The 144,179-nt window shown below is 45.5% G+C and overlaps 1 protein-coding gene across 4 annotated transcripts; it reads left to right on the forward strand.

Moving 5' to 3' along the window:
• Positions 1–3,773: 3,773 nt before the first annotated feature.
• PHF2 (PHD finger protein 2) lies at positions 3,774–86,913 on the forward strand. 4 transcript variants are annotated; one of them, XM_057413788.1, is made up of 22 exons: positions 3,835–4,357; positions 46,058–46,143; positions 51,116–51,230; positions 53,939–54,099; positions 56,661–56,802; positions 59,415–59,601; positions 59,840–60,002; positions 61,808–61,895; positions 62,529–62,635; positions 63,784–63,875; positions 65,172–65,261; positions 66,502–66,873; positions 67,701–67,820; positions 69,068–69,186; positions 69,838–70,016; positions 70,218–70,291; positions 72,049–72,206; positions 79,806–80,083; positions 81,815–81,910; positions 82,803–82,912; positions 84,107–84,368; positions 86,686–86,913. In XM_057413788.1, exons 1-22 carry the CDS (start codon positions 4,260–4,262, stop codon positions 86,772–86,774), a joined length of 3,186 nt encoding a protein of 1,061 aa, XP_057269771.1. In that variant the 5' UTR covers positions 3,835–4,259; the 3' UTR covers positions 86,775–86,913. The 4 variants fall into 4 exon arrangements, with proteins under 4 accessions (XP_057269774.1, XP_057269773.1, XP_057269772.1 ...); XM_057413790.1 differs by lacking the exon at positions 84,107–84,368 and having other exon boundaries at positions 3,781–4,357; XM_057413789.1 differs by lacking the exon at positions 81,815–81,910 and having other exon boundaries at positions 3,820–4,357.
• Positions 86,914–144,179: the final 57,266 nt, after the last annotated feature.

Raw genomic sequence — 144,179 nt, forward strand, 5'->3', positions numbered from 1 at the left:
ACCCCCAAAGCCCCCCATCCAGGAGCTCCCAGGCAGCAGCAGGTCCCTTTGTGCAACGTCACCTCTGGGCTCCCAGTGCCCATGTGAAGGCTCAGCTGCCTGCAAGGCCTGTGTTTGCTGTGCAGATGTTCTCCAGGGGTCTATTTTAGCCTATGCTGCTGGTTTGTGTTTTTTTCCAGTTGGTTTAAAAGCATGTATTAAAAACCCACTTCAAAATCTAAAAAACATAACTTGATTATCAAAGTATGCTTTGCTGAGGCATCTCAGCTTCACCAGTCACTCCTCCTTGCCCAAGAGCAGCCAAGCACCCTCCTTGCATGGCTTCTAGATGGAAACACACATGGAGAAGTCAAGACAACATGATGAGACAACATCACCAATTAGTTTCTTAATCTGCTAATCCCTACTAACATTATTAGTATGGTGTCCCAGTTGCCAGAAGAGAGCCACTGAGTCTTCCATAACTCATTCTGTGCAATGTTGGCTCTGGCGTCTTCCATCACAACTTTAGATAACCCAACTGACTTTGCAGGAGTGAAAACCCTGATGGGTCGGAGCAATCCCAGGCACAGCTACAGGTTGGGCAAAGAAGAGATTCAGAGCAGCCCTGCGGAGAAGGACTTGGGGGTGTTGGTTGATGAGAAAATGAACATGAGCCGGCTTCAGTGTGTGCTCGCAGCCCAGAAAGCCAACTGTATCCTGGGCTGCATCAAAAGGAGCGTGACCAGCAGGTCGAAGGAGGTGATCCTGCCCCTCTGCTCTGCTCTCTTGAGACCTCACCTGGAGCATTGTGTGCAGTTCTGGTGTCCTCAACATAAAAAGGACATGGAACTGTTGGAACAAGTCCAGAGGAGGCCATGAGGATGATCAGGGACTGGAGCACCTCCTGTATGAAGACAGGCTGAGAAAGTTGGGGCTGTTCAGCCTGGAGAAGGCTGCGTGGAAACCTCATAGCAGCCTTCCAGTATCTGAAGGAGGCCTATAGGGATGCTGGGGAGGGACTCTTCATTAGGGACTGTAGTGACAGGACAAGGGGTAACGGGTTCAAACTTAAACAGGGGAGGTTTAGATTGGATCTAAGGAGGAAATTCTTTCCTGTGAGGGTGGTGAGGCACTGGAATGGGTTGTCCAGGGAGGTTGTGAATGCTCCATTCCTGGCAGCGTTCAAGACCGGGTCGACTGAGGCCTTGGGTGCCATGGTTTAGTGTGAGGTGTCCCTGCCCATGGCAGGGGGGTCGGAACTTGATGATCTTAAGGTCCTTTCCAACCCTAACTATTCTATGATTCTATGCTGTGAGCACAGCTCTGCTGCTGGATGTAACCATCACCTGAGGAGCAGTGCGGGACCACAGGGAGCACAAAACCATGACGGCTCCTTCTCAGAGGAGCATCTGGCTACACCTTTGTATGTCCCGGCTACCCTCTGTTGTGTTCACCAAAATCCCTGTGGTATTAAGAGGGTTCAGCTCAGCGGCAGCTGCACTGAAGACATTGGAATTTTGGGTGGTGCTTTGGAAACACAGCTGTTTTCATGGAGATGTAGGTGGGACTTGAGGAAAGGCGATGAGGATGAAATTCTTCACGGATCACAGGGGTTTGGTGTGATCAAAGCCCATAAAACAAATGGGAGAGGGAACTGTACACAGAACATGGTGTGGATGAGCTGTTAGGCTTGCAAGCGTTTCCATGCTCCTTAAAATACTGGTTTTATGAAGGGAAGGCAGTGCCTCAAGTTGTGGTTTGGTGCATTTTGGTTGTGCAGAGGCACGAAGACAAATTTCCCCATGACTGCCCTGTACCAAAGGGCATCAAACCACTGAAAGCTCTCTTTAAACCCGCACTGAGAGGTGCTGGTAGATGGCATTGACGAGCAGTGAGCAGACTGTAAAGGTGTGTGCAGCTCCCATGATGGTTCCCAAGCCTTTCCTCCTTATCCTGTTTTACTCCCTAGACTTGCTCTTCAACTTGCTGGTTGAAGCTCAAAGCAATTAAAACCATGCTAGATCAATTTAAACGTACAAGAGGTCTCATTTTGAGAGAGCAGATGCTAACGCCGCTCAGCACGATGAAGAAAATAGGCCCCTTTGTGCATCCTGAGCCATTCAAAACAACTGAGTCACGGTGCGGAAAGCAGGGCTGTGATCTTCCTGCTGCACTACCACACCTTGAGCTATGCCAGAAATGTCACCTCCATCTCAGAAACACCCATGGTGAGCCAGAGTGTGCCACTTCTGACACGGCTCCAAGCGCAGCTCTGTGCCGACACTGGCTGGAAGTCACCTCTAGGGCAGGTCAATTCAGTGGGCACGGGAAAGAACTCAGGCAGTCACTCTCCAGTTGTCCAGACAGGTTCTGCCACGCTGATGATGGCCTTCTCTCTATAGAAAATCATAGAACTGATGTTATTTGCCCCCTGTAATTCCCCTTGTCCTCCACATGTGATTTCAGAGGACTTCTGTGGACTGATGAAAGAAGAGAAATGTCCATCTTTTTTTTGGCTCTAAGATAAATAGGTTTCCAAATGAGATGGATTCCAGATGCTGAATCCATCGTAAGTGGAATTAAAATCACACCTTGGTTGGGATTCCATTTGTTTGTACTTTGAAGGAAGCTCTAGCACTTCTCAGGGAAGCGTGCCAGTGGCTACCGAACACCCCTGGGACACTGGTCTCCTAAACACCCCACAGGACTATCACTTTAACCACCTTCAGCATCTCACTGTTGAGGGGGACCAAGGTTCTGCATCATCCATCTCAATGCAGAAGAACTTGAGGGTTCCTCTTTTTTTCTGCTGCTGCTGCTGTGCCATCTCCATCTGAGAGGAAGCTGGTGTCTGTGGGGTTGGGAGGTTCAGGGTACATGGATGTTACATGTCTCCATGTCCCTTGCAGCACACAGGCAGTATCCTCCTGCTTTGGTCCTTCATAGGCATGAGGGATTTATTTTTTACAAGGATTTATTTGTTTTACTTTCCACAAGGGCCTGTAGGGACAGGCCAAGGGGAATGGCTTTAACCTGCCAGAGGGGAGACTGAGATGAGCTCTTAGGCAGAAGCTCTTCCCTGTGAGGGTGCTGAGGCGCTGGCACAGGGTGCCCAGAGAAGCTGTGGCTGCCCCATCCCTGGCAGTGCTCAAGGCCAGGTTGGACACAGGGGCTTGGAGCAAGCTGCTCCAGTGGAAGGGGTCCCTGCCCCCAGGGGCAGGGGTTGGAGCTGGAGGAGCCTTAAGGAACCTTCCAACCCAACCCATTCTGTGATGCTCTTATTTTCACCCCCTTTAGGGCAGCAGCCCTGCTTGCAGTGGTGGAAGGGCTGCCACGGGCAGAGGTGAGTAACTTTAACAGGAGCAACACAATTCTACCAACTAAACCGAAGGTCATTATTTTTATTTCTCAACGAAAATCAGCACCCGTGCGCATTCGCAGGCCCGTGCCCGCCGTTACCACCGGGACCCCAGCCCCAGGCGTTATTGCTGCCGGCGGGGCAGCACCATACTTACAGCTACTTTCCAGCGTCCCTGCCCCGCGGTGGCTCGTCCTTCGAAGAGGGAGGGCTCCTGCGCTTCGCTTTTGCGGGCACACTTTTGGCGTCGCCCCGGTAGCATCACCCCGATAACGACCTTTGGAGTCCCCCCTCCGCCGGCCCCCAGCCCGGGGGCAGAGCCGCGCCTGGCCCGCTCTCCTCATACACCCCCGCGCTTCGGGGTGTAAACCCGCCCGGACGCCCCGAGCCCCCGGCGCCCGCCGAGCCCCGGCGGCGGCGGAGGAAAGGCGGCGGTGCTGGCAGCTGACGTAAGGACATTACGAGGCAAGGGCCACATTTCGGGTGTTGATGAGGAGCTCGGTACTGTACTGTCACCAGGGGGCACGCCACGGAGCGCATTTCGCCAAACATTTTGAATAAGAATCATTTAACAACAACAACAACAAAAAGCCCCGGCCCGGCCGGCGCTCGCGGAGCCGAAGGAGCCATGCAGCCAAACTTTGGGGAGCCCGGCGGCATTGTTGTTTTCCTGGCAGCGCCCGCCCGCCCTTGAGGAGCCGTACCTGCATTATCGGATATTTTTTATCTCTTTATTTTGTTTTCTCCCCCTCCTCCCACTCTCCAGCCCCCCCCCCCTTCCTTCTCCTCCTTCCCTCCGCGCCCGGGCTCGGCGCCCTCGCCGGCGCTCGGCGGGAGCAGCAGCCGAGGCGGCCCCGCGCAGCAGCCGCTGCCAGTCCCGCTCCGCCGGGCGCCCCGCCGCGCTCGGGAGGGAGCTAACATGGCGACGGTGCCCGTCTATTGCATCTGTAGGCTGCCCTACGACGTAACCCGCTTCATGATCGAGTGCGACGCCTGCAAGGACTGGTTCCACGGCAGGTAACACAAAGGCATCGGGCCTTTCCCCCCGCGTCCGCCGCGCTCCCGCCGCCCTTCGCCGCCGTTTCTCGCCGCGCAGCGCGGGGCGCGGAGCCGCCGCCGTGTGCAGTTTTCCAACAGGCCTTTTTGGAGAGCAGGAGCAGGAGGAGGAGCCACTGCCCGGCTCCCACCGCTCTCCCCCGCTGGAGATATTTTTTTGTGTGTGTTTTGTCAATTTTGCGGGATTTCCCGCACAAAGCCCCCCCCCCCCTCCCCTTTTCCCCCAGCCATGAGCGGGGCTCCGGTGTCACCGGGGCGGGGGGGGGCTTTGTGCTTGCTCGGGGAGGGGACGCTCCCTCCGCCCGCCCGGGCGATGGCACCGCGGCGCCGGGCTCTCGCAGCCGGGGTCCCGCACGGGGCCCGGTGCGGGCCGGGAGGGCGGCGGGCGCGGTGTCAGCGGGCTTCGGGGCGGCGGGCCGGGCCGCGGGGAGGATTCCGGGCACCCCCCCACCCCCCTCCGGTGCTCCGCGGCTCCCCGGGGTGGCGAGCGCGGGGCGGAGCGGGGGGCAGCCGGGGTGTTTCCCCGCTGACAGGGCTTCCATCGCCGCCAGCCCTGCGGCTTAACCCTTGGCGGGGCGGGCCGAGGGCTGAGCAGAGCGCGGCGGGGCCCAGCTCCAGCGGAGGGGCGGCGGGCGAGGCGAAACCGGGGCCGGGCGGGGCGAGCGCCTGCCCTGAGGCGGGGAGGGCCGGGCCGGGCAGACCCCGCGCGGCCAGAGCCCGCCCCGGAGCCCGGGCCGGGCACCCCCGCCCCGCCGGCATCTCCGCCGCGACCCGGCGGCCCTTCACGGGGGGCGGCTGCCCCCGACCACCGCCGCCGGCCCTGCCCGCCGAGGCCGGGGCCTGCTGTAGCGGCGGCGGCCGCCGGGCGGTGGGGAAGCGGCGGCGGGGGAGTGGGATCCGGAGAGGGGCGGGCCGGGGCGAGGACTCTCCTTTTCGGCTCGTTTCCCCCCAAACCGCCCTCGGGAGCGCCGGCGCGGCAGACAATGGGCGTGCGGCCGCGCTGGAGTTGGGGCGGCCGGGCGCAACTTCAGAGCGCGGTTGTTATTATTGTCTTCCTCCGGGAAACGGGGAAGTTGGTGGCCGGCGAGCCGAGAACTTTAAAATACACCGAACTGCCCGGGCAGCCGCTTGGGCACCGTCCTGCGGCGCGTCCCGGGCCGGCGGGGGTCCCCTTGGCCAGGGGAAGGTGAGGAGGAGGGCTGCCGGGGAGGAGGATGGCAGGTTGCTGGCTCTGCGGCAGTTCTCCGTGAGTGATGGAAAGTGCAAAAAGTGGAATTAAAATCCGGCAAACCACCTGGATGAGCGCGTTTTATGACAGGTATTCAGGAAGGTGAAGCCATAACTCTCCTTCGAGCGCCTCTGACAGTTGTTTCAAAATAGTTGGTGGAGGTGAAGGCCAGAAGCAGTGTCTGCTGCCACTGCAGCACGCAGATGCCGAGTAGGCCCTGGGTCAGCTGCAGATACTCCCCAAAACTACCCTTGCACCCCAAAAAACATTAAAGAACCTTTGCTGTGTTGCTGGGGTTGATGTTCTGCCAGCAAAATACTGAAATCAGTAGTTCTAGTGCCAGTGTTGGGTTCTCTATATGTGTGGTTCCGGCCGCGAGGCTTAAAGCAATTGTACTGGCCCGTGTGTCAGTTAAGACTTGGGTGCAGTTGAGAGGGTGAGGCTGATGTAGAGGCTGGAGAGAAGCTTCAAATGTGGCGTGCGTGAAACTTGGAAAACTTAAGAATGTGAAAAAATACAGATTTTTATGCAAAGTGGTGTCAGAGTGGGTTTGTGAAAGGAGAAACAGCAAAAGGAGTTAAGCTGCCTGCATACGCTGGTGAATTTTGATTAAAACAGATGAAAAGAGATCAGTTGTAGCTGATCAAGAAAACATTTCATGCGCAGTCAGGGGCAATAGCTTATGTAGGCACAAAGGTGTTTTACTTTGTGGTGTGCAGGGGCAGAATGGAGTTGTAGGTCTGTTGCAGGAGTGTTGTCCCCTTTTTGCTTAGCTCACGGAAGCATCCAGAGATTGATTCTAAAGAAAACTGAGGAGAAGGACACCTTCGACAGCGTCAGAACCTCAGATAATCGTATGAGAGAAGTTTGCGGAGTGATTGGATAGAAAACACTGGATACATGCCCCTGATTGCTTTTCCTGGTGTTCTGTGAACAAAGAAATATTCAACAAAGAAAAATAAATGTCAGGATTTAGTTGTATGAAATCGTCCTGTCCCTCTCTTAGACACTCATAGTACTCGTAGTGTCAGTGTTTATATGGAAACTGCTGCAACCAAACCCATGCAGGTTTGCAAGGCTCATACTGTTAAGGAGGCTTGTCCAGTTTTTTAATCATTTAACCCTACTTGTGTCTCTTTTTAACATGACGTACAGCATGTGTCTCAGAATAAAAAGTGTCATTTCTGTTCTGGGTGTATTCATGCTCCCTTTCTGACCAGGGTTTCCAGCTATTTCAATAAATGTTTTTCATGGTTTTATTCACTTGGCAGCCACAGTGTCCTTGTGTCTGAAGTTGGGTCTCATCCCTGTGGCAACTTCAGCAGCTGTGATAGTAAATGTTTATTCTAAAAAAATCAAATGTGTGTTAACCTTACTTAATGTGGGTTAGAAGTTGGAAATGGGGAGTTGGAGCCATAGCGTTTGGACTAGTGCTCTCCAGACCACTGCCAATGGTTTGATGATGTGCTGTTGACTACAGTTTGGAGCTCACTGCTCTCTGCTGCTTCCCAATACAGGTGCCAGAGGGAGGGATTCCGAGTTCTTCTGGGCTTTTAGATATCAGTAATCATTTTTATTACCATTTTCGGAGAGGATTTCTCTTGCAAAATGGTGTTTGAGCTTTCCATAGAAATCATGAGTTAATCCTGAGGAAGGTCTGAGTGGTCCCTCCCTGCGTGGCTGGGGAGGTGTTGCCTCAGAGTGCTCCCTGCTGTTGCCTGCCAGTTGCCATCATTGTGGTGGTGGGCCTGCATGCAGTGAAATTGCTGCGTTGGACCGTATGGCTGGATTGATCCATACTCCTGATGGATAGAGATAAGGCGTCTGTGTTGGTTTTGTAAGTCAGTGGACTTTGGTAGCCTTGCCCATGTGGTGGTGTTGCTGATCTATAAGAAGAAAGGGTAAAGAACCTGTCATTGCTGGCTCTGTCCTTTTCTTTCCAAAAGCTGTCTGCATCCTTCTCTTACAACTCCATGTTGTAACAAGCCATCACCCAAGAGCCTGGAACACTGTTCATGAAGTGTGTTGAGCTATGGAGCCACCAGCATGTTTGCAGAATGCTGATTGTGACTTCTCCTTAAATTGAGTTTCATCATTTCGTGCTTCCCCTTTGCCTGAACAGCTTGAGACAAGCAGCTGCAAGCTCCGTCTGGAGAGGATGGAGATGATCTTATGGCAAAAGGAAAATAGTGCTAAAGCAGACAGGGGTGGTTAGACTCCTCTTTTGTGAGGAGCCTATGTTCTTTGATGTGGCTCTTTGGTCTGATGAAATCCCACACATCTCAACTGCTCCTAGACCTTTGCTGTAAAAAACCAACCTCAGTGGTCTGTGTTTTCCTGGCTCCTCAGTCATTCTGTCATAGCATGTCTGTGTTATGTCCCCAGATCCTGGGTCCCTTCCTGAACGGGAGCTCCTGGCATCGTCCTGCATGTTGCCCAGTGGCAGGACTGCAGGCAAGAGCAGTAGCTGGGGTTGTAGGTGCTGCTCTGCTGTAAAGCCTGTCGATGTGCGAGATGGCTTTTTGGTACTTAGAGGAGGCCAGGAGAAGAGGAATAGGGAGTTGCATCATGTGCTGATGGATCAGCAGGTGCCCAGCCACTCTGCTGCCTCACCAGTGGGCCTGGATGGACAAACAGCCTTGTACTGGCTGCGCTGAAGGCCGGAGGAGATGTTTTCTGTGTCAGCTGCTGTGCAGGCTTATATTAGATGAGGTGGGACAAGACAGCCCATTGGCTTGGTGGAGCGGTATGGGCAAAGCATGTTACGGTTGTGCTGTGCAAAGAGCAATGCCTTCTCCTCTGCTCTGGTGACAGTGCTAGCCATGCTCTATGAGTCTGTGCGTGGCTCAGGAGCTGCTGGCTCCAGGGACACCTTGAGTCCCTTTGCTCTTCAGTCTCTTTTCTGCCGTTGCAAGCACAAGGGCTGGTTTGCTGACAGGTTCGGGATGTAAACTGCTGAGGGTTGGAGCAGGTCATGTTTTAACAACAGGTCTGCATGGGTCTTGTCTCTTACAGGAGTGTTACGGAATGACAGAATCCCAGACTGGTTTGGGTTGGAAGGGACCTTAAAGCTCACCCAGCTCCAACCCCTGCCACGGGCAGGGACACCTTCCACTTGCTCCAAGCCCCTGTGTCCAACCTGGCCTTGAACACTGCCAGGGATGGGGCAGCCACAGCTTCTCTGGGCACCCTGTGCCAGCGCCTCAGCACCCTCCCAGGGAAGAGCTTCTGCCTAAGAGCTCATCTCAGTCTCCCCTCGGGCAGGTTCAAGCCATTCCCCTTGGCCTGTCCCTACGGGCCCTTGTCCCAAGCCCCTCTCCAGGTTTCCTGCAGCCCCTTTAGGCACTGGAGCTGCTCTTAGGTCTCCCCTTCAGGAGCCTTCTCTTGTCCAGGCTGCCCCAGCCCAGCTCTCTCAGCCTGGCTCCAGAGCAGAGCTGCTCCAGCCCTCGCAGCATCTCCGTGGCCTCCTCTGGCCTCACTCCAGCAGCTCCACATCCCTCTTGTGCTGTTGCCCCAGAGCTGGATCAGAGCTGCAAGGGGGGGGGTCTCCACAGACAGAACCTGATGTTCAAGCAAGTCAAGTCCTTTTGTACACGTTTGTTCCACTAGAAATCTGTACCTGGTTACTCATTGCAGCTGTAGGTGAAAGAAAGTAAATTATTTTCTCTGCCGCGGATATTCTGTTACTAGTTCTTACCACATAGACCAGTTGATATGGGGTGGGATCAAACAATCACTTGCTAAATAAAGTAACAAGTATTTTTGTATTTGTTTTTCCACCCTATGAGTATTTAAACTTTGATACTAATTGTCCCAAGTGCAGCTGAAGTAAGTGACTTAGTAAAATTGCAAAAGTTTTACTTATCTAGAAGTATTTCATGCTGTTGCCACAGCAGCATAAAATTATGATTTCAAGGCCAGGTTGGGCAGAGCCTTGGGTGACACGGTTTAGTGTGAGGTGTCCTCACCCATGGCTGGGGGGTTGGAACTGGATGATCTTAAGGTCCTTTCCAACCCTAACTATTCTGTGATTCTATGATTCTGTTCTATCATGAGAGTTAATCCAGGTGCTTCGGTGCTTAGAATGATCTCTGGCTGGGTTAGGAAAAGCACTTGTCTGTTACACTGCAAAACTGAAGTATTGTGTATGGGGAGATTCTGCCCTCCCACTGGAGTGTTCAGCATTGTCCTGTTTAATGCAGGCCTGGTTTTGCATGGCAGCATTGCAGTCCTCTCTTTTCCATAGGCTAATCTCGAGCTGTGGCCATATTTGTAAAAAATTTTAAGATGAGGATAATTCTAAAAATATGGTGCTGTTTGCTTTAGTGTTATCACAGTGGAGGGAGTTACGCAGGTTAACTATACGATGCCCAGCGTGATTGTCTTTAGTGTGTGCGAGTTCAGATAGGGACGCGGTAAGTTCTTTCAGTAACTCAATATTTAAGATTATTCCATGTTTTCCTGAAGATTTATACTCAGTGATATACTGGGGGATTGCCCAGAGGAGCTACCGTGGATGAGCTTTGCTAATACCTCTACCAGAACACTGTCCCTTCCGCTCTGTCTCAGCAGAAAGAGAAACCCAAGTTGGTTAGAACTGATTCTGCAGAGCCCACGAAGCATGCCAGTTATCCTCAGTAAAGTGTCCACAAGGACACTTCAATGGGTATTGTTTGCCTTGGAGGGAGCACAACCCAGACAAACCAAGACAACGATTTTTTTTTCCTTTTTTAAAAAATATGAGTTGTCAGTGTGGAATGTGGAGAAGATCTGACCTTAAGATAAAACTGCTAAAATGCTTCTTGTCTTCAGGTTGAAATCGCTGCCATTTTAATCCTCCAGTAGCATACCATTATTTACACTATATATTGAAAGTTGTTCAGAGAACCTAAGAGGCTTTTTTCATTTTAGATCTATTTAATATCTTTTAAAAAGTTCTTTTTTTTTCATGTCTGGGGCTGCAGAGATGTAAAAACACGGGGCATACGCGTCCCAGAACTGATGCTGGGTTTGGGGCCTCGGACTGTTATGTGGTCCCCCAGTGATGATTGACACCAACTTCCCAAGCATTGGGAATCTGGTGGATGGTAAAGCAAGTTGGTTTTGCATGTGCCAGCCCTTGTGTTCCTTGTCCTTTGGCATGGCTAAATCAGCTTCTTGTCTTACCATTTCACATCCATTTGTGCTCTGAGAAGGAGCTTGAGGTTCAGAATGGAAATATGTCAGAGTTTTAGTATGCCATTAAAACTTGAAGTTGACCTCAGAGAGTCTCCTGGGCCACTACAGTATAAATCACAGCTGCAGGAATACTTTGCAAGTGTTTGTTAAAAGTATAGTCTCAATTTGGGTCGCAGATTTCTAAATACGAAGTTTTATCTGCAGTTGTGTCTGCAGAGAAAATAGGCTAAAGGGTTGAAAGCCTGTACTGGGTGAAGATTAAAAGGGTTGAATATTAAAAAAAAAGAAGCTTGCATGGAAACTGAAGTTCACCCTTCACTTTTCCACGGTGGTATTGTAAAGCTGACATCCCCAGGATAAACACTTGGCATAGTGCTCAATCCTGAATGGTAGGATAGGCTCCGTGTTTAGGTATCCATGGAAAAAGTGCATCAGCTTCCCCATTTCTGAGTCTCCTGTCCTCTTCTGAGCCACTGCCCAAGTAGTGGACAGGTTTCCAATGGATGCCCATGCAGCACCTAGGTCTGCAAAGCTGGCTTCGAAGCCCAACAGACATTTTTCTTTTGATCAGTTCTCTGCTCTAGGACTGAGCATCACTCTTAGAGACCTCTAGGTTTACAGTGCCTGGGTGTCTTCTGTTTAAACTTTCTCCTTAGAACACCTCAAGGTTTCAGTTTGAAAAAGTGTAACTAAGACTGAGTCTAGTTGTGAAAAGAACTGATTACTCCAGTTTATGCAAAGAGAAGTTTTAAGTAGCATGAGCGCTTAGCTGGCCTGAACATGGAGGTTTTGCTGTGTCAGCTCAGAAATCATGGAGTTATTCTCCAAATTAAAGTATGCTTTAGAAAATACAACTCTAAGTAATACTAAGTGTGGACAGTAACGTGGGAAGAGCTGGTCTACAAGTATGTTGCTTGGTGCACTGGTACCTGAGAGTATGTATAGAAGACGGAAGGGTGTTGTATATAAGGATTCTTTTAATTTAAGAGGGGTTTTGCACAGATTTTGCCTCTGAAAGGATAAAATATTATGAAGATTAAGCACAATTTTTGTTTAATAAAAAAAGGAACATTAGAAAAAGAGTATGAATTAAGGAGTGCCCTTCAGCATCCTGAACCTTTAGCTCCATTGTGTTTGGTGAGCAGTCCTACAAGCACCCAAGTGCCTGTTCATTTCAGTAGTAGTGGAACTGCACCCTTACCAGGTGCTGGCTCTTAATATAATAAAATAAAGCAGTGTCAGAACAGAAAAATCAGTGGGAATTGGTTCCCTGGGGCTTTGTCTTTACTGCTGAATAGCTCTAGAATAAAGGAAATAATGAAGGGACTTTTGATAAGGTCCTGTAGGGACAGGACAAAGGGGAATGGCTTTAACCTGCCAGAGGGGAGACTGAGATGAGCTCTTAGGCAGAAGCTCTTCCCTGTGAGGGTGCTGAGGCGCTGGCACAGGGTGCCCAGAGAAGCTGTGGCTGCCCCATCCCTGGCAGTGTTCAAGGCCAGGTTGGACACAGGGGCTTGGAGCAAGCTGCTCTAGTGGAAGGTGTCTCTGCCTGTGGCAAGGGGTTGGAACTGATGAGGTCTAAGTACCTTCCAGCCCAAACCAGTCTGTGACTCTCTAATATAAAGGTGTGCTGTTGCAGCACTAGGGTGCTTTTTTTTTTTTTTTTTTGTGAAAATCACCTGGAGTTTTCATAGTAACCATTTTATGCGTCTTATCTGTGGCTGGGAACACTGTCATATGGGTATGTATTAGAAAATCTAATACTTGCTGAGTGAGATGGATAATAATTCCTTTCTAGATATTTGTTTGAAAAAGCTAAGCCTGTGCCCAATCTATTTTAGGGCATTATGCACAATCTATTTTAGGATGTTCCCTAGCTGTTTCTTACACCTGAATACCGTCCATGTGGAATTTAATGGCAATAACAAAGTGTTTAGCACATTTTACAAGATCTGTCATGTGGACTTGCTCCTGAGGGGATTTTCCCCCCCTCCATGTAATGACTGAGTAGCTCAGACCCTCCTGAAGAATACTCTCTGAAGGACAGTGGTGTCCCTGTGATCATAGTCTCTGGTAGTGTGGTGGGATCAGACTACAGCTTTGCTTGGGTGCTTGGTGCTCTACAGCCCTGGGATCCCAGCCCTGGATGCTTCTTACCTGGTGAGGGGTGGTTTTCCTCTGGTCTCAGAGAGTGCAAACCCTTCCTATTGAGCCTTTGGGTAAAGTTGGCTGACAACGTGTGAAGGACCCCCAGCCAGCAGCCCAGGAAGGAGTTCCTGTCTTTGCTTCCTCCCAGTCACATCCCCAAGGAATGATCAGTGACACATATCTTGATGAGGCCATGGCTTAGTAATGTGTCTAGAGACCTGAGGAGGTGTGAGGACACCAAGTTGCACTGTGGTGTTCATGTGCTTACAGTGGCACAGTTAACTGGTGCAAGCCTCTAATTGGATAGTCCACAGGTTTTAGTATCTTATCAGTTAGTTTTAGCGAGTAGTTGAGAAAAGCAGGAAGTTAAGCAATAGTGTATTTTGACCAAAAAAAAAAAAAAAAGATTGTAAAAACAAGAATGTATTTAAATTTTCTATTTGCAGTTGTTAATGTGATCATCTAGAACTGTGTGAGGTGAGAGCAGTTGGAGTTACAGTTGCCCTTTTGTTTGTGTTTAATGGCTTATGGATTTCATTGTGTTTTCCTCTTTCAGCAAAAAAATGAGGTACATTTACTCTCAGGGAGAGCATTTTTCCTTGAAGTTTTCATGAGGCCCTTAGTGACGTGGTTTAGTGGTGGCCTTGACAGTGCTGGGGTAAAGGTTGGACTTGATGAGCTTAAAGGTTTTTTCCCAACCCGTTGATTCTGTAATTCTATGCTCTGGCTTACTGAAAGGATGCAACCAGTGAAAAAAAGAAATGAGATATTTCTACAAGGAGTCATTAGTTGTGATTTTTTTGTTAAACCTCCTTTTTGCTGTTAACACCTCAATGGAAGGTGATGGAAATGTGGAAACTGTCAGGAACATTGCTTCTGTGTCGTATGTGCCACTCTTTTATCTGGAAAAGCTGGATTTGATATGGCCAAATTATAATGATTAAAAAAAACCAAACCCTAATAAATGTATACTCATTGTTCTAAAAAAATAGATCCTCCTGTGCTCCTTTGGCACAATGACACCTTGTCTGCACTGTGTGTGAACAGCAGACTGGTCTTAGGTGATCAGATGATATCTTTGGTTTTGGGGGGCTTTGCACATGGAGCACACATGGTTACGGTATGCATTTGCGATTGCTCATGTGTATAAAAATACACTCATTAAGTGTGAGCCATGTGGTTGTGATTTACCCTTCCAGCTCGGGTCTGTGTTGCTCCTGTGACGATGCTGAACAGTGTCCCATTGTGCGTGCCTAGCACTGGGCACTGCACAGGCCTCTGCCTTCTACTGCCAGATACAACAAAGGCTGCAAATGGTTTTCATTATGGTTTTAGATGAACGTAGAATAACGGGGGAGCACATGAAACAGCCAGTGGTCGTCACTGGGGAATACAATCCCCACAGTCAGAACATGAGCAATATTCAATCCCCTCTATTGACCATCTCACCAAACCTCTGGATCGAGGCAGGAGGAGGAAACAAAAGGGCTTAAACTTCTACTGCTCTTTGGCCTGTGTCTAAACAAGTGCAGCATCACCTGGATCACCCTATAACCATTTCTGATTTTCTTTCTCTGCATTCATGATCACTGAATACCCTTAAATACAATTGCAGCAGTTGCTATGGAATGTAAAATTAGAGTGTATCTGGTGTACTTTCCTTTTTTTCCTTTTTTTTTTTTTTTGGTAAAATGTGCCGTTTATTGGCTGGAATTAGTTGAAGCAGGACCATTTGAACCTCTAGCTCCTTACAGACTGCTATAGGCAAAGCATATGAGTTCCTACACCAGAAATATTTCTTGTGGAATCAAAGAATGCTGTTGTGGTGAAGAATCCTGCTGGATACCTGAGTGAATCGTAGAATCCCAGGCTGGTTTGGGTTGGGAGGGACGTCAAAGCTCATCCAGTTCCAACCCCCTGCCACGGGCAGGGACACCTTCCACTAGAAGGTGCTTGCTCCAAGCCCAAGCTTGCTCCAAGCCCAAGCTTGCTCCAAGCCCAAGCTTGCTCCAAGCCCCTGTGTCCAGCCTGGCCTTGAACACTGCAGAGCTGCTCCAGCCCTCACAGCATCATCATGGCCATCAAATATTGCAAAGGTCACTGATGCAGACTTGGCACCCAGTGTCAGTCAGTGCCTGACAGAAGGGAAGGAAAGGAGATGCCTCTAACAGCAAATTCAGATTCGGAGGCAGCTCGAGTCGTCAGCCGGCTGTCAGGGTGGAAGCCCAGCAAATACAGACCACAGTACTGTTCCAGACATTCCCCATCTCCTGGTCTTCTCCTGGCATTCTCCTCCAGAACAACTTCCACTCCTCTTCCTCTTACAGAGATAAACTATTAATTTTCTTCATTGTGTTACATATTACATTTAAAATATCAATGTACTAATTAATGTGCCTGCATGAGAAAGAGTTAAACCAGACTCAACCACAGAGCAGTTAACTGCCTTGACCAAAACTCAGGAGGAAAGGAGCAAAGCCAGTGATGAAACCTTGTCCCATCTCCCTGTCCTCTGCATTTATGTCTGTGTCTGACTAGTATGTCTCGTAATACAAATGGCAAGAATTTAACAGAGACCTGACTGTAACAGTTTTCTCAGCAGCTTTAAATCCAGACTATCTTTATGCTCCACAATTGTACAAAACACACTGAAGTCACGGCAGATCACCTCCAGGCTGCACTGCACCCTGCATTTCAACCAGAGCACCAGGCACACTGCAACAACAGATCAAAGTGCTGAATGACCAAGGAAAGCATAAAGAAACACATAATTTCCCCCCCTAAACTAAGCTTTTAGTTTATAGCGTGGAACAGGAGTTAGTATTACAAAATCCAGTCTGGGCAAGTCACCACAAAGCCCTCCAATGGCTGCTGTGACCACAGCACCACCTTGGCCTCACCATAGAAGATACCTGCTCACCCCTGAGCACGATGCTGGGTCATTGGCTCTAAAGAAGTTCAATACATCATTATTTGGGAGCCTAGAGAATTGCTTACACGGGACCTGTTGGAGCGAGGCCAGAGGAGGCCACGGAGCTGCTGCAAGGGCTGGAGCAGCTCTGCTCTGGAGCCAGGCTGAGAGAGCTGGGCTGGGGCAACCTGGGCAAGAGAAGGCTCCTGAAGGGGAGACCTGAGAGCAGCTCCAGTGCCTAAAGGGGCTGCAGGAAACCTGGAGAGGGGCTTGGGACAAGGGCCTGTAGGGACAGGCCAAGGGGAATGGCTTTAACCTGCCAGAGGGGAGACTGAGCTGAGCTCTTAGGCAGAAGCTCTTCCCTGTGAGGGTGCTGAGGCGCTGGCACAGGGTGCCCAGAGAAGCTGTGGCTGCCCCATCCCTGGCAGTGCTCAAGGCCAGGTTGGACACAGGGGCTTGGAGCAAGCTGCTCTAGTGGAAGGGGTCCCTGCCTGTGGCAAGGGGTGGGACTGGATGAGCTTTAAGGTCCCATCCAACACAAACCATTCTATGATTTCTACATTGCAGAAGCCCAGCAAACTTGTAATTGCGTGCAGCCTTCCCTTATTACTTGGTATCTTCAAGGCAGAATGTGTGTCTTGAACACGCTGCGCTCCTTTGCAGCTTGGCAGTGATATGGCATAGCAGATAACTGACAATCCACTGTGAGTTTCTGAGTGTGTGTCAGAATATTTAGCTCTTGTAGTATGTGCTATCTGAATCAACAAATCTGTGTGTAAGTTGCAGTTTCTGGAATGCTGCTGTCAGAGATGTGGGTAATGTCATTTGCTTGCTCTTCTGGGGATTTTTGGATTTCATTTGGGGTTTCGTTTTTTCTCAGCAAAAGTTACCTGATTTTACTTCTTAGGTAACTCAGAGGTTAGATGACATCAGCTGTGTTTTCCTCCTGCACATTCACTGCTCACTGTAACAGGAAACCCCCATGACCTGGTTCACAGGTGATGTGATTGTGTTCTTTGCATTTTCAAGTTGAATGCAGTCCATGGTCCTTGTTGGGTGACGTGGGTATTGCTACAGATGTTTGAATTCCAGATTAATTTGATGTTTTCAAGCTGTATCATGTGGGGGGTAGGTAAGAAAATTGGTGTCCGTAGGGTGGCCCTGGTGACATAGCATACACACATACACCATAGCACTTGCAGCCCAGAACCCCCCCTGTGCTGGGCTGCACCCCAGAGCGTGAGCAGCAGCTCAGGGAGGGGATCCTGCCCCTCTGCTGTGCTTTTGGGAGATCCCCCCTGCAGCCCTGATCCAGCTCTGGGGCAGCAGCACAGGAGGGACGTGGAGCTGTTGGAGAGAGCCCAGAGGAGGCCATGGAGATGCTGCGAGGGCTGGAGCAGCTCTGCTCTGGAGCCAGGCTGAGAGAGCTGGGCTGGGGCAGCCTGGAGAAGAGAAGGCTCCTGAAGGGGAGACCTGAGAGCAGCTCCAGTGCCTAAAGGGGCTGCAGGAAACCTGGAGAGGGGCTTGGGACAAGGGATGTAGGGACAGGCCAAGGGGAATGGCTTTAACCTGCCCGAGGGGAGACTGAGATTGCACTTTAGAGTGGCTGGCTCCCTCCTGGGTTCCAGGTCTTGGTTGTGCCACAGGTCTTCAAAGGGACAGAAGTTTCACAGGGAGTGTCACAGGCACTTCAGGAAGGATGGAGTACCTGAGGGGAACCCAGCCTGAGAGGACTGAAAGCGTTCTCACTTTAGGTAAGGTTTTATCTTTGAGGAGAGCAAGGCTGAACTCTAATTCTGTGTTGATAAGCCACTCGAAGGAAAACAATATTAACATTTTGTCATGTTTGTAAAAAGGCATAAAAGCTGTCTGGAGAAAAAGAAAAAATGTATTAGAATCACAGAATAGCTTGGTTGGAAGGGACCTTCAAATCTCATCTAGTCCAACCCCCTGCAATGAGCAGGGACATCTTCAGCTAGAGGAGGCTGCCCAGAACCACATCCAGTCTGGTCTTAAATATCTCCAGGAATGGTGCATCTACCAGCTCTCTGGGCAACCTGTGCCACTGTGTTACCACCCACACTGTAAGCAGTTTCTTCCTCATGTCCAGCCTGACTCTTCCCTCTTTTAGTTTAAAACCATTCCCATATAATAACTTAGGTAGCTTTGGAAATAAGTGCCACTGGTAACAGTTTGCATCTTCCTACTCTTTTTCTATATGAGTTCCAGTAAATGTATCATCTTGCTATGTGCCACACAATCTGTAAATTATAATTTTAAAATTATAATTTTAAGGAATAATGTTAAACATAAATATAATGTTAATTGCGCTTAGGAATATGTGTCAGAAAGAAAACAACACTTCATCCAAGACTTAGCAGAAGCATAGCAAAGTCTCAGTACCATGTGCTAGGTGGCGTAGGCTGAAAGACCCAAAGGCTCCAGGTGTATGAACAATAAGAGCTACTCACTGTGTCCATGGAGACATTTAAGCCACAGCTCACAATGTAACATGATTACATTTTTTTACAGTTCTTTGGTAAGTGGAAGTCTGCTCCATAAATTGTGTACAGTGTTTGTGGGTTTGCAGGCTGAAGCAAACTGCTGCAGTTTACAGCAAATAGCAATTTACAACAGTGCAGCATCACACCCGTAACAACGTGCAGTCTCCAGAGCACCTTCTTTACTAATGGCGCCGAGTGCTGCTGTGTATTTTAGGTCCTGTTAGTGCTCCTCCACAGTTCAAAACAACATGTTGTTAAGAAATATTTCAGGGTTCCCATGTCAGTTTGGACCAAATCAGTTGCTCAAATGGGATGTTTGCGCTTCCCAACACATTTGAGTGATTTGAAAGTAGACTAAAAATTACAGGAGGCTGCAACATGTGTTTCCTATTGGAAACTAATCAGTGTTTTGTTATTATTTGCTGATACTGGCATCATATGAAACTTAAGGAAATCAGTTTTAGACAGTCTGCTTTGAATATTATTTCTTATATGTGTTTTCAGATCTACTTTTTGAACGTTTTCTGCTTTTAAATGACACCAACCCACATAAAAGATTTGATAAGGAGAAAGATGAAAAGCATCATCTTAAACACTCATCAGATGAAAAGCATCATCTTAAAACTAGTTTGGCTGCCAGAAGACAACCATTATGGCCCATGAATGTGACCTTATGGCCACTTTTGAAGCTTGTCTTTTGCTTTCCATTCAGACTGCAGAAAATATTACTAGATTTTATCTGTTCTGGCTGGCCAAGACAGGTTTTGCAGCACTATCAAACAGGTAGTGAACAAAGAGATGAAAATGAACAAAGACACAGGAGTAAACAGGTACACTGGGGAGTGAGGAGTAGGAACATTTTTTTAAGAGTTGCTAAGACCTACATTGAGATACTATTCTCATAGAATCCCAGAATCCCAGACTGGTTTTGGTTGAAGGCACCTTTAAGCTCCTCCAGCTTCAACCCTTGCCACGGGCAGGGACCCCTTCCACTGGAGCAGCTTGCTCCAAGCCCCTGTGTCCAACCTGGCCTTGAACACTGCCAGGGATGGGGCAGCCACAGCTTCTCTGGGCACCCTGTGCCAGCGCCTCAGCACCCTCACAGGGAAGAGCTTCTGCCTAAGAGCTCAGCTCAGTCTCCCCTCTGGCAGGTTAAAGCCATTCCCCTTGGCCTGTCCCTACATCCCTTGTCCCAAGCCCCTCTCCAGGTTTCCTGCAGCCCCTTCAGGCACTGGAGCTGCTCTCAGGTCTCCCCTTCAGGAGCCTTCTCTTGTCCAGGCTGACCCCAGCCCAGCTCTCTCAGCCTGGCTCCAGAGCAGAGCTGCTCCAGCCCTTGCAGCAGCTCCGTGGCCTCCTCTGCCCTTACTCCAACAGCTCCACGTCCCTCCTGTGATGTTGCCCCAGAGCTGGATCAGGGCTGCAAGGGGGGTTTCCTCGGAGCACAGCAGAGGGGTACTGTTCCCTCCCTTGACGTTCTGCTCACACTGTGGGAGTGCAGCCCGGAGTGCAGGTGGCAGTTTTGGGTTTTGTTTGTCTGGGATTTCTTTGGGTGGTGTTTGGGATTTGTTGTTGTTGTTGTTTTGGGTCTTTTTACTGGGGAAACCTCAGCAGTGTCACTGTCGAAGTGCTGGCAGCAGCCGGTGCTAGGGTGGTGGGCTCAGCTGCTAGGCAGGGGTGCTGCTGCCCGGGGCCGTGTTGGCCGTGCGTTTCCCAAAAAAGGGTCAGGGAACTTGGTTTCTGTTTAAAATTCATGGTTAAATCAAATTCTGAAATGTACTGAATTTAGGAGTTCTTTCCTCCATGTATTTAGGGGAGGTTTGAGTCTGTCAGGTGCCCTGAGAACCCCTGCTCCTTCCCACTGTTTCTTTGCTTTAGCTTACATTTCGGTTTAGGCAAACTTACTACGTAGACTATCTGTGTGTTACTTGGGAAGTCTGTTTAAACTTCGGCTTTACACAATAGGTGTGACTTTCACAAGTGTTGGGTATCACTGCTTCTGTACGAGCAGCTGCGAGACCAGCAGTTCCTTCTGGCTTCTGGTTAGACCATCACATGCTGAACAGTTTTGTAAATCCCACCACATGTCTTCCTGGGTTAAAATGAGCATGAACCTCTCCTCCCACCTTGGGAAATCAGAATCCCCATCCCTGCAGGCCTGGCTGCACTCAAGCTGTGTTTCTCACATGAGTAAGCTCCAGTTCGCCTCTGTGTCCTAAGAACAGCACTGTCCACTGAGTCTGGCTCTAAGACTTACTCCCTAAATAGAGCTTAAAAGAATAGTTTTGTGCAATGTAATGTTCATTTATAGTGAATTAATTTTCTAGGATTCACTTAGAGATCCCTGGGATGTTGCCCACCTGCAGTGCCTGATTGGCTACTGGTGTTTGCAAGGCATCATGTCTTTGGATGAGATGCTGTTGTGACATCTGTGATGAACAACTACTGCAACGAGCAACTGCTGCAAATAGGTGTTGAAATGTATATACTCTGAAATTGCTGCTGATCAATGATGAACCCCAAATGATGCAGCACACAGAAGGAATCCACACAGCAGCAGTGCCATGGGATCTGTTTCAGTAAATAGAAGTTCTGCCAAAGTCAAGGGGGAGCAAAAGAGCCCCATCATCTAGCCTTAATCATCAACCTGTTACATCATACAGCTTCCAAAAGTGAAATCGATCCATTTGCAGACCAGGAAAGAAAACAGTAGTACCTGTTAGCTGGTGAAGAGTGTGCATTTAGGGCTGAGTTACCAGGTGGAGCAAATTACTGTGAGTCCATGGACCAAAAAGGACCTAATTTCATACCAGCCCAATGATTAGTCTGAATGTCTGACCCTAGGAAACCCGTGTGCTTTATGCCTCTGGATAGTATAAATACTACTGTCATGTTTCTAAACATGCAGGTTTGCCTTTGTTCCCTCTATCTTGTATGTTATCCATCATTCTGAGACATATGTGCTATCTGCTCTATCAAAGGAGATGTACCATCTCCGTGATGTTGTCTCCAGCCATCTTCTATTGTCATTAGTTTTAATATAGCAAGTTCTTCATAAATAAAACAGTGAAAATCATTCACTTTCCTTCTCCCCTTCTCATTATACCATTGATTCATGGTTGAAGCTTCCCCTGTGAGCATTACAGTTGGCTCAGGTTGTTTGCCATACAAAATAGAGCATGAAAAGGGAATGCCAGTGTACTATCAGGACTGCTGTGTGTTCATAAAGAAATAAATATATATAAAGAATATATGAAAGTGATACTGTGAGGGAAAATGAGACCCATCCAAATGTTGGAGTGTATTTTAGTGAGATCTTAGCATAACACTGCCTATGCAAACTACAGGTGACCTCAGATTTGAAAATAAGTTACATAAATGGACGTCACAATTAAAGCAAACTCATGCAGTACTCAGAATTGTATTTATGTCTATTTTAGTACAAGTGGTTGTTGTCATACAAAGTTAATGATGTTGCCTGAGGCTTTGTTGATGTTTAGGTTGTTTGGAACGTGTTGATTTGCATTTGTCTGGAGTTTGGTCACACATGCACACCCACATCTCCAGTGTGCTCTTCAGCACGTGCGACTGTGTGTGATACACAGAATGACCAGATCCCTGCTGTGGTGGATGACGGCTTAGAAGGAGCGTGTCAGACTCTGCCCTCCTAATATAGTGGTTCTCTCTGCATATTACAGTGCTCTAGGAATTGGCATTTGGTGGCTTGTTTAAAGAGGGGCTGGCTTGGTGATGGGGTGAGCAAAGTAAAGATCTTTTCTGAGACCGTGTTTGTGCACAAATCATAGAACGATAGAATGGTTTGGGTTGGAAGGGACTTTAAAGCTCATCCAGTCCCACCCCCTGCCACGGGCAGGGACACCTTCCACTAGAGCAGCTTGCTCCAAGCCCCTGTGTCCAACCTGGCCTTGAACACTGCCAGGGATGGGGCAGCCACAGCTTCTCTGGGCACCCTGTGCCAGCGCCTCAGCACCCTTATCTGTTTATTATAGAACATCTATTGAAAATCAAGTGGAATTCTCTGACAGCAGTTGATTACTTTACTGGACATCAATAAAACCATTGCCTTCCAACAGCTGAGGAAACCAAGTTAATTTGTTAACACTCCAGTGAAGACTACCAAATAAAAAATGGAGAAAAAATCTTAATATAAGACCATACAAAAATAGACTTTTTCCCCACAACAAATGTACAACAAATACAAATCTAACAACATATTAGGTCTATAATCAGAAATATTTGATCAGTAGTAGGAGAGATGCATATTTGCATCTAAAGAATTATATAAAAGCTGTTTTCATTTATCAACTAAAAGTCTGTGATAATAGTACTCTAATCTCAGCAAGGCAGAATTGTTTTCTGAGCCTTTTGACTGGTTTCTTCAGAGGCAGAGGAGCTGTGACAGTCATCAGTTGTTTTATTTTAAAGTGTTTATGTTGCTTAAAGCAACTGAAGGACTAAACCAGATCTGATGGACCTCCCATGTAGATGTTTAATTCAGAAGATCATATAGCAGTGTAACTTCAGCACTAAAATTAGTCATATTGCTCTGTCTAAATGAGCCCTCAGACTGGTGTACAGGAAGGCAAAGACATCCTTTAATTTTGCTAAGCTTAAAAACATCTGATAAAACATATTTTCCCTCTTCAGAGCTTGATCATTTGCAAACCCACCTTTGCCAATGTACACGAGTGTGGATGTGTCTGTCCAAGCTGAATCCAAACCCATTTTGTTATCCGTGCACAAGAAAATTATCTGAACTCCTTTTTAGCACTGGGAGAAAGCCCTGTTTCTTCCCTGGTTCTTGGTTCAAGTGGCATGGAGATTTTCTCTGAAACTATCCACAGAAACTGAAAATTACTTCCCAAAAGGAAACAAGAGTGACAGTGATGAGCCTGAGGCACAGCTCTAAGCTACTGAAGATGTGGGTGTTGAGAATCACAGACAAGCACAGCAAGTTTTCATACAGCAAGGTTTGTTGTGCATATTTTAGCTGTGCCCAAGGAGCAAGTGCATACACACACTCCTGTAGCCACCTGTACAGGTCCTTCTCTTTCCTTCCTCCTCCTCCTGCATACCCACCCAAAGAGAATCACAGAACCACAGACTCTTTTGGGTCAAAGGGCCCTTAAAACTCACCCAGCTCCAACCCCTGCCACGGGCAGGGACCCCTTCCACTGGAGCAGCTTGCTCCAAGCCCCTGTGTCCAACCTGGCCTTGAACACTGCCAGGGATGGGGCAGCCACAGCTTCTCTGGGCACCCTGTGCCAGCGCCTCAGCACCCTCACAGGGAAGAGCTTCTGCCTAAGAGCTCATCTCAGTCTCCCCTGTGGCAGGTTAAAGCCATTCCCCTTGGCCTGTCCCTACAGGCCCTTGTCCAAAGCTCCAGGTTTCTTATAGCCCCTTTAGGCACTGGAGCTGCTCTAAGGTCTCCATGTGAGGCGTTGGGTGGTGTTGCAAACCACATCTCACCAAGTCATGGCGCATACTTTCTGCTGGCCCCTCTGCAGCCAGGAGAAGCGTGCTGGAAGGGTTTGTGTGTGCACAGCAAGGACTGGGGGTAGGAAATTAAACAAGTGGAAAAGAAAGAGATGGACCCAGTTCATGCTGGATGGAGACCGGTACAGGTGACTTCAGCGCTGCTGGGCCAATCTGCATCAGCTGAAGATGTGATATGTGTGTCTTCAAAGAAAACAAGTGTTCACAGAGAGAGAACACAAGTTTTTCACTGCAAACAGTTGGATTTGCTTGTCTAAACTTTCTGTTAAGTTCCCTTGGCCTTCAGGCTGCCAAATTCCTAGGTCTCACCCAGCTCCATCAGAGGGCTGGCAGTGCAGATATGTGTGAGGGGAGGGACTGAGCACTTTAAGCATGAGTCCCTTACTGCTGGAAAGAGGGGAATGTAAAATTGCATTTGCGTGTGCTGATGATCTTCTTAATAATTCTAACATTCTTGGTTTGCACAAGGTAGTTTTTATAAATAAACAGCACTGCTTTATGGTTCACTGCTCTGGGTGGCGAGTGTCTTAATGTGTATTTTTTAATGTTGCTTTCAGCTCCCTGGAGTTTGCCTTTAAATTCATGTTGGTCTCTTAATCACTTGGCAGAGCTGATCAACTGGAAATCTTCCTGCTGCTTACCAAAGCTAGCAAGTTACTTTGAGATACATCACAGATAATAACGGAAACCTTCCAGGCACCCTGGCTGCTCCCATCCCAGTAAGGTCTAACAGCTGTCCTGGAAGCATGTCTGCCAAGAGCAGGAGTAGATCTGACCCCCTGAGCAGTCAAACATACTTGTCCAATGGCAGCGTGTCCCATATCCCTGTTCACATCCAGCTGAGCTGTATTGTGGTCAAGTTTAGTCCCGGTATGGTCACACTGCAAGGGAGTGTCATTGCTCCAGGTACTGTGAGGAGTTTGGAGAACAAGTGAAGAAGACTTACTGAGAGATCTGCTGGATTCCAGATGTGAGTTTATAATAGGCCAGTGTCACAGATATTTGAATAAGTTGTGGATATTGTGTGGCTGGTTTCACTGTGGGAACAGGCCATGGTTGCAGAAGTGTTTGCAGTAATGTTACTGTTGGGAGGAGGAACAAAATCACAGGGTCATAGTAAGACTGCAGTCAATTTATAAGGTTATTATATAATATTATTATATTTATATTTATATTTTTATATAATGGTTTAGTTCCTGCTAAGTATGTGCTTATTTATAGAAGTTAATTCCTAGAATTGTAGAGGACAGGAAATAAGAAATATGGTTTACAAGGTGGTACTTAAATTGTTTGCGGTTGGACTTGATGATCTTAAAGCCTAGAAGATCACCCTGGTTGATGGCAGGAGGGTTAGAACTGGATGATCTTGAGGTTATTTCCAACCCAAACCAGTCTGTGATTCTGTGCTGCAGTGCTGCTTTACAAGGGAAATTAATTAGTTCATCTGGCTCAGCTGAACCCAGCTCCCACTCCTCAGTTCTTGGTTTTACTCGAGCTTGTGGTATCCCTTCTGCCTTGTGTCCTTGAGGGCAACCTGGGAACTCTCCCTGGAAGGTGGGCTGCCCACTTGGCAATGTGTAAGGTGAATCCCTGGCAGAGATGCTTCTCATCTTCAAATCCTCGGACAGCAAAGAAAGCCTGTGGGTGAAATCAAGCATTGTTCTCAGTGCTGTCTGCTGCCATGGTGGGCTAGTGTCTTCCAGGTGTCACTCAGACTTGGTCTTCCACTGGTAGCCTGCGGGGTCTTGTGTACACAGTGGCTGGATTGCTGTAAGTATCCAAACTCCCGGTCCATCGTGGATGTGTGATATTAAACCCTGAGACTGTGACCTCAGTCTGGGGGGTCTCAAGGACCAAGCAGTGTGGTATTGCTGGCTTTTGGGTTTCTGACTTTCAGCTTTGGAAAACACCTTTGTTGCTGGTATGCACCAGTTCTAGGTAGGCCACTTAACAGTGTGATGCTGGCAGAGCTTTTGAGTGTGCAGTAACTTTAGATTGCTGTGATCTAGAAACTTTATTTATTTCTGTTTGATTGATTTCCTGGTTCCCAAGATATATAATATTTTATTTAAACAACAATACCAGTTTGCTTTTGCTGAGGAGCAAAAGGCACTGCCTAATAATAGACACTTTCTCAAGCAGTTTTGACCTGTACTCATGCAGAAGGTGTGCTATTAATGAAAACAAATGAAGGCTAAATCACAGTGCTTCTTTCTGGAGAACAGTTTATGCTGGTTTTGTTACGTGTCTGTAATAAGAAACTATTTTGACAGTATGGGCAGCATTCTGGAGCTTTTTATGGAGCAGTGGTGAATAGGAGAGGTGATGTGTTCAGTAAGGAAAAAGTGCTGAGACACTATCACAGAATGTTGTTGGTCATACAATACAAGGATGCATTTTTTTCCCCCAAGGCAATTCCCTTTCCTACTCCCTTCTGCGCTGGGCAGAATTAAGCCTGTGGCTTCCAATGTGAAAATAAATTGTCACGGTTTAAGCGTAAATACGTTGCTGTTATTCTGTTACTGCTGCACTTGACTCTCAGGATCTGTCAGAGAACACACTTCATTAACAATTATTTGCAGATGATAAATAATGACTTGTTTGGATCAAACCTAATTTCACATAGAAGTTCTGAAGTGTGTGTGCAGATAGGGGATTTGTAGCTCTCTGGAGAGCTGCCTGTGGAGCCTGATAGCGAGCTGGGAGCTGGATGAAAGGTAAAGGACAATTTTAGGTGTGAATCCACTTTTTGATTTATTGCAGCTAAACCAGCGAAGAGTTTAACTCCAAAGAAGCCCTAGGACCAGCACTGGGCTTGCAAGTGCTCCTTGTTTATGTAAAGCTCTCAGTGGGAAAACTTCAGTATTTACCCCGTTTGTTTCTAGATCTCAGCCATCAGGAAACAGTGTGTGAGGAGTTCCTTTACTGACAAGAGGCTCTTTTAGAAGTAACCTGTGAGGATGACAGGTTTGAAGGCATCGTGGAGAAGAGCAGGCAGCATGGAGACCTCATAGCAGTCTTCCAGTATCTGAAGGGGGCCTATAAGGATGCTGAGGAGGGACTCTTCATTAGGGACTGTAGTGATAGGACAAGAGGTAGCATTTTAAATCTTAAACAGGGGAAGTTTAGATTGGATATAAGGCGGAAGTTCTTTACTGTAAGGGTGGTGAGACACTGGAATGGGTTGCCCAGGGAAGTTGTGAATGCTCCATCCCTGGTAGTGTTCAAGGCCAGGTTGGACAGAGCCTTGGATGACATGGTTTAGTGTGAGGTGTCCCTGCCCATGGTAGGGGGGTTGGAACTGGATGATCTTAAGGTCCTTTCCAGCCCTAACTATTCTGTGATTCTGTGTCTGTAAGGTGAACATCAGGCTGTGTAGTAAACTGGTAACAGCCACCACAGGGATGCACTTCGCTGAAGACCATGAAGTGACTGCTTTCCCTGGGACAAAGCAGAAGGGAGTAGCTGTCATTTGAAATCACTGCCATTGCATGAAATGACCTGTCCTTGAAAGAGGCAGTCTCTGCTTCTCCATACACAACAGCACCGCTCTTCAGATTCCAGGGCACCCCGCTCTACTTCAGCATATTTACTCTTCCAAAAATACTTGCCTGAGTGACTGCCCGTGCTCCTTCCTGCTCTGTCATTCCTGGGAGCTGACTTGTTTCTGCTCCAAGTCAGCGTGCATAGCAGGAAGTCGGTTAAAGTCTTGCACTGAAAGCTCCGAGGTTTCTGCTGATTGTAGGTCACAAATGAAGAATCTGTACTGAAGTATGAGAAGAGCTTTATGAAACCCTACAAGTATGTGTAGCATTTACTTTTTCCACTGTTAGGGGTACAATTATGTGTGTGTGGGTTCATACTCTGTTTCTCTGTATTGCTTAACATAACTTTTAAAGGATGTGAAAAGTTGCATCTGGGAACGTTTATAAGGAGCAATCACATTAAGTGTTCAGTCTGTTGCTGATCTGTGGGCCTGTTGTGTAAAACTTCAGGTAATACTGACATATTTGTGTTAGTGGAAAATTCCTACTGATCTAAGGAGTTTGGATCAGGCCACTTTTGTTTATTTAAGAGGCAGTTCAGATTTTCCTTGCTGGCTCCCGTCACATTGGTGTTATTGACGGTACTGTGTCTGTGTCTTGACGTATGTGGGTCCCTCTGTGGAGGGAAGGCTGTGTTGGTCACAGAGGTGAGTGCCACCAGGTCTTTGTTCTAGGCCCTTTTTAAGTACTAAAAGGGCACAATAAGGTCTCCCCTTAAGGAGCCTTCTCTTCTCCAGGGTAAACAAGACCAGCTCTCTCAGCCATTCCTTATAGGAGAGGTGCTCCATCCAATCATTTTTGTGGCCCTCCTCTGGACCCTTTCCATCAGGTCCATGTCTTTCCTGTGCTGAGGTCTAATGGTCTGTTCAGGTGTCTCTCCATTGTATTCTGTAACAGAAGAGCAGAGATGCTGTCACTCTGAGCAGGTGGGCTTCAGGCGGTGTCTGTTCTGCAGTCGTTAACTAACACCTGGCGCATCAGTTGAAGATGAAATGGAAAACCCTATGCAAAGAACAGAAGGGAACTGGTGAGAGGAGCAGGAGAAAGAAACCAAGCAACACTGTGCAAACCAGTCCTTTCTCCACACCTGCAAGCTACCGGCTTGCACCTTCAAGTGGAGGGCTCTGTTGCCCTCCTCAACATCCTTTGTGCAGAGCTGGGGCACAGCACAGAGCTTTTAGGGTGTGGGTACCAGGGTGGTCTGCAGGTGGCAGGTTTGGCTTCATAACCCAGCTCTCGGGTCACAATGAGCACCGCTGGGCTCCCTGCCATTCCCTTATGTCCACGTCGGCTGGGAAAAAAGGCAAGTTTTCTTACTGTGTGTGGCCAGATGGACTGGTGCCACTTCTGTCAGTTGGATTACACAAGGAAGAAACTGAAAAATAAGAGGGTGATTTGGAGAGGAGGGTTATTTTTGTGTTGTTTGTTCAATGCACTTTTGACCTTTTGGTTTTAATTCACTCTCGCTTTGCAATTTTTTCCTTAAGTTTTTTTTTGCTCTGTTTCTTACCACTGCTTCTTTCTCTGGTTCCTTCCCTCTTGGCTTATTTCCCATCTGCTTTTGGGAAATCCAGACAGGAGAAGGGGCAGAACAAGAATGAGAACAGCTGTAATCGCACAGAGCTGAGCATCTTCTCCACCAAATGAGCTGTGTTTGGCTGAGCCCCTCTGACAGCACTGAATCCTTGGCATGGCAGCAGGTTATCTTCACAAATGTCCTACACTGAATGCAAGTCCTGAGTGTGGCAGAGGGCTCAACCCAGGCTGGTGCTGCCAGGAGACAAGATGAGAGGGCAACAGTCTAGCAAAGAAACTCAAGGCCATAGGACATGAATTTTGGAAAGAAACCATAGAATAGTCAGATCTAAAGCTGTATTTGGATGAGTTCCTTCATTAGCATGGTCCTACATGGCAGCCTGGTGGGGCTGAGAACAGAATCAGGCTCTGATTATACAGTTGTGGAAAGATGATGAATTTTGGATATAGATGGGAGTATGTTGCTCTGCAGATAATTGCATGAGCTGTTCTCCCTGTGTTGTCCCTGTTAAGGGTGACCTCTTCAAGGTTTTGCCTTTGATGTCACCCAGATGACAGACATTGCAGTCAGTTAGACTATGTGACTGAACATCGGGGTCAATCTCAAAGCCTTTAATTACTGTAAATTATATGACAGGGAGGTGAAACAGAATTTTGATTTGATATAAAATAACAAGAGGAAAAAAGTCTGATCTGGCACTTTTCACTCACCCCTTGTTTAGAAACCTTCTTTTCAGCCTGGATTTATTTGTGGTTGACCTATTCTTATGAGAGTGTTGTCTTTCAGCAGTGGGAATTAGGAGAGCTGGACTTGCTTCTTCAGTTTACTAGGGATTTTCTGCATGACTCAGTGAGCCCCATGGAGCAACTTGTGCAGTCAAAGACTAAAACTCAAGTAGTCTGTGACTGTGGATGGTCTGGCCTGAAATGGCAAACACTGGCAACTTGGTGTACTGCTGAGGTATCTCCATGGGACAACACAAAGGATGGTCTAGTAGTGAATTAGCCTTTGGCTTGGAGATGTGACATCACCGATGTACCTATATCTGCATTAGCTGATAGCTCCTCAAGGGTGGTGTGACTGATGTGTCCTCAGTGAGCCTTTGTTCCTAGTGAAATAAAATTAGCTACAAGTGCTGTAACCTGGACAACTGCTCATCAAAACTGTGATGTTACATTTTGCCTCCCAAAAGCGCAATTGTATGAGTTGTATGCAGTCCAGTATTGCATGTTTGTCTTCCTTTCTTTCTTTACTGCTATCAGTGGCAAAAAATAGCACAGTAAACTCAATATAATAGCAAATGAAAGACGTCATACCCCAGAGTGAATGAATAATGTCAAGTGGAAAGATGCAGTCTCTGATACGTTTTCTTGGTCTGTACATTGCCTCAGTGAGAAGAGATTGTTGGAAAATGTCATTCATTTTACACTAAACCACAAGCCTCCTTCGAATTATATCTTGATATGAAGGAGAACATCTTGGCCAGTCTTTGATTTAGATGCACTCCATTTTAAATATGTCCTAATTATAGTGCTCATCGCTTAACATTAATTTAATGAACATCCTCATTTATATGGACAAGGTTGGCAAATAGGAATTAATGCCATTAAACCTCACGAATCTCCCAAAGGAAAAAAATCAAAAGATCTATAAAGAAAACGTAACCTTATTATTTATAACAAGGCAAAGCCCAAAATCACCAGCTGTACCTTTTTGTAATGGGCTCAGGGGCCCTTAGCATGCACAGCATGGAAGGGGCTTGTGCTGTGCTGCAATTGGCCATGGACTGCATCGCAGTCCATGTCAGTGCTCTGGCTGAAGCACAGCTTGCTGTGAGAAACTTTCAGTCTCAGATTCCAGTCTTGCAGGTGGACCCTTGGATATGCTTTGTTCCCAGTTGTCTGGATCCTTGGCAGTGTTCAAGGCCATTTTGGATGGGGCTTGGAGCAAGCTGCTCTAGTGGAAGGTGTCCCTGCCTGTGGCAGGGGTTTGGAACTGGATGAGCTTTAAGGTCCCTCCCAACCCAAACCAGTCCATGATTCTATGAACAAGACCAGATTTTCTCTGATCAGCTCTAGAAATGATCATAGTGGTTCATCAAGGCCCAAAAATAAGGACTGAAGGAAGACATCATTGTTTTCTTGGTTGAACTAAGCCGTGTCCTGTAACAAAATCCAACCCAAAAGAAATCCCTGTAGATGTATAAAATTCCAATGGGGATAATACAGATGGGCAGTGAAGATGGCATTATAGCATTCTTGGTACTTAAGAGTCCTGGAGACTGAAATTCTATGGATCTGGGAAAATGTTGATGATGCACATCTCTGCTTTTATTGTTTAATTTCATGCTGATATCAGAACTGCTTGATTTTAAGAAGAGCTAGCTGTCAGATTTTCTCCTTAGGCATTGATTTCAATGGTGGGAGGTGAATGGTCCGCCTTTGTCACCCTGAACAGTGTTTCAGTGAAGTTACAGGAATTCAGATGATGACAGTGACAGTCACTTACAAGCCAAAGAGACCTAAGGATACATTGCTTTAACAAAGAGATAACATAGATCTATATGGACCTCTGGGACCCTTACTTACTACTTTAACTAAGAGGTAACATAGACCTGTATGGATCTCTAGGAACCTCTTACAGGAGGCTTAGGGTGTGATAGTCATCACAGCCAACAGATCATATGGACTTTACTGGGGTGAGGTTGACACCACAGTAGCAGAGCTTTCTATCTAGACCAGCTTGGTACTGCAGACTCATTTTTCTCCTTAAATATGATCTGCAGTATTTAGCCTCTGAACCCTGCTGTACAGTTATTTAAGAGGTGGGGGAGCACCTCTGAGCTTTAAGCAAAGATCTTAGTGTTGCTGCTTGGAGAGTTACGCCTTGTACAAGTCCTCCTTGGTAGAAAAATGCTGTAATTGAAGGCCCAAATTGGGCAAAAGTTTCTTGCAGACCTGTGTTTCAGCTTCAGTTTGAAATCAGTGGTGAGCATGTGCTGAAGGACTGCTTGACTTGGGGACTGAGTTTATCAGTAACTGATGTATTCATAGTGTCGCAGATTGGTTTGGGTTAGAAGGGCCCTTAAAGCTTATCCAGTTCCAACCTTCTACCACGGGCAGGGACACCTTCCACTAGAGCAGCTTGCTCCAAGCCCCGTCCAACCTGGCCTTGAACACTGACAGGGTTTCAGTAGTAATCTGTAGTAATTCTCTGGTGGACTTCATGGAGCCTGTTCAGGGTCAAGACTATGGTTGAATGAAAATGTTCTTTGTGTCTGTCTGTGTAGGTTTATACATGGATGGACATAGCTGTGTCTGCAGTAGTGGGTACATACAGAAGGGATTTATTTTTATTTTTTTATTTCTGAGAGGAGAGGTGATAAATTCGACAAGTTCCACTGTTGGTGTCAGAGGATCCAAATCTATAGAGTTTTATTCTGGAAACTACAGTGCCTTGGAGTGATTTAAAGGAAACAAATGAGAGAGATACTACGTAAACTGAAGGGAAACGTTGGGTTGAATAGGACAGTTCCAGAAGGTCAGAACTCGGCCTGCGGAGAAGGACTTGGGGGTGTTGGTCGATGAGAAAATGAACATGAGCCGGCTTCAGTGTGCGCTCGCAGCCCAGAAAGCCAACGATATCCTGGGCTGCATCAAAAGGAGCGTGACCAGCAGGTCGAAGGAGGTGATCCTGCCCCTCTACTCTGCTCTTGTGAGACCTCACCTGGAGCATTGTGTGCAGTTCTGGTGTCCTCAACATAAAAAGGACATGGAACTGTTGGAACAAGTCCAGAGGAGGCCACAAGGATGCTCAGGGACTGGAGCACCTCCTGTATGAAGACAGGCTGAGAAAGTTGGGGCTGTTCAGCCTGGAGAAGGCTGCATGGAGACCTCATAGCAGCCTTCCAGTGTCTGAAGGGGACCTATAGGGATGCTGGGGAGGGACTCTTCATTAGGGACTGTAGTGACAGGACAAGGGGTAACGGGTTAAAACTGAAACAGGGGAAGTTTAGATTGGATACAGGGCAGAAGTTCTTTACTGTAAGGGTGGTGAGGCACTGGAATGAGTTGCCCAGGGAGGTTGTGAATGCTTCATCCCTGGCAGTGTTCAAGGCCAGGTTGGACAGAGCCTTGGGTGAGATGGTTTAGTGTGAGGTGTCCCTGCCCAAGGGATTGGAACTTGATGATCTTAAGGTCCTTTCCAGCCCTAACTATTCTGTGGTTCTATGAACTTTCTCTGAAATGGAGGAAAAAGGTATTTGACACAGAATAAAACATCCCGTCATGAGAAGATGGGGACTAGATCTGTGCATATTTGGAAAACAGCCTCAGATTTGCTGGCATGCTTCTACCTCTATTTTATTTTAATATTTAGGTTTCTTTCTATTAATAAGACATAAGCAGATCCAGATTCAGCTCCCACATGCATAGAAGAAAATAGTCTCTAAGAGCAGAAATTGAATTATTTGATTAGAATTCTTGTGTGAACTTACATTTTGCAAGGCATTGTAACTTTAGACCTTTTTGGGAATTGTTTCTGTGGTGCATGATGCTGGTATCAGCCTCTAGAAGTCAGTGCACAACAGGAAATGCACATCCCAAATTCTTCATGTGAATTGCTGTTTACGTTCCTGGATCAGGAAACATGCAGAAGGATGTTTCACAGTTTGTTTATGTTGATATTTTCTCTTCTACAGGGGCTTTCTGGCTCTTTGGTACAGTTTTCATTTTGTAAATTTACATGTTTTGCTTAAAGCAAGAGTGGGAGCGAGATTACATCTCTGCTTGTCGCATGACCTATTTATTGTTGCTTCAGAGAAGCACAGTGGTGTCTCTCTGCCTCTTAGCTTCTCATGGAGTGCAGAACTAAGGAGCTGCTCAGGTGTTCAGTGGCAGGGGGTGACAGCCAAAGCTGTGCCTCCATTCCTTGCCCCCCCATCGGAATATCAAAGCCGGGGCAGTGAAGAAGTTACCTGAATCCAAACTGAGCTGGGGCTTCAGTCAGGACAGGCTGCAGAGTGGAATGATTCATTGGCACACACACCTAAGGAAAGGCCGTCACCGTTTCCTGGCTTTTGTTAGGGGAACGGTTTGAAAATTAAAGCAGTAATTTTAAGCGAATGGTTTGAAAATTAGTAGCAGTAATTAGACCTGTAGCATGTTGAAATGAGCATGGAGAAACCCATGACAGGCTATTGAGCTCTTGGTGCTACTCGTGATAAAGGTTGTTGTTTCTCTGTAAGGGCACCCACAGTGTTTATATTGCTGCCAGCAATTTAGTGAACATCTATCTTTAAAAAACTGGTATTTTCCTGATGAAATACTGGGTATCTTGAGTAGGAAAGGAAAGGGAATGGATTTAGCCTTTGGAAATACAGAAACTTAACTGTATCTTCAAGAGTCCAAGCTTTTCTGAGCATGAACCCTGAGGAGTGGCAGAGTCTTGGATTGGTTTGGTACCCACTTACAATGGAGTTGTATCCTCTTGTTACTGTCAGGGCTGCGAAAGCTGAGCTTCACCTTTTCAATGGATACCGAGTGGTTCTTTGGGCTCCTTACTTGCCAGAATAACTTCAAAGACTGGTGGATTTTGAAGAGTTATGTCAAATATGCGCAATATTCGAAGTTAAATGTATCTGGTTGGTATGACCAAACTGTGACAGGTGAGAAGTGGAACTGCATTGATTTATTAATAATAACTTTAATAATCTTATGAATAAGTAAGAAGTTCTTGGATTGCCAGATTTTTTCAGCAGCTGTAGTAATTTACCTTCAGAGAAGGCTGTGGGAGAGTGGACACCCTGGCACAGCCCAGTGCACCCTGGAAAAGTAAGAGGCAAGCTGTTTGCTCAAAGTACCCTTCTCTCAAGCCATGTTGTGCTGTCTGAGGACTCAGAGATCAAAAGAACTTTAAACCCATTGAAACACGTTTGTAAGAGCATAACAGTGGTTTTCAGGTTACATATGGAGAAGGCTTCTTGGAGACTACTCTAGGGTAGGCATAGTTGGGAAAAGAGGCATATGGTCACTTTGGAGGAAGGTTTAAATAAACAGTACTTGCTTCCAGGAGGTTATTTGGCCACTGCTTACAGTTTGTTATTGCTCCTGGAGGGAACAGAACCGCAGGTCAGAGCTTGCATAAGTCTAGCTGAGCACACAGCAGGGCTCACTGTGGTGCCAGGCTCTTGTGCTTGCTTGGGTAGTGCGAGTGGTGCAGCTGCACAAGGGCCACGTGCAGTTTTACCAAAGAGATAAGCAGTCTGTGGTTTCCCCCCTGCTTCCACCCTCACCTCACAGTGCAGCACAACCATCTGCCTGCTCCACCCCCACCAAGAGCCTGAACCTCAGGGCATGGTTTGCCCTGGATGCTGTGCTTCCCCCAGTGATGGGCCCATTGGAGGAGGTTCTTTGAGCCTCAGTGGAGCGTTTGCTAATGGAGCTGTATTGTTCTAGCACGTGAACAAGCTATGTAACACCCTGTGAGCAGACCCAAGAGAGTCATTTAATTCCAGCCTCAGCAGATAAGCAATTGAAGCTCTGGTCTTGAAGTCCAGTGTCCACACATGAGGCCAGGAGGACATCCAGGTAACTGCACCTGGTATCCACAGTACAAAGACACTGTAGGTCATAAAGTTTGTGTGTGTGTGCATATCATCACTGCCCAAGTTTAACTCCCAGATGAGGCAAAACTTCTAGTGTGCAAATAAAAAACACCTTTTCTGGGAATAGTCTCAAACATAAACCTAGAACCTGCTTTTTATGTGATATAAAGTTTTGTGGTTCCTAAGCACAGTGCGAGTTGAAATACAGAACCAGTAAAATGGAATTCGTATGCAAGTTGATGTTTGTAAAATGCTCTCTCGGCTCTTCCTGGAGGCTTTCTTGATAACTGGGTGAGAACAGTGATGCTAGTTGGCTCCTGCAACAAGGAGGAATTTGGCATGTGAAGGAGAGAGAGCAAAGCCAGGAGGAAGGTGTGGACTGCACATTGACTTGTGTTCAAATCCCAGACAGCTGCTGCAATAAAGAAACAAGTCTTGGGTGCACCAGGAATTAAACTAATACAGCAAAGTTATTAACTTCAAATCTGGATGGTTTGTTAAGGGAGAAATGGTGTTACCATGTCAAGTTGTAATACCGTCAAGTTGTTGACAGCCATCAAGCTGTCAATTAAATGGGGCAGACTATTGATAATTAGGGAGTATTCATTTGGACAGGGAAGTTTTATTCTACAGTGGGATCATGTCAGCAGCACTTTGAATATCCAGAATGAGCAGTTAAGGGCGTATTGACACTGTTGGGATCAGGCACTGGCATCTCAGCGTAGTTGTGTTTGTGCCTTAACTGATGTGCCAGTATGGTTGTTGTCACTGGTGGTTCTTCTAAATGAAAACAGCTTTTGAGTTGCTCCTGCTTTCTTACAAGATTGGCTGGCCAAAACCTAGACTGTTTCATGTCTTCTTGAGTTTCTGCAGGTGGCAGAAAAAAAGAGTCTTCTAATTCAGCGTGTTCCAGGGACCCCTGGAAATCGCTGTTTTTAACAGACGCTTGATCTAAGAAAAATCAGCCTGATGTCAACAGGCTTAAATTTGTGCCATGGAGGACCATGATCAGGAAAACGTACAGGACTTCACTGGCTGGGAAGCCTGTTTGAAGTAATTACATTAGCTAAACATAATATTAAAGAGATAAAGAGATGTTTTTGTAACAGCTCACTGGGACTCCAGTCCTCTTTCCATATGTAAATATGTGGAGATCATGGCTCTCTGCATTAGTCCATTTGGGAGAACTGTATGTTTTTAAGAAAGGAAAATTAAATTAGACTTGTGTTTGATATGTTATTGAGCACTTCTGTTACCTGTTATGAAATTAGGTAACGCAGGCTGGTTCTGTGACAGCCCAGCATTCCCCTGTGCTGGAGGAATTCCCAGCTGAGCAATTAGGCCAAATGTTTGGTCCTTCGTGACCCAAGAGCACCCCAGAAAGACTAAAGCAACATCCAGAATCTGGTTCATAGTTGAAATACAACTGCACAATCAAAGGAAGCTTAAAATGCAGCCGAACCCGGGCTGCTGTGTAAGGAACTTGACTCTGTGGAGACTGAAAAGGGTCAGGAGTGAGACCGAGAGATGGAGTGTTGTGCTGGCATTGGGTGGTGGCGCTCCTCCTCTCCCTCTCTCTGGGACCTGTGGTTTAGGAAGCATCAAACTGTTCATTCACTAGTAGTATGTAGTAACTAACGTATGGCTTAGAGGCTTCTGAGTGTGAATGCCACTAATGAAAATCAGACCTCGGCTTTCAAGTGGCTTCATACCATCAACTTAAAAGAATCTTCCTTTTTGAATTAATTTTGAATGTAGGTAGAGGCTGAAAATGGGATTTATGCATGTAAACCACTGGAGTAGTTTTTCATATTATGCCTATGAACAGCAATGCAACCATGTTAAAATAGTCACTCTCTGCAGAGTGGTCAAAACTTTTGTTTCCTTTGTACTTAGTTGAGATTACAGAAATCACTGGGGACTTCAACAAGGGCATCAGGTAAAACTCCTTCAAACAACAGGATGTTTTTTTTCTACAACAGCGAGCCTGCTCACCAAATAGCAACTGAGGACAGATTATTATTAATAGTGTTCAGTGTAACAGAAACAAAGCTATTATACTGTAGGCAAATAGATCCTTTAGCCTCAGTTGCTAAATATGATTTGTTTCCAGTGTTATTAGACTTGTTTTATGACTCAGGCTTGAACAATCTGGATATTGTTGATTACGTAAAATCTGTAATTCTCTGAATGTAATTTGGGTTCTCAATGTGCATGTTATTTCTACGCTTACTTTTGCTTTAGCTCCCCTTGCAGTTTGGGATGCACCTTCTGAAGAATGTTCAGTCCACGTGTTTAGGACTCTGGCTGTGATTTCTGCTCCCTGGTGAGCTCAGTGTGCATTGCTGCTTTCAGCAGGAGCAGCTGGCCCCCATCCCAAGCAGCTGATCACCTCACATCATTGGGATATGAGATTTATCTTGAGCCTTTTGCAGATATGGCTCTCTCATAAACATGTAGGTGGACCATGCACTATATACTGCGGAGAGGGGATCTTCACACTGGAAACTGGTCAGATTATTATCTGTAAGAGATAATCAAGGAGGTGCCAAGCATCTGCACTGACCAGTGACATCCATGAAGTCCCTCAGCCATTTGCAATTAAAAATTGTTCTACAGCTGGCTTAGTTGGCTATAACACTTGTTTTTCAGCAAGGTCCTGATTTCACTCACTTTTATACATAGTTTTATCGAGGTCAAGTAATTCCTGCTTTCTCCCCAAGGGCTAATTCTCTTCTGCATACCACAACTGCAGACAGGTTTGAGAAAGAGTCACAAAATGTGGTTCAGTCAACCAAAGAGCAAAGTTTGTCCAAGACAGCAGAACTCGTGCAGCTGGCTGAAGTGCAGGGATGGAGAAGGAGAGAGAGCAGCTCCTTGCAGTAGTTCAATCCTGTTGGCGGTTCTCAGACTGCAGCAGATTTACTCTGTTCCTCTTTCGAAAAGGAAAGGGCACCTACTTCATAAGCAAGCGATTAGCTTTCAGTCAAACTGCAAAGAGCAAAAAGTACGCAGCACTGCCATGCCACAAAGAACTGCCCAATAATAAGTAAGGTAGAAATGGTGATACATCCCACCCTGTGCCCCTGAGAGGCACGTCCCTGTTTCTGGGTGCTGGAAGGGGTGGTGGGACCAGGCTTTTCACATCAGACGAGAAGCGTAGTTGAAGAGCAAGGAGTGCATCCCTTGCAGCCCACCATGCTTTCAGCAGCGGTCCTGTTCATGCCCTTGTCCTCATTGCAGCTTGGATATGGGTTTTGGGAAAGGCTGGCTGGGGGGCTGCTCTGGGATGCTGGCATGCCTCTAGCCCCTGAGTACCTGGATGATTCTGTGGCTTTATGGGCATGGCAAGTAGTCAGAAGTGTGGGTGGTGTCTGAGTAACTTGAATACATGTCCTGTAGTAGCACAGTGTTCCTGGTATACTCTGTACGTACAGTTTTGTGGCCTGGTGGCAATAGTTATGTGGACATTTCCCCTTCTAGGTGCAGTCTACAGTTGCTTGTCCATAGTTGGCATCCCTTAGATGGTACGAATTCCCCAAGTCAGTCACTGCTACCTACAGCACCTCCACCTCCTCCTGGTTTTTCCTCCAACCTCTTCAGTTTGAAGCAATGTGGTCAAAACTGTGTAGAAAAGAAAAGAAGCCTCTTCAGGATGTTTATAAGGGGAGTCTAATTTGTCCTGTTTCAAACCCAGAGTGTTAGCTTTAAACAAGCCCCAGCACTGGGCCTAGAATTGTGGAAACCCAAATGTAATTTTTAGCTTCAGAAAAGTGACTGTGCAGATGCCAGAGCTGGGAAGCCCAGGGAAGGCTGAAGTCACAAGGAAAACATTTATTTATCAGTTCATGGGAGTATTTACATGCAGTAGAGTTAAGCCTCTAAAGCAAAAGCTCTGTGGGTAGGTAGCAACCCAGCACTTGCGCAGATTGTCATCTCCAAAGCACCAAGCAAATGCCTGTTAACTACTACAGCAGGCTCTGAGGCTAACAGGCAGGAGTTGGTGTCACTGCTCTACAGGGGAGGGAGATTGAGTCAAAGAAGTGATGCAGTTTTCTTGGGATGGAATACAGTCGTAACACCATGGTGAACAGTGCAGCTTTCCCTTGCCTTTACATTTGTGTACTGCTGAAGCTGCTGTGCTCCTAACAGGGACCACACAGACACAGGCTGATTTGGAAAGCAGGTCTTTCCCTCTAAATGTTTGTTTTTAAAGCACTGGCAGGTGAGCATGTGCAAAGTGATGTGAAATACTTGCTGTCCACTATAGAATCAGAGTAGTTTGGGTTGGAAGGGACCTTCAAAGCTCATCCAGTCCAACCCTCTGCAACGAGCAGGGACATCTTCAACTAGATCAGGTTGCTCAGAACCACATCCAGCCTGGCCTTGAGTGTCTCCAGGGATGGCACATCCGCCTGAGCAACCTGTGCCAGTGTTTTACCACCCTCGTTGTAGACAATTTCTTACACAAGTCCAGCCTGACTGTCCCCTCTTTTAGTTGAAACCCGTCACCCCTTGTCTGTTGCAGCAGGCCATCCTGAAAAGTCTCTTCCCATCTTTCTTATAGTCCCCCCATTAAAAGGCTACAGTAACGTCTCCCTGAAGCCTTCTCTTCTCCATCTGAACAACCCCAACTCTCTCATAGCAGAGGAGCCTTCTGATCATTTTTGTGGCCTCCTCTGGACCCTCTCCAACAGGTCCATGTCTTTCCTGTACTGAGGACTCCAGAGCTGAGCACAGGACTGCACGGAGGTCTTACCAGAGCAGAGCAGAGGGACAGAATCACCTTCTTTCTTCTTCCCCTTTTTTTTGTCTTTTCTTGTAACGTTATTTTGTCCTCAGTGTTGGCCATTGCATTTCTACATGCCGTGATGTGGACACAAGAAATGCTGTCACTTAACAATGCCCCAGCATTAAAGATGTGAAGCGTGAGTCTCTGCTGGTGCAAGTTCTGATTTTCATGCAGCACCTGTAGTTTTTGTCAGATGGTGGAAGCTTCTGAAACTGGATGGGTGTCTTCCTTACAAATGACACCTTTGTTCTCAAAGAAGAGCTTTAATTGTGCAATGCTTGATAAATGGCGCATCAAGAAAGTACAGCAGTTGTTAAGGGATAAGGATGAACTGAGGTTAATTATGACCATTATTACCTGTAAAAACACCATTTCTGCACTGGGATAGCTGCCCCACCTGGGGCTTTGATGCTTTATCCTCATGTGCTGGGGAGAAGCAGCTGCTGCTTGAAAGCCAGCAGCCAGCCCTGGGCAGCCCTGACAGACCCCAGTGAGCACCCTGGGAGATGGGCCCATCAGCACAACCCTGTGCTCTCCTGCTTTATAGAATCATGGAATCCCAGACTGGTTTGGGTTGTAAGGGACCTTAAAGCTCATCCAGTTCCAACTGGATGGAAGGGACACCTTCCACTGGAGCAGGTTGCTCGAAGCCCCTTCCAGTGTGGCCTTCAACACTGCCAGGGATGGGGCAGCCGCAGCTTCTCTGGGCACACAGTTAAAAGCAGCAGCTGGAGATAATTCACAGACAGTCAGAGACACCCACCCAAAATACTTCATTGGAGGACACCACTTTGTACCCACACACACCTCCAGGGAGGGAGCCACCAGCACTTGTGCTGTGCCCTTCTGCGCACATTGGGGGCATGTTCAGCATCTCTTTCACAGCCTGATGGGGTGTAAGTGCTGCATTGCTTGACTTGTGAGTCCTTGCAGCAGAGTGGGGTCTTGCTGGGCCATCAGCACGCTGGTTTGGGGTGTCTGTGGGCTTTTTGAAACGTATCTTGAGCTGCTGATACAAACAAAACAAACAAATCCGCTCCGGCTGTTGGTCACAAGGCTGCTCCCAGCTCTGCCTCCTGCCTCTGCTCCCTGCCCGTCCCTTCGCAAGCTCTGCCTCGCAGTTCCTTTGCTGAGCCTCTTGTGTCCTTTTTTATCTCATTGGCAGATCTGAATAATCACACAAAAGTGCTTCTGAAACTTTTCCCAGTTCTTCTCTGTCACTGGTAATGCATCCAGGGCTCGTACTGAGAGCTGGCTGTGGGGCTGGCTGCAGCCGGGGAGGCTGCTCCAAGGATGCCGCCTGGGATCCGCGCGGCCTGACGCCGAGCAGACCCGTTTGATCCTTGTAGGGGGTCAAACGCTTGGCTCGAGTCTTTTTCTTTATGTTTGTGTTTCTGTCAGGCAAATGGGGCTGAAAAAAGGAACAAGAGGGACCAAAGTGGAGTGTTCTCATGAAAAAACCCCATCGATTCCAAACACAAAGCACCATTTGTGTTCAGATTTGGGGGTGAGGGTAAGGACAGCACTGCTCTGCTGCTACAGCTGACTTGGGTTTCTTCAGCTGGAGAAATGCTTTGATTCTGTTCTATTGTTAATGAACTACTCTGAGAAAAAACACATTTGTAAATTAGGCAGGAGACGCCTTCAGGAATCTGCACAGGCTTCTGCCAAAGTTGGCAGTGTCCTTCTGCTTCTCATGCTCTCAAATTCAGTTTCTCACATGTCTGGAGACCAACCGGATGATAGGTCACTGCTGAGGAGCTGATGTCCCACCAAAATCTTGTCACAGAAAACCGATACAGCCAGCACGAAATCGTAGAATCCCAGCCTGGTTTGTGTTGGAAGGGCCCTTAAAGCTCCTCCAGCTCCAACCCCTGGCACAGACAGGGACCCCTTCCACTAGAGCAGCTTGCTCCAAGCCCCTGTGTCCAACCTGGCCTTGAACACTGCCAGGGATGGGGCAGCCACAGCTTCTCTGGGCACCCTGTGCCAGTGCCTCAGCACCCTCCCAGGGAAGAGCTTGTGCCTAAGAGCTCATCTCAGTCTCCCCTGTGGCAGGTTAAAGCCATTCCCCTTGGCCTGTCCCTACAGGCCCTTGTCCCAAGCCCCTCTCCAGGTTTCCTGCAGCCCCTTTAGGCACTGGAGCTGCTCTAAGGTTTCCCCTTCAGGAGCCTTCTCTTCTCCAGGCTGAACCAGGGGGGCTCTGGGCTCAAGCTGACACTGAAGCTGGGTCATGGGGAGCTTCTTGGCAATCAACTACCCCAAGTCCTTCTCCTCAGCTCTGTTCTCAGTCCGGTCTCCCCCAGCCTGTGTTTGTGCTTGGGATTGCACAAGGACCCCCATGGGTCTGACCCAGGGGCAGGATCTTGCACTTGGCCTTGTTGAACTCCATGATGTTCATGTGTTGCCACCTCTCCAGCCTGTCCACGTCGCTCTGGATCCCATCCCTTCCCTCCAAGGTGTCGACTGCATCACACATCTTGGTGTCATCAGCAAACTTGCTGAGGATGCTCGATCCCACTGGCCACATCACCAACAAAGATGCTGAACAGCGCCTGTCCCAGCACTGATCCCTGAGGAACCTCACTGAAAATCTTATTCTTCTCCTGGCACAAGTGTTCTCAAGGGGTTGTCTCTGTCAGTCTGTCCTTATGGAAATTCCAGTCTGTATGCCTGTGTTCATGTGGAAGCCCACAGACAGTTCTGCTGATGTAAATACCTGGTGATTCAAGCTCTGCTGGGGGCACAGACTGGAGCTGGTTCGTATTTTAGTCACAGATCACCTGAGGTGTTTCAATGGCTTGATTGCTTGGACAGTTTGTACTTGCAGTTTCATATATTCATAGCAGCTTCTGCCTGCAAGTAGCTGTAAATGGCCAAACCTCATCCAGAAGCCATGTGGCAGTTGGAAACATTGACTGCATCTCTTAGAGGGCCACTTGAGTCTGAGGTCAGTTATTTTTACTTTTCCATTTTGTTCTGGTGAATGTTTGTTCCTGCTCTCAGACAATAGCTCCCACCACACCGCAGTCTTCGCTCAGGCTTTTCAGCCCTCCTCCCATGGCAACCCATGCAGCACCCAAGGGTCTCATCTCCTGTACTTTAGCTAAATATAGGCTTTTCAAGTCCTAATCCATACCTTTACAAAGCTTAACAAGCTGAATCCAGTGGCATAAGCAGCTGACGCAGCTTTATGGGCAGAGGAATCCTCTACGTTTTCTTACACTCAACTCTAATCTGCCAGGGTTTAAGTTTTCTACTGCTTAATCTGGTGTTCTACTGCCTGTATGTGCTTGACTCTGAGGACTGGATTGTTGGGATGACTTTTCCTGTCTGCAGACCTACTCTTCAGTTTTCCATGCTATCTGCCCAGGGACATCCAATCATTTTGTCTTCTTTCAAGTAAATGTTTCATAAAAGAAGCCATCAGCCGAATCTGCAGTCGCTTTTACACAATTCCAGTGTAACGTCCTGTTTACCAGCTTATTTACAGCCTGAGCTCATTGAAAAGGAGAATTCCCCTGGCTTTGCTTGCAGAGCTTCTCTCACCCTGTCTTCTTTGGTTTGGAGGGAGCTGGGTCGCATACACACACTGGCAGCTGCAACAGGATGAAAATATCCACAAAGGTTTCTGGCAGAATCTTGTTTGACAAAACATTTTCAATGGTTATAACAAAGATTTGTTTCCATATCCAAGCTTTTGGCTTTGTCCGGCTTGGTTGCAGACTCAGTATGGGTTTTGTTGATTTTGTTTTCTAAAAGCAAGTCAATCTGTGGTTTGTAGCCGTAATGTGTACAGTTACACTTCACTGTGTGCCTTGGATTCAGAAGTGGTTTCAAACCTACCTCTATAAACAGGGGGTCACGGTTTATTTTAACAGCTACTCCTCCTGTTCCAAACATGCACGTGTTTGTGTGTGTGCTCACGTACAGGCATCAAGATTGCTGTGAGCTCCCTGGAGCTGGAAGCAGGTTCATGGCAGCAGTGATTTACAAGGCTTAAAGAAGCATGGAGGAGGTGACATGCATCTTCCTGCCTGCCAGCAGCCGAGAGGTTAGGGCCTTCCTGCATCTAGACCATCATATTTAGTAATTGCTGGTGTAGCTGACCTTCGTGAATTTCTCCAGTTATTTGTTTGTAATCTTGGACACTTTGGTATTGTCCTAAGGAGCTTGAACACAATGAGAAGGGTTTGAGAGACTCTGTCAGATCTTGGCAGAACTGACCTACCCTGTTCCCTTGCCAGTGGGAGACAGCAAAATTCCTCTCCTCTGCTTCCTATGGGTCATAACCAGCAGGTAACAACTCTGAATTCATCTTCCCACACCAATTCCCACCTTGTGCTGCCAGCAGGATGCAAGGAGACTGAACTGTACCATATGCATAGAGGTGGCATTTCCATGCTCAGTGCCCAAACCCTTTCTCTGGCAGAAGAGATGGAGTGGTGTTTTCTGCCACCTGAGGAGCACTGAGAGGCGTTTCAGGTGGTGAAGAAGAGAAACTCCAGGAGAGCTCTTATTGCAGTGAGATCTGCCCTTGTTTGTGCGGCTGGTTAAGGTGAGGCTGACTTTATTGCCTCTTGTGGATCTTCTCACCTGGTTGAGCTCTCGTGGAGCCATGGCACCAGGGCTGTATCTCATAGCACCCAGCTGAAACTCTTCCTCTGTGCTGCAAATGTGCCTTGCAGCCTAGGCTATGTCAGACTGAGCAAGCAGGAGCAGAATCTTCCCTGTGAGGGTGCTGAGGCGCTGGCACAGGGTGCCCAGAGAAGCTGTGGCTGCCCCATCCCTGGCAGTGTTCAAGGCCAGGTTGGACACAGGGGCTTGGAGCAAGCTGCTCTGGTGGAAGGTGTCCCTGCCCGTGGCTGAGGCTGGGACTGGATGAGCTTTAAGGATCCTTCCAATCCAAACCAGTCTGGGATTCTGTAATTCTATGAATCCCATTGCAAGGAGCAGCACTGTGCTGGAGTTTATTTGGCTGGCTGCTTGGTGCTTTGGCTGCACAGCAACTTCTTATCTTGGGTCTTCCATTCCTTTGTAGTTTGGTTTTGTTTTCCCCATTGCTGTGTTCTGGAGGCATTCATCGGCATGCCTGCGGGCTGCTCTGTATTGTTGCATATCCTGTGCCATCCAAAATCATCCGAGTGGGTGTTCCAAGCAGCTGCCATGGTACAACCCATCTTCTTAGCAGCCAGAAGCGCTATGAGCTATGTGTCTTCTCCTCATCTTCATACATTGTAATGGATATGGAACCCATGGAAGTCTTGCGGATGGTATACCTCGCCAGGAGGCTCTGATACCTAGCATCTGTCTGTACATGCTTGGGGAAGATGTTTTCTTAATCAGGCTTCCATGGGATGGTGCTTGGAGAACTTTGTGTAGATACAAAATGGTCTCCCTGGGTAAAAAGATTCTTTAGGACTCTCTGCCACATTTTAATGGAGGTCCACAGTGAGCTGGAAGGGAGCTTCTGACTGACAGCTATTTTAGCATCACATCGGGAATGTTGGATGCGAAAATTCCAGTCTGACTATACTAGTTTGAAAAGCACCTAAGCTTTTCTTTGAGATAGCTGTGAGCAGTCAGCTTAGCTGCATAGTAGGTGCTTACTGGGGTTTGGGTTTATTCACTGTTAGTTTTGTGCTTGCATGTTTGGAGGTGGACTCAAGCTAATGTAATATTTGCCTTTATGTATTCCAGCTGTGTGGGTGTTGAAGAAGAAGAGGCACCAGATATCGACATCTATCATTGTCCAAATTGTGAGAAAACCCACGGGAAGTCTACCTGTAAGTACAGCGTCCCAGCTGGTCCTCAGACATGGTTCAGGTTCTCTGTGTTTAAACAACAGAGGCTTTTTTTTCCCCATTCCAGAAAGACACACCTAAATATCATGTGTCATAAATAATGGAATTCAAACTGCGAGGTGAAAAAAGATGTTAAGGGGAAAAAACCATGGGCTGGATTGTGGAGCTTTGGATGCAGCTCCCTGCCTGGCCTCAGACACCGTGTGCGAGCTGATGCAAGGCACCTTCCTGGGCGAGTTTTGGTCCCTAGTCTCAGCAGTGAAAATGCTCATAGAATCGCAGCCTGGTTTGTGTTGGAAGGGTCCTTAAAGCTCATCCAGCTCCAGCCCCTGCCACAGGCAGGGACACCTTCCACTGGAGCAGCTTGCTCCAAGCCCCTGTGTCCAACCTGGCCTTGAGCACTGCCAGGGATGGGGCAGCTACAGCTTCTCTGGGCACCCTGTGCCAGCACCTCAGCACCCTCACAGGGGAGAGCTTCTTCCTAATGTTTCCTCTGAATCTAATTATGCTTCCCTCCTCACACAAGTGAAGAATTGTGAAGGAACTTAGTACTGTGGACTAGAAAAATTGTACAGGGACATCTCACTGTAATACAGTGAGCTTTGGAAACTACATGGTGTTTTTGTCTTTGGATGAGAAGAGTAAGAAACAGTGTGTTATGCTTGGCCTGGATATAAAACTATAGTGATTTCAGTGGCAGTCAAAATCGTGGGATGCACTGAGGGTGCCAATTCTTGCAGTTCTGTCTCAGGAAAAAGGTCTCCTGAGTAAAAGTGACAGTTGAACTCAGTGGAAGTTTTGTCTGGGAAAGAACTGCAGGATGTTTGCTTTGGTCAGATTAATTCACAAATTCTTCCTATTATACAATGGGGAGGGGGGGCGGGGGAGGAAAACAATCCCTGTAAAAGATGAAATGTTTTACTTGAAAGCCATTTCTTGTAAATAAGCACCAATGATGCAGAGGTTTTTTGCTGCTTTGCAACCTGACAGCAACACAGAGGGGAGCAGCACTGTGTTCATCTCCCAGGAGCCAAACGAATCACGTTGCTCCTTTGATAGTGTGAACTAAGGGACGGCTGGAAACTGGCTTCTGCTGGGTTAAAATTCAGTCATTTGAAAACCAAGCAAGTATTTGTGCACTGCCTTAGAAGTTACGGTGCGAAAGATTTCTGGGGGAAAAGGGAAGAAGTCAGAAATGTTCATTTTGGGGGGCAAAAGTGGGAATCATTTTTCCACTAAGGCTTTCTCAAAATCAAATATGAACTGGGAACCTGAATGACCTGCAGCAGTTCCTGCCTCCCAGATGGTGTGGGACCCAAGCAGGGCAGCCACAGATTGGGCAAGCTGCAAAAAACCCTTGGGAGGCTTAACAAAATCAATATGGCCCTGATTTAAAAGACAGTTTTTCTAATGTTTTGTTGGAAGATTTCTGTCAAACAGTGGAAATTGGTCAAAAAAATAACCACAAATTATCTTCAAGTGACCTATTTGGAATTAGAATGTGTTGTGTTGATAAGGGGGGTATGACTGCAGATACTCACAGGCTGTGACTGACCTGGTGCAGAAGCAGCAGTGCAGGATTTCCAGCCCCTGTGTTTTGTGTAACATTGAGATGTGTCTGATGCTTTGATTTCTTTCACTTTGGTTTGAATTAGGAATGATGCAAAGCACCTACTTTTCAGTGTGAAGGGGGGGAAAAAACAGAAACAGCAAAAGTTTATAATCAGGAATTAAATATCAGTTCTATAAAAACTGTGTTGCCATATCTTAGAATTCAAGAAATGGATGTTTCAGTAATAAGATCACAAGTTTGTTGCACCAGTTAAGATGAGGAGAGTTGAATCGACACCTATTTTCTGATACTTTAAGAGGGTTTTTCACTAGCCAGTTCTCTTTATCCATATTTGTAGAGTTATGGATCCTGTTGACGAATGAGGCTGTTATCCTGCAGCCCCTCCTTGCGGAGTGCACTAGGCCAGGGAAGTTGATGGATTCAATGAAGGCAGGAACAGCTTGGCTTAATGCATTTCATCATCAGGCATTTGTATGCAGGGCATCTTGCTCCCTACCACTGGGCTCCTGTGAGATGATCACTTTCGTTTGCTTCGTAACTGGTACAATATGTATTTAAACCAGTTATCTAGCACAATCAGTTTTGCAATAAATGAGTAAGAGTTGTTCCAGAGCCAGTAGTTCGCTGGTAGGATTTAATGGTTGCAAGATTAGCAAAAGGAAACACAGACACCAATTGTCTGTTATGCAACTCGCCTGGATTTAAAAATACACATGTATTTCTGGAGCACGCATTCCGCAATATATGTTTTCCAGATGTCAAATTTAAAAGTCATTTTCCTCCTCTTACATTTTTCCACTTCACCAACATGGCTCTGTGGCTACTATTGCAGAAGATTACTTCCTGTCATATGACATTTGAAGCCATTTTGGTTTAATGAAATTTGTAGGGACTCCTCTTTGGGAAAAAAAATTGTACACATTCATGCGAAATTTTCTGACACCATTGAAATCAAATGTGTTTTGTTGAGGCAGACTTGGCTCATTTCTGTAACACGATCTGAAGTGGTTTTAGTTGGATTGCTGTCTCGTTTGCAGCAGTGAAAATCAGGAGGCGTTCTGGGGAACCAGTGAAGTTACATAGGTGCAAATAGACCAAAGTCAGGCTGTAACCGTTTCTAAGTAGTTACAACCTTTAATATATACCAATAGAGAACTAAGAGGCTGCTTCTAGGTATCCTGTCTTCGTAAATATATTTGGAATAATGATTCCAAAAGGTAAGTATACTTTTGAAGTGCAGAATTAGTCATTTTGAGGTACAGTTTTCTTAAACATACACTCCCTCTTCTCTCTGATGGGTTTTCTGGAGAAAACCCTTTTTTTGGACCAGGTTATACTTTCCAAAGGTCAAATTTGGATCAGAAGATTCTTCAGAGAAAGAAATCTGTAATCAGTTAAGAAAAAGTGGCCTTTGTGGCCAAAGCTCGTATTGGTTGCATGTGTTAGTGGGCCTTCAGTGAGAACTGTGGTGTTCATGGTAACGATGAAACATAAAGAGATTGGCTGAAAATAGGCCAAATATTGACTGTTTGATGTAGCATGATGGACTACAGCTTGCTGCCATTCGGGAGATAGCACCTCCTGGGGAGCCTTTGGGTGGCAGAGGCATTGTTGTTGCTGCTGCATCAGATGTGAATGTGAAAGGTGGATGTGAGAAGTAGATGTGAGGTGAACGGGAGAGGTGGAAGCCTGCCGGTGCTCTGTGCTGAGAAATAGCTCTCTGGTGCTTTCTGAAGAGTTGCAGTGAATTTCTCCATTCAGCACCAAATTGCCACTTTGATTTCTCGACACTTGGTGCTACCTGAAGTGCAATAAAAGAACACACTAATATGATCAGCTCTTTAATTTTCAGTGTGGCAAGTGACACCTGTTTCACTGTGACTTGTGCTAAGAGTCCCAGTGTTGGCTTGGATCTGCTGCGGGGGGGCGGAGGCAGCCGTTGGAAAGGGAAGGAGAGGAGGAAGGTTTGGCATTCATGTAGGGCTTGTTTCCTTTGTTACCAGGAGCATTGAATTAATACACTAAGCCTGAGAGTCATTAAGATAAAGAACTAGCAGCTTTAATGAATATATCCAGCTAGGCTGGAGAGCTGCATGGAACTAATAAAACCAACATGCTTTGTGCAAAACCTGGGGTGGATTCATGGGGAGATAACTTGAGTTATTCCAGGGTTGTGGTTGGGAAAACAAAGTTAGCTTTTCCCGAACCTCATTTCTTATAGCGGTGGCCTCCAGATTCCTTTCTTAATGAAAAAGTATGTGGACCCATCTGAGCGTGACTGTGCAAAGAGTGAGGAGTGTGCTGTCCATGCGTGGTTACTGAGGAGTCCAGTTTCTTTCCTGGCTGTTTTGAACAGCGAGAAAAGCATAAGGAATCTTGATTTTGGGGGTAAAATACTGAATTACGTGATGTAAAACAAGGATGAAAAATAAAAGTAAGATATGACATATGAAAATTCTGCTAACAGAGTTTTGAAATGATACAAATACTCACTTTGGACAAAACCCAATTTACTACCAAAATGAGCGTGTCTGGACAGACTGTGGAAGGAGGAATAGCTGAGGGAGAAAGTGCTGACTAAAAGGAAAAGCTGGACCAGTTTTTCTTGCTCTGTGTTATCTGGTTGTCAAAGAGGCAAAGCAGAACTACACTGACATTTGACTTACTTATTTGTGCTTATCCCAGCTGACCCTTTTTCCATGAGAACTTGCCTGTATGTCTGTCACCCCCTGGCAGTGCAGTTGAGAGGCCTTCTGCTGTCATCACCTCAAGGCCTAAACCTGGCTTGCCTTTCAAAACCTAGGAATAAGAGGAGCTCTAAAAATTGCATTTGTGGTGCCCTTGCATCTTTTTTTTCCCCTTTCATTTCTTTTTCCTTTATGTGCACGTGTATGTGCAGGGCGTAAGGCAAAGCCCTTCAGAATTGATGTCAAATCTGCCACTGCTGCAGATTTGGCACAGGCCTTTAGACTAAGGTAATTCAGGACAGATATGTTCATAAAGATCTATACTGCATATTGAGAAGGCAGAAAAGTGGCTTTCTGAGAGTTTCATGATAAGGATTAAGTGTGTAGTCTGGCAAGTACAGAATGTCCAGAGCCTGTGTTTGCATAAAGCCTGTGGTAGCTGTGCAGCTCAGTAATTACCCGTCTGGTTGCCCTTATGTTACAAAACGAACACTGTTCAGTCTGTAATAGATCTCCAGGCTACAGTATAATTGTCTAATGGTGAATTGAGAGCAGTATTAAAATTTGCACTGCAGCATAGTGGGGGTTCCCTCTTCTCTGCTTGCATAAGAAATGAAGACTTGTCCTTCCTTCGAATGTCTTAATAATTATCTTCTCCTGAACATACAACACTGTCCAATTCATTCTTTTTCAGTGAAAAAGAAAAGAAATTGGCATAAACATGATACTGGACAGACAACAGAGGTTAAACCTGTGCAGAACGGGAGCCAAGTCTTCATAAAAGAGCTTCGAAGTCGTACTTTTCCAAGGTAGGTTGTTCAGCCCGTTTCCTTTGAAGCTGCTGCTGCTCCTTGCTGAAAAGCTGAAAGCATTGCACAGTACAGAACAAAGAAGTTTAAATGAACACTGTTTTATTACAGATGTCCCAGGCTCTTCCCTTTTTTATATCTGTGCAGCCATATTCAAATCTGCTCTTGGTTGAGCCCCGTTCCTGTGGATTTCCACAGAAGCTAGTACTTGTGAAGACAAGGACAAGAACATGTTTGGCCCCTACAACATTCACTTGCATAAAAAATTAGCCAATTTATTGCATAGAATTATCGAGTTCTCAAAAATACTAATGGTTGTGCTGAAGTGTGTCTCCATCTTGAAAAGAAGAACAATGACATCCTCAGTTGCTGCAGTGACAAAGGCTCTCTTATTTGGGGTAATGAATAGTGCTAATTGTTAGGTGACATGTTCCACACTTTATTAGGCTGCTTCACAGCCATTTGTAAGAGTGATGATTTTCTTCTGGTTCTTTAATGTAGGCCTTAGCCAAATAAATCTTGAATTATTAATGACTAATTATTTTAGAAGAATCCTCAGAGACTGGTAAAGTGTGCTTGGTAAGCACAAAACTTCTTTCTTCTTTCCTTTTTCCTTTCTTTTCCTTTTTCCTTTCCCCTTTCCCCTTTCTTTTCCTTTTCCTTTTTCCTTTTTCCTTTTTCCTTTTCCTTTTTTCCTTTTCCTTTTCCTTTCCATTTTCATTTCCATTTTTGTTTTATTCTATCCTTTCTGCCCCTTTCCTTTCCTTTTCTTTGACCTGGGGTGGCCTCTGAGATTGCCCTCACCTCTACAGTATCTTTTGAGTCACTCCCAGACTGTAAAGCACCAATGAGGACCCTATTTCTGTTTCTTTCTCACATAAACAAGCACATAAGAAAACTCTGCTGCCAAATTCAAGTTTCTGAGACAGAAGGCTCCATAGCCAAAACAAGCACCTTCAAGATTCAGCCTCTGACATCTTTAGTTGTGCCATAAGTAAGACGAAGTCTTGTGAGAAATCTTCTCTTCTGAAGAAAAGGAATGAAATCTGTAGATGCTCACAGAGCAAACCTCATTGCTCATCACTCAGAACACGATGAGCAGAAAAAGGGGGTCTCAGTTTGGAGACAGAAACATCATTGCTGATTCCCAGCACATGACAGTAAATTACAGCCCACAGTTAGTCCCTGGGTGAGGCTTGGATCAAAAGGAAAGTGGAGAGAGCAAAAAGACAGAAAATATTATTCATGTAATTCCACTCCTGAATGTTTAATACCAAGATAGCATCAGAGTAGTAACAGTAGTAGTAATAATAATTAAATAGATGGTTCACATGCTGCAGTGTCAGCACCAAACTCTCCATTTTAGCACAATTATTACTAGATGCTGTGGTACTGATCTCTCTTTACCACTATGTGTTAGATCCTGTGGCACATCAGACTTAAACAAGCACAAAATATATGTATGGACACTGTAAAGTAAGTGCAGAGGTTTAGTGATAAATCATTGTATGCTTCTGCCTCCTTAAAACCTCCAGCCTGTGCATGTTGCTGGTGTGTGGTACCAGTGCTCACACAAATGAGGTATAATGCATTATTAATGAGTTTTGCCTCCTCATCAGCCATTGCCGATTCGCTGTAGCTGGGGTGAGCCAGAAATAAGTTGGTTTTCTCCAGTTTATCCCTATTTGCACCTGGCCACCCTGTCCTCCAGGGCCAAACCCCACTGGGACAGCTTGAGCAGGCCGTGAGTGAGGGGATCCCCCTGTGTGGTGGGGTTGAAGGAGGAGCCCCCATAGCTAAAGGGCATCAAGGGCTTCACTACAGGTTGGGCTTCACAGACTGGTGATGGTGGAGAGGCCTGAGCTTGCTGGCCACCACAGTGGCTCTCACAGCCGCATCCCCTATCCCACTGGATTTTGGTGCTATATGAAGATGTGGGCTGTAGTTCAGAGCTGCTGCAGGAGATGGCAGTCATGTATTAGCCTTACCTGCCCAGGAGGTAGTGCTTTTTGGGGTGGACACTCACAGTTTTGCTGTTCCCACCACACCTAGCCATAGCCATGGCCTGCCACATGGTTTTTGGAGCCTAGCCATCAAACAGCACATGGGCTGGGTGCCTTTGGGACAGTGACTTTCCAGTCTGAATTCTAAGAGTTTTACTCTTGAAAAGAGCTAGAAATCAGACTTGTATTTCCCTTGCGAGCTGCTGGTGCGAATAGCTGGTGTTCTGATGGAGTGGCACATTCCTTCATCCTTTTGAAGCCCTCCCAGCTACTTGAAAATGATCTGCAGAGTATTTCCTGAGCAACTGATTTGACTACTTAAAAATTATTTGCAAAATATTTCTTGGGCAATTTATTTGAGATCCTGTAATGTTTTTGATTTTGCCTTCTTTAGAGCAGAGCATTTAACACAAATTTCTTTAAGATTCATCACAGGTAACTTGACAGTTGATAGTTGAGGAAAATGGTCTTTCACCATAAGCTGTTATTTTAGGAGTTTCCAGTAGTTGGTGCATGAGGCTTGAGCAAATCAGTTCAGGGTGATTTTAGTGTGCCCTGTGTGCTTTGCAGTGAATGGCTTTGGGGCTTTTGTCTTATGCACCTTATTTGCACCTGATGATTGCTTACTCATAACCCTTTCTTTCAGTGAGGAAATGCAGAATATGCCAAACCCCTCATCCCTGGAATCTGTCTTTACTTTTTCAGTGCTGAAGATATAGTGGTGAAAGTGCCAGGCAGCCAGCTAACAACAGAGTATTTGGAAGAAAATGGTTTCGCAGAGCCCATCCTCGTCCCAAAGAAGGATGGCCTGGGTTTGTCTGTACCTGCTCCCACCTTCTACGTCAGCGATGTTGAAAACTATGTCGGTGGGTATTTGGTGGCATTGTGCTGTTTGGACTCAGCTGCTTTTATAAATACATATATTTGTATAAAAAATTGTAAAATACACTTTAAAATATTGTCTATGTCTTGATATGTACTGATGTCAACATCTGTTATGTGGTGGTAGCTTGTAATTATCAATCGTGTGAGGTGTCCCTGCCCATGGCAGAGAGGATGGAACTAGGTGATCTTAAGGTCCTTTCCAACCCTAGCTATTCTAACATTCTATGATTCTATGATTCATTCTTGTTTCTTATATCAGCTTGACAGTGAGCCCAAGCCAGACTGCACTGTACGTAGCACTGCAGTAATAGTAGTAACAGTCATAGTAGTATCAAGAAATAGTTTCTTCAGGCCAGGTCTTAATTGATTACTGCCACCGCGCTTTGTACAGAAGGAATTAGTAGACTGAGTCTCCCACTCTGCAAAGGCGGGGCAATTTTTAACACTGGTGTCAGAGCTATTTTCATTGCTCATGGTCACTTGGATTCGTTTTGGCATTCTCCTGTCTCCACCCTGAGTAGGGTATTGTACTGTGTCTTCTCACAAGTCATCATGTCATCCCACCTTGGAAGACATCCCTTGACCAAGAGCCATGGAAGTTCTCTTCTCTTTGTCTCCACATCCTGCTTCCTTTAGCATGTGTGATCTTGTCTCTTGTCCTTTCTCCTCTGTGTCACTTCCTGTCTGATTCCATCTCCTTCCAGTCTTCTGTCAAGGCATCATCCGTATGGAGCCCTTACTCCAGCACCAGTGTATCTGTTTGCATTTCACAGTCCCAGCCCTTTATCTCTGCTAACCACCCCATCCTCCTGCCACTGACCTGTTCCCCAAGCTGGAGGATGCTCACCAGGCAGCCACTGCTGCTCTTGATCGTATCTATAGTCATGTTCAGTGAGATAACTACGAATAAAGGAGAATTCAAGACCCCTGATCTTATTGTTATCTCTATCCCATTGCTTCTACAAGAAACATATTTTCCTTGCCCATCTGGTACACTTAGCAGTTTTTTTGTTAGGACCTAGGTGCTCCTTATGCATCTGCTGGCTTTCTTTTAGCCTCTAGCTGAAATAATCCACCCTACCAATAGAACTGTTAGTTCAAAGCTGAAGGGAAGCGGACAGCTTGTTTAATCTGAAGCTGGCACCAGATTTAAAAGTGAATGGCACAAATATGCACTGGTCCAACCTCCATGGGGTTAGTTTGCTTGAATGGGATTTCCCAGGCAGGGATTTATCTCACTGTTTTGTAGTTTGTTGCATTGGACCTAGAATGTCTTTTAGAAACAACCTAAAGTAAGTAGCAGAGGACAAAACACCACAAAGGAGGCTGCCAAGTGCATCATTACTGTTCTGGTGTTCCATGAAAAACAAATGGAATTCTTTCTCTCTCCTAATGTGAAAAAAAGCTATGAATGAAACATTGGGAGAGGAAAAATACAGCCAATTAAAACTGAAGGGAAGAAAGACTGGAGAGATGCTTTTCATGCAAAAAGGATGAGAGAGTGTGCTTAGAAACGGGCTCTCTTTATAAAGCTCTGACTTTCTCCATGTGTTCTCTGGTTTGCCCAATGTACAATTCCATTAATTGACTACGACTGTTAGTATTAACACTGGGGATTTGTATCCAACAAGGTCTGTCAGAGGAAATGTATAGGTACTAGGAGATTCTCTATAATACAGAGACGATGGATTTTTTGATATGTGTAATTTGGGATAAAATAACAGTAAGTCAATTTTTTTGTGACACATCTGACATACCAGGATAAAAAAATGGGAATTTTCCTGCAAAACTCCTTCTCAATTATAGATTTATAAGTAAAAATTTAAAATTAAGCATTAGAGAACTTGCAATTTTGGAAAATCACTTTGACAAGATGTCCTGTGCAGTGTTACACACTATCTACAATCACAAGACTTTCACTGCATGGTGGGTAGGGCTTACTCTGTGGATATACAGGTATTTGCATATAATATTCACCAAGCAAATAAAACCCATAATGAAATTAATAGATTCAAAATAGCATTAATCTTTTAAAGATAAAAACTGCAGAAATAATTATGTCAGGGGCATGAATAGAACAGCATCATTTTATGCATACATGTTTTATGTTTATACACATCTTTTAGAGATACATCCTAGAATCCCAGCCTGGTTTGGGTTGACCTTAAAGCTCATCCAGTCCCAACCCCTGCCACGGGCAGGGACACCTTCCACTGGAGCAGCTTGCTCCAAGCCCCTGTGTCCAACCTGGCCTTGAACACTGCCAGGGATGGGGCAGCCACAGCTTCTCTGGGCACCCTGTGCCAGCGCCTCAGCACCCTCACAGGGAAGAGCTTCTGCCTAAGAGCTCATCTCAGTCTCCCCTCTGTCAGCTTGTATACGTATATAATATATGTATACATATATAGAGGTAAGATACAAAGAAGATCAGAAAATCAGAAGTTTGAGATGTTTCTTGAGATGTTAACTCACCCCCAAGCACACAAAATGGGGCAAGTCAGGCTACCCTTCAATCTCTCTTTTTCACTGAATTCATTTGTAGGACCAGAGAGGAGTGTTGATGTCACTGATGTCACCAAGCAGAAGGACTGCAAGATGAAGCTCAAGGAATTTGTGGATTACTACTACAGCACAAACAGGAAAAGGGTCCTCAATGTGACCAACCTGGAGTTCTCGGACACAAGGTAAGAGCCCAGCCTGCTGCACTATGTGGTGTCTGGGTGTGTGATTGTGTTCAGCTGGGAGAGGCTGAGCAGCCTCTGCTGTCTCTGGTGGTTTCTTCTTTAGGAAGTGCTGTTTAACCTTGGGACAGTGGCTTGTCACTCTGGCTCTCCACTGCATGATCCATCTGCAGACAGTTAAGGCAAGGCACAGCAGAACAGAACATTCTGTTACCTTTCAGTTTTATTTTAACTCCACCAGCATAGGCATAGTTATTTCAGTGCAACTGTATACTAGAACATAACTTGATGCTCCAGGAGTGAATTCTCTGCCTTGCCCTGACAGTGAATGACCACAGTCTGTTTCTCATATAATATTAGGGACTTGGATGCAACTTGATAGTTACTGGTAAGACCAAAGAAAGGAGGTCAGAGATGACCACAAAAGTATGATTACAGAATCTCAGACTGGTTGGGTTAGAAGGGGCCTTAAAGCTCCTCCAGCTCCAACCCTTGCCACGGGCAGGGACCCCTTCCACTAGAGCAGCTTGCTCCAAGCCCCTGTGTCCAACCTGGCCTTGAACACTGCCAGGGATGGGGCAGCCACAGCTTCTCTGGGCAACCAACAAATTCTTTGGGCAACCAATCTCCTCAGAGCCTTCTTTTTTAAAATGCGTTGGGCAGCAGTGAGCATCCTATTTGTACAGCACTGGATTGAGTACATCAGAGGTTGTTTACTGAAATTTGCTGTTTAAAGTAGCACAGTGAGTAAGGAGGTGAGGTGTGGCTTTAGGTATAGTGTAACATGTCACTGAAATCATTACAGTTCACCCATCCTATACCCTGTGTTACAGTTTTAGTTTCAGTGCTTTTGCAAGCTAACCTGCAACCTGTATGGCAGGTTACAACTGCAGTGATGCTGAGATCTCAGTGGCCAGTTAGGGGGTGATGGTACAGATCAGCTCTGAACTTGAGGTCAAGGTGCTTTACTGGTGCAGTGAGCCAGAGGTAGTGGTGCTGGAGATGAGACTGTCACCAGTCCTCAATGACAGGAAGCCTGTTATTCTCCTCGTGCTTTATATTGTAATTAGCTGCTGTAAATGCCTAAGATTTGAAGTTACTGCTTTGTGCTTTACAGAGCTGTATTCATCACCTGAGCTGTGCTGTTATTCCAGAAGTAGGGAGATGCATCTGTGACGTGCTGAAGTTTGTGCAACTGTGCAGATAATTTTTACAGTGCTTGCATTCCTTCTGGGGAGCTGGTGCTTCTGGAAAAGCAGTGTCAGAGAAGGAAGAGGTTCCTTTATGTAAAATGGTACACAGAAGATGATGAGAGTCAATATAAAAATAAAGAGTGGTTGTTGTGGGGAGAATTCCATTTTAGTGAGAAGACTTCAAGTGGTCTTAAAGCTGATGAATAATTACTAGCTTATGTTTTGAAAGCCATTACCTTTAACCCCGTAGTTAGTGTTTTAGGAGCTCACACCCATTTCTGCAGAAAGCATCTCCAGTAATTACAGGCTTCAAGGATTATCAAGATCTTCAGTTGAGATTTTTTTAGCCGTTATCCCAGAATAACGGGAGGTCTTTTGTTCTGCAGGTCTGGTGGAGCTGTCACTCAGCTCCTGCTGATTTAGACATTAATGAGCAAATATTTTATTTCTTAACATAGGCACTGACACTTTAATTGAATGCACTGCTCCATCTTTCCCTGCCATTTGAAATGGAGCTATTGTTATCAGTGGTTGACAGTGAGCATAAGTGACACATGGGAGCATTTAATTTTAGTTTGAAGTGCAGATACTCTTCCTGACGTGGTATTTTAGAGCGTCCAACAGTGAACATCCACCCCCTGCAAATATTAGTCCAAGATTTTGGGCTATTTAAACATAAAATTTAGCACATTCTGGGATTAAACACTTTCAATACCTGTTTATTATGCCACTACATCGTCTTAATGGTGATTTATAGTATATATTACATATTAAATATAAACATAAATTATATACATAATTTCATACAATATTAATATATGCTCAATGTAAATAAGTATGTTCACATGTATAAATTAGATAAGAAGATATTACATATGCTATATTTTAAATATATTCACATTATCAACCCGGATTAGACTTTTTCCTTCTTCTGAGTTTTTAATGTAATTTAATCAGTCTAACAAAAAAGGTCACTGTGATTTCCAGCATCAGATTGAGACTTATTTAGTCCTTAAGTACTAATGTTATTGTTATTAATATGAAGCTTAACTTGCAAACTTTCTAAGGTTTATGTAGGGGTACACACATTTCACTGCCCCACCTCATGGTGGAGAAGTGACCATGATCACAGATCTGTTGGTAACTGAGCCTACACAGCAAGAGGCAGGGCCTGGGAAAACACAAACAGCATAGACTTGATTAGAAATACTGCTCCTGAAGAAAGTCAAAGGACCGTTGCTAAGTTATCACATTTTAAAAGCCTTAAATCTCTGTCTGTAAAAAGATATTTGAGACCTTTTCTAAAGGCAGAGCAGTCCAACTGACACGCAAGGATTTCTGTGCCAGCATCAGAGTCACAGTCTGCTTTTTGTTCTATCAGGGTCCTTGTACTCACGTTCGTTTTCAATTCTCTCTGTAAAGGATGTCCAGTTTTGTAGAGCCTCCAGATATAGTTAAGAAGTTGTCCTGGGTGGAAAACTATTGGCCTGATGATGCTCTTCTGGCTAAACCAAAAGTCACCAAGTACTGCCTGATCTGTGTGAAGGACAGCTACACAGATTTCCATATAGACTCGGGAGGAGCTTCTGCCTGGTACCATGTCCTGAAGGTGAGGGCCATGTTTTTGCAGTGTATCTAGCAACAAACTAAACTTCATATGCAAAGGCCATCCTAAAATTCTCTCCAGACTTCAGGTCTGAGGCTTTTTAATCCTCATTCTTGCTGTATCCATAAGTAATATGCAGAGAGGTATATGTATTTAGATTAATATTTGTGTGTGTGCTTGTATCTCTGCCAGCATTGTTTGGTTCAGATGCTTGTTGCTAATTTTATGTTTTCTAATTCAGGGGGAAAAGATATTTTATCTCATCAAACCAGCCTCTGCAAATATTTCTCTTTATGAACGCTGGCAATCGGCAGCAAACCACAGTGAGATGTTTTTTGCAGACCAAGTAGACAAATGCTACAAATGCACAGTTAAACAAGGACAGACACTCTTCATTCCATCAGGTGAGCAGGCTGTGGCAGGTGAGGTTTCTGCTCATCTTAAAGCTGCTGAAATAGCTTGTCCAAAGTGCCAGAGGGATGCGATTTGATGATTTTCTCTGACAAAGCATGAATTCAGATTCTCAGCAGAAGTATAATTTCATATGCTTGTAAAAAAAACACCCAAAACAACAAAACCCCAGAACTTTTATTGCTTTCTATGAATATTTTAGCAGCCTTTAAAAAAATACAGCTAGTAAGTAGTGTTCTACTCTTGGTGTAGCTGGCCTGCAGTAACTCATGAGTTCTCCCTCTGTATCCAACTATGACATTGGTTCTTTTTACCGTCTAACAGGATTCATGTAGAATTACTCTCTGATCACAATTCCCTGCAAAATCCTTTTCATGATCATTGCTTTCTCATGACACAAAGGCACTATAGGTGCCTGCAGAAATGTGAGTGTGCATGTATGGTTTCACCTGAGAGTGAAAATCTGGGCCCCACAGATTTTTATGAATTACTTGGTAGACTCAGGCTTTCATTGCAGGTTACAGGTGGTGGATTTTGTTCTTCTTTGTTCCTGGAAGGATCTTTATAAGCATACAGAGTTGATCAGAAGATAGTGTAGAGTTGATACTCCTGTCCCTGTTCCTCACCTTCCTATCACCATGGACCATGAACAGCATTGCTGTTTCTAGCAGTCCATTACCTGTTGAAACTATGATCTGTTTGGGACAGGGATTTTCTTTCCCTCCATTTACCTTTAAGTGGTGCACTGCCCACTCAATCCATAACCTGAGAGAGGCTTCCAGGCAGCATGAGTAAGTAAGAGCACTAGTACTTGTGATTTGGAGGCAGCATCAAGTAGTGCCATCTGTCTATGTGCGAGCATATTCTTTTTACACACTGGAATTCTACTTTGACTGTAAAAACTGGAAAGCAGGTATTTTTCTCATGACCATATGTGGAGCAGATGGTGGGATAAACACCAAGCAATTTATAAGGATTCATGGAATCCCAGAATCCCAGCCTGGTTTGTGTTGGAAGGGACCTTAAAGCTCATCCAGCTCCAACCCCTGCCACAGGCAGGGACCCCTTCCACTGAAGCAGCTTGCTCCAAGCCCCTGTGTCCAACCTGGCCTTGAACACTGCCAGGGATGGGGCAGCCACAGCTTCTCTGGGCACCCTGTGCCAGCGCCTCAGCACCCTCACAGGGAAGAGCTTCTGCCTAAGAGCTCATCTGTCTCCCCTCAGGCAGGTTAAAGCCATTCCCCTTGGCCTGTCTCATCAGGCCCTTGTAAAAAGTCCTTTCACTAATTCTCTGATTTGATTCACTATATTTGATTCACTCTATGCATAATATGCAAAAGATTCATTAATTTGAGTGTATTTTTGTATGAAAACAAATGTTTGGAAAAGCACCCTGTTCCCAACACTACAATAAATTTAGTGTCAGAAACTGCCACAGATTTTTATGGGGATGTGAAAGCAGCTACCATTATGTAGCTGCTGCTGCTGCTTTTCACAGTGACAAGAAAGTAATGTCAGTGTGAGCAGAATGTCTCCTCTCACCATCTGACAGTTGAAGGTAGTGCTGGGATTGGGACTGGGAGGCAGTGGTACATAGCAAATCCCTGGGCTGGGCCTTTGTCATGCAAAACAAACAAGGGGCAACTTTGTGTGGATCTCTGTATGTGATTGGTGCTGATGTGGATTGAAGAGCTGTATTGGTACCTAGGAAGTAATCTGGGTTATAAACATCATGTTGTGAATAAAGTCTTTGTTACTGTCATTCCAGTTTTTACCCTGAGGACTCTTTCTCTTTTAGGTTGGATTTATGCAACTCTAACACCTGTAGACTGCCTGGCCTTTGCAGGACATTTTCTACATAGTCTAAGTGTTGAAATGCAGATGAGGTAATCTGTCTTAAGTATCTAAAGTTAGGTGGAGGTTCATTTTGTAATACACTGGCCATTGTCTCTCTTGTTGATTAACCTACACACTACGTTACTACTGTGTAGTTACTACTACACATGCAGTAACACTGATGGAGGTCTTTTGGGCAGTTTTGGAAAGTGTATCCACATTTGTCCCCTTTGACCATGTTCTCCTGTGCTGAGCTATTCCAAGCTGTCTTTACACCCATTGCGTATCTCATGGAAGGATACGTGAGGTGCTTGGCTCAATGTGGCCATATCCTGAAGGAAGAACTGTTAAAAACTGTCAGTTTTACCCTAGAACATGCCATTTGCCCTCTGGATAAGCCCCCACCTGCTAGGCTGGGCACTTTGCCCACTTTAAGACAATAAGTAGTCACTTCACTGATGCTGGACAAATGATGCAGTGAAACTATCTAACATCTGTATCCCACAGTTTCTTCCCAGTGTTACTTTTATGTTTTGCTGTGGTCTGAAGACAGAGTACATGGTAGCAGCACAAAGAAATGAAGCACTGCAAAACAAATCTCAGGCATTTATGTGCAGTGCTTGTCACTGAGGGACGTACTTGTGCCCTGCTATGCTCTGAGTTCATGTGGCTTTGTATTACAGAGCATATGAAGTAGAAAGACGGTTGAAAATTGTCAGTCTGACCCAGTTTCCAAACTTTGAAACTGCATGTTGGTACATGGGGAAGCATCTGCTGGAGACATTCAAAGGTAAAACTGCCTTTCTTTGCCTGCCTTAATTACTTAGCTTTGGGGGCCTGAAAGTAGTTACTCTTAATTTCTGCTGATGTGCCACATAGAAGATGGTGGCCAAAACCAGTCTTGAAAAACACTTTTAACATACCAGCAGAACATGCTGGTCTGGTCCAGCTCTTCCCTTAACCTACTGCCATCTCACTCTAGGAAGGACCTTAACTGTCCCTCTACCTGTGCCTAAGGGAAGGTTTCATCTTCCTTATAAACAGAGGAAATAGTGCCGTATCACTTTTTTAGATGTTAGTTTCCTGTCCAGTCTGGGTTCATTCCTTGTTTTAACCTCATGAACTACAGGCTCTTTCAGCTCAAGGCATAGAGTAGCACTTCCTTCTTCCATCATCCTGCTGATCCCCACTGAAGTACATGGGCATATCACAGAAATATAGGGCCAGGGGAACACCAGCCATGTGGCCAGTGGGAACACTGAGAATTAAAGCAAATTTTCCTATGAAATTCAATATCTTCTAAATCAGATTCCTTCGGAGTTGATCCGAACATCCACATGTGTGTGTTCTTCACAGATTTGCTCCTTGCCTCTGTTTCGCTTATTAAAAGCATGTCTTGAGGCACCCACCTGATCCTTTTCTAATGAGAAAAATGTGTGTAATTAATAAGCAAGGTGAAGGGTCCCTCTGAGTGCTGCCTGGAAGGGGCCCCTTTATGACCTACTCAGCAGAAACTGGAGTGAGGGGAGATGTTCAGGCAAGCTTGTGCTCATGCCCAAGTGAAATGCTTTGCCCATTATACCCTTTGTTTCCACACATTGGTATTTGCTTTTCTGGTCAGAATAAAAGAACTGCTGATGGTGCCTTTTTATTCCCACAGCCTAGGTTGTGTGAACATGGAAGCTAGCTTGAGTATGGCACCAGGAAAGGAACCGGAAGGATTGCCAATGCAGACATAACTTACAGGAACACAGTGTAGGAAATCTGGGTTGGATTTATGACACAGTAAATATACTCCTTATTACCATCAAGTTATAGTAGGTTGACCAACTTTCAAAGAGTTAGATTTCGCAGTTAAACTTTTTCAAATGAAAGACTTTATGTAAAACACCTTTAGCTCTCAGTGCTTGAATAGCATTGTTTTCTCCCCCTACTTAGGTTTGCATAAAGCTGGGCAACAGCCTCCTGCTCATTTACTTCAAGGAGCAAAAATTCTCAACGGTGCTTTCAGGTCATGGACTAAAAAACAGGTAGGAGAAGAAGCCTGTTTTAATATTGTCTGTTTGCCAGTCACTGAACAGAGAGCAAATGCCTGGACAAATAGTATCTCCATAGCAAACCAGCTAATTCTGAAATCCCAAAGGGAAGGGACTGGGAGAACATGGAAGGAGGGCAGTAGCTGGGATTTCATAGTGCCACGTGAAGAGGCACCAATTGAAAAGGTACCGTAAGAGATGATTTTAAAAAGTCACCTCTGCACACAGCTCAGAGGATACTGAATGGATGTTCCCCTGACTCTGAGCCTCTTCGTGTGCCAAGTCAATTAAGCAGAGGTTGTGTATGTGAGCAGGGCCTAGAGAAACATCTGCATTTTTGCATGCATAAGGTGCCCAGTTCTTGCAAATCAACACATTAATTGAGCCAGGAAATACACCTGGGTTGGAGAGAAGGCTTAAAGGCATTCGCAGGCTAAATTTCCTGCTGCAGCCATTGCAGAAGTGTTATGCTTGCATGTGTTGCTCCTCGAGCTTGGGGGTATTAGCTGCAGGAGACAGGCCATTCAATCCTAAAACGTGATCAGGGGAGCTAGCAGCTTCAGGATTTTCGCACATTTCAAGAAGGAATGAGCAGCTGAGTACATGCTGCTGCACACACGGTTAGGTCATTCAGTGGCTGTCCCACATTTAAATGTAGCCTGGGACTTGACTGCTTCTTACTGCAAAAAGACAGTGCTCAAGCCTGAATTCAGGACTGCTCCCTGGTTCCAGTAGAAGGATTAGCCAGTGTGCGAGCTCTCTTCTCCCTGTCACCTACTGTTTATTTTTCCACTTGCCGTGCAGATGAGTAGTGAGTCCAAGGAAGTTGGACTGTGTTGGTGTTTAGGTAAAGTTTAACTTTGAATATTATAACATGACATGTGAACGCAAATGTTAGTCCTGCCAGGGAGCTCCCAAAGTGCCCTGCTGAGGAATTACATGCCTGTTGTACTCACTGAAGACACCAGCCTGAGACAATCTCTCCTTGTAGATGCAGAAAAGGAATTTCTCACGGAACCTGATACTAAGGGGTGAACAAAGTGATGTTACAGTTGTGAAAATGCAGTAATATCTGAAAAAGACTATTGACTTTGTTGTTCTCTCAGGACAGCTACACTAACCTCCGGAAGGGGGAAAAAAGGTGTATTTTTTCCTTATCTGGACTATTGAGGCATTCAGTATTGACTTCAATACATAGGAAAAATGCGCACATGTCACTTAAAGAGCTTTTTTATATATTTTTGCAAAAAACATGCACAGAAACAGCAGTCTGGCTTTGTTGTGTTTTAGGCTTTAGCAGAGCATGAAGATGAGCTACCAGAAAACTTCAAACCAGCACAACTTATCAAGGACCTTGCCAAAGAAATACGATTAAGTGAGGTTTGTGCTGTTTTCATTATATTAACTATATTGGTCTCTCAATAATCCAGGCTATGAAATGGATTAATTGAAATAAATGAATCTTCTTCCCCACTCTCTTCATTAAAGAAATTCATATGAGGTTTCACGCTGGTGATAAATGTCTCAGGACTCATGTCTCAGGCTGACTTGCCACATGCTCTGGGCTCCTGTTTGCTTTCTCCTCAGTATTGCACAGTGTCTGCCTGTGATACATCCTTTCTCCTCCACCTTCTCCTAGCTGGACTGGCCACACTTCCCCCTCCATACTTTTTTAATTCTTTCACTTAGCTATTCCCCACCCAAAAATATGATAGAACTCACAGAACACTGTTCCTGTCCCCATGATCATGCTCCCTATGTAGGATTTCCCTTTCCTTATGTTCATGTTCTTGTCTATGACACTGTCTGAACTTGGAACTATTCTCCTATACATTGTCCCAGTAAGAAGCCTTGCTCTTGGCTGGCTTCTAGGCAGAATTACCATGGGAAATGTGATAATTGTAACAACAACCTCTCCCCAGAACCAACCCTCAAAAAAGGAGGTTGCATGGAAGTGGGTCTCCTCTGTATGACAGTGCAGGGTGGCCATAGATGGTTCAGTTGTTTTAAGAGGACGTTGTGTTACATTCCCCCCCCACCCCTTTCTAACTATATCAAAGACCTCCAAATTGAAATCTATCTTGTCCTTCTATCCTCTTTGATGTGGTATGGAAGTTTTCTGATTGTCAGAATGCAAGTTAAGCAGAAAATCATTTCTTTTTAATTAGTCAGACAGCATTAACTTTAATTAGGCAGCTATTTTACTGCTGCTTTTTCCTGAGGGCATGAAATACGATTCTGCTACATTTATCACATCTGAATTAAATGCCCAAGCTGGTTAGCATTTTAAACAAAAAATCGTTCATTTTGTATGGGCAGTCCATCTAACAGTCCTACCTGGGCATAAAACCTGGTGAGAGTGACATTCCTTACAAAGCTGCAGGAGTTTCTGCAAGCCAAACTTGTGCTTGAGCAACATGGGATGGGAATTAGAGGTGAGCAGTGCACTGTTGCGTGACGTGGGCTTTGTTCCCTGGCCAGCCTGACCCGGGAATGCAGTTACCCTTTATGGAAGGGGGGATCTTTGGGTTTTTTTTCCCCCAAGGAAGACAGGGTGAGATGAATACCTAACATGAGGCAGGTGGGTCTGAATGCCTTTCCATTTTGTGCTGAACTCCAGAATGCTTCAAAAGCCAGCAAAGCAGACACGAGTGCCAACACCAACATCGAGGAGATGTGTCCTGTGGAAAAGGAGGAGGCACCGTCACCCATCCAAGCAACGCCTCCACCCCAGCCTCTGGAAAAGCTCCCGAAAAAAAAGACTCCCAAAACTGTGAAAACTCCCAAGCAACTGAAGCCATCCAAACCCCCCAAACTCCCCAAACCCCCCAAGCCCCCCAAGCCCCCCAAAACACCAAAAGTTAAGGGAGAAGGGAAAAAGAAAGGAAAGAAGGCAAAAGAGAGTCCCCCACCAGCCATCCCCAATCTGGACTTGCTGGAGGCACACACAAAGGAGGCTTTGACAAAGATCGAGACGCCAAAGAAGGGGAAGGTGGGTCCCATTTTAACTTCTCCCTTTTCTCCTGCCATAATAAGGATAAATTCTAGGGGTTTGAACTGGATGAATTTTAAAGTCCCTTCGAACCCAAACCAGTCTGAGATTCTATGATACTCATTTGAAATGGAACCTCCAAGAAATCTACGATTTGAACTGAGTCTGGCTGTTCTGCCAGTTGACAGCCCAAACTGAGGTGAGGTGAAAATGAAAAGATATTTTTAATGGCTTTTTTTTTTTGCTCCTTGAACCATTATATTCTTATTTCAGGTGTTACTCACACACACGCAGTGCCATAACCAGTTATCAAAGATGACGGAACTCATTTCTAAAGCCTCTTAGCTTGCATAAGATTTTAGTCTAGAATGAGTGACTGAAGATAAAACAATAGTTTGCTTCTATTTTTGCCCACGTAAGGCAAGTTTCATTTTGATGTCCTTTAATTCAGCCAGAATTTTGCTGCTGACTTCAGCAGGGCCCAGGATTTCATTGAGGCACAGGCAGCATGATGTGTTGTAAACTGTTTGTTAAAAAGCATCTGTAAGTCTTGTCTAAAACTCTTCCAAATTTCCTAGGAGTTTGTATGCAGTTTGTGAAACCTGCCCATGGAGCATTGGCAGGGAGATCACAGTACTCCTGTACATTGGTATGTCAAGTAGAAATGCAGCTGGTCTTCTGCATTCAGCCGTTCTTGATTGAATCTCATATTTGGGTTCAGAAAGAATGAATCAGCAGTTTTCATGTTCTAATCCAGCTAAAGGGTGTGTTTCTGTACCATGCTGGCACTCCATCCTCATTCAGATACATGCTGTTTTTTTCCCCAGGCTGCAAAGAACGTTCTAAGTGCTCCCAATAAGGAAACTGCTACTAAGCAGAATGAGGTGGAGAAATTTGAAGTTCGAGAGCAAAATAAAAGCAAAACAGAAGCCAAATGGAAGTACAAGGTAATGTCTCCTGTTAAATCCTGCTGCTGATTCTGCCACAAAATTAAGTGATAGGTGAAGTCTGGAGAAATACTCATACTAAGCAAGAGAGTATTGAGGCACCAATTTTCAGTTCTCAAAGAAAATGGGAAGCAATCATTGCTGGGGGGGGGGGGGGGGGGGTGCAAATTCTTCAAAGCATGTGCTGAATTGTCCATTTTCATCCTTGGGTAAGCCCAAGATAAATCTCACTGTAAATAGTGAGATTTATCAGTGCTGATTTCTTGTGATTCTTACTTTAACACAGCGGTAGTACTTTCAGTCTGGAGTAGTTCCAGAGAAGTCAATAACTAATGATGGCGTAAAAGTAGAGTTAATGAAATCTGAATTATGCCACATGAATATAAAGCTTTCTTTCCTGGAGGGCTAATGTAGGGTGAGTAAAATCATTCATAGAATAATATAGTTTTTCCCTAGGTACTATTTAAAACAAGGTGACATGAAGCTTTCTTACAGAAATAGCTGCTTTGTGAACTTCTAATGACAGAGGTGCAAACAAATCCCACCAAACAAAACAAAAATACATGCTTTTTCACCTGGGAAAACTACTAAGAATCATGAATCATTAACATCAGAGACACCTAAAATTTTTGTGTAAAACTAGTCACAGTTAATGTGATCAGATCAATATGTACCAATTAACTCCACGGCCAGTACAGCTTAGGAAAGTACTAGGCGATGCTGAAAAAAGTCATCAAAGTCTTCCACTGCACTGAATGACTTTGATATTAAATTATTGAATTCATAATTCAGGCTCTTCTGAAGGTGTGAAAGAAGCAGGTGGAGACTAGGAAAAAAAACCAGTTGTATCTGGGAGGTTGTAGGCACTGTGCTGGATTCTGTCCTTACCCACACAGGCACTATGCTGCCGAGCAGCGTGCTTGGTTCCTGCTCTGATCCACAGAATGTGTGTTTAGTTTTTGACCTCAGTCTGTACCAGTTCAAGAGAGCAGTATGTATACTTGCCATCATGTTTCTGACATGCACTGCTTAAAGTGGTGCTGAAGTGCTTCCTGACTGGGGACAAGTTCCTTGCTAAAACCCATGTTAGTCTATGGAAGACTAATCCTCTATCACTCACCACATTTGGGGGAACATATTATTCTCCTCGTACAAGTCAGTGGATTCTGAGGTTAGCTAGGGATCTGAAGTAACAACAAGGCATTTAACTGATTTTATTGTTTTGGCTTGGGTCATTCTCCTTTCAGAACAGTAAACCTGATTCACTTCTAAAGATGGAAGAGGAACACAAATCAGAGAAGACACCTTTATCAGGAAATAAAGACAACAAATTTACATTCTCTTTCTCTAACAAGAAATTGCTTGGGTAAGTAAAAATCTGACAACACACATCAACTAAAAAAGCAGATTTAAAAGTCATTATTTAGGTTTATAATGATTTTTTATACAAGAAGATGAAAATCTGCCTTTGTGGTCAGTGTAGAAAATACACTCGCATGAAAAGTTCTTTTCTCTAAACTTTTACCTAGAGCACAGCTTAATTTGCCATAACAGCAAAAACCTATCTTTGAGGCTGGTAGTTTGCTTGTGAATAGTGTCTTCAGCGTTCAGCACTGAGTTTTGGCACTTCAGGTTCTTACTAGTTCAGTTATATTAGGTGGGTTTGGGGCAGATCCTTCATGGCACAATTTTAAGTAACTGTTAAGCGAACTCTGCATTCCAAAATTCCATGCTGCACATGCATTATGCAAATCATGCTATACTTTGAGACAGCTTTAAACAATGTAGTGCTTATTTGAGGCCAGCCAAGGCCACTCTAGTGGGCATTATATCTTGAGATACAAATTTTAGGTTCAGAAACATGTTTGTAAACTGACTCAAGTTGCTGTGGCACTTCAGGACGTACCCAAGTGTCCTGAGATTTCTGCATCAATATACTCGCTGTCTTCTCGAGTCCACTCACAAGGTGTTTTCCAGTCAGAGTGTTGTTACTGATTTGTAATTATTTTCCTTTCAGTTCAAAGGGAGTCAAACCCCAGCTGAACACCAGTGTGTTTGGGTCACTGCAGAATTTTAAAGAAGACAAAGCAAAACCTGTGCGTGATGAATATGAATATGTGTCAGATGATGGTGAACTAAAAATTGATGAGTTTCCAATCAGGAGGAAGAAAAACACTACAAAAAGAGAACTGCCCTGTAAGAATGTTTTCTATTTTGTCTGTATCTGTACAACAAAATCTTAGGTATTGATTGTCCAAAACTAGGCTTTAAAATCTGGATGATTTATAATAAAACAAGCTGTGTCTTAACTGTCAGTCCAGTATAAGTGGATTGGGAGCGCTGGGTTTTGAAGAGAAAAGAACCATGACTTTCTTTCTCTTTTTGTTTTCAATTCAGTTTTGTCAGATAAAAAAGACAGTCTGCAGCACACTCCTGTTAAGAAGCCAAAGGTGGAGTCGGTATCATACAAGGTATTGTTATATTGTACATATCACAGGAAGCACTCATTGTATGTCTCTAACAAGTACATGTGGCAGGGCTGTGATGGCAGGAGCAAAGCCTTCTTATGGCTGCTGTGGCATCCTCTCCTTCACTCCGCAGTCCCAGTCTGCCCAGAATAGGCGGCAGCCAGACGTTGCCAGCAATAAGTGTCATGTGGTGCTGTGGCTTGAACTGCTGGTACATGGTCAGGCCTGCTGGGAGGCTTGCAGGGACCATGAGAGTTGTCCAATGCCACAACAACAGGAGCAAGGAAGAACTTCCTTCTTCCTGAGAAGAAGGTAAGTTCCTTCTTACGTTCCTGTAAGAAGGAACGGGAAGAGTCAGATGGAGTTTTCTGTCATACCTGGCTTGATGTTACGTTGCTGATTGATAGACACATGGGGCTGTCCCAGGCTGCAGTCTCAACCTGTGTCTGTTCTCCTGTTTCCATTCACTTTAAACACTGGTTGTTAAATTTCCATGTTCATGTTTGACAGATGAAACTGCGAGTACTCATACAACGGAACTCATGTCACCTCTCATTTCACATTACTAGAAGCCCTGAATACCTATTAGGTGGCAATTAAAGATTTTGTTTACTATCACTTAGCAGAGTCTCCCTCTGCCCATTATGGGTTTACATCTAGAATGCTGTCGACACAGCGTGATACTTCACATGCCCCTTTACATGCAGTGTCAATGTGCCTGTTGATAGCTTGCCTTCAGGAAGTTGAACAGCACACATGGAAATTTGCTCTGTATTAGCATGGAAGCTTAATATTGGAAATTAAATGACATTAAAATTTAATGTTTTGCCCAACTGTGATTAATAAAATTAATAAAAATTAATAAAAATTCATATTATAATATCTGAATAAATCAGGGAAAGCAAAATACGTTATTAACACAGCACTGTAGCTGACTCAAATGTTTGTCCCTAAGAACTAGGAAATCCTTTTCATCCTGGTTTGGCTCAGAGATACTCAAGAGCAAGTGCAGACTTCCTTGCCTGAGTTAGTAGTTGTTGCCTGGAGACCAGTATACAGAGAACAGGGAAAAACCTGCTGGTATCTCGCTGTGCAGAAGCTAAAGGAGGGAGGCCAGTCCTTGGAGAGGACAGTGCAGGCTATGCATAAGGGCTGGTTCTTTAGACATCTGAAAACAGGGCTGGAATGGGGAAAAAAGATGTTCTGATATACTCTAGACTACAGTGCATAGAGATACCAGCCCCAGAAAGACAGCAGATGCAGGCAGCTTCCTTCAGAGGCCTCAGATCCCACTGTTTCTATGTGGCTATCCCATTCCTCTGGCAGTTCTCCCTGTTCTCTTGCAGTAGTGATGCCAGAAGTGGCTCTGTTAACAGTTTTGCAAGATACAGATCTGTGCCCTGATGCATGTCTGGGCTGACAGACATATGGCCACTCATTCATTTCTCTTGCTACATGGGTCGTGGTCTCAAGAACTGGAGCAGGGGCCGAGAATGGAAATGCCACCTTATGGTGGTTTGATGCCAGGTACAGGATCAGATCTCAGAGCTGGTTCTTCAGGGTTGGAAGGGGATAGAAATCCTGCCATGCCTATGGCCTGCAAGGCAGCTGACATTTACTGTGCACCTGATTTTGTTTGTCTTTTGGTCTTTTGTTGTATTTAATGAAAGCACATGGCAAAGGCCAGGCCTGTGTCTCTGGAGGAGCAGGAGGCTGGGGACTAACTTCCACTTTTTTGAACCTGTTCCTTGTTTTTGCAGAGTGATGACTCGTCAGATGAAGATTTGCTTCACATTGACACAGAGGCAAAGCCAGGGCGCAATTCCAAAGTAAAGAAAGAGAGTGGAAGTTCAGCAGGAATTCTTGATCTTCTGCAAGCAAGCAAGGAAGTTGGGGGTTTGGAGTATAATACCAACAGGTATGCACTGAGGGATGGTGTTCCCTCTTACCCATAAACAGAAAAGGCTTTTTTGTGGCTGTGTGTGTGAGAATGAATTTTGCACCTCAGCAGCTGCTTTTTTTTTTTTAATCCAGTAAGGAAATTCTTCCTTTATCCTGTGATCTGGAGGGAGAGGTGGGAAAGTGAATGGGAAAGATTTTGGTGATATAATGTAGAGGCATTTCCCATCTGCAAATGTTGAACATCCATTTTAGCAATAATACCATAATAGATGAATCATTCAAAAGGAAGGGTGAATTCAGTGGATGTGGCTTGAGGGCATGAATAATGGTTTTTAATGTAGTAATAATTAAGTAATATAGTAATGTTGTAATAATAAAGTCATCTAGATGACCAGCACTCCTTCCATAAGGCATTATAAGGTGTTGTGTAGTTGCCCCAATGTCAAATGTTTGCAGGAAGAAAACAGGGAATTGTCTACCCTCCTTCACACCCCGGTCATCATTCTTCTCCCCACCAAAACAAATGGCTTGGAAAACACCAAACTCTTTCATGGATACTTCTATACCTAAAATGGAAGTGCTTGTCTGGCCTTGGTTGGGTTTTATATGGGACCTTTGTCGGGAGACACTGGTATTGCCACTGGATGGTTTGGAATATGGTTAATAAGGGAAGCAGTAGAGCTTTTAGTAATCCAAACAGTGAGGAGTTAAAAGCAATACAGAATTGGAAAATACGTCTCCTAGACTCAAATCCTGCAGTGCAAGATCGTCTGGAACATGGGTTTTGTTTGGGCCCATCTCCAAACAAATGGATGGGTTCACTACCTCCAGTCTTTTAAGATCTTAAACTGCTGGTAGAGAGCTAGGTAGCAGAAGCATTCATGTTGTTTTGAAAAAAGCTAGTGGAACTCTTCACATATGGAAATGTCTTGCTTAACTCAAACAAATCCCCAAGAAGGGCTTTTAGGAACTGAGTTTGTGGCTTCTGTGCATGTAATGGCACCACAGACATGAACTGCAACATCTTATGTCCTGTCCTTCCTAGTAGTCTGCTGATGAAGTAGATCTTTGCTGCTGCAGTCTTAACTGGATGATTTGTCCCCCATCTGTAGAAGACCAAAGTTATTCACCTAAGCACTTTCTGCTGCTCCATAGGAACCACAGCCTTGTTACTTCTGGAAGCTCTGGGTAAATTGCTGGCACAAGTTTCTAGCCTCTAACTGTGCCTGTTGTGCAAACAAAGGAGTTATCTCCTGGAAAGTGAGAATGACAGGTCAGGTGGAAATGTGGCATGTGAAATGTATGGCAAGGCTGTTCTTGTCTGGCCTTTTAATAAGCCAGTTCCATCTTAACTCTGCTTCATTCAGCCATCTTTACCAGGCAGGCTAGGCATATCATAGAATCATAGAATGGTTGGGGTTGGAAAAGTCCTTAATATCATCTATTTCCAACCCCCTGCTGTAGGCAGGGACACCACAAACTAAACCATGTCACCCAAGACTCCATCCAACCTGGCCTTGAACACTGCCAGGGATGGAGCATTCACAGTTTCCTTCGGCAGCCTCTGCTAGTGCCTCACCAACCTCACAGTAAAGAACTTCTTCCTTGTATCTAACCTAAGCTTCCCCTGTTTCAGTTTGAACCCGTCATCCTTTGTCCTATCGCTGCAGTCCCTAATGAAGAGTCCCTCTCCAGCATCCCTATAGCCCCCCTTCAGATACTGGAAGGCTGCTATGAGGTCTCCACGCAGCTTCTCTTCTCCACGCTGAACAGCCCCAACTTTCTCAGCCTGTCTTCATACGGGAGGTGCTCCAGTCCCTGATCATCCTCATGGCCTCCTCTGGGCTTCCTCCAAGAGCTCCATGTGCTTCTTATGTTGAGGACACCAGAACTGCACACAATGCTCCAAGTGGGGTCTCACGAGAGCAGAGTAGAGGGGCAGGATCACCTCCTTCAACCTGCTGGTCACGCTCCTTTTGATGCAGCCCAGGACACAGCTGGCTTTCTGGGCTGCAAGCAGTGTTGGTTCTCCAGGATGGCTGCTTGAGGCAGAATTTATCCTACTCATGATTCATACAGTAGATTTTGCCCGTGGCAGGGGGATTGGAACTAGATGAGCTCTAAGGTCCCTTCCAACCCAAACCATTGTGATTCTATGGTGCTTGAGAGCAAGAGGTGTATTGCACCATTTTATACGTGCAAAACAGCAAAACCAGTTTGCTTTGAGCAGTAAAACCAGATCCCACATTCTGTGATATCAGTATCTGTTTCTTCCCTGCTTTGTCTAGCTCTGCTTTGGTTATAAAAGCCACAGAACCTGTGGAGGAAGTAGAAACAGCTGTAGCAGTGGTCTGAGAGTTGAGAACAGACTGGACAAAGAGATGGGTGCTGTCCTCACCCATGCTGTGCCTTTGCTGGCTATTGGGGGGTGTGACCCAGGAAAAGAGGAGTTTGCAAAGATGAAAGGACCTGTTAAAATGGAATGAAAATGTTCCCTCAGATAGGAAGATATTATTATCTAAACCCAGGAAAGATGGGAAGCTAAAAGCCATAACTGAGAATTCCAAAAGATGCGCCTTGTGGTCAATGGGGACCATATGGAATAAGTTACCAGAGGAAATCATAGCAGCAAATTTTATCAGTGAGTTTAAATATATATATTTTTTTTATATATATATATGGTTTTTGATGTTCAGAGAGAAGATGGAATTTTTTAAGGTCGCAGTGTGGTGACAGAGCTATAGAGAAATCAAAAGGAGGGAGTGTTTCTGAACCAGAGACATCTTTTGGTTCAATCTTCTCAGTTTATTAGGCAGTTGTCTCGTTCACAGCTTGGAGATTAAAGCATGTTATATAGACTGGCTTCATGCAGAGTACATCAGTTGTGGAGTGCCAGGCAGCCCTGTGACAGCAATCTTGCCATTGTGCAGCAACATTGGGAGGTTGTTACTCGCTGCAGCACAGTGCCTGAGATTCTCATCTCTCTGTTGAACAGAGGTCTGCGTGCCGAGTCTCCTCTAAGAGTTCTCTTTTCAGTCCTAATGGGGGTGAATAAGCCAATGATTTTCAAATCAAGTAACATAGTCACTATGTATTACAGAATCCCAGAGTGGTTTGGTTTGGAAGGGACCTTAAAGCTCATCCAGCTCCAACCCCCTGCCATGGGCAGGGACCCCTTCCACTAGAGCAGCTTGCTCCAAGCCCCTGTGTCCAACCTGGCCTTGAGCACTGCCAGGGATGGGGCAGCCACAGCTTCTCTGGGCACCCTGTGCCAGCGCCTCAGCACCCTCACAGGGAAGAGCTTCTGCCTTAGATCTAACCTGAACTCCCCCTGTTTTAGTTTGAACCCATCACCCCTGCCCTATCACTACAGTCCCTGACAAAGAGTCCCTTTCCAGCACCCTTGTAGACTGCCACAAGATACTGGAGGGCTGCTCTGAGGTCTTTTTGCAGCCTTCATTCTCTTCCTTGCTTGGGAAGTGTCTTTTGCCGTCTACAATGGGTTAAAAATGCCACTCAGTAATGGAGGAGGACTCAGGCCTTTCAGTTTCCTCCCTCCAGCCTGGGCTCTGGAGCCAGTGTACTTGTAGACTTTGTGGTTTCTGAAATCAAAGTCACTAACGCAGTCACATAACTAAACTCCGCATGAGTTACTACACTGTGTGTGGTAGTTCAGTGGGAATGTGTCATATCAATTTTGGCTCTTGTATAAACAATTAGGCTTTGGCAGTGTGTGTTGCAGCTTGATTGAAGAAAGCTCCCGATAAATGAAATGAGTATGTTTCATTTCATAATTATGCTGGGCTGTTTAAATGGCCATAACGTGCTTTTTAAAAGAAATAAATGGAAGAAATATGATATACAAACCTACCGTGTCACAATGTAATGCCAGGTGGTCATGTCTGACTCTCAGCAATAATTTCCATCTTTCCCTACTTTTAAAGCAGTAAGAGGTAGGCATATGTATGTACTTGTATATATATATATGTATAAAAATATATATATCAACCTTGAAAAGAGGAGACTCAAGACACCTTAGAGCAGCCTTCCAATACCTAAGGGGGCCTACACGAAACCTGGAGAAGGGCTTTGGACAAGGGCCTGTAGGGACAGGCCAAGGGGAATGGCTTTAACCTGCCAGAGGGGAGACTGAGATGAGCTCTTAGGCAGAAGCTCTCCCCTGTGAGGGTGCTGAGGCGCTGGCACAGGGTGCCCAGAGAAGCTGTGGCTGCCCCATCCCTGGCAGTGCTCAAGGCCAGGTTGGACACAGGGGCTTGGAGCAAGCTGCTCTAGTGGAAGGGGTCCCTGCCCGTGGCAAGGGGGGTAGAACTGGATGAGCTTTAAGGTCCCTTCCAACACAAACCAGTCTGGGATTATGTGAATTTTTTTACCTGTGGACCATGTAGCAGCTGCACCTTGGTTTACCATGCAGTGCTGGGTGTTGCAGGGGAAGCTAGCAGCTTCCAGCGTGAACTGCCTTCAGTTCCTGCACTGTACGCAGCTAAAACCACCAGGCTTGCTAGGCAGGGAAGAGTTATTGCAGTAAACTAATCTCTCAATCGTGTGTCCTTGTCTTTACAAGAGTAAAAGGAAAGAATTTAAATCTGTAGCAGGGAAGCCATGCAAAATCTCAGACTGGTTTGGGTAGGAAGGGATCTTACAGCTCACCTAGTTCCAACCCCTGCCACTGGCAGGGACACCTTCCACTAGAGCAGCTTGCTCAGAAGTCACAGAGCCACAGACCGTTGAGAAATGCTCTAGCTGCTTTGCTCCTGCTCCCCCGCTGATTTCAAGTGTTTGCTAAGTCAGAGTAGTAACTCACAGAGAGTTCACTCCCATAAATATTTTGGTTTTGAAGTCACTGCTGAAGCAGCAGGAAGGGTATAGATAGGTCCTTCCAGAGCTTATATATTGCTTCCTGGGTCTTTCTGAATTCTTTGAGGCTTAGAAAGCTGCAATGCTTCTAATGGAAATACACACAAGCACATGCTCTAATGAGAAACACTTTGCCCCACGCACAGCTCTATCTCTTTGAGACATTTCTCCCACACGTTCAGGCTGTGGTCTGACTCTCAGAACCACTGGTTTTGATCATATTCCACAATTTACTTGTTGAAGTTTGTGTTGCTTAAGGCAGTTCCCCTCTGATTTGCCGATTTAGTGGTCACTACTTGATGGTCTGTTTGCAGTGTTTTGAGAGGTCGGTGTTTGCAAAAGCAGTTGGGGGAAAAACTGGAAAGAAAATATGTTAATTTCTTATAGATGGTGCAAAATATGCCTTTGACAAGGAGAAGGCTAAAGCATCTGGCATGATAATGAAGGGATTAAAATGTCTCTTTCCTAACTAAGTATTCTTTTATTCATTGAGTTTCTAGCTGCTAACCCCAGTCTTAACTCATTTCCAGGATTATTTATTAATGCAATTAGTGACCAGAAACTCCCATTATGTCTTGTACATTACTCTATCCCGAGTCCTGTAATGGTTTAAAGTGGATTGTATTAAAGTAAAGTAAGAGAAAGCAATGTGGTACTGCTAATTTGCTTGGGAAATGCTGTATCCTGGTGGCTTGTGCTGCACAACTGTAAAAAATACCATTCCCACAGGAGGGGGGGGGGTGTTGCATTTTACATTTCACTTTTTGCCCAAACTCCAAAGTTCTGGCAGTGCATGATGATGTGTTCTGCCTGCCACAGAATTAATGTCTGACTTCCTCTGAGGACATTATCATTCCTCTACTTTCTCTGTGGTGGGGAGCTTGCTTTCCACATCACTAAGCATAGATGCCAGTCAGAATTTACATGTTGTTGACCTCAGCCTGCTCCATAGGAATGTGTTTCTTCCCGTAGTAGATGTGCTGTTGACAACTGGCATTAAAATACCAAAAAGCAAGTTCCATGAAAGCAAGGTTTTCATCCACCCTGCAGCCCCCCCATCCAGTCCATGTCTCTCCAGCATCTCCCATAATTAATCCATCCCAAACCCACATCAGAAAACCATCCCAATGCATTGTAGAAATTTCTTCAGTTGTTTGTGACCACAATAGAATCATAGAATGGTTTGGGTTGGAAAGGACCTTAAGATCATCCAGTTCCAATCCCCTGCCATGGGCAGGGACACCTCACAGTAGACCATGTTGCCTAACTCTCTGTCCAACCTGGCCTACACTATTCTCTTCTAGCAGATCCTGGAGTAGTGACATCCCCCAGTGGGAACTGTTGCCTGTGATCATGAGCTTCCTTACAGTTGTTCAGATTCTTTCTCTACTCTCTGGCAGCATGTCACAGAAGCACACCACAGCATCCCCCTCCAGTGCTGACCCATAAGCCCTTAGAGCTGGCAGTAGAGACACTGTGTCATTGCCAGACTCTTTCCAGCAACAGGACTGTTGCAGATTCTCTGAAGTTTTACTGTATCTTTCTATATTTTGTGTTTGATTATGAAGCAGTTAACTATTAGAACATCTTGATTTAAGAAGTTAGCCTCTATGTTAGCATGGGATGCTGTGTTAGCTTAGAAATTAGATGCTGTGTTGCTTCAAGTCCCTGTTCTCTGTGACGTGCTAGCCTTAGTCCTTACTCTCTAGAGCATAACAAAAGCACTTAGGGTTCATTGTATATAGGATGAGTTATGTGACAACCTGGCAAGGTAGAAATCTCACTGGCCAACTTGGCAACAAAACTTACTTTTAAGGTGACCTAAAGTAAACTGCCTTCATTACAATACTAAAAAGCACACCCACAGATTGAGAAGACCCTTGCCCAAGTGAAGACCCTTCCTCCGCGCAAGCGTAGTAGCAGAAGAGAATGACACTGCAGATATTATAATTGTATGTAAATCACTAACCAATCGTTGTAACTGGGAGTGTACTACCTTGTGATTTTTGTGTATAAATGTAAGGATGAAATCAGCACTGGGTGTGCTTGATTTGTGGAAATTCCACCTAGCACCCAGCGCTGCAATAAAGAAGTACCTGCTTCTTAATGCTACATTGGTGGTAAGGAGTTATATTCTCCCAGCTTTCGGTGACAGGACAAGGAACATTGGCCATAAACTAAAACACAAGTTTTACCTCAACATGAAGAGCTTCCTTCTGTTGAGGGTGGCAGAGCACTGAACAGGCTGCCCAGGGGCGTTGTGGAGTCTCCCTCGCTGGAGACATTCTAAACCCTCCTGGACACGTTCCTGTGTAACTTCTCCTGGTGGCCCTGCCTTGAAGAGGGTTAGACTGAATGATCTAAAGAGGTCCCTTCCAACCATAAGGATTCCATGATTCTTTGTGATCCTATGAATGCTGGTTTGGGCTACAAAAAGTAACCTGACCCCTGTCCTCACCCCTGCTGATGCTGTCACCTGTCAGCATCAACAGCCCGCAGAGAGCTGCCCATTGCATGCCAGCTTCCTTACTTCTGGGGCAGCACCCTAAAATCTAGTGGGCTGATGGGGATACTGCTGGTAGCATAAGAATCACTTGTGGTATGTCCAGCTGCTCAAAAGGCAGTAATCAGGAAACCTCTCCTAGCAGCACTGTGCAAGAAAAGGAGTAAGCTGTTTGTGAGGGGTTCCTGTGTTTCTGGAATCACTGATAGCTCTTATGTTTCTCACTGTTCCCCACAGTCAGCCACCTGCCTCACCCAGCACGCAGGAAGCGATCCAGGGCATGCTATCCATGGCAAACCTCCAGTCCTCAGAGTCTTGCCTCCAGCCATCGTGGGGAACCAACCAGGCAAAGAATAACTCCATCTCCACACAGAACTCTAAAAAAACGGGTGGTGGCAGCAACAAAGCCACCGGCAAACGGTTACTGAAGAAAAGCACAAAGAACAACATCGACATAGAAGATTATGATGAGGACCAGGACCACTTAGATGCCTGTTTTAAAGATTCAGACTATGGTGAGTACAGATGAGCTCTAAGTGGGTGCCTGGGGCTGCATGTACATACCTGTGCATGTTTGCACATACACCCATGTTTCTCATGATGCGCTTGCTCACATTCTGTCCCATTGGAATCCACTGGGTGTTTTGGGAAGGAGGAGTGCAAATAACAAGAGACCTGCATGGCAAAATTAAGCAAACACCGTAAAGATGGGTAGGCTGACCCCAGAGCCAGTGGTGACATGGCCATCCAGACAGACTGTATTTGGGGCATGTCACAATCAGACAGTCTTAAGAAACATGGAAGTCCACTGAAACCACAGCAGTCAGCCAAGAAACAGGAAACTGTCCCAGAAATGTGTGTCAGGTACTAGTACTTATGACAGAAATGTCTTTGTCTACACAATGGCAATAAAATATCTAGCTAAGATGAATGAGAAGTTGGATTTGTACTTGGAAAAGGGATCCAGTGGTGTTTGAGTGCTGGCAGAGAATGCCAGCATCTGAAGCAGAAATGGGCACAAAGCCAGTTTGCACCAGTAACATCAGTTCTGCCGTAATAATCTGGAGGGCTGTTTTTTGAGTATAAAGAAGTGAGGAAATGAAGAAAAGGAATAATGTGAAGACTGGTAGGGGCTGGAAAATCTGAAGTCCCAAAGAGGACAAGAAGTTGGTAGAGGTTTATACTGGATAACAAGAGAGTCTGTGTGTGTGTTTGAGTCTCCCTGACAAGCAGGGCCATCAGAAATCATTTGCTACAATTGCAAAAGTGGAGTGTGTCTTTTCACATTACTAACAGAGACACCAAGGTGAGATGGAGATGCTGTGACATGTTGCAGAATGCTGCCCAGCCATTTAGAGTGCCCTTGCATGCAGTGGCGGTGCTGGAAGGTGCTTTTAGAAAGGGCAGCTCCATGAAGCTGTTGGACAGGGCTGTGGTTTAGAGACAGAGGTCACAAGTGAACAAGGCCCTGCTCTGCTGAGGAGTGGATTTGCTTCTTGTGTGCCTGTGCTGCCAGTGAATGGAGAGCCTTTGAGGGGAGCATGCTTGGTTTCCAGAGGCTTTGTGCCACCTCTGATCAGCAGGCTTCTGGTGTCAATGGCCAAATGCCACAGTAATGCCAAAATCATGAGTGAGGTGACAAATGGCAGCTAACAAGAAAATCAAACGTGTGGACCAAAAAAGAAAAGCAGAAACTTCATAGTCCAGGTTGGGACAACATTTAGAGAGATCAGTTGGAGTTTATCCCACAGGCCTGCAAAGGGTCCTTTGGCAGAATGGTTCACATTTACCTTTTGGATACTTGCACTGTGTCTTATTTGCCTCTGCCGCATGGTGCAGGAGTCACAGGAGCCAGGAAGCTGTGTGCTGAAAGAAGTGGTTGGCTGACGTGCCTTCAGTACCAGTCTAGCTTGAGATAAGGAAACCTGTTCATGTCTCTTCTAGCTGTGCTGCTGCTCCACAGACAAGAGAAAGAGCTGATTTTTCCTGTCTGAGAAGTTTCAGTGTGTATCCTAAAAGTACCTGGTCACAGTTTAATGATGGCAGCTCCCAGGTGTAGTGTGTGTATTAGAGCAGAAAGTTCCCTGAGTGGTGCAGCTGTGTCACCACTCAGTGGTATTTCTGGGGCCCTTGCTATTGTAGCTGTGCTGCCTGTAGTTACTGCACCCACACAGAGCAAGTGGGCCTTGATGCAAGGGTAGAGCTGTTTCCTACACTGAAACTATTGCCTTTGTTTCCCACTGTAGTTTACCCTTCTCTTGAATCAGATGAAGATAATCCAGTTTTCAAATCCCGATCAAAGAAAAGGAAAAGTTCAGATGATGCCCCTTACAGTCCAACTGGTAAGTCTGTCCTGCCCCGACTCAGGCTAAGCTGTGCAGGTCCCTAATAAATCAGCCATTTTTCAAGGAGTGTAGAAATTGTAAGACCACAACCAGCAATTTCTTTATCACGTGAAGGATTTAGGCCTCCCAGTGCAGTGGGATTTGACAGCCTGCGCTGGGACTCATGCCAAGAAGTGTTAGCCTTCCTCTGTCAATCAGGTGGCAGGAAAAGTCATTCCTTGGTGGGTTGTTGGTTTATTCTTCTTCACGCTCTTGGTGATGGAACAGTTGGTGGCCACCTCAGCAGTGGTGTAGCCATGAAACCCCAGACAGCTGAATAGCCAGGGCTTTTAGGGGTTGGCTGTGTAAAGAATAATGAGACAGAGTATGGGAATAGTTCTCCATGTTCAGCCAAAGCGGGTGGTCTGGAGGGGTGGTTTTGTTGCAGCGCACCAGAGTCAGTGACAGGCCAGGGGGTCCTTAGACCCCTTTGATGTGCCCACTAACAAGGAGGTCTCTGCAGTTTGCTGTGTGTGTGACAAGCAGCCCATGTCTCATCAGCTTGTGGCACGCATGTCCACCTGCAGCTCGTGGGGCAGTGAACACTTTCCATTTGGAAACGATGCTGGAGTTGCTCGTATCTGTAGTGTAGGCAGAAACCTCCATGGCTTTGGCTTAAGGTAGCTTCAGCTGCCAGTGAAGTTGCTCAGCTGTGTTTCATCCTTATTGGCAGCTTCTCCCCAAGCCACTGTGACTGGAGGCTGTTGGCACCTCCTGGCTTTGCACGTGTCCTGGGGAAGGAAGGGCAGAGGCTGCCGGATCCCTGGCCCTTCCTGCACAGGAGGTGGGTGGTAACACTGCACTCACAGGCACTTTCTGCACATCTCACCTGCATCTGCTTTCCTTGTAGCACGAGTTGGCCCCTCGGTGCCTCGACAAGACAGACCGGTGCGAGAGGGCACAAGAGTTGCCTCCATTGAAACTGGACTCGCCGCTGCTGCAGCCAAGTTGTCACAGCAGGTGAGGCTGCTTCAGAAGTCATAGCTGCCAGGAAACGAAAGCCCTCTCCCCAGCAGGAGCCATGCCGCAGTAGCAGTGCAGTGTCAGCCCTCCCCAGTGTTTACTCATGCCAGTGACACAAGGCTCAGCAGTCTCAGGGATGTGATGAAAGTCCAACAATGAGACAACATGACAGTGCTGCAGCTCAGAGTAGGCGATGTGTTGGAAGTGTAGAGAAGGATGAGCGAGCGTAGCTACCAGGCTAAGACAGAAGGAGGCTGCCTGAAAGAAGTGTGCATGAACAGCACATTGATGTGTATCTGGTGTGACTGGTGTGATTGCCTTGTCTGTGGAAATTGGCTGCTGAGAAGCATAAGGATTAACTTCCAAAGACTTGGTGAACTGTGGATAACTGTGGGTCAGTTTAGCAAAAATTGAGGCACTCTGAGTGTTGCTGAGTGTCCGGTCTCTGAAGAGTTCAGATGCTAAGTGCCCAATGCACACAGGCCCCACAAATGAGGCAGGAAGGTGACCAGGTCTGCTGGAGCAAGGTTGGTGGGACACTTTGGCAAGCTACTGGAGATGCAGGTTTTGGTGGCGTTGGGCTTCTGTGGTGTGTACTGTTGAGTAGAGGAGCTCTTAAGAATGGCAGCAGGGTTTCATAAAGGAGTGGACTGAAAGTAGACAAGGGAAACAACATGGTGGAAGAGCACTGTTCTCATGTTATGTATGTATAAGTGCAGTTACAGGTGGAAATAACATGCATGTCCTAGCAGGAAGCAGAGTCTGGGAATCAGTGGGATGTTTAATGTCCTCCGTGCTGTTATGAAAGTGTATGAAGATACCTGAAGATAGGAGGTGACAGTTTTTGTGGAACATCGAAAGATTTGTTCATGCAAAACCCTGCTGCTCTCCCAGGGCAGGGTCGTTTTGGTCCTGGCTGGCTCCCGCTCGCTGCAGTGCGTGCAGAGTTGACAAACAAGGAGGCTCTGCACAAAGCACAGACGTAGGTCAAGAAAGACAATAAAGGCAAATGTTTGCCTGCAGCAGAGAGACCTGTGAGCGAGACGGTGTTGGAACAGCCCCTGAGCAGTTTGTACATGGCAAGCTTCATGGGTTTTCGTTGTATCAGGACCCTAAGCAACGCCGCTGGCCCTTGCCGTAGCTAAAGGTCTTCTGGGGATTAATCTGAGCTTCATGTTTGTCATTTTAAAGGAGGAACAAAAAGGCAAGAAGAAAAAAAATACCAAAAAGAAGCTGTCAACCAACAACGTGAACAAACCGGCTCAGGAAGGCAGCTCGCCAGAGCTGAAGCTGGAGTCACATGCCAGCAGCCTCACAGATCACGAGTACACCGCAGGGGCCAGCACCTTTGGGGTCGCCCAGCCTAACAGGGGATCGCAGCCGATGGCACCCGGTGTTTTCCTCACACAGAGGAGACCCTCATCATCCTCGCAGAACAATGCCTCCACCAAAGGTACCAGGAAACGCCTGGAGTTATGGTGTAGGAATGGGGAAGGGTGAATTGGTCGTGTAATCCGTGCCTTTTGCAGGGACCTCACATGTTGTGTCTGCCATGGGTATGTACAAGTGCTTCAGTAGGTCAGATCTGGTCAGAGACGGGGCCCATGGCTTTGGCTGTCCTGGCATCGTGGGCCCAAATACGTGTTTGCTTCTGGGCTGTTTGTTGCAGGGTTCAAGGCATCCCGTGCTAGGAAGTACTCCTGAGCATGCCCCGAGGCTCCTGAGGACACCTGCAGTGGTCACATCGCAGTCCAGCCTGTCTGGCGAAGCTTGTCCAGGGGAAGATACATCCATGAAGGCTGTTCTGCCAGGGCTAGGTCAGGCTCTTCTGTGGTTGGGTGGTGGTTGTACACCAGTACCTGTGAGGACATCCTCCCAGCACGTGTAGAGCACTGCACATCCGCAAACTTGAGAGTTGCCACAAGGGAGCAGAGGAATATCAAACCCTGGGAGTAACACAGCCGCACAACCAAAGCCAAGAGAGAGGAAGAGGTCGCTGCTTGTCTGCTGTAGGGAAACTGTTATAAAGCTGAGGCTGTGCTGGAGTCTGGGCTAAGACCTCCTATGCTCTGCTTGAACTTTGCTCAGCGAGTGTGAGAGACAGGTGTGGGACAGGCACTGTGTAGTGTGAAGATGAAGGGTGTGATTCTACTGGGAGAGTCCCTGATGTGAGCCAGGCGATGTGGCAGATGTTTCCTGTGTCCCCCTCTGTTTGAGTGGGGCAAATTAGAAGTAGACCACAGTGTCCTGACAAACAGTAGAACACCAGAGCATTTGGAACAGGCCATACAGGACGTACATTGCCCATGGCAGGTGCTAGGGTCCTGCCAGGAGCTGGTAATACCTGTGGCTGTCTGCAGAACCAGAGCGGAATGAACGTGTTTGCCTGGAATTATGTCTTTGTGGTGAAATGGTGGCATTAGTCTAACAGGTCCAAGCCAGTGAAAGATGTGATGGGAAAAGGAGGGCTGAATGAAGCCAAACCCCAGTCTGGTTGGTGAGTCAGGGCATCGTGAAGGGAGCCTGATCACACCTTGCCCATGGCATAGCTCAGTCTTCACAGGAGGGAAAGAGCCATGTGCCAAGAAAGCAAGTGGCTGACATTGCGGGGACCTGAGCACTTTCAGAGCCTGCTGTGCAGAGTCTTGGGACAGCTAGGGGCACCAAGGGGACTTCAGGGCATCTCTCTGCATGGAGCACAGGAGAGTCCCAAGTCTAGGATTGCCCCAGATTGAGCATCACTAGGAGTGAAGGAGCTATGGAAGCAGATGGTGGGATGAAGCAGAAATTAGGGAGCTCTAAGGCCTCTTCAGGGAAGGTCTGTCAGTTTTAACGAGTGAGGCAAAAGGACGAAAAAAGAGGAAACTTCCAGTGGAAGGTGTCACACATGGTCATGGTCTTCAAGGCTGGGGCACTTAATGCAGATGGGAAAAGCAGAGAGAAGCTGAGTGCCTGCAGGTATCACATGCAGGTGCACCAATGGCAGCATGATGGGAAGAGAACAGGCTGTATGGGTTTGTGTGTGCCCAGCAGTCCTGGATGCACTGGTGACCAGGGAAGTTTCTGGCCTTAAGGTGGCAGCTGGTGAGCAGAGAGGAGCTGCAGCAGCTGCCCAGGACCAGCAGACAGGGAGCACAGACCTCGCTGAAGCACACAGCTCGTGAGCAAGGGTCTGGGCTCACGGTGGTGATGTCCTCTTATGGCATGGGGACAGGAACACTGTCCGCTTTGGGTGTATTGTAGTGCCTTGGTGCTAGCCTGAATCTGTAGGAAGTAAGCGTGTGTGTGCCCGTGCCTGTCTGTGTGTGTGTCTTTTCAGTGTCCTTCTGGCAGGGCTGGACGTAGGTGGTCTCGGTAGTGCTGGAGGAAGAGAGGGCAAGAAGGAAATGTGGAGCTGCGATGGGTTGGTCTTGGTGCAGTGGCAAAGGGACCAGACATCCTCAGGGCAGTGCTTGGAGCAGGACTCATGGTGGCCCACAAGCTCAGCTTTCCTGGACTACAGGTTTCCCTTAGAGGTGCTCAGAGATCCCTGGGGGGTACTGTAATGGCCTGCTAGGTGTGAGGAGCTGGAGGTGCCCTTGTGTGTGCATGCAGCCCTGCAGAGTGGGACGGTTGCTGGCATGGCTGGGCTCCGACCGTCAGCCTGTGAGCAAAGAGGTCACCCGTGAGCAGGGAGCTGGGCCGGGGGCGCCGGGCAGGGCTGGCTCCGGAGCGGCTCCGGGCGGCGGGGCGGGGCGGGCCCTCACGCTGCTGCCCCGCTCTCCTTCCAGGGAAGCGCACGAAGAAGGGGATGGCCACGGCCAAGCAGCGGCTCGGCAAGATCCTGAAGATCCACCGGAACGGGAAGCTGCTGCTCTAGCGGCGGGGCCGCGGGCAGCCGCCGCCGGGCTCTCGGCCACCATCACCGCCACCCCGTTAACTTTCAGCGGTCGGACTGTACAGAATCCTGCTATAAATATTTTTTAATATAGGTGTCGTTCTCAGAGCGCTGAGACTGACCAGCCGCGAAGTTAATACTAACCTGCCGCGGAGAGCGGGCGGCCCCGGCCCCGGCCCGGCCCGGCCCTCAGGCGGAGCCGCGGGAGGCGCGAAGGCGCCGGGCCAGGCCGCGCCCCTTCCCTTCCCGCCCGGCGGGCGGGCGCAGCGGGCCGGGATGCGCGGCCGCGTCGGGGCCGTGGGGCGGGCGGGGGCCGGGATTGGGCCGAGGCCTCGGGCTGAGGCGCTGAGCGATGGCGGCTGCTGTGCTGAGGCGTTGGGCGCGTTTCTCAGGCACCCCCACCGTCGCCCTGTGTAGCTGCGCTTCCCGAGGCTCCCTTTTCCTAGAATGTAGCTTGTACATAGCTTTTGGAATAACCACCACCGGTTTTTTACAAGGGGAAAGTCCCTCCGGGGCGCCGCCCGCTGGTACCAGCTCTTTGCGTAACTTCTTGTACGAGGAGGGAGACGAAGTTATTTTACTAGCACCTTGTGGAGTGTTTCCGTGTTTTGTGACGATGTAATTTATTAATGTTTGTAGCTTTTTATATTTGTACATTTCTTATGGGCTTTGTTTATATACACACATTACCGGGGCGCGGCGCCCGCGGAACCAGCGCCCCCCGCGGGAGGCGAGGCCAGGCCAGGCCCGCGCCGGCATGGGCGTCGCGCCGGCTTTTTTTATTATGATTATTATTATTAGTATTATTATTTTTTCGCGACATGTACATTTCTAACAAAGTTTATCGTGGCTATCTATCTATGACGGTGTTTTATTTACCGATTCATATCAAATGCTCTTGTATCGAGTTCACAAAATCTTCAAGTAAGCCTAGAGCAAAGTTTAAAAAAAAAGAAAAAGGAAAAAAAAAGGGGGGGGAAAAGCAAAGTAAACTATTTCAGGTTTTGTACACAACCGCCTGGGCCTGGCCTTTTTGTGGGGTGGGCGAGGGGCAGTGCGCGGCCGGGAGAGAGGCAGCCGGGTCCCTGCAGCAGGCAGGGTGGTCAGGCAGCTCCATGGCAGTCTGCGCTGCTTGGCCGCTCCCTCTGCAGGAGCAGGCAGGTGCGGGGCTCTGCTGCCCCTTTGCAAGCACATCTCTGGGTTCTGAGCCCCATCTGCCACCCAAAAAACGTACCAAGACCTCTGCTTGCTGCAGCACCACAGAAAACCCTGGCTGATTTGGCATGGCCTCCAGTGTCCTGGTAGGACCCCATGGGCCACCCTGACGTGTCTGCCCACCGCTGAGCACTGCTCTTACCATTCACCTCCCTTTCACAAACATACACACGCATTTCCCTCTGCTTCCTTTCTCCACCTCGGAGGTCACTGGGTACTTCCCTTTCCCCTTTTTTTTCACCCACTGGCACATCAGATACTTCACCTTTCACCCATATCTACTTTGAACCATCTCTCCAGACTGCCCCTCCTGTCCCTGGGGCTGTTCTCCAGATGCTTCTTGTAAATCACGAGAGAGACTGAACATGATATCCACAGATGGGTGCTTGTGCTGCCGCTCCTGCAAGGTATCTTTCCTAGTACAAGGCCATTCACGTTTCCCACACCTAGGCTGCTACCTGGCTCTTGGCCACAGGGTACTGGAAGGGGCATGAGCCAATTATGCCTGCAGAGTCACCCCTGCTGACAGCCGCAGCAGGCTCAAGGTTAGCCTGGTAGAGTCCTCTGCCTAGGGTTATGCATGATGTGGCCTCAGACCTCAGTCATGTTGGTGGCAATGACACAATGTGATAATACAGAACTTTTCATTGACCACATCTCTTCAAACAGGTTGCCTTTGGATGAAGCTTCACTGTAAGGAATTCTTTAAGGACCAAAGGTCAGGTGTGCTGTCAAAGGATTGCTGCCTTTTTCGGTGCCTCTGCCTCTGAAACATCCACACTGGTTCCTAGATCTCTGATGCACTGCAGGCAAACACAAAGGCTACGCGTGTGCAGGAGGGGTGGTTGCCTTTTGTTATGTGCAGTATGAGGCATTGCAGAACTCATCCCAGTTAAATGTCAGCTTTCAGAGCAGGCACCTTGTGGTGACACATGGTCAGGGGATGAAGAGTGTTCCTCAGGAGAATGGTCTGGCAAACCGTTTGAATTGAGGAGTCTGAAGGAATGCTGAGAAGTTACTTTAAGCCATGGGTAAGCTTTTGGCCAAGGACAGCATGAGAAGTATATACAGGAGCCCAGGGAATGTTTCTGTGGGGAGCAGGGTACCAAGCCCCAGGTGGACATATCAGCACAGTGCAGACAATTGGATCCTCTCTGCTGTCCAGCACAGAACTTGGTCAGATGTTGGCCAATAACTCCTTACAAAGTCCCAGGCCAAAATGGTAAAGCTTGGATAGAGTGAGCTGCAATCACACCTAGTTCCCACCCATGAGTTCCCTGCTAGAGTGGTGAAACCACTGCAGGCAGGGATGTGTCCTGCCTGCATCCCCACCTTTGCCTTCCCATTTCTGCCCTTGTGTTCCTACCAAGCATCTTGCACTGGCTCACTGACCTTGTAAGAAGCTCACCCAGAGCCAAAAAATCAGGTGTTTCATTTTCCTGTTGGAAAGTTGAAAGGAGTTTTGGCTGTAAGCTCTGTGGAGAGTGGTCAGTGATCTGTTATGGATTCTTTCATGTACAAAGCCCAAGAATGTGTAGGTGACCTGTAATGTGTGTCATGGGGAGGTTTGTGTCTGTGTTCTCTTGAAGTCACACTTCAAAGTAGTTTGAGTGTGATGGTCCCTCATGGATTGAGGGATCGAGCATTGATAGAGAAACTGCTGTGCCTGCAGCCACTGGGGGTTTGGATTTTCTCACATTCCCATCCAGCATCCCTCAGTGGTTGGACTTCAGGAGATGGACAGACCCCACTAAGCGTATAACACCTGCGGACACAGGCCAACCTTGTTGCTTTTCACAAACACCAGACAAGACAGTTATGCTACTGCACCGCTCGCTTTGGTACCCTGCATCAGCACATCATCCCACAGACACCAGTGCTCTGACTGACCGGACATCTCTGGACGCTGGTGAGTTTTGGGGGTTGGTCTTGCAATGTCCTCACAGACATTTTGGACGCGAGGGCGGGGTGGCTGATGGTAATAGCAAACGTTCACCAGCTGGGGGAGTTCCCAGTTCAGAAACAGCCACAGCCCACAAAGTAGGACCTGTTGTAATAAAACGCCTAGCACCTCCCAAGGCTGGGTGACACCTACAGCCGTTGTTAACCGGGCTTATTGCAGCGCAGCTCAGGATGCCCTGTGGCTCATTCCGGTGTACCAGCACTCCGCGGAGGCCACTGCAAGGCTCTGATTCAGCCTGTGCAGGAAACACCTTCCCAAAAAAGCGACGTGTATGTAGCTGCTGCAGTCCAGAGGAGACCATGCTCTTGGCAAACCAGCACGGAGCTGCAGCTCTCATCCTGTGACACGAGGTACCCGTTCAAGCAGCAGGGAGGACAGCAGAAGTGGCTTGGAGGGGCAGGAGGAGTGGCTGGCATGGGGCAATGCAGAGCAGGCCCTCCCTGCCTACATATGTGGGTTCAGCCGGGAGGATCCTGGCTTTTGCACAGTCCCTTTTTGACACCCTTAGAAAGCATGGGCAGGACAGCCCAGATGCTCCATCTTAACCAACAACTCTACCTGGCCTTGTTCACACACACAGAGGCTTTTCCAGCAACACAGGCTCAGGGTTGTCCATAGGCAATACAGTCCCTGTGCACTGCTGCTGATGAACACTGGTCAGCCTGTCCTTCCTGCTGGCCTAGTGCCTGAGACATCTCCAAACAGCAGCAAGATGGGCAGCTTTAAGTGGAGGACAGCATGGTTTCCAGTGTATGCAGTGTGGCTATCAGAAGTTTGAACAGTATCATTACATGTTCTGAAGCATTTCTTACCTTTCGTTACTCACAGCCAATAGCAGGGTTTGATGCAGATGCTGTTTCTTGGGTATTTCCATAATAACATTGCAGAAGGGACTGCCTTCCTGGTCTCCTGGCTTGCTAGGGGCTTATTGCCATTTTATCCTGGTTTATCTTGGCTTTTTCAGACTTATTCCTAGGAAGAACACATTGGGGCTTGTTACAAGTCATTCCTCAGTCTATGATTCTGTCCAGTCTCTTGCCTATTTCCTGAATTGTTACTGCTTCCTTTGCCTGTATGGTTTTTGCCCTTCCTCTGTGCTCCCAGATAGTATCTTTCAGTCATATTCTTATGCTCTACCTGATATGATGTGGAGCATAATCCTGGCATTCACTAGCATGGCTGGTAGAAGCATAAGAGTATCTTTGTCTCTGTAGACAGGCTGCTGACCCTGTCCAAGCAACTCCTCCAGCCCTTCTTGGACAAACTCTGGAGGGCTCTGCAGGACAAGTCCTTATCCTATACAATGTCAAATAAAAAATAGAGAACAGAGTGGGAAATGGGGGTCAGCCCAACTCATCTCTCTGGTTGGCTTGATGTGTCCCATCAACACAGCAGCCTTATGCTGACAATAGAGACAAAGGATGGCTGGCACAGGTGTAATCTCTCTCCAGCTCCTCAGGAGAGCTCTGCAGCAGGGTTCAGTGCAAGCACAGCTGAATACAGCCTGTACAACGCAGTCAGCATGAGATGCCTTTAGCAGCCCCTGGACTCTACTACCCCCCTCTGCCTGGCTACTCTGCTTGGCCCCAAACTTTTGCTGTGCAGAGATCCTGCTGCCTTCCTTCTGCCTGCCCAGCTCCACACGCCGCACGGGTACACTTCACATTCCCCACAGGTGTTTGAAAAGGCCACAGAGTGTTCTACATTTACTGCTGTTAAGCTGACTGAGGACATCTAACACCTATCAGTGTTACCTGTATATCCTATCAGGGTATATCAGTATGATCAAAGCGTCCTGCCTTGGGCACTTCCACTGAGTCAGGTGAGATAATTGACAGTTCCTTTTTTTGCCAATGTGGAGTTCGCTGCAGGAGGGACAGTGAGTACACCTTACATTTTATTTTTAGTGACTGGCAACAGGAAATTCATTGATCTGCTGCTCAGTATACAAAGGATCCCACTGCCAGTGAGGTGTTTTCTGTAAACATCTATGCAAAAGGCTGTTGGCAGCTCCTGGTAAATGGTTACTAACATTTATAGAATCATAGGATCGTAGAATAGTTCGGGTTGGAAAGGACCTTAAGATCATCCAGTTCCAACCCCCCTGCCATGGGCAGGGACACCTCACACTAAACCATGGCACCCAAGGCTCTGTCCAACCTGGTCTTGAGCACCACCAGGGATGGAGCATTCACAGCTTCCTTGGGCAACCCATTCCAGTGCATCACCACCCTAACAGTAAAGAACTTCCTCTTTATATCCAGTCTAAACTTCCCCTGTTTAAGTTTGAACCTGTTACCCCTTGTCCTGTCATTACAGTCCCTAATGAAGAGTCCCTCCCCAGCATCCTTACAGGCCCCCTTCAGATACTGGAAGGCTGCTATGAGGCCTAAAGGGTTTCTGTTGTCTTTTATCTGACAAGAATCATTCAAAACTGGACACTTGGCACAGTCCTACATTAGTCTCACAGACCCTGCGTTCATCTTTCATCTGTAGTGAGGGCAGGCGCTGCCTGCACTGCGGAGAGCAGGTTTGTTACTCACAGCAGTGGCAAGGTGCCATCCTCACTGCAGACGCTGTTCTTTCCATTAACATCTGACACGGATTTGTAGTACCCACCCTGCAGAATTCACAGCATTTGTGTAAACAGTTCTGAAGTTGTTTTCTGTATATCATGAGAGCAAGTCTGCTTCTCCTCTTCTCCTAAAAGTGTAATAATTATAATTAATTAGATTTCCTTCTGTTTCCAGTCTGCTGGGTAGACACGCTTTGAGGCCCATTTTCAGGTCACTCTTCTGTCAAACTTCACATACCTCTTTCCCCCAGCTAACTGTATTTACTAAACATTTAGCTCCATGGCACACTTCTTGGAGAAAGGCACATAACAGTCTGTAGCTGCCAGGCAGGGCTTGGCTCGCTCCTCCGCTCACCCTGTGGCACAGGGACAGGCATTTGCAGACCATGAGTCTTCCTCTCACCTTCAACTGTATCAAATTAATAATTAGCAGTCACTTAAGTGACAAGGAGACACATCTTAAAAGGCTTTGTGTTTACACTACTCCTTCATTAGTTGTTTAAAAAGCTTTCTTTGGCAGCCCAAGGAAAACATGATGCACCCTTTCTTCCTGAGGTCACCAGGGCATCTTCAGTTCAGCTCCTCACACTAGCCTGTACCATACATCATCACTTCGTTTTGGCCATTAGCTGGGAGAGGGCAGTGGGCACCACGGGCCAGACCTATCCTGCGACCGCAGTTCTTCTGCAGATGTGGCTTCATAGTCACACAAAACCTGCCATCAGTTTGTAAAGACTAGTGCCACAGAGGTCTGTGAGCACCACGTGGGTGTGCGGGGCCTGTTCATGGGTGGGTCAGGAAGGTTGTACAAAGTCTGGGTGTTGGTTTTTTCAACACAGCTGGAGGGCTTTTAGCATGAGGCCATTGGTGTAGACTCTCCCACACATCTTCATTCTTGGTCCACTTCGCACTACAGAGAACACCTATCTCATAGAGCATTTGTGTTGTGAAACAAATGGCCCTTTCCCAGAGCTGGACCCCTCTTTAATGTGGTGCTACTCACAGACCTACCGAGAAGTTCCAGACCCCCAAAATCCCTTTCCTCCCTCTCTTCTTTACCCTTTCTCTTTCTTCTGTCACACCATGATGTACCTCCAGCCCCAGAGAGATCAATACTCCCCCTCACTTGCTAGTGGGCTGAACAAACAAGATGCTGCTGTGTTAGGAGCATCTGCAGAGCTTTTCAAAGGAGAAGGTGCAGCACTACACCGCAAGGGACAGTGAAGCACTTCATGCAAGTGAGGTGCATCACTGTGACAGACTGGGTAAATAACATAAGCACGGCTTCTTGCTCAGCAGAGTCTCTAAAGGGTCCAGGCATTGCCGTTGTGAATGCACAGTAATAATTTAACTGGTTTCCCCATTATGTTGCAGTGGCTGTAACACACTGGGGTAATGTCATCCAGTGACACATGAGCAGAACACTCAAGAGGTCCTTAATACAGCAGTGAAAGAGCTGGTATATCAATGTCATGGGAGCTGTTAGATGGATTAAGTGCCTCTTGCTGTGCTCAGCCAGGGAGGGCTTTCTTCAAACTGCACCTGATAAGCTTATAGGTAAACCACTCAACACTTTGTGACATCATTTTTCTTACTGTACCTCTAGTTTACAAGTCTGAGATCTGTAATTACTTTGCTCTCTCGGGCAAACTGTATCCTGAGGAATTACAGCTGGATTAAGAGACCGCTGCCTAACAATAACCTGTGATGGAGACAACTAGACAATGCTGGATGAAGCTGCTCAGCTTTGACACACTGCTGTAACCATCTTATGTGGAAGTTCAGAGAATTCACCTCTGCCTGTCTTGCCAGTAAGTCACCTTTCTATTTTGCATTGCCTTGAACCTGAAAGGTGAGGCCATGACAAGGGAGAATGGGTTCAAACTTAAACAGGGGAGATTTAGGCTGGATATAAGGAAGAAGTTCTTCCCTGTGGGGATGCTGAGGCACTGGCACAGGGTGCCCAGAGAAGCTGTGGCTGCCCCATCCCTGGCAGTGTTCAAGGCCAGGTTGGACGCAGGGGCTTGGAGCAACCTGCTCTAGTGGGAAGTGTCCCTGCCCGTAGCAGGAGGTTGGAACTGAATGATCTAAAGGTCCTTTCCAACACAAACCATTCTATGACTCTATGATGACTGACAGTTTCATCCTGTAGCTGCTTAGGTGGTTATAATCTTGCTGATAACGACTGATGTGATCCTCTTGTTGCAGTGCCCAATGCACCATGGCTGTCCCTACACCCATGTGTCACACAGATCTTCGCTGTGAAGTCTGGATGACCCACCAGCCTGCTTTGTCTAGACTCTTTGCATTTGCTGCCAGCAAAAACTTTCCTCCACTGGCCATTTTTTTTTTTTTTTCTTTCTTTGCTGTTCTCAGCAGTTCCAGCCACATTGCCACTTTATTTTTATTGCTGTCATAAAACATATTTGGTGGGTTGGTTTGGAAAACAAACACCTCCGCAGAATATGGAATATCAGATGCCCTAGTCCAGAATAGGTAGAAAGGGAAGAAGGGGTGAATGTTTTCTAGCAGCATTTATGTATAAATTTATTGGAGCAGCCCATAAAATAGGACATAGAACAACTTATACAATAAAAAAGTGCACTAATACTGTACAGTTTACATGTCCCTTGCCCAAGGTTAAAGACTGTAACAGCTCCTTTCAACATACTTTCTTAATTCAAGCTCGCCAACCTCGTTACTTTGCCTCAAAATGTGCAAACCTTTAACTTCTCTCAAGGGATAACTTGAAACTCGCTCTGAGAATGAGATTATTAATTAAAGAATCTCAGTGTATGCCCTGTCACTGTGTGGCCTCTAGGAAGCTAGACACGCTCCAACCCTAAAGTGCTCCCTTTGTGTGAGGCTTTTGTTCCCCACATTCCACCCGTTCTGCCCTGTCACAGCTGATAACAGCTCCCCAGCCCTCTGAAAGAAAACTGTCATAGCTAAGTGTACCTTGGCTGCTTACAGCTATTAAGGAGCTTGTTATCTTGAGCAGGTTTTACACAAATTGTTCCCTGTCCGGCATTTGGCATAAGCAGCGATGACAACTTTTCGACAGATGCTAGTGAGAAGAGAATAAAGATTTTGTGGCTCCAGCCCATCTGCAGGGATTAAACCTTCATCACATTAGGTGACTTTTCTGCTCCTGAGACAAAGGAAACTTTTCTTTTTCTCTTGCAACATGCCTCAGTTTCTCCAAGACACTGTTTTGCTGCCAGACACTTTCGTTGTAGCTTGTCTATCAGAGAGCTGTTTGGAAACCACTGTAAATTGACTTTTTGCCCCTCTTAACATGCAGCAGACTTAATCCATGAGGCTCATTAATGCTTTTCTAAATCTCCAGCTGCAACCATAGAGTCATAGAATCAACAAGGTTGGAAAAGACCTTTAAGATCAAGTCCCACCGTTCCCCAGCACTGCCAAGGCCACCACTGCCCATGGCACTGAGGCCTCGTCTCCACGCTGTGTGAACACTTGTGGGGATGGTGACTGCAGCCCTGCCCTGGGCAGCCTGTTCCAATGCCTGAGCACCCTCTGGGGCAGGAATTGTTCCTCAGCTCCATCTAAACCTGCCCTGGTGCGGCTTGAGGCCGTTTCCTCTTGTCCCATCCCTGGTTCCTTGGGAGCAGAGCCCAGCAGAGACCACCAACCTGTCAGGCGATTGTAGAGAGCAGTAAGGTCCCTCCTGAGCCTTCTTTTCTCCACACTGAACCCCCCCAGGTCCCTCAGCCGTTCCTCGTAATCTTCTACCTCATCCAGGGCTGTTTCAGAAAGGGTTTAGTTGCTGCTCAGGCCACCAGCTTCCAGCACTGTCCAAAGCCTGCACTAGCTGTGGATGTCCAAGAAGAAAGTAAATCTGCTTTGTAGTGTAGGACCTGAAGAGTCACAGCTTTTCATAAGCTTCTTCTGAGCTATTTGTAATGTGGAAAAAAGAAGTGTAAATCACTCAGAATGTTGTGATTCTCCATTTTCTGCATAATCATAGAATCACAGAATAGTTAGGGTTGGAAAGGACCTTAAGATCATCCAGTTCCAACCCCCCTGCCATGGGCAAGGACACCTCCCACTAAACCATAATGTCACAAAGACAATTTGAGGAACAGAAAGAAACATTGACTGTAATGAAAAAGAGGATATTAATGCTAGGGTTTGTCCACTGCTTAAAACTGAATGGGAAATGAAATACATCCAAACAAAGCAATTAACTTCAATTAAGAAACTGCTCTTTGTTGTCAGCATGTTTTAGCTGGATACAGTAGCACATGGAGAGGAAGGAACATCAGATGGGGCCTGTTTACACGGTGGTTTATCTCATGAGTATGACTCAGTCCTCGTGTCCAATGGCTTCCTCCCTCCTATTGCAGATGTATTTCCACTGAGCTCCTGGTTATCACTTTGCACATTTATTCCTTCCAGAGCCCTGCTGAGTATCTTTCAGGTAGACTAACAATGTGGTTAGCTGGATTCCTACAAATCCCAGCTGTTAGATAACACAGACCTGCAAGCAGTAGGATCCTGTGTTGTTACTGGCCAGAGCAGATCTCCTGATGGTGCCGCACTGGATGAACACTCACCCTTCATAGCAGTAGCAGCACTCACAGCATGACAAATTCTCCTTCTGACCAGTTACTGTGCACTTTCCAAATGTATTGCCAGTGATTAAAAGCCATGGAAGTGTCCTCTTGGTGCAGCCTGAGCATCCTTCACACTCTAGAGCTGTTCTGTCTCTGCATTTAATGTTCTGATAAAAGAGACCCTCGTCATCTCTCTTTAGATGAAAAGGAGAGAAGGCACAATTACTGAGCCTGCAGATTATCAGGCCCCCAAACTGACCTTTCACAGCACAAACTATGAGCCCAAGTGATAAAATACATCTCCTGGAGATGTGGTTGTATTGAACATCTCTGATGACTGCTGTGTATCAGTGGTGGTGTGGGCTGCCCTCTCACCAGCTGCCTAAACCCACAGAAATGGCAGGAGGAGCTCCGCTGTCAGTCACAGTCACCCTTTACAGTCAAGTCTCCAAACTCTCAGTCTTGTGAACTATTGACACTACATTGCCAGGCTCACCATGCTGAGGATTTCCATCAACATCAGTGACATTTGGATCAAGGAAGCTGCCAGCCATCATCTTCATGCTCTCCAGAGGTCAGCTCAGCTCACCATGCATCTCCCCACAGAACAGGAACAACCTTAGGAGTTACCCAGCTGGTCCCACAGTGCTAATGCCACCTATAGCAACTCACACTGACTTAGTTCATCCTTGTAGCAGAAAAGGTCTTATTGGTTACAGGCCTTCACACAATATCCAGGCCCCTCTGGAGACCCACATGCATTGTAAGAGTCTGGTGCCATCACCCTGGGTGGCTAATTTCTACCATGTATAAGGAGAGGGGAGAGATACAAAGCAAGCACATAGAAATCTCACATTGAGGGATCTCGCATGTAATAGAATCATATGATCATAGAATAGTTTGGGTTGGAAGGGACCTTCAAAGCTCATCTACTCCAACCCCCTGCAATGAGCAGGGACATCTCCACCTAGATCAGGTTGCCCAGAAGCACATCCAGCCTGGCCTTGAGTGTCTCCATGGATGGAGACATTCCAGGTGGATGCATCCACCACCTCTCTAGGCAAACTGTGCCAATGTTTTACCACCATCAGTGTAAAGAATTTCTGCTGCCTGTTTCAATACAGCATTTACAAAAAGTCCACAGAAGTCATTCTTACCCTTTCTATTATGAAGAGGCCAACATGTTGAGAATGTCAAACCAGACCTTTCAGAAGGAGGGACATAACCACCTCAGTGACTGTCCTCAGTGACCATTGCTCCACGGTCAGAAGGGAGCTTGCAAGAAAGAAAAAGGAAGCGGGGAGAGAAGGGGGAAGCAAAGATTTCCTGGGAGAAGCAAACAAAAGGGTTTTTAAAGAATGGGACCACAAGGTGAGGCTGGGCTGGTTCTGGGGTAAGAACAGGTATGTGAGGAAGGTGTAGGTTTTCAGGTCATCAAAGATAAATGATCCTGTTATGTACAGTGAAATTACTGGGAATGGAGAGTGTTGGCACACTGCAGGGTTTGACAAGAGTTGGATGCTTCTGTCATTTCTTTTGGCAGGTCAAAGCTATTGAGTTATGGAGGAGACCAGCGAGACAGGAGGAAGCATGATGCTTATCCAAATAATCCTTCAATATCTTAAAACAGGGCTCATTCCTCTGAGCACGTTCCTTGTTATGCAGAATATCAAGTCCCCTATAATAAAAGCAAATGAGCAAGTAAAACAGAAGTCCTCATTATTTAGTGCCCAGAGTTAAAAAGACCAGACTCTTTTGTTTCTACAGATTTTGCTGTCAAAAAGAACTCCCTGTGCAGTGCTATTGATGCTGCAGTTCTGTACAGCACTCACCGCAAAACCTTCCACTAGTCTCTCAGCAGTACATTAAGGATCATTAAAAACCAGATGACTGTTGACAAAGGCCACAGTTATTCTCCCCCATCCCCTCTGCTTTGGCAAGGTTGGATAACCTGTAACCCACAAAACTAGATGGCAAACCAGCTGTACCCTTCCTAGGCCTATCTGACCTCCCTCTTCTTTCATTTTTATTCAAGGGCTACACCAGCTCAATCACTACCCAACAAAAGCCTCATGAAATATTTTCCTGAGTTTTAACAATCATCTTGGTTTGCTAAATGAGGAGCAGGGGGAGAAATAAATCTGTATAACTTGTGGGTTTTGGATTCATGCTTACATTGTACGAGACAAAAAGGCTCATGAACTGTTAGTGTGTGCCTCTTTCTGTGCCTGCAGACGGATATCCTTGGGCTTTGGAGGACTGACTATGAGCCTAAGAGCTTCCTGGCAAGGGCAGAGTGTGACACTGCAATCACTACCATCAGAGCCACTGCTGGAGGTGGACCACCACCACTGTTTTCCTGCTGCTGTGCCTCCCATGCAAGGGTATGTAGGTTGGTTGTACCTCCATAGCTTGTGCTCCTTTGCAGCAGCATTTTCCTACAACAGAAGAGTGAAGGGACTGCTTGGGATTGAGTATAACTGCACATCAAGGACGAAGAAACCCAGAGGCTTGTTGATTGCTATGTAACCCTGCAAAATGGAAGCCACATATTCCTACATTGCCACAAAATGGTGTGCACCACCAGCACAAGAGAAGGGTCACACGACACAGAGCCCTTTCAGATGGCTGAGCTGCCCTGAGCGTTTGAGGAGGAACATGATTAACACAATAGTGAATGGGCAGGTGAGGGGGGCTGTGTAAGGAGTAGAACACGAGGACCTCGCTCTGCAAGATGGGCACGGTGCTCTCCAGGAGATTCCTACCAGCCACCATCTTCATTCACACCATGCTGCAGGCCAGCCCACTGCAGTGCATAGTTTATATACTGCAGATAAATCAAACCTGCCCAACCACAGCCTCACCACCTCTGCCATGGTTATGTCCTGCAGTGTCACCAGGACTACAAACTGATCTGGAGTTTGTTCTTGTAAAAGCATTTTATTTGCCAGCTCTGTGCTTCATAACATGTTGTCCTACACAGCCCCAGTCTCCTTTTAAAACAGAATAACTGAGTTTGAAAGAAAACGTTGACTTCAAAGATTAAGAGGTGGGATCAGAAGTAAGCCACCTGTCAGACAGGATAAGAACCCAGGATCTTTTCCTCTGGATTTAACCAGTCATTTAAAATGTAATAGTCATGTGTCAGTGTTCTCTCTATGGTCTAATTTTTAGAGTATTTGTATGAAATAAAAGAGTGAGTCATACAGAAAGCTGTATTTTCAACTACTCTCTCCTTAATTGCCTAGTCAGTAATGACAAGGAACCAGACCCTATTAGAGTTATTTCTTGTCAGCAGCAATTATTTTTCATGCAGACGTCAAGGGAGATTTCTTCCTGAAAACTGCCCCCACTCTGGCCCTAAATGGTCAGTAACTGCTTGCCCAGAGGAGGTCCTTCACACACATCTGTCCTGGGAAGTCCCACTAATCCTATGCACAGTATAGATTTGCATAGACATTAATAAACGGACCATTCTGTGCCTGCAGTCCACAAATCCATGTGTCTTTCCACATTTACACACTGTGCTGCGTGAGAGAAAGCTTGGCCTAGGGCCCTTTCCTTGGGTGGATTCTGGCTTAGGTGCGAGGTCCATGCAAGTTAAGCAGAAGCTCCAGCAGCATCTCCCAGGGGTGATGCAGCCCATGTCCCTGACACAGCCCTGAGGGCTGGGCAGAGACAGACATTGTTTGTTGTCTGTGCTGTGATTCCAGTGGAGAGAAGCATCACTACTGCTGCTGCTGGTTAAAGGTTTGCTGTTTCTTAGAGCATCCCATGCACAAGCAGCTACTTCTGTGTGCCAAAGGCAGGACACAGCACTGAAGAGGAAAAATGTGCTTAGTTTTGCTATGAGCCAGCATGCTTGTGGGTGATGGACCCATGTGTGATTTGACTGCAGCCCATCTGCACAGCTCCGCAGTGGGATTCCTGAGCTCAGGTCTGCCTAGAGATTCACAAGGTACATTTCACTACTTCTTAAACATTATTTTCCATGAGTGGTTAGGATGAGAAACCTAGAATAGTAGGGGGATCTTATCTCAGAATCCCAGCCTGGCTTGTGTTGGAAGGGCCCTTAAACTCACCCAGTTCCAACCCCTGCCACGGGCAGGGACCCCTTCCACTAGAGCAGCTTGCTCCAAGCCCCTGTGTCCAACCTGGCCTTGAACACTGCCAGGGATGGGGCAGCCACAGCTTCTCTGGGCACCCTGTGCCAGCGCCTCAGCACCCTCACAGGGAAAAACGTCTTCCTTATATCCAACTTAAATCTCCCCTGTTTAAATTTGAACCCATCACCCCTTGTCCTATCGCTACAGCCCCTAATGAAGAGTCCCTCTCAGGCATCCCTGTAGGCCTCCTTCAGATATTGGAAGGCTGCTATCTGGAAACACAGTGCTTTGCCCTTAGGTATATTCCTTTTCTATATGTATTGTATATGTGAATACATATATGTATTTATATACATGAAAACCAGACTAATCTTAGACATAATAATAGCTAAACCCCATACTTCAAGTTGGTATTCATTGTTATTGCTATTAAATGGCTGTTATTCAAAACACAACCCTAAAATACTTTGGATCTTAATCTCCTTTTGTGGTATAAAATGGTCCAAACAGCTGGTAAATGGAACAAAAGTGTAATCCATCAGTATCAATTTGAATAAACATAAACATCCCATTTCCTTGCAGACAAACACAACAGGGGCTGAGCAGCTTGCTTTGAGCATCAGAATGATGCTCCCAGGGCATGGAAAATTAACCTGAGCCTGGCATGTGGCACTTCATTTTGGGGTTCTGGGGGGATGTGAAAGACTGGGACACACTGTGACTGTGCTTTTGCAGGGATGGAGGTTGGGAAAGAAGAACCTCTAGGGCTGTGGGTGCTGCTGTGGGCAATTATTCACAGCCCTCATGCTGGGTCCATGCGTGGGGGCTCATGCCTGCTCACAGTAGCGCTCTGCAGCTATCCAGGTATGAGAGGAGTGTCTCTGCTGCAACCGGAGTTGCATTAAAACCCTAGCAGAAGAGGGAGCTCCGTGTGTTGCTGTACAGGAAACCACACTTCAGTTGCTCTCTCCCTGAGGTGCAGCAGCAGGAGAGTGGCTGGGGCATGCCCAGCATGGTCCTTGAGCCAAAACTGAGGGGACCCCAGTTGAGCACCTGAACACCAGAGCCTTTGCACTGTGCAACAGATGATAGCACCACCAGCTCGGGTAGGCAGATAGCACAGGGTACTGTCTGTCCCTGGACAAGCTGACCTATTTCTAAGCACCCTTATAGGTAACAAAAAGTTAAAACCAAAAGGAAACTATTTGGCATGAGGTTCCTCTAGAGACCACATGAGCAAGCGCTTTCTAAGCCCCTTCGTCCTCAGCAACAGCCCTCATCAGCTCCTGCCAGCATGGCAAGGACCATGACTGAAGGAAGGAGGTCGTCAGAAAAGTCTGGTTTTAAGAAGCAGCAATGCTTTCTCTGATTGAGTTTGAAAGTTATGAACCTGAAACTAATCAGAAAAATGTTTCTCCCTTTGAGATGCAGGGCTGTTTTGAACACAAACACATTTCTGTTCAGCTCAGGTTCAAAGTAAAGCAGGCACTCAGCATTCAAACACCACTTGGCCACAGGTTGGGGTGGAATGGATGAGGTCAAGCTGTCAGCCCTATGGCAGTACATCTCCTACAGGGTGTCCCTCTACATGGAGTGGATGAAAGTGAGTCTAGAGACAGATAAGAAAAGGAGAATCAAATACATTGTGAGTAATTTGTATTGAGCTGGAGACAAACTCCACAACTTGGGGATCTGCTGGAAGGAAGAAAGAAGGGAGGGAAGAATGGAAAAATAATAGATCTGGAAAAGAACATGTTGTCTTCACCTGCAGTTAACTGCTGCTTCATTGGCACCCTGAGTCACTGCTTAGGTATGGAGAGACACCACCACTGGGTATTTTCTCAGGAGCTCAGGGTTGCTAAAGTGACTCCAGAAGCAAGTGAACTTGCTCCATCCTAGAAAACCCTGGCTTTCCGAGACTACCCAGGTGATTTCACTTTGCCATGAGATAGTAGATGGCACTGTGTTTCCTCTGCCTCCTCTGGAAATTGCACTCCAGGTCTGGCAGCTGTGCTTCAGACAAGTAGAGGTATCAGAATTCATCAACCCTGGGGCAGCCAACTGCACCATCCAGGAGAAATCACCCCATACACGACAAAGGCAATAGTATGGCTTTGAGTCTGGGACTAAATGGGAGTTCCTCTTTATCTAAACAGCTAGGCCTCTAAATATTCCCTTGCAAAGACAATGATCAACAATGTGGCTTTGTTAATAACTAAAAGATTTTAGCATTATTGCAAGTGCGTGCAAAAGGTCCATGTGCTTTGAGCTACTATCGGCGCAGCCTCACAGTCCCAGTTGAATGTGATCTGCTGTATGAAAGTAATTGGAAAAATATGGCTAAAAATGTGTGTGTACACATGCACATGAGAAAAGCAGCTTTCATTAAACACAGAGACATAAGCCAGATTTAAATCATACAAGTTACCCCTGATTCCTACAGCCAGCACTGGGGGTATGGAATGGTGCCTTTCCCAGTGTGATCACATGCAGCAATGGGACCTCCGAGCAAAGAGATGAAGTCAAAGTAGAGGTGAGCTGGAAATCCAGAGATTGACAACTGGGCATTGTGGATCCTCACTGCTCCAGTGGAAATCAGTGCCAGGTCACCAGGAGACCTTTAAGAGTGAGACCTCCTCGTGTGCCGACGGCAGCCATCAGTACGGGACCTGATGAAGACACAAAGTGATTTGTATCCTCATGGGGAAGAGATAAGCTGATGTTTTGGTCATAAATGTGCCCCCACACTGGTCAGCACAGCTTGGGGGCTCTGTTTTCTGCCTGGTGCTCACTGCTGGAGCTTTGTCTGGACTCAGGCTGGTTTTAGAAAAGCACTGGGAAAGGACAGAAATCCTTGTGGATGTCAGAGGTGCCCACCCTGAATGGCACTTCCATTACCAAAGGTGCTCAGATCCCCTGGGCCTGGCAAGATCCTGGCAGCCGTAAGGGGAACAGGAGCTTGGGCCCATGCTGTCCTGCTGGGGCTTGCCCACAGGAGCTTTCAGCACCACTTTTGCCAAAGAAAGAAGCTCATCAACGCATGGACCACATCCAAGTCCCCAGTAGGGACAGACCCATGATGCAGAAGTTCCCCTCCATGTGTGAGGCCACATGAGGGGTGAGCAGCGCATCAACCCAGGCTGAGTGGACTGAGCAGCATGGGGAGAGCCTCACTGCAAGCACAGACACAGGCATGGGCCATGCCAGGGCCCTTCCTGAGCCAGCAGCAGTGCAGACACCCAAAGGTGCACAGACAGACCCATGTCCAAAGCCCAGCTTATGCACACACTGCTACAAACCTGGCCATCTACTTCATGCTAAACTGCATCTGACCGCATCTACATGGGGCTGATTCTGAAGCAGAGGTGCCATCCTAGCGCACAATGCAATGGGTCCTGTTCACAGTGCAAGAGAACTAGCCAATATGCCGGTTCACCCGTGGTGTGAGCTGGCCTGCTGCTCTAATGGGAGTGCAAAGACCGTGGGTTTAGTTTGTAATGTGTTTAACTTGTTTGTTTTGAGGTGAAATTACAAGACCTTTCTGTTAGGGAAAAAGAGGATTGTTTTTAAGGCGCCTCTGTAACATGAACCAAAGTGTTAGACGTGTCCTTTGAATGGAGCCTGTGACTGGCCAAGGTTCAAGCATGATGCTTGAAAGAGAACTTGTAGTGAAAGGCAGTGAAGATGACAAAGGAGACTTTAACTGAGATGTGCTAATGACTGACACTGCTCTCGGCCCAACACGGGCTCTATGTCCCCGGCTCTGCTCACGTACGGCAGAAACAGCCCCATGCTCAATGTTCCTGCATTGGAATGTGGAGCCAGACTGGAAAGCAGCAGAGCTGGGGGCATGCAGCAGTGCTGGGGAGCTGCTTCTTCCCTTCCCCTTCCCCTTCCCCTTCCCCTTCCCTTCCCCTTCCCCTTTCCTCCCTTTCCCTCCCCATCCCTTTCTCCTTCCCCTTCCCCCTTCCATTTCTCCTTCCCCTTTCCCCTTCCCCTTCTCCTTCCCCTTTCCCCTTCCCCTTCCCTTTCCCTTCCCCTTCCCCCTTCCCTTTCTCCTCCCCCTTTCCCCTTCCCTTCCCCTTCTCCTTCCCTTTCCCTTCTTTCTGTCTCCTCTCCTCTCCTCCCTCTCCTCTGCTCCCTCTCCTCTCCTCTCCTCTCCTCTCCTCTCCTCCTCTCCTCTCCTCTCCCTTCTCTCTCTCACCATTTTCTCACCATCTGGCTGTTGGGCAGTGGTCTCTGTGGATGGTCCCGTTGGGGTCAGTGGGATCTCCTCAGTACAAGCAGGTCACAGTGATGGGTTTTCAGCCTAGGAGGAGTGCTCCTACAGGGGACCATCTACAAGAGGCACCAGCTCAGGCAAGGGCAGGAGGCTCAGCGCAGAAAGAGAACGGATTCAGAGACAACCACTTCCAAAGCAGTGCCAAGGACATAGGATGGGACCGTCATGGGGCTCCATGGGACCACAGCTACATCAGGGAAAAGGTCAGGCCAGAGGGGCAACTGCAGAAGAGAAAGAGTGAAACATATGATGTGTGGAGGGGGAAAACTGCAGTTCGTATAATGGCCCTAGAATGTATAATGTTTAGAAACATGAAACCAACAGAGCCAGTAGAGTTTTTTAATTGGGAGTGTAGAGTTTTATTATTTAAAAGGTTTTATAAAGGAGGTTTAAATAGACCATGGAATTGCTGTAGCAGGTTTTTGCTTTCTCTGTTGGAAATTACTCAGCCATTTGGTTTCTATTTTTGCAAAAAGTACAAGCTTTTTGAACAATCATTTGATATGCTTGTTAATGCATCACAAGAAGGAGATATGCTTTGAATTCTCCTTAAAAACCCCATGTAAACACAAGGCTTATGTATAATTGCAACAAAATACCCTCTCCTTGTTGAGTGCTTTCACATGCAATTTCCTCTCTGACTACTGCATGTAAACACCCTTATTGTATTTGGGAAACTCCCAAATCTCAGACACAATCAGGATCAATAGCTCAGCAAAAGCAAATTATAGTGTAAAATGTCCATGTTTTGCAATAAGATGCCTGGATGGTAACAGAGGGAGAAAGAAAGGGATGTATTACTATGGAAGAGTGGTTGGGTAGCCCTGTTTTCCATTCTTTGAGTCACAGGTTTGCACTGCACACCAACAGCATCCTCTGCACCCAGGGACCACTGGTACACGGGGTGTAGGACACACATCCATGGAAGAAAATCATTAATTGCCACTGAAATAAGTGCATTCTCTTGGTTTCCCACTGTGTACACAGCACAGTCCTGTGTGGAGGGTCTGTCACTGTGCACTTCCCTTTTGCTTCCCCCACAGAGCCAGCCAAAATGTTGTACGTGTTTTCCATTTCTTCATCTTCAGTCCCCCCATGGACATGAAGACACCCCAAGGTCTCTTTTAGTTTATCAATCACATAAGCCATTACCACCTTCCTCCCCACAGCTAGGCCTTCAGTATATGTTGTTGAAAGTCTGAATCTTCTAATTTTGTAGATGAATAGCCATGAAATTCTCTTAGGAAAGTTCTAAGGTACTACTTGTACCCCTAAGACCATTTATGACTATAATGGTTATATGTTTATAGCCATTTTTATGACTATAATGGTTATATGGTTATAGCCATTTTTATGGTTATAATGGTTATATGGTTATAGACATCTTTATGGTTAAAATTTTCCTCTGCTGAAATCAATATTACAGTTTAAATGAGATGGAGTTCCAGCTGTACCTGAAGGCAACACAAGGTCGGCTTTCTTCTTCAAAGCTCTTCAGCTTTCCTTACGCTGACTTACAGAGCTCTGAGCTGATCACAACAGGGGATTAGTGCAGCTTGGACACTGCCAGTGCTGCAGTAAGGCACAGCTTATTTCACTTTACTCACGTACAGGCAATCACATCACTGGAGTGCACAGTATTGTTGTCAAGCAGAAGAGCTGTGTAACGTGAGGACCTGGAGCAATGGCATGGCTGAAAGCTGCAATGGTTTTCCCCTCAACTTTCTGTATATTTTTTATTTTCAGATTTGTTTCTGCTCTGCCCTGATTTATCAAAGCACTAAAACACATGCTTGACTTTAAATGCCTCGCTGCAGCTAAAGCTAATTGCATACTTAGTCTTTGATGGCTCAAGGTCATAAAGAAATCACTAGCTTTTCCAAACAAAACCCTCAATATGTTAATTGCTAGCAAACCCAATCCCACAGCCTCTCAGTCGTGGGGGTAGGTTTGTGTTCCTGACATGAGTTAACATGTTTCTGCCTGGGATTGCCCAGCACAAATGCAGCCACCACACAGCTCCCCAGGGCACAGGAAGTCTGGAAATATCGGAGGACATGGCTTGGTCCAACACTGGTGCCACACGTTTCCCTGGGAATACCTGACCTAGAGTATAGAGCAGGACAAACGTGCAGGGCACAGGCACAGGATGAGCCCTCTGTTTCCTACCGATTTATATCTGATGTGCAACAAAACACTGGGCAACAAATTCAGCCATTCTGACGCTGCTGCTTGTGGCTGAGTCAGAGACACCAAACTTGCCAGGGGTACCTGAGCACACCTGCCGCAGCTCCAGCATCTCTTCAGCAAACGTTTCCCATCTGAAAGTGGGAACATTGGACATAGAATAGCTTTCTCCTGACCATACAGCTCATGCAGTTCATGTTTTGCCTAAAGACACAAGGGTGCAGAGGCCAGGGAGGGAGTGTAAAACACAAACATGAGACACGTATGGCGAGACAATGATGGCTCAGAGGCAGGGGAACACCAGTGCGCCGCCCTGACGGGGACATTGTGCCAGTCCTGGTCACACTGCAGCCCAGTGCACTGGCACTGTGTGCATCTGCATGTTGGCTTCTCCGCTGGATTTTCACTGTTCCTTTTGAAGTGAAAGAGACAGAATCACACATTCCTCTGAAAGGTAAATCATTATTTATCTGTGAAAGCAGGAGGCGAAACTAAGGATATTCAATGTCCCATACTAAAACATGCATGTACACGCGTTCACAAGCACACTGCATACATATATACGCACACCATGTGTGTACATATATGCATATATAAATATAAATATATATACATATGCACATATATACACATAGACATAAATATAAAAATATGTCAGTAATATATAAATATATGAAATGCTCCTGTATAAAGATGTGAAAGCAGCGCTGTGTGAGTACAGTTCCCATGGACAGTCACTCTGACAGCCTGGGGATATTCCCTTCCTCTACACTGGCTGCTTTCCCCTCCAATATTCTTAATAGAACAATAATATTTTAACAGTTGCAGCTTTAAAAAGCTTGATTATTGACCAGTCCTTTCTCCCAGGCAATTGTATATTTAGCAGAAGGGAAAAATTAAACTTCCCAGGCATGAGGTTATTTAGGGCATAAAATTCAAGGAAATAGGTATTTAGGTCATTGTGGGCATGGTTTTTACTTTCCCTAATTTTCAGATTACTTTCGATTAGGTCTGTTCAGGGTGGAAACTTCTTGATGTGAAATAGATACTATCTAAATCATTAGAGCTCATTCATTGCCATGTGCCACCTTTTAGAGCAATTAAAGCTGACCTTGGGGTTACCCAGCTGAACACTCACCGACCCAGGGCACTTCCTCTGAATATGAATAAGCTTGTAGTACAAATACAGTCAGGCAGCAGGATCGCTCCTGGCACAGATAATGCCTTTGTTAAATGGAGCTGGGGTCCACGGGCTGTGAGACTATGGAGTCCATTGATTCAGAACATTCTCTGCTGGGATCAGTTCTGAGGTTTTTTTCTATCCCTGACATCTGGAGTCTATCCCTTCGCCAACCTCTCAACCCTCCACTCAGAAAGAGAAAGCGAGGGAAGCAGACGGACACACTCACAGGCAGACAGAATGAGCTCCAGGAAACCTTTGGAAAATTCAAATAATAACAAAACCAGTAATAACAATAATTACTAATAGTAATATCTCCATTTTTAAGTCTTCTGGCCATTAATTTTTTTGTGAAGAACTTGCCAGGCCGTCCCTCAAAAACACATCCCTGACTCCCCCACATTGGATTCTTCTCACTTTCAGACTTTAGGTAGGTCTTCCCTCAGCACCTGTGTGCCAGATTTGTACCCCTTTGATCACAACGTATTTATAGGGCAAGGAGCTTCCAGTATGTGAGGGACTGATTTCCCTGGCAGTATCTGAGAGGCCAACCTACCCATCAGACCTACTTCAATGCTTTCTTCCTTTGGTGGAAAAAATGTGGAAGCTGCCTCTACTTACACTAAACAGAAAAGGAGATGCTGGCAAACAATTAAGTGAGGTCTTGTTTAGAGAACATATCTTTTCATATGCTGCCAAGCTATGCTAAACAATAACTGTCAGGATCTGTTAAGAGAGCACAAAAGCAATATTGCTTGGTACAAAACCCATTTTGCTAGCATCTCACAAACTGCACCTCCTGTTTAGTGCCTTTTACCCCATGAACTCTCAACAGTCAAAGACATCTCCAAATGCTGTTTCTTTCAGCTTTCATAATGTGCTAAGTAAGGGAAGAAAGGTCACCTGGCCTTCCTTCACCTGGCAGGGTGACTCTTCATTAGCCTGTCAACCTGAAATGTAACCTCCAGTGTGACCCATGGAGAAATGTGCAGGACCCACCTGCAAAGTGAAAGCTCTTTTGGAGACATAATCATAGAATTGCAGAATTATTAGAACTGGAAGGGACCATAAGACCAGGTTCCCAATGGCTGATGTGTTAGGGGTCCTCCTTAGGAGACTTTGTCAACTCATGTTTCATTGTCACCATGTGCAAAGGTGAGAAACCACCTTTGGGTGGTTTTCTTGGGTCTTGATGACTTTGGAGTCATCAAGGGGTCTTCTTGGGTCCTGATGACTTTGGAGATCATAATTTCTCACCCCCTCTCCATTTTCTCTATTTTTACTATAAGGAACATGTTGAATGATGTAGAATTGGAAAGGTTTCTCTTTTGCCTTTAGCTGAAGCTTATGGCCTGACCTCCATGCAGTTTGTGTGTCTGCAGACTGCCAGCAGCGTTCCAGTGGTGCTGGGATGAATCCATGCAGAGCAGAGGGAACAGCTGGCGGGAGAAAGACATAATTCTGTCAAAAGAGAGAAGCTTTTTGATATTAATATTTGAGCGTGGATAAAGCATTGCTGCTTTTAACTTCCCCCCTGCCATGTACTTAGGCAACAGTGGTCCTGTGGGTGCAGCCAAAGCCAGCCCTCAGAGGCTCCTCACACCTCAAGAATAAAATGGGCACATGGAGATGCCACCCAGGTTCTTGTTTTCAGCGTGGCAATCTGAGGACCAGATTGTGCTGAAGTTTTCCAAGCTGACAGTACTGTGTGGGCATATAGATGTTACTCAGGCTCCTCAATAAACACTCAGTTCCAAGCAAGTCTTTTTGTTCATTTGCAGGCAGGAGTTAGAACTACTGAAGGAACTAAATGAAAATATCCTTGTTCCTCACTGACTAAATCCAAGAGGACAAGATATGGAAATACCTTGTCACAGCACAGCATGCAGAAGTGTAGGCTGGGGGGGCAGGGGAAAGGGTGAATGGGGGGGCAAAACTTTCCCACTGTATTTTATAGAAGTCTAAAGAAATAGCAAATATTCACTGCTCTGGCAGATCTTTGGATTCAAACAGATGCCATTTGCAGGTGTTATTATATAAAAAGATAATGGAGGATATTTTAAATCTGATTTTATCTAAAAATTCCATCCAAAGTAAGGATGCGGCTGAATGAAATGTGAATGTGAGAAGAGTTCTTCATGCGGACTGTTAGCTTCATAATTGCTAATATGTTATAACAATACTTATTCACTTTCAGCTTTAAAAGGCATGAAGATGTTATAGAAAACTCCTCAAGCTTCTGAAGGCTTCCTCATGCCTTGTGCTTGTTCAAAACTTGGCAATTACTCTTCTATGATATATTGATCTGGCTGCAGCAAAGGGAAACCAAAGTTTGGGGAGTCCATGTAGACAGATAAACCGGTACTTCACTGAAATCCACTGCTAAGCAATACTTTCCAAATGTCTTTATCCACTGATCTTACAGTATCCACAAGAGAAATAACTGTGATTGCTACAATGTTGTGCACAGAACAGGCCCTGACCTGTCTGATTAGGGCCATTATGTTTTCTAAACTGCAAAATTAAACATGTTAATGAACTGTTGAATGCTTTATCACAAATCAGACACAGTGGGAGGTTTCCTTTTCTGGAGTAAGGCATCCATGTGTCCACCATACATACCTATATAAATAAAAGATGTATTTTTTCAGAGTTGAAGTAGTAGATTTTGTATTAAACTTAACTTCATGAGCTTAAATTGTCTATAAATACATGAGTATTATGTAATATGATATAAAAATAATCATGCTATTAAACCTATTAAATTACTCTGCTGAAGTCCTCCAGTTGCTCTGACTCCTACCCAGACGCTGTGTGGATCCAGAGTTACCTTTCAAAATTCAGCCTACATTAAAATCATCTGCTTGATGGGGGAGTAGCATTTCCAACAAAGAGGTGAAGTGGAAGATGCTTTGAGAGTTAGAACTATGGAAATTATTGGCCTTTTTCTCTTCTCAAGTAAGGGGAAAATCATCGTTGGGCCTATAAAGACAAAATGATCACAATTCCAGATGGAAATTTTATTGTCTAATCCAACTGAAAGGGGATTTTTGCTGAGTATAACGGCTGCTAATCCTGAGGACAAGTGTGGTAATCTGGGGGCTCTGATGGAGCTGAATTTATGAATGTACAAAGAAATAAAATGCAAACTCACTGTGGCTTAACCAGAAATTGGAAGTTGCCCCATTACACAGTGGGGAATGTACTTTAGTCTCAGCTTTTTATGGAGGTCTTGTATTTCTCCTGTGACTTTGATACCATCACCATTTAGCAATCCTGTGTGGCTTTGGACAATGGTGTATGTGGCAGAGGCCCTGCCTCCACATTTAAATGACTAAAAATAACTAGCCCTACATCTGCAATGGTCTTTGGTCCGTAATCTCAGTGCCTCGCTGAGTTTGTCATGTTTATTTATGGAATGGGATCAAAGTCAGTGACTGAGTCTGAAAGCACGGCCGAGCCTCTCCAGCAGACGTGTGCGTGTGCTGTTTTCCTCCAAGTTTGTGTTCAGGCACGTTCCCTCCATGCTACATCCATGACGTGTCTTTTAAACAACCCCCCCATCTTTCCTCCCCTCCAGCTGGAACGCAGGAGAGGCAGATACCCAGCACTTCGATGGTAATTGTGCCAACTGAGATTTTCAGCGCTTGTTCTTCGGCATTACAGGAGCAGACTGTTGCTTCCCAGCACCTAACAAAGCAGAGGTTGGAGGAAACCAAGTTGCTGTGGTGGCTGAACAGTTTTGAGGTGAAAGCTTTGCTTCCTTTTCAACTTCATGTACAAATACAGAATCCAACCAGCCACTATTACACACAAGTGCAGCACTTGAGTTCATGAAAACAGCACTCTGCTCCTCTTGAAAGTTTCTCTCATCATCCACTGGCATCCCCTAGGGAGCAACTCGTTTTCTGTGTAAGCATTTTGTTTGAAACCCGTAATATTACTGTGTAATGAGTATAATGACATGTCACCCATGCTAGGCTGTTCCTTTGGGAAATAGAAGCTGGAAATTCACACCATTGTCACCCTACACAGCCAGCCAGCAGAGTCAGAACTGCATCATTAGCAGTGATGCTATAGGATACAAATGAACTTGCATTTGCTCAGTTATGATAGTGCAGTTTTACTCCATCAGTTCTTTCTATGTCCACCAAAATAAAACACATTTGTAAAGCAACGGGTAAGTGCCACCACCTCCTCTGACCATGAGGTAGATAAATGAAGCTCTTATCAGAAAGGAGCCACAAAAGGAGCCTGTCTGCACCCAGAATGTGCCTCAGTGGGTCCCATGTTCTTGCACAGAGGAGAACAGATGAGCTGTCAGTGGTTAATGTGTATTTGCTTCTGAAGGCAGGAGAAATGTAATCTAATTCTCATTAACCAGATACTTCACCCCTAAAATCATCAGCACAATTTGGGAGTGCTGGAAAAATGGCCAACACGGTCATTCACGGGTATTTCAGGGGCACTGAAACACCTCTCTGTTGGCAGTGGTTTGGTATTATTTTTTTAACCAAACTACATTTTAGCAAAGTACAAAATGTCCAATTGCTAAGATAGATCTTCACTGTCCTGAGCAGAGAAACAGGACATGCAGAGGAGGGAATAAATAGAAAACCCAGATTAAAGCCAGCTGATTTCTTGCAGAAGTTTAAGTCTCTCACTAGCAGCACTTTCTATTATATAATTAGAAAGAATAACTGCTGCAAAGTGAGGGCTGCCTGTGAATGGGTGGGGGTTTGGCAGTAGGAGGGGTAACATTGCCAGCTCCACTCTGGCCATTAGCAAGAGCAATTTGCCCACAGACAATCTGGAAAGAGTTTTCTCAGGTTACAGTAAAATTAATGGAGTTGGAAATTCCTCCTCTTTTGGATTAGCTGAGCCTTCTTTTTGCAACCTTTAGTATCTGGTGAAGTGCAAGGAAGGTTCTGATAGCAGCAGAAGCAGCAGGGTAGCATACAGTCTGGGGGCCTAATCCAGAGTTTCTCTGGGTGCAAAAGCACAAGAACTAGCTGTTAACTGAGAGGAAAATTAAAACCCTAGTGGGGTGATTCTGATCTAACCGGTGACTTAAGGGGGTGGGGAGAACTGCTATAAACAATAGGCATTTAACAAGGAAAGGCATCATCACTTTGATACCAGATTTTGCTGACAGCCAGAGCATTGCAGATGATCAGCACAGAGAAAAGCTGCTGAGAGGAGAGACAAGTAGCACAGACATGCCAACAGAAAACATGACTCCTATGTTAATTAAAATTAACTGTTGGCCTGAGCCAAAGTCCATTATGTGACACAGATTAGTCAAAACATCAGAAAACAGCTCAGTTGTTCTGCACATCAGGAATCTCTTCTGTAGATCATTGATCACATTACAGATTCTTCATATAGTTCTTCCAAACCTGCCTTTCCACCTCCTCAGATTTAAGAGCTTTTATTATGGTGTCAAAGTAACTGATATCAAAAAGTTGAACATCATCCATTTACAAAAGAAGGGAATCAAGCAAAAGCTTGTTTATTCTTCATCCATCTTTATATATCTAAGATCTGATAAAAGAAACTAACTTGGGAGAACTCTGCAGTCAACAAAGAGTCTTTCCACCTAGAGCTCAGCAGGATTTACCCACACATGGCCTTAAGCTAGCAAAGAAGAAATGAACACTGGCAGGAATTACCTCTAGCTGCAGAACTGATGCCTTTTAGTTAAAGCAATGGAGAACCTCTTGCATTACGTAGACTTGATCCAAAAGCTGCTCAAGTCATCGCTGCTAACTCAGGTGGGTTTGAGATCTGGCTGTAAAAAGGACCGTGTCTTTTTCTATTAATCATTAAAGTAGCCAAGGCAGGGCAGAGGGGGTTGCTTCCAAACTCATTTACTTTGAAGCCAACTTTCAGCAGGGATGAGCCAGGAGACATGAGTGACCCACCTCAGGCACAGCCTTGGTCATCCTCAGCTGATGAATGAAGGAAGCTGGGGTGGGGGGGACATTTCCTCCTTCATTTATCCCCACCTCCTGTTTTTTTAAGTGCCATTACATTACTGAAAAAATACTTATAGTTAATCAGCACTGCTTAATCCTATTCACTTCCATCTGTGCCTCTTTGTAGCCTGACACCTCTCCTGTCCTGAGGCCATGGAAAGCAGAGGGTATTTAGTGCATGGGGGAGCTCTGCTGTTGGAGGCCTCCGGGGAGCAGCTGTCCTCAATCATCCTGTGTACGGCCCTTTCATTCCTAGATTACATCTTGTACCAACAGTTTGTGTGTGGGAAAAATCAAAGCTGTCAGAGGCTCCTCCCAGGACGCGCACTGCGCGTAAGGTGCCCAATCACCGGCCCGCGGGTGCATGACCTTTGGGCTTGTGGGGAATAATGAATTGGGGGCCAGTTTTCAAGGACTCACCATCATCATCCAGCCCCCACCAGAGCCTGGCCTTAGAGTAATCACCGACAGGCCGAAGCAATGAAAGCAATCTGTTGTTAACTGCCTGAACGGGCTTGTCCCAAGCCCCCCGACTTCCTTCGTGCAGGCACATTGCACAGTGGTAATTCTTTCCTTAAAGGAGAAAAAAACCCACCTCAACAGCCTAAAAGATGCCTGCTTGGAGCCTTCCTTCCACTGTGCAGGGTTCAAGAACAGCTGACAGAAAATCCAAGAGTGTAGTTTCAGAAACCCTAACCAGTAATGAACGTTGAATGCCTGAATAAATCCTGATGGACTAGAAAGATTTGATAACAAAAAGACTTTCTTTAATATTAGTTCTTCAACCAAGCACAGGGTAACAAATCTATTGAATGCCCAGTTTGTTACCAGTAGTTGCACATCTACTAACTGTGGTATTTTAGTTGTTTCTTTTAGCATTAAAATGAAGTGTTCAGTTGGGTGAGGACCAAACTGCGGGGTTTCTGCACACAGGATACACTGAGCCTGCTCCAGTATGGCACTGCCTGGCTTTGGGCTTCTGGTTATTTTCAGCTTCAAACACAATCCTTTACACCACAGTATCCTCATACAACAATAAAGTCTTGTTTTATGGATGTGGCAGTAAAGGACAGAGCAGGTAAGCACCCAGCTAAGCTCATCGCAGGAGCCCATGGCTGATCTAGAAGGCTGATCTTGTTGCTGGCCACCTATGGATGCTCCTTAGATGGTGCCATCTTCCCTGGAGCACACCGATAAGCAGATGTTTGTACAGCTTTATGGAGGGGCTGGGTGGGCTGAAGACACTCAATCTGGTTGCACACCCCACGGGAATGCCCGTTGTGCCCAAAGGTGACCCTCTTCCCTGCAGGTCCCTGTCCCCACGTGGCTCCAGCCCTGCTCAGTGCGTGGCTTCAAGCACAGCCCATCCCTCTGCGCTGGTGTTAATCCCAGACAAGCTCCAGTCTCAGCAATATGTGTCTGGCTCCTACAGCACAACCTGCACTGCCAGGACAGCGGCTTTAGTAACTCGGGAAATACACAGATGAGTTTAAGAGTTCAGGGCAGACAGCATGAGAGTATCACACTGAACCACTAGTAAGGCTTTAAAAAATGATATATCCACCCTCATATCAAATGTTCTTTTTTTCACTGCAGAAACACCATGGTTGAGGATATCAGCAGTACTAAAAGATGAACTTGTTAAATCTGGGTAATAGTTTATGAGTGATTTAAGCACTTCCTGGTTATTAAACAAAGGCTTCTCTTCCAGCTTGGCTGGGGAAATGCTACTTGGTGCCTAGGCCACGTTAAAAAACAGTGTTATTTTATGAACAGTGTGGGATGATGCTATCATTCTTCCTTCCACATGTCAACAGCTTCCTGCTGCTGACTTGTTAGCAGGTATTTCGCAGGATTAAATAACCTGATGTTATCAGGCTGCAGGGTAGAGTTCGGCATGTCTGGACAGATCTGACTGACTGACACAGTGTCCCCTCTTCAGTACCCAGAGAAATAATCCCCATTTTTCATGCCACACGCCAGGAGGCATTGTCAGGTTTGCATAAACAGATACTTTGACAAGGAAATGGAAGCTTGCACTCCGTTATTTTGTCTCATACTTCTCATGTTATGTCTATTGTATTGCACATTGGTTAAAATAGGAGTGCAGCCGATGCAGCAGCATGCAAAATACATAGACAAAAATGTATTGTCCACTTCATTTTCCTATTAGACGGTACTTGTGGGTTGAAGAAATCTACTCCAGCTCTGGAAAATACCCTCATGTTTCAATGCAAACCCTTAAAAAATGTTTTTTAAACACCAAACATTCTGATTCCAGCCTCGATGCTGACCCTGCAGTCATTGCCCACTGACCCTCAGTTGAGAGAACCGCCTCAGCTTGGTTGTATCGTGAACATTTCGGTTAAGGGCTGTAAGAATTATTAAGTCCACTGTGCTGAAGGGCTGTGCCACATGATCCTTGTGTTATCAAGGCAAAACATGGCCATGTGCTGGCAGGGTGCTTCTGGTCCTTCTTTCCATCACCTGCCCTCACCGCTCTGTATTTGTCCTGCTTGCTTGCAAGGATAAAGACCCTGTATCCATGCCTGACATGGCAGATCCATATGGTTTATCTGTAATAATTTTGCTTGTCTTAATGTACTAAGGGCCATTCCAGACCCTTGAGTACCCTCTGGCAGAAGGAAAGCAAGTGCATCAGTCCTTCTCCAAGCATAAGGAGAAGCAAAGAGCAGAATGGGTCCTTGGACTGAAACATCTCTAGTTGTATCCTACCTCATTTTACAGATTTCCAGTATTATCGTCATTTATAAATACATATAACATCACATGTAATCTCTGAAGCTGCCCGGTGAGATCTCATCACAGAGACCATGCTGCAGGGCGGAGGTCCACATGATCTCTGATATTTCTGCTCCGCTCTGCCTGTCCTCCACATCTTACAGGGGTGCAAAACACAGAGCATGTTTCTTAAACAGCTCTCAATCACAATTATATCAGCATCACAGTCCCAGTCTGGGCTGTCTCCTTTAAAACTAAAACAACCTTGTGGCATGCCTTGAAAGATGAGGACATTTGGAGATGAAATGTCCTCATCTTTCATGTGGTGAAACTCACATTGCTTCAGTGGAGGCTCTTCTGGTCTGGGGCACAAGGGGAAATCATGTGTACAGTGCGAGGCCCCCTCTTTTGGAAGGGAAAGCGTTGATTTAAGGGTCTCAGACCAGCTCAGCAGTGGTGCTGTATCTACAAGCAAGTTAGTAGCTGGTGTAGGTATCTATCTCCAGTATGAGTTATGGAGTTGTTAATCCTCCACAGGTTTTAATAATCATTTAGTATTTAGTGAATGCGTTATATTATAAATGTTTTATTAAATCTAAATTAAATGCAGATTTGGAACATAAATGTGCTATTGAAATTTATGAGGGATCTTAGTAGAGAATAATTTTTAGACACTGCTGTGAAAGCTACAGCATATCAGTTTCCAAATTAGTATGAAATACTGCGTGTTAGTTGTCTGTTACTAGAGAATGTGCCTGTGGAGGTATGTCCTGAAACCCCCATGTGATCCCAAAACTTAATTCATCAGCAGGAATTTTTAGGTCTGTAAAAAGCAAATGAGCTATTTCCATGTCTGTGCAGTGCTGTGTCACCTAGAATCACTGCCTGTGGGTCCTACCTTCTCCATGCTAACCATCCTGAGGTTCTGCAGAAATGCCATGCTGCAAATGCATCCCAAGGCTGCAAATATTAGGGTTGATGATACTTGTTTGGACCATCAATGTTCATATCCAACATCCAAGGATTTCCAGCATGTTATGGGTTGCAGTACCAGATTTGATACCAGGATTCATAGAATCACAGATTGGTTTGGGTTGGAAAGGACCTTAAATCTCATCTAGGTCCAACCCCCTGCCATGGGCAGGGACACCTTCCACTAGACCAGGTTTCTCCAAGCCCTGTCCAACCTGGCCTTGCAACCTCCAGGAATGGGGCATTCTCAAGAAAGGATGATTAGCACTAAGTATGTGGTTCTTTTCTCTTCGCACTTGTTTACTGAATTGTTTTAACCCTAAGGCACTTCTGACAAAGCTCAAGACCATTTCAGACACAGCTTGAGACAGAGGCCACTTTCTGCTGGCTAGGTCACTGATGAGCTGGAGTCCCCAAACTCCTGTCTGGCACAGCTCAGCCGGGTCCTGCCCTGCACAGTTCCTGGGCACCACAGGGCCAACACCCCCTGCAAAAAACAGCTGGAATTGTTCACTTAAAACTGAAGAGAGATGAGAAATTCACACCAACATGAAAAGGAAGAATACAGCAGAAGTACGGACACACTCAGCATCACTGCTGCTGAGAAACACCAGTCAGAGTACCTCAGGTTCCTTGTGAGAAGCTGAGAACCTGTCAGTAACATTGTCATGGCAGAGTCCTGCAGAAAACCAGGGCTTGGTTTCTTCTTCCTGGAGAGTGATCATCAGAGCTCCTGCACCCCTCACTGCGAAGCCTGGAGATGTGTTGTTGATAAACTCAATGAAGCCATTCCCAGTAAGTGTCAAGCACATCACACACCATGAGGCATCATTAGAGGACAGTATTCTATGTGTTGACATGCCCTTGGTAGAATTTACATCAATAATATTGTGCATTAATTTGAAATACTTCCTGGGTTTTTAAAAGAAGAAAAGCAAAGCTACAACAATTCCAGCCAACTTAGAAAGCTGTTAATGGCTGCAAAACCTGGACATCATTCACACTGCAGCCGCTTTTTGGCTCAGATGGTCGGGCTTGTGGTATGCAAGGATCTCATTTTCTGCAGAAGTTGCAAGGTTTAAACCCTTCAGGCAGAGCAAAGCTGTGAGCTGAGAAATGAGCATCATCAGTACCATAGGCAAGGAACAGCATCTACCTAAAACTCCTCAGTGGCTGGGAGGTTAGTGCAAACTTTAGGGAAGACAAAATAGTGGAGAAGCAGCTATTCAATCCAATGGTTGGGCTTTATTTTACAGTCATGTCAGATTTACTTCACGGTCTGCACCAAAAATTAACACATAACTGTCAGGTCAACATATGTATATGTATTTTCTAAAGGACCATCTCTGTTTCTAGTAATTCCAGATGCAATTGTAAACCTTACCTTAATCAGGCACTGTGGAAATCTGCTCCCATTCAGGCAGGGAAAGAAGGGGAGAAAGTGGCAGGGCCAGGGCAAGCTCCTTTGAATGCTGGTATGAGCACTGTAGGTAGTGTCTAGAGGCAAAAAAAGAGACACTTTTTATTGACTGTGTTCTTCCCATGGAGCAAATCAGTGTTGATGACTTCCTATCACTTGTAAGACTGACACAGCTACAATTTCTGTTTCCAGCCCTGCACTTGATTAAAGGACACTCTGCATCCAGAGTGATGTTATTATACAGAATGCCTGTGTTATCAAATAATAAACTAACTGTCACAATATTGGCTCAAGGCTCGGGAATTTTCTAGCCTAGGAAGATGAAGACGATTACAGTTCAAATAAGTACGATTTTTGAGTAATTGTTTGCAGAAATGGCATAGAAGCAATATGACTTGGTTGAAGAAAGTAGTAGGATTTTCCTATACAGAATTCTACCTGAAACATAGCTAAAAAATGAATGCTCAGAGCCCAGACTTGCTTAAACCTATATATTTGCATTCACATGAAGGGAAGCTGCACTTACAAAAAGATGAAGAGCTGTCCCTTTAAAACTGAAATAAAACAGCAGTTACTGCATTTGATTCAATTGCCTGTACCTAGATTTTCTTACAAGCACATGGGTAGCTCTTCAGATCTAGTCTACAGATAACAGACTAGACTTGTACACAAGTCTTTCCTCTCCCTGCACCATACCTATAGATATACACACACAAAAATTCATTCTACAAAACTCCTAAAGGCTCCCAATGCTTTTTCTGTCTATTAACATATGGCCTTTTCTATACAGGAAGGTCACAAAGACCACCATGTCTCCACCACTCACTTCATATGCTCCTGTGCTGATCTCCATGGGTGACTTGCACAAGCACCCTCTCCTCTGTGGCCACTCAAGCTGCTCTGCAGCATGTTGAACATGCAGGCAGAAAGATCTTGGTTCTCCATTCCAGCTGAGTCAGAGGCTCAATATGTGACCTTCTGTCACTTGGTCTTCTTATGTCAAAACCAGAACTGAGTTTAAAACTAGGAACGCACTGAGAACCAGATGCTCCATCTGAGCCAAACCTTTCTGGGTAAATATATTGCAAAGAGCACAAATCATAGCATTTCAAACTTTGGGAATCTGTATATATTTAAATATATACAAAATTCTGCTGTTTCTTGACAATAGCTTCATACTGTAGAAGAACAGAAATCCAGCAGACTGAAATTAATAATGCATTAAAACAAACACCAGTGCATTGTTTCCCATGTAAGGAACTGCCTGGATATAAATAAACCCTTACTCATATTCTGTGATTTAAATCACAGAATCGTTTTTCTCCAGAGTAACAATTGCACCTTTCAGAAAAATAAGAGATTAAATTTGTTCTCAAGAAGAAGTCCGAGGAAGTAGACTTAAACTCTTGTGCACCAGTGCTTTTGCTGTCAGTGTATTGAAACCACATAACTGAAATGCCGCTAAAACCTCTTCCTCTGAATATCCCCAGAATTTTAGGAGAAGAATTACTTGGACGACTGAAATTCAAGCTAAGGCCTATTCGTACTTTTGCTGTTCTACCTAAAGGTACTGTTTCCACAATGTGGCCAAATCACGCGTTGCCTCCTACTAAGCCCATGCAAGCAGCATGCAGGACATGGAACCTGGATGCAAATATTTGCCCAAAATAACAGCTTAGCTACAATTCCAAAGAGATGAACACGGATCATTTTCATACAAAACCTGTCTATTGGCAGTGGGGCACAGTATGGCAGCAGTGAGAATGTGTTTTGCTTTGCCTCTTGGGTTACAGCCAGTAATCAAAGTAGCTCATGACTATTCAAGTTCACTAGCCAACAGACAGCTGAATTATGGCACATTTGCACATCTCTGATGATACCTCCACATAACACCAGAAAGAACACAGGCAAAGGTTTAAAACATCATTTTAGAAATCTGAAATAGAAAGAAAAAGTTCAATTTAATAACCAAGTTAATAAGCTGTATTGTTCCAAAAAATACACGTTACTTTGCATTCAAATACAGTAACAAGATCTTTTTCCCTGTAATTTCTTACTGGCGAAAGTTAGTTGCAAGGTAGATTACTAGCCACTTTATTTTTATATCAGCCCAGAGCATTTTAGCATATAAAATGTATATGCAACATACACAGCATTTGGAGTGAACAAGAAAAAAAAACAGATGATAAAGTATTTTCCTCTGCTTATACTATCAGCTTGTGAAAACAACTGTCTCATGAACAGCCCAGAATTTTATTAGTGTGCAGTACAGGAAATTGTGGTTATTTCTCACAAACTTTGCTCCATGTCAAGCACTGATTTCCTTTTTATGTAAATGAGAACCTATAAACTGATGCAGTTACCCTCCACACATACATTAGTTTAAATACTGGGGTGCTACAAAAGTCATTTATCTTTCATACTTTCTGTTAGGCTGCAAGTCAGCTCTGAGGTTTAAATGTTGTTTAAAAGTTCTTGGCTAATTGATCACTTTAGAGATGCTTTAAACACAGGTAAAACACCGACAAAGGCTTTTAAAGTAAGCTTTCTTAATGGATGAATTGCAACTATCCATCATTCTGCTTGCTACTTCCCTACCACCACCCCATTAAACCTAATAAGTTCTATTAAAGCTGTTAACATGTGTCATCTGTTAATGGAAAGTGTATAATGAACAAGGCATGAGGGGGACCTGGGGGCTCACAGAAGTAAAGTTTAGAACAGAAAGACAAATTCTGACCATTCACAAAGTTAATGTAACAACAGGTCAGTGTTCCAGGCCTTTCTTGGAGATGATTGCCATTTAAAGCCTTGCCTGTGCAGAGGCACTAAGGTTAGATTCACTGGCGTGTGTTGTATTTCAAATGCTTCATCAGACGAAACGTAGAAGTTGAAGGGGAAAAAAAAAAATGCATTTCTTTTTGGCTTGAGAAAACAGTGTGACACATGACAAGCCTGGATCTCTTTTGGAGAGGCTGTGCTCTGTATTACTTGAGATTAAGTTTGATCATTCCTGAAGGAACACAGAAATCCCCAAACCTGGATGGCAAGGGCTGTAATAGTTGCTCTTAATGTCTGCTGTTAGCTGATTACTGACATCTTGAAAGCATTGCTCAAGCAGGCCCTCTCACAAGCTTCTGTCATGTGGATGCTCTTGCAGATGGAGAGCATGCATCATAGAGCGTGGGTGACGGAGAGCTTCAAGGACCAGCCTGTAATCAAAAGCTTTGAACTGCTCCTAGCTTGTGAGGCTGCTTTACTTGTTACTAGGGGGACTATCAGATCATATTATAATGACCAAAGCCAGCCCATGTAGTAACAGCTGGGAGTGTAATCCAAAAATTAGCTCATTAATTCACAGGAAAGTATTTTCTACTCATCTTTCATTACAAAAAATGTGTCTGCTTGTTAGTGAAACCTAGAGCTTTAATGGGAACCTTTAAAACATTAGCAATGCACATGTGCTTTTCTATGCCTTAGTGGGAGATTTATGAAGTTTATTCTCTAATCTCTGTTTACAAGCAGAAATATGATGAACATAAATCATTTGAAATAAGATTTCAAGCTACAAATCCACTTTGCTATTTCCCAATGTTATTATGCTATTTCAAACCTTCAACTAATTCTTTTCCTTGTTGGCCTGTTTGTTTTCAAAAACAATTTCACTCCACTTGACCTTTGTATTTCTTGGAAAAATGTTCAAAGTTGGAAATAACTCTAGATGTTGTCTGTTAGTGCTTATTTGCCATGCACGGCATGCTAAACTTGAGCTGAAGCTTAGGAACCCCAGAGACATACAAGATGTGAGGGGCAAATCAGCAAGCTACCAATAGGAATTAGCATCACAGTGATACTGTGATCATTACTAAGGACAGTCAGGCTACTCTTCAAGTGGTGACTCTTACAAAAACCTCAAATTAAAACAAAAAAGAGAAGGAAAAAAGCCATGATATGCTGCCAGCTCTTGCAGAAAACTGTTATTGTTAAAACATGTTTCCCATCATAGGACCAAACAGTGCAATGACACTGTAAATTAAATGTTAATACAGTACATGAAAAAGCACAGTGCATAGCAATTGTCTTGCAAAACATTATGCACAATTAATATATTTTCATAACACGCTAAGTTGTATTTTCTTATAATGAAGAAATCAATGAACATAAAAAATTAGAGATCTAAATGATAAAGTGGTTTTGCACAAAGTGGTTTTGCACAAAGTGGTTTTGCACTTCAACGGGGCAAGACAGTTCCACATGCCTGTTCTGACATTGCAATGAAATGAGCAGTCACCCATGTGTGAAAAATCACCTTGACATATCCCTTGGTTTATGGTCCTTTTCTCCTCGGTTACCTCATCACACTTTTGCACAGCTCAGGAGCCTTAATCACGTAGAATTGTAGAATCAACCACGTTGGAAAAGCCCTTTAAGCTCACCAAGTCCAACCATTCCCCAGCACTGCCAAGGCCACCCCTAACCCATGGCACTGAGGCCTCGTCTCCACGCTGTGTGAACACTTGCAGGGACGGTGACTGCAGCCCTGCCCTGGGCAGCCTGTTCCAATGCCTGAGCACCCTCTGAGGAAGAAATTTTTCCTAATCTCCAGTCTAAACTTCCGCTGGTGCTACTTGAGGCTTCTTCTTCTTGTCCTGTCCCCTGTTACTTGAGAGAAGAGACCAGCGACCGATATGTATATTTAAGAATACTATAAAGGTTTTTTATTGCCAATTTGCTGCAAAGCTTAAACTAAAGTGCCATGCACCAGGGCTGCAGTGATGAGAGGAGCACCCACGCTGCCACCCACTCCTGGTACCAACCACTGATGTTAATATACAGCAAATACATTTAAACCAGTGGACACACAGTTAGGAGATGCAGCTACTGCTACACCCACAAATAACCTATTCTGACTATTTTCCCCCATGTTCATGTAATTACAGCCAAATTTAGATTTCCAGCTGAAGTTGGTGGGATGTGCTGGTTTGTCCGTACTTGACCAGCTTCCCTTTGAAGCCATGTCCAGGTAGATCATTCTGGTCTGCAGCTCTGAAATGTTAGCCATTAAACTAGCCTCAGCATTCTTTCAGCATGACAAACCTTCACTTGGACAAATAACCTTTAATAAACTCAGATCTGTACTCCTGCTTGCTCAGAACCGCATCCTCGTTAGGTGGGAGAGACTTAATTAATGCAATAGCCCAGTGAAGACCCAGATGCCCATTCCCACAGGGTGAAGATGCTGCACACTGGTTAAGTGGCTCACAGAGGAGGAAGCACATTACAATACAGCTTCAGGGTATGACACCCCCCTGCAGACCTCAAACGACCATAGATTTTCAACTAGACAATTAAAAAATATGTGAGCTTCTGATCTTATAAGGACAGTATCAGACTGTAAAATGGGACATGAATCCTTTTCCAGGGTGTGAGCATTTCTTTAGTATTTTTTTAGTTCCATACATTCAATCTCCAGGGTCCACCACGACATCACCACATACTGCACATCTGTATCACAGAGTGTAGGCCAAGGATATTCTATTTAGTTTACATTTTCCTGAGGAACAGCTGATTGTGTGCCTTGAAGTGGGAAAGGAGAAGTATTATAAACTGATGACCCATGATTTTCTGTGATGGGATAACTGTGGAAGTTCTCTCCTTTTCTTGATGTATGTCATGAGAATCACAGGAGAGGTACAGAAGACTTTGCTGTAGCAGGGGGTTGGTGTTGCAGGAAAATGCCAGCACTGCTGAACAGTGCTGCTTCTAGCCTCTAATATTACATTCATGGCTGGTGTTAATTTTTTACAGTGACCCACGGAAAAGCATCTATTGCAAAGTGCTAATTCTCAAGGGATTCTGCTCCTACGACAGACCCCTGTGAGTCTGGATGGGCTCAGCTTGAACAGCAGGTCGAGGGAGGGGATTCTCCCCCTCTGCTTGCTCTCTGGGGAGACCCCCCCTGCAGCCCTGATCCAGCTCTGGGGCAGCAGCACAAGAGGGGTGTGGATCTGTTGGAGGAAGGCCAGAGGATGCCATGGAGCTGTTGCGAGGGCTGGAGCAGCTCTGCTCTGGAGCCAGGCTGAGAGAGCTGGGCTGGGGCAGCCTGGAGAAGAGAAGGCTCCTGAAGGAGAGACCTGAGAGCAGCTCCAGTGCCTAAAGGGGCTGCAGGAAACCTGGAGAGGGGTGTGGGACAAGGGCCCGTAGGGACAGGCCAAGGGGAATGGCTTTAACCTGCCAGAGGGGAGACTGAGATGAGCTCTTAGGCAGAAGCTCTTCCCTGTGAGGGTGCTGAGGCGCTGGCACAGGGTGCCCAGAGAAGCTGTGGCTGCCCCATCCCTGGCAGTGTTCAAGGCCAGGTTGGACACAGGGGCTTGGAGCAAGCTGCTCCAGTGGAAGGTGTCCCTGCCTGTGGCTGGGGTTGGAGCTGGAGGAGCTTTAAGGTCCCTTCCAACACCAACCATTCTAGGATTCTATGATTAAAAACATTTCACGTTTTGGCTGCTCGTAACCCATCTGCCCACCCTCTCCCTCTCTCCCCCACAAAAGATGCACTTTCCAAAGCACTGCATTTTAACTGCATTTATGCAAAACTATTACCTAAAGAATTTTACCTCAACCCAGTAATGAAGAGGACAGTAGCAGAAGTTCAGCATGGTGGAGCTGCAGTAGGGCTATGCTGAACACCGCAATTAGTAAAAAAAGGTTACTTTTTGCAATCAAAATGCTTAGTAAGCACTAAGCATTAGTGCTTAGGAAACGTGTTAACACCTTTTTAAAGCTTAGTGCTTCATGGTGCTGGGCACACTGGCCGTGACCAAGGCAAGCACTTCAAGGCATGCCTACCTAAAGAGCAACATTATGCCTTCAAGCCCTCATTCCCACAAACACTTACTGCTGCAGTAAGCATGACTTGGGTATGGGTACAGAATTGGGCCCAAGACCCTAACCCAGGAACCATTGTCATCACTGTTAATTAATTACAGTTATTATCATTATATTGTCATGGAACAGGAAAATAGTGTGCTGCTCACTAACAGCAGCCCAGTCCCTTACTCAAGAAGCACAGGGCCCTCAAAGCTCGTAATTCAAGCAATTTTAGTACATTCTGCAAGATTCAGTTTTATCTTTTTAGGAAGTTTTGTCTTAAATACGGGTCTTAAATGGAAATAACGGGTCTTAAAATGGCTGTGCTGGTTATGAGACCTCTGCTGCCAGCTAAAGATCTGAAACCTGTACTTTCAGATGTGCTGACCCATGTATATTGGAGGAACTGGGCAACAGCAGTTCTTTGGATGAATTAGCTAAACCATTATACCTCCACCGTTTATAGTCCAGATGCACAAGAAAAGAGCAGAGATTGTGTTAGAGGAAGGAAAAAAGTTCAACTCCGGCAACAAGAAAATAACTCTAAGAATAAAACGTAATGGGGAAAGCTGACAATATTTACATTTCACAGATTGTACCTTTTGCTTTTCAAAGGGCTGAGTCCAAGGTAATTAAAACTTTGGTGGCCTTTTCAGCTTTTAAACTGCAACTAAAGGATAACAGAACCCGGGGAGTGAGGCCCTTCTGCAGCACATGTGGCACGGCAAGCCGCCCTGTCAGGGTTTGACAGGTGTGTGCCTGTGCGCTGGTAGGGCCACTGCCGCGCCGGGTCCTCCTGAAACCCGAGAGTGTTTGTAAACAGTCTGTGCTTTCTCAAAAGTGCCCTCGAGATTTGTTACAGGAAGTCAAATTGCTCAAATCTCCCTCATTTGGCACGATACGCTGAAAGCATGCTTGAGTGATCATAATTGCGCTGGGACTGACTTCATTTACCAATCTCGAGGCGTACCTTTCCAATAACAACTGCAGGCGATATAAATTCAATCTCTTGTTTGTTTCTGAAAGTGATTAGCCTCAAAAATTTGGAATTTAAACACTCGTAATTGCAAAGTGTTATTTGGACTCCATTTTGATTTATTAAATGAAAGAGTCACCTTTTTTTTTTTCTTTCTCTCCCCAGGAATGATTTGAGGTGCTTTGGAAAGGGAAAGGGATGGCAAATAGAAAGGAGAAAAGTGGAGGCACTGCTGTTACAAGAGCATTTTGTCCTTCTACAACATTCAGTATTGTAACAGGAGCACAAAAGATTCTGATGTTTATTTTAAGTGTGGACTTTTTGCTGCAAAATATCTATGGTTCTCTCGGATTAATATTATTTTTCTTTACATCTATGCAGAAATACATGCAAATCTAAGCCAAATAAACTGCTGTACAACTGAAAGGACAGAAAGAGAGCTGAAAGAGTCCCATTTTCATTCTGAGTATTACAATCACTCTTATTAAATATGATGGAAAGGGCCGAAATACATTTATTTCATACATCCATTACAACTTTTTTAAACCTATTTATCTAATACACATTTGCATCCTCTTTACATTTGCATTCTCCAGAAAGGGTTGGGGTAAAGCCCATGATGGGCAAGAATTGTCCTGACAGCAAATCCTGGAAAAAGATTTGCGGGAAGATAATACTGAATTCATAACTATAAGCAAACACCCACAAACCCTTTTCAGAGGATACTAACTCAAGTGGAAAAAAAAAAAAAAAAGAAGACATAACTTGTGTATAAACCACAAATGTCTGGTTTCCAATTAAAGAAAAATACTGTGAACTCGTTATAAAAGTGTGCTCACAAATTCAGAGCTGAAGGAACTTGAGTTGTGTTATTTCCTACCACAATAAGGTTGGAAAGAGCAATTTCAAAAATTCAGAGAAAACCACAAAATTCATTAGAAAAAAAAAACCGTTTGCTAGAACATCTTGCTTAGCCCTCATCATGAACAGATCCATGGACAGCCTCCTTGTTCTAATTAGAAAGCAGAATGAGAAATGAAGCAAAGCAGTAAAAATCTCCACAAGGGTTAACCCTGTGGCCCAAACTTACACTGTCAAGGAAGGACTAGGCTCTCCTTGCAAAAAAATCCTAAAAGCTGAACAAGTCTCTTTCACATCAATTTCTTCATAAGCATCCTCTTCCACCTCCTTTGCTCCTATCCTGAATTGTCGTCAAATTATAAGCAAATTCTGTGCCTGTGCATGGGCAAAACATAGTGCTCAACATCAGAAATGCTACATTTCAACCAACAGTCCTGATACACACTTGAAAGCATATTTATCATAGAATCAGAGTGGTCTGAATTGGTAGAGCCCTTAAAGCTCACCCAGCTCCAACCCCTGCCACAGGCAGGGACACTTTCCACTAGAGCAGCTTGCTCCAAGCCCCTGTGTCCAACCTGGCCTTGAACACTGCCAGGGATGGGGCAGCCACAGCTTCTCTGGGCACCCTGTGCCAGCACCTCAGCACCCTCACAGGGAAGAGCTTCTGCCTAAGAGCTCATCTCAGTCTCCCCTCGGGCAGGTTAAAGCCATTCCCCTTGGCCTGTCCCTACAGGCCCTTGTCCCAAGCCCCTCTCCAGGTTTCCTGCAGCCCCTTTAGGCACTGGAGCTGCTCTAGGGTCTCCCCTTCAGGAGCCTTCTCTTCTCCAGGCTGACCCAGCCCAGCTTGCTCAGCCTGTCTTCAGTCTTAGCACTCAGATAAGCCAGAACACCTGCACCACACAGGCAACAGCATGGCAGCAGAGCTGCTGTGTTCCATCTCAGGGTGCCCACTGCCATGCACCCGTCTCACATGGCAGCTACTGACCTTCCTGGGTGCTGCCATCATAGCCCCAGCACAGACTTTAAACCTTGCAAAGAAAGGCAGCAGCACTGTGAACATGAAAGGAAAGCCAGCTATGTGTACTAAAACTCAAGTTAAATCTTCCAGATGTTTCTGAATCCCTACGCAGCCTTGGGGCAAGTCGTGGGATCCCATGTAACTAAAAGGAGCCTGTGCCAGAAACCCATGGGGAGCGTGGGCTTTGTGATTCCAGCAGGTGCATCCAGGGGGGAACGGGTCACCTAAGTGGTTCTGGAACAGAGAAGGAATTTCTCAGACCCCTCATGCTTTGCCTAAAGTTTACTTTGTTTTTAAAGTAACAAACTTACTAAATTGTCCCCAAAATAAAGCCAAACCTCAGGGCGAGTCTAATTTATAGAGAGTCTGTGCACAGTCTGTTTCAAACTAGATGGGACCTACCTAAGCAAATAATTTAGTGCTATAATTTAGCCCATTTCCCCTTCAGCAATACTACTGCTTACCCAAAACATCTCCATTTATTTTTAAAGCAAACATATTATTTATTTGATGGGAATGTAGAGAACAGAAAGGAGCAGCACAACCTGAACATTCATCATTGTTGTTTGTGCTCCTTGAAGGACATTGTTGAATTATTGCTATAAACATTCCACATTTGGCTAAATGTTGTTGATATAAACAAGGATTTTTCCTCATTAAGGTAATTTGGTGCAGCCTGAGAAACTGATTTATCAAGAGAATTAATTAAAGGCAGCTATGATTTGTAGCTCTTTGCTTGTGGATGTTTCAGCGTAAACATCTCCATTAAAATTAAATTACTGCTAATCTGATCCTACTAACAATAGTTTTTAAATACACTTCACAGATACAGACATGATGCCCTTATTCAAGTTTGGAGCTATGCAGCAGAGTCCCACCCTCACAGTTGCCGTGGTGCAGAGGTGGGAGAGCAGTGCTGCAGATGCGTTGTGAGGTACCTTCCCACTGAAAGTTTGCTGGCTTTGGGGGAGGGAAGGTGAAAATTCTGTTTTCTCCTTGAGTTTACCCATGAGGAACAGATTAGAAAGGACTTTCTTGGGCTGTGAGTAGACAATTAAAATAAAAAGTCTCTCTCTCCTTCTCTCCGATCTGCACTTCATGTAGTCCAGACATCAAACCAATCAGTCAAACCAATGCCCCCTGAATCAAGCAAGATTTGTCTGTAACATCTTGGTTCAGGAGTTTTATATAACATTTTCTTCTTTCCAAAAGTCTCCAGAAACACGAGAAAAGAAGACAAAATGATGAATGATGTTTCTGCCTGTTGGTCAGAACATAGGGTGTTTTGCAGCTGAAGTCCCTTCAGGACACACATAAAAGGTCATCCTCTTACAGGTTCCTTAGTCTTTCTTTCACATAAACCCACCAGGAAAAGGTTCACAAGTACTAACCAAAGCTGTGGAAGTGTCACTCCTTCTCCCCTTACAACCAACCCTCAGAGCCCATCCACAAAGCAAAAAGAAGCCCAGGTTTCCCAGGCTACCTTTACACGAGCTGTTTTGGATGGCACATGAAATGGGCAGCAACATCACTTGTACTCGTCTGCCTGAAAATGAGGTCTGTGCCCAGGGAGATATTAGTGAAGACCCTGATACCATTTTGTTTCCCACGCTTGCTCATGCAAACTAGCAAATAAATGTGGTGTCCATCCCTGCTCCAAAGGTACCTAGTTCTTGAACGTCAAGGGGGCACAAACCTTGCTTGGATTTAGGACACACTGGTTCCCATATTGGTTCCAATTCCAAGATAATCAAGTGATCACATCCTACCAGTTTTTCTACCTGTCAGCAATACAGAGTATACTTTGATAAAGAAAGCAAAGACTTCTAATCCTGACACAGAAAGAAATCAGTCATGAAAAGAAATAGGGAAGAAGAGCAAGCTAGCTTAGGTCATGGAAGTATACCTCATGGCTTAACTAAGAGCCTCTTGAAGACTGAAGTACTTGCTGTTCAAAAGACAGCTAAAATTATGTACAGTTAAAGATAAAATTATCTACAGTTAAAGGAAACAGGCATTTTGTGATTTAGAAGAAGCCACCTTCCCTCTCCCAATATTGGTGACCAATCCTGTAAGATGCTGACCATCTTCAAGCCACTGTTAATTGAGTCTGCTAATTACAGTGTTCAGCAGCTCACAACATCACAGAGCCAGATAGACTACATATTTACAGAGGGCCTTTGGGAAAGTCTAGATTAGTCTCAGGACAACTTGAAAGGAAAGATAAGAAAGCTTAAGAGGACTCTTCCTCTCCTGCAGCCGACAAATGAATTAGCAGTAAAGGCTCCAGCTCTGGTCAAAGAGAAGGGATAATGCGGTGATGAAGCAGGTCTTAAATCATTTTGATGCACTTCAGTGTCACTCTAAAGAAGATCTAGTGATGCAGAGAGAAAACAAAGTATCAGTCAGCATAATCAAGCAAATTTGAATTGATCGGTTGGTTACATAGCAAGGACATAGCAAGGACAAATTTTTCATCACTTTCAAAGGTCTTTTCTATATTGTTCATTTAAGTGTCAGCTTTTCTTTAACCAAGTTTTTTATTCAATTTTTACTATTTCATTTCTCTCACATTCTAGTCTCATAAAACCATTTTATTTTTTACAGGCAAAACAAAGTCATGGGGGTATAGAGGGTTACGTGCTGCTTGGCCAGGAAACTACAGCTGGTGGCCCTACCAAGCGAAGCAAAGTCCTCTCTGCGGTAGGACAGAGCTTGATATTAGTGAACTCCAGCATCATAATTTGATCCAGTTACAACAGTAATACTGGAGTCAACATTATGGTGGCTCTCAAAGTTCCCTGTTTTGGTATGGTGGGCATTAAACACACTGATATTCTATGTAAGTGGTGTGTGATTTATGTCTGAGACCCTTACGGGATTGCCAGGCAGGCAGCTGAATCTCTACAGGCAGGAGGAGAGCAGAGACGCTCCTTTAAAGTCAGCACAGTGCGATTTAGGACCAGGAGATTCATCTGGAATGCTGCAGGGGTAGAAACAGTCCTATGCCAGAGTGAATCCAGTCTCCAGAATCCTTTTCTGGGTCAGTCTCCACCTCTAATCATTGAAATAAGGGCAACAAAGACAATGCATCACACTCTTCTATTTTAGGTTTGAATTTCACATCTTCTGACATAAATCACAGAGATACAAGACTCAGGGAAACATAGGGGAAGAAAAACTCCTGTTTGCACATACTTTTTCAGAAATGAGTACTCCTCAGGATATATGCATATTGTTGAGGTACTCCTGTATAGAAAACACCCATACCATTTCACTTGGAACTCATTAATTAGGAATCAACATCTTTTGCCTTCACGTAAATATTTATTTCAGGGAAGGATATCTGCATATACATCATCTGAAAGATGAGAGAGAGAGTAAAGGATTTATCTCATAGAACTTGAGAAGATACAGAAGTCATGATATTCCTACAGTTCTCGTAATGGTTGCCTGTCAACGGCTGCATTAAGTGGGCTGTACCCATTACAGGGATGGAAGCTGTCATCAAAATGAATTAGAGGTTTATTTGGCCACAGTTGAATTTTATATTCTTCTGGCAATTTACTGTCTGTCTGGCAAGCTAATGAAAAGTAGGCTGGGAGAAGAGGGCACTAGTGCATAAGAACACAAAGTATGTAGATTATTTTTTCCTTTCATAATGGAATACGATGGGGTTTTACAGTCATTTAAAGAGATTCTTTTCTTTTTATATATATAACCCACTACAAAAGAGCAGTTGTCATCCTAAATCTTAACTAAAGATTATTTGGAAAGCACAATTAATGGCTGTGAGGTAATGCCACATCCGCCAAGTTAGATAATTAGTAACTGATGCATGAGTGACTGCAAACAAATGTGCCTCTGCTTTAGACTTCAGAACAGACACAAATCCTAATTCACCTAAACCACCAATACATGGACATAATAAAGCTCAAATATGAACTGACCTGATCCTTTACACACTGGTTCTGCAGGAAAAAAAAAAAAAAGGACAAGTAAATCAGATTTTTGCCTATCCCCCCCCTCTCAGTACTGTAGCTGGGAGCAGTGTGGAGAATCACCCACATTCCATGGTTCACTGGCGAAACACTGACAAGGGGCTTTCTTAGCACTCATTAGCACAAGAGAGCCTTGCTGCTTTTAGCAAGACTAACAGCAAGGGAGGTATGTGATAGTGATGGCGCATGTTGCTCGCACAGGAACCTGCAAAAAAGGGGAAGGGTTGCCTGGGGGCCAGGTGTTCTCTCCACTGCTTCTACACTACATTGCCGTCTGCTACATGCCTCCTGTGAGGAACTGAAACCAAGGAAACTGTCCAAACGTTTCCCTTGTTTACCAGGAGCAACGCAGAGAGCAGGAAATTCTCTGCTGTCCTGTGCTGCCTTGAATCTGGCCTCTAGATGCCCAAGTACACAAAAGAAGCACACAAAAAGTGCCTACTTAGAAGAAATTAAGTCCTACTTGAAACTTATTTTTAAAAGCTTGAATAATGAATATTTTAGAATGTAGCAGACAAAGCAGGGTTTATACATGAGGGCATTTATTTTTTGCAGGTGTATCCAGTATTCTGAGTCAAGAAACAGTAGCACACATATATTTTACCAGCATGAAAGAGGCAGTAGGGGAGCAAAAGGAAGAAGTAGCTATTAGGTGAATATGTATTTTTGTTCATTTTGGCCCCAGAATGCTGAGCCTCACTGACTATGGCAGAGTAAAACATCACAGTACCTAGAACTGGCAAGGAGCAGCCTGTGTGCTGTCTGCAGACTCCGGGGACAAGTATTCACCTTTACAGCTCATTGGCAATTTGCTGTAAGACTGTGATCCACAAAGGCAATCCATTTCCCTCCTGTGAAGGTGCAAAGCCGTTCATCATGTTTGTGAATGCACGAAAAACACCCACATACCTTTCTTAATAAAACAAGCTGTGTGTTGGCAATGCAAATTCCCTGTTACAGGAAATGGGGCAGTTCAGCTCAGCCATCCTGACCTCCTCTTCAGAGATTTGAAGACAAAGCTATTACATGACTTGAATGGAAGCATCTCTTTTGCTATAACAAAAATGAGCCAACACTGCCCTCCTCATTTTTCTTACTAAATGGGTCCATGTTTTGTCACAGTTTCATTGCTCATTCAGTAACTTGTGGCTGAGCTCACCAACAACACTGTATGGAAACAGTACCAAAGAGGACAGGATTTTTCTCTGTCATAGTCCTATAGCCCTTCCTCACCTGTTACCCCTAAGTCAACGCAGTGACAAGAGCTCAGTGCTCTGCCATTGCCACCTCATCTTTCACAGAGCTCAGGACAGTTCAGCACTACAATGTGGATGCTGTAGAATGTAGAATAAAAATGCTGAAGCCTTGCACCAGTGTTCTGCAGCCTTCAGACCTGCTGTAGTTCCTGAATACAGCATATATGAAATTAATTTTTCACTTTAGGTTGCAAAATGAATGCAAAGTACTAGGCCTAACAAATTACCCTGGTCTAGAGAAAAAAACATGACATGTAAAAACAATAATTTAACAGAATTCTAAGGAAGTTGGTAAATGTAGTGACTATTTTTTACCATGCTTATCATCCCTGCACATAATAACAGGCTATATAGGCAAGGCTGTAAACCTTGAGCACCTCTGGACTCCATCCATGCAATTCATCCTTCAGAAGCAAGAACTCTAGTAAAGGGATGAGGTAGATAACTCCACACAATTCAGTAAATAACAAAATCATCCTAAATTTGAATGTTTGCAGTTGTAAAGCAGCACCCTTGAGTAAAGCAACACCTCCTTCTTGCTGAACTGACCCATCAATCCTACAATGAAACAAGCCACTTTACCTTTGAGTCTCTTGATCCAGAAGTAGAATCATAGAATAATTAGGGTTGGAAAGGACCTTAAGATCATCCAGTTCCACACCACCCCCCCCCCCTCCCCCCACAATGGGCAGGGACACTTCACACTAAACCATGTCATCCAAGGCCTCGTCCAACCTCGTCTTGAACGTTGCCAGGGACGGAGCATTCACAACCTCCCTGGGCAACCCATTCCAGTGCCTCACCACCCTTACAGTAAAGAACTTCTTCCTTATATCCAATCTAAACTTCCTCTATTTAAGTTTTAACCCATTACCCCTTGTCCTATCACTACAGTCCCTAACGAAGAGTCCCTCTCCAGAATCCTTATAGACCCCCTTCAGATACTGGAAGCTGCTCTGAGGTCTCCATGCAGCTTCTCCAGGCTGAACAGCCCCAACTTTCTCAGCCTACCTTCATATGGGAGGTGCTCCAGTCCCCTGATCATCCTCGTGGCCCTCCTCTGGACTTGCTCCAACAGTTCCATGTCCTTTTTCTGTTGAGGACACCAGAACTGCACACAATGCTCCAGGTGAGGTCTCACGAGAGCAGAGGAGAGGGGCAGGATCACCTCCTTTGACCTGCTGGTCACGCTCCTTTTGATGCAGCCCAGGATACGGTTGCTTTCTGGGCTGCGAGCGCACACTGAAGCCGGCTCATGTTCATTTTCTCATCAACCAACACCCCCAAGTCCTTCTCCTCAGGGCTGCTCTGAATCTCTTCTCTGCCCAACCTGTAGCTGTGCCTGGGATTGCTCCAACCCAGGTGTAGGACCTTGCACTTGGCATGGTTAAACTCCATGAGGTTGGCATCAGCCCACCTCACAAGCGTGTCAAGGTCCCTCTGAATGCCATTCCTTCCCTCCAGGGTATCAACCGAGCCACACAGCTTGGTGTCATCGGCAAACTTGCTGAGGGCGCACTCAATCCCACTGTCCATGTCAGCGACAAAGATGTTGAACAAGGCCGGTCCCAACACCGATCCCTGAGGGACACCACTCGTTACTGGTCTCCAGCCAGACATGGAGCCATTGACCACAACTCTTTGCATGCTGCCATCCATCCAGTTCTTTATCCACCAAGTGGTCCACCTATCAAATTGATGTCTCTCCAATTTAGAGACAAGGATGTCGTGTGGGAAAGTGTCGAATGCTTTGCGCAAGTCCAGGTAGATGCCATCAACTGCTCTACCCCTGTCCATCAGTTCTGTACCCCATCATAGATGGATATATAGAAGTAACATCCTTTTTGACCTAGCCATTTGGGCTCAACCAGTCCAATTGCAAAAATGAGCATGAGCTGCGCTATTTGGACTTGGAGCCATTTCCGCCAGATCTAAGACTCAGTAGAGAGAACAGGGAGGTGCTGGATTTGCAGGTCACCTCTCAATGCAGATGAGTTTATTGAAAACCCAGTGAAAAGCTACTGTTGTGCAGTAGGTGATTTTCAAGTGTTAATAAAGCAGCCAGCTTTGCCAAGCAACACCCCAGCTCCCAAGATTGTAATAAATACTTGAGCATCCTGCCAAATGGCAGTGCTAACAAGAAAGCATTTTCTGTTATCAGAGCATGAGAAGCACTCCTAACTACTGTAACTTCACTTGAATTCAGGGCACCCCAAAATCATTATCCCCTGGAAGGCAGGGCTCATTTAGGCAGGCAGCAGCCAAGCCTGGCTGGGGAGAGCTGGAGGCCTGACATTAATAAGGTGCTCCATGCCTGAAAGACCATAAAGGGAAAACCTTAACTGGGTGTTATAAAACTGGGTGTTATAACAAGGGGATATGAAGTGTCACAAACTGTGTAAATGTCACGAGCTCTCTACAAGGCCTTTGTGTTAAAAATCTTCCCCATCTTAGCCCCTCTGGGTGAAGTATTTTCCTTCTGCTGCAGCTCCTTTTAAAATATTTTGACAATGAGAGTGAAAATGATAATTTCAAAAACATGTATGCTGGCAGCTTTGTGGGGATGGCAGCACAGGGTCACAGCACTGAGGAGGAACAGGGACTGCACAGCCCCATAACAAAAAGCAAACATATTACTATTAAAAGCTGTTTACAGAGTGCTACAAGTGTTTCAAATGCAACATAAACCCTGCTTCCTACCATCAGCATTTACAGCCTCATGTTTAGGCATGTTCTTAACTTTATGCACTTGGTAAATCCATCGGACTAGACCCATGGATTAATGCCTGTAGGGCTGGGGTGCTGTAAACCCAATCCAGCAGGTCTTGAACCCCTCGCCCAAATGGAGCCAATCGCTGCACTAAACACTTAGTTAGGCAGGTATGGATGGAGAGAGCCCTGCAATGGAGTTGCACAAGATTGTAGTAGATCACAGGAAAAACATTTCTGGTCAGAAAAGTACAAAAGGGCAGTCCTTTTTTTTTCTTTTTCTTTTTTTTTTTCTTTTTTTTGATTGAGAGATGACATGTTAAAGATGATGCTCTTGTGAGACCTCACCTGGAGTATTGTGTGCAGTTCTGGTGTCCTCAACATAAAAAGGACATGGAACTTTTGGAACAAGTCCAGAGGAGGCCACAAGGATGATCAGGGGACTGCAGCACCTCCTATATGAAGACAGGCTGAGGAAGTTGGGGCTGTTCAGCCTGGAGAAGAGAAGCTGCGTGGAGACCTCATAGCAGCCTTCCAGTATCTGAAGGGGGCCTATAGGGATGCTGGGGAGGGACTCTTCATTAGGGACTGTAGTGACAGGACAAGGGTTAACGGGTTAAAACTTAAACAGGGGAGGTTTAGATTGGATATAAGGAGGAAATTCTTTACTGTAAGGGTGGTGAGGCACTGGAATGGGTTGCCCAGGGAGGTTGTGAATGCTCCATCCCTGGCAGTGTTCAAGGCCAGGTTGGACAGAGCCTTGGGTGAGATGGTTTAGTGTGAAGTGTCCCTGCCCATTTGGGGGGTGGGGTGGGGGGTGGAACTGGATGATCTTAAGGTCCTTTCCAACCCTAACTATTCTATAATTCTATGTGATAATGTCATAGGTACTTAGGAGTTGGCTCTACCATTTCCTATGCACGGTCAAAGAACAATAAAATCACAATTACTCTGCCTGGGCTAACTATTTTATAGCAATTCTAATCGATTCTTTCAGTTCCTAGTCCCTGGTACAACCAGAAACAGCAGTTTAAGATTAGAAGGCGACCATTCCTCCTCCTGCAGGGGCAGCCCCACCGGTGGCTGCCATCTCGGGCTCTCTGCAGTGCTGTGCAGGCTGCCTCAGAGCAGTCCTGCTTCCCAGCCAGCCTTATCTCGGCTGGGGACAGCAATATGAATTGCTTCACATCATGGTGTTTTGTTAATGAGAGGAGTGCTGAAGTGCTGAGAGCACCTTCCCCCAGCCCTGACACTGTCATTGCTGCCTGTGATGAATTAGGGCTGTGCTTGAACCGAAAGACCAGCAAATTAACAGTTAATTAGGAGTTGATAAATAGCAGAGTCCTGCAGCCCCTCTGGTTCAGCTTGTTTGCAGCTGCTGCCCTTCTCCTGTATCTTGAAACAGCAAGTGTTTATGTGCTGGTAACAAGTGCCTGAGTGGCCGCCATGCCTGGGGTTTGTCAGGGGCCTGCTCGGCTCTACCACAGCCCCTCCTGCAGCCTTACAGGGCTCTGCTTGACACAGCAACTCTATCAGTATTTATCCTTGAGATAAAGAGATGTGACAGCGCTTTCAGGGACAAATTAGACTGTGTGGTGGGAAGGAGGGGAGCGTTTCTTAGCCCTTGCCTTGGTAAAGCTTGGTTCCCTCCCATGGAGGCACCCCAGGCCTGGAGTTTGCTCTCACAGGGGCTGATTTCTCCTCTGACCCCATCAGACAAGCCCCTGCCTCTGAGAGGGATGTTTTACCAAGGCAATGGGAATGCCATTCATCCCTCCTCTGTACCAGGACTTTTCCCAGTTTCTGCAGAATTCACTGGAAGAAGTTTCCCACTTTGGTGGGAGCAGCTTCACTCTATCCGCCTCAGGTGGAACACAAGCACTTTAGGGAGGTCCATGTACACTTCAGCTGGAGTCCAGTAGCGTCTTTCATGCCTTGACAGTGCTAATGCGTGCAGGGGAGCAGGGAAAGTTACTGCTAAAATCAAATTAAAAGATAAAATAGCTGAAATTGGTTAAACCTCCATAGGAGTGGAGATGCTGGGCATTTGCAGGACCACCTCAGGCCCATAGCATCCATTAATGATGGCTGTGTGCACCATATTGTGTATGTGTTAGTGTGTGCATGCACACTCATTCACTCATACGTTTCTTTTGCTTTAGAGTAACTTTAAGAGATAAGGTTGGGAAAAATCTTTGAACTGCCTTGGACGTGACCAATATGTGTTTTCAACATTTTAAGGGTTTTAGGTTTTTTTCCTTATGAATGGAAGCTAAAGTGTATGTATGTACCTATGTCTGAGCAAAAAAAACCAACATTGCCTAGATTCAGCTGAAAACATGACCTGTATCCTTCTAAGAAATGTCCACTTGGTTTAAGGCAAGCACATCGCAAGGAAGAAGGAAAGACAAGTGCTCTTGGGGGAAAAAGAGATGCTTCAGGAAGGAAGGAAAGAGTGCATCAGATAGATAAACTGTCAGGGGCTAATGAGGATAAGCCACTCAAATGGCTTTGCTCTAGCCAAGTGAAAGCACTTCAGTTCCCCTTTTTCATTGTGTCCCATTTTTACCTACTTGGTGGTTTTCTAGCTCTGCAGGACATGGGGCCTTCAGCAGTTTATGTATGCTGTATGGCCCTTCCAGGAATTACAAGATACGGCCAAAAGAGAGGACAATAAACCCAAAACATTACTCTTAATTTGAAGAGGCTGTATATTCATGAAGCAGGATCTAAAAGAACCCCTATAAATCAACAAAACCCCTTAAGTCCCTTAAAGGTGATCAAACATACACTCAGATTAAATTAAATTCACTGTAGCTTTTACACATTTCTTTAAGTGACATGAACAGGTTTGTTTTCCCTTGAAAAAAAAAAACCAAAACAAAAACACCAAAAAAACCCACAAAACTGTGTCACATTCATGTAAGAGCATTGCTTCTCTCAATAAGGGCACATTCAATCAACTCCAGAAACCAACATTTATTTAATGTTGGTTAACATTAACAGCCCAGCATTACAGCTGGGCTTAAACCAACAAGCAGAAAAGGTTGCAGTGGGGGAGTAATACCACTTTCCTCCCTGCTCCTGTTATATAAAAAGAAGGGCACCACTGTTAAACAGAAACAATTTATCAGCTTTCCTCTGGGAGTCTCTATGGCTTTGCATTTCTAACACTTGGGCTCTGAGTACCACTCAGTTGTTGATTGTATTAGACTTCCACCCCTGGAGATGTGAAACAAGAAGGAAACTCATTTTAGAAGATACTAAGCAGTTATCAGTCTCTGAAGCAAATTCTCATCTGCAGGTGATAGTGAATCCTTCTTCTGTAAATTGAGTTCCTAATATCAACAGCCAGAGAAAAGAGGGGTTGATCTGGCCATATATAACTATTTCATCATATTTCCATATTCTTGAGCACACACATGACCTTAAGCAACAGCTTTAAACTTATATTATCTGTCCTAAAAATTCCAGGACATTTCTTTGACTGCTCTCTGGGATTTTCCTCAAATTAGATTCCTTCAAGAGGGTGTGATCTTCCAAGGCTTGAGCTCACAGTAGCAAACTTAATCTATGGTTATCTTATTAACTGTGTTTTCTCATAGGATTAACACTGTTCTGCAGCACAGACCCCAAGTGTGTGTGGGAATAAGGGATGGTTACATTTAACCATGTAATTTGGATTCCCTCTTTATGTAAAGGAAACAATAATGGTGGCCTTAATTGCAGAAATTACCAGTTACTTTGAGTTTGACATGTGCTTAATGACTAGGTGGATGGAAACACTAAACCTAATGCCACTTGGCAGACAATTGGGATTGATAATCACCCCTATAAAAGCTATTGATGGTAATCTGTTATAAACAGATTTGGCTAATTCCAAGCAGAAGTGGTGTATTACTTAGCTTCAAGAGACAGCCTCCAGTAGGTAGACAGCAACAGAGAGTATTAACATACCATTTAAAACAGAAATGCATAGAGGGCGCTTACTTCCAAGTAATAATGCATTTCACATAACTGTCTGCCTTATATTATTGATTTATATTACCCTTTGTAACATGTTTCATGTACTATTTGTGCTACGTACTCCCAAATAACACTCTTCCGAAGGTTGTGATGAAGTTGATGTGCTTTTCAGTTTAATAACTGGACCACTTCCCCCCCCACCCCCCCGCCCCGGCATGAGAAGACACACAGTAAAGCCAAGTTGTTTGGTGAAGTTGCCTTTAGTGGAAGAAAAACCTTAGAAGGGATATTTGTAGGCCTGATATTGAACAGATGAGTACCAGAGGAGGAATGAAAGAAGAAATCACCTTTTTAAGTCACACCAAACTTAGTTCAAGAAGACAGCCCCACCAAAATGCTTTCTATTAAAGCATGTGGCTGAAGCCAACACTGGGAAAGACAAGCAGAAAACACACTGAGCAGAAAGAAGAAGAATAGATTATTTGTTTATTATTATTATTTGTTGTTCTTCTAACTTGCTACAAACCTTCTGACCACAGTTTATTCGTTGGTATAGGTTTAGAACTAAAAAGACTGATTAATAAGAAAGCGTCAGAATCATATTTCTGTTCAGCCCAATATACTTCACTCAGTATAACTAACTTTCTGTAACATAAAATGAAAAGTGAAAGTTAAAAGAATGGCCAGAAGGGGGGCAGAGGAATATACGTATTTTCAGTCACAAATTTAGGATAGAAAAGAATGGTGGAATATAAATAGGAAGACAAAAGAAATTAAGATTAAAAAGGTTCTATAAATTTCAGTAAAACCAAATTTCTTCGTTTGGAGTTATGAATAGACTGAATATCTACCTAATCATGAAAAGAGGATATTTAAAGTGATTTTTAAAGCCACAAAGTGAAGGCATAAATTGTATAAATCAATTTAATAGGGAAATAGAATTTAGAAAAAGTAAAATGCTATGATAAAGAAGATGTTTTCTATAAGAAAGCCTTCACATTTGGGGGCTGCTAGAACAAGCAACCCTACTCCTTCAACCTCTCCTGCAAACGTTCGACATTGTGAACAAACATGCAAGTTTTCATCCCAAAGGAGTTATGTGTTTGAAGAAAGATGAAGTATGAGAAAATGGAAGATAGTAATGAAAATCCAAATATAACCTTGTCTGAACTTAAGCCATTTGGCAAACTACAATTATGTAGAGTGATTCTTGAGATAACAAGTAAGCTAGTAATAGAGTCTGAACACCAGGTCCTCGGTTTTAAATTAGTACAGGTTTTATAGTTAAAAATACTTTCCACACCGGAAAAAAATCAAGTCCCGACTTACTTTATAATTCAGTAATTATATCTCAGATGATATTTATTTCTTGCATCACAGATGCATAACCAGCATCTCTCCTGGATAAGCAATGATATTTATGTGACCAACCCAAGAGTCTCACTCATTAGAAATGCACTGAGCTACAAAGATGTCACCAGCAAGACTCATAACCAATGATTTAGTGCATATTTTATAATAAATTTTAGGTTTTGGTGCTTTTCTGTTATATGTATTCGATGTCAACAGGCTGTAATCACTAGTTCTTGTAAACTGCTTGAAATATTTACTTTTCTCATTCAATAACCAAGCTTTGACAAGACTAGTCCTACATATGCTCCAAAAAATTAAGTCTGGCATCCTGTCCCCTCTACACAGAGCCCCCTCCAGTTACCCTCACAAAAAACAATGCTCAGAGCCCTTTGAAGGCACACCTGAATCATCAGCAAGTTGAGAAAGATTCAACAGTTCCCTTGTAGCTTCTGGCCTGTGTGAAGCAGCTCTGGCATCCTCTGATGCAGCAGCTGATCCTACCTGGCAGCACAGTGGTCCACAGGGTTGGAGCTCAGCTGTGGAGCCACCAGGTACATACTCTAGCAGCAACTCTGCAGCAAAGAATTTGTCAGGGTTATGCCTTGGCAAGCTCAGCTATGTAAAAGAGGTTTAGGCTATTCTTTGCTTCAAGATATTATAGAATCTTAGAATAGTTTGGGTTGGAAAGGACCTGAAGATCATCCAGTTCCAAGCCCCTGCCACAGGCAGGGATGCCTCACATCCGACCACGTCACCCAAGGCTCTGTCCAACCTGCCCTTAAACACCATCAGGGATGAAGCATTTACTATTTCAACTGCTTTGCCTCTATTCATTAGCTCTGTAGCCCCCTCATAGAAGGCCATCAAATTGGCCAGCCAGGATTTCCCCTTAGAGAAGCCATGTTGGAGGTCACCAACCACGTCATCGTTTTCCATGTGCTTTAGCATGGTTTCCAAGAGAATCTGCTCCATTATCCTGCAGGCACAGAATTGAGACTGACTGATACTACTTAGTCATACTTTGCAGATGCACAGTAATGCTAAGATAAACAACCTTCCTCTATTCCAAGGCACAGTCAAGCATAATAAGCTAAATAACTTCAGTGCCACCTTGCCACCTTAGCATGAAAGGTGCTTATCATTTGCCACAACAGAAGGGAAATAACTCTCACCTGACAGA

Source organism: Pezoporus wallicus, unplaced genomic scaffold (assembly GCF_028554395.1).
Source record: "Pezoporus wallicus isolate ANWC-B61680 ecotype Strahan unplaced genomic scaffold, APGP_CSIRO_Pwel_v1 contig_8649, whole genome shotgun sequence".
NCBI lineage: Eukaryota > Metazoa > Chordata > Aves > Psittaciformes > Psittacidae > Pezoporus > Pezoporus wallicus.

Excerpts from the sequence above, each read along its gene's own strand:
- PHF2 (XM_057413788.1), top strand. The coding sequence starts at position 4,260 with ATGGCGACGGTGCCCGTCTATTGCATCTGTAGGCTGCCCTACGACGTA. Across the intron at positions 59,602-59,839 it reads CCTGGTACCATGTCCTGAAG|GGGGAAAAGATATTTTATCT; the intron begins GTGAGGGCCATG and ends TTTCTAATTCAG. Across the intron at positions 69,187-69,837 it reads TCTAACAAGAAATTGCTTGG|TTCAAAGGGAGTCAAACCCC; the intron begins GTAAGTAAAAAT and ends TTTTCCTTTCAG.